This window comes from Pinus tabuliformis, chromosome 6 (genome assembly GCF_031772625.1).
Source record: "Pinus tabuliformis cultivar Carrire ecotype Pingquan chromosome 6, CPIR1, whole genome shotgun sequence".
Taxonomy (NCBI): Eukaryota; Viridiplantae; Streptophyta; class Pinopsida; order Pinales; family Pinaceae; genus Pinus; species Pinus tabuliformis.
In genome coordinates, this window is record NC_142292.1 from 695,423,329 (window position 1) to 695,567,507 (window position 144,179).

Sequence of the window (144,179 nt, forward strand, 5' to 3'; positions counted from 1 at the left end):
TCGTTTTCCAACTACTTTTGGAAGGGAGCTACAACCCCCCTCAGCTCTTGTACTAGCTGATCCATTTACTAGTACGTAGGTGCTGACCCTACAACCTTCAGGGACCACGTTTCATACATTTTCATACTGGATCCAAGAGTACAAAGCAAACATTACCGCAATACAATCATCAACTTATACTTGCATCATAATTCATTAAACAACCCAATACCGAATCACTGAAACCCTGTCATCAAGAACACAGAACCCAAACCAGAATCTAGAACTCTGCAACAACCACCAGAATCAGCAGCAACCTGAAATATTAACACTTATCATGCATACGCTACTTCACTGTACCAAAACCGCGTGTATACGCGCTTTCTCCAAAGGCAACCCACGTGCAGATCTAGAAATGATTACTTCTGCCTTTGCTGTCAGATCCGACCCTTGCCAAGCGTCCCGAACAGATAACCAGCAATACCAGATCTTCTCACTACGTCAGACACCCACAATCCATGCACCTTTGCCTAGTGATCTTCTCCTTATATAGCCTTAGGCCTTGCTCAATACCAAGAGCCAAAACCATAGTAACACAATACCATCAACCTTGAAACTAGGGATCGACACGTCCGTCGAGACACCATGGTCCAAAACCATAGGCACAACTTCCAAGGACTAACTGCCACTGACCAAAGGTACGTTTTCACATGTACGCGCTTTTACTGAAGCCAACCTGCGTGTACACGCTGATTCTCCTTGCTGAACCTGCGTATATCTCTTTCTTGTCCTGCTGTACTGAGATCTGTCCACTAGTTAAGTTGCCATCACCTGTACCAGTCTCTGAGCACCTGTACCAACCTCTGAGTGAGTTGCCATCAAGGACAACACTTGAATCATAATGCCAACATAATATTTATCGTTTAATAAATAAATCGTGAAAGGTAACCTATATTAATAAATTAATTATTAAAAACAATAAAAAATAACCTAAAATAACCTATACATAAAAGAATATGTGATAAATCCTCTTCTATTCTAATAAGAAATACTAAACCCTTGAAAACATGAAACTTAACCATATGCTCTATAGCATCTATAAAGTTCTCTCGTCAATATCATCATCGTTGTGGCTTCTATTTCCATGACAAAGAAACTAATGGTACTCGTTAACGATGTTCTTGGATGTCAAAATATCATCGAATTACAGCGGCTGTACGACCCATGCTAATTTTCTCTGCACATGAGCAAAGCTACCTACCTTGGTTATGGTTGAAGAATTCAAGTGCATTGCTTTGCCAATTCTTGTTGGTTCATAGCAAACTTGAGAAGTACCTTCAGAGTAGTTGCTATGCCTACACATAATGATATTGAAAATGTAGTCGCAGTTTAAGGTTTTCCTTAAATTTTTTAAAATTTTTTTTTTTTGAAAATTGAAATAAAATTTTATAAAAAATCTTTCACGTAAAAAAGAGATGTTGATTGGTCCATTTTATCATATTTTAATTTGGTAAATTCTTCCATGATGTTATTTGAGTGACTATTAAACATATTACATTATTATAAAGATAGAAAACCTTGAGATGTTATTGCTCCCAATTCTCAAAAAAGATTAAAACCAAATACCTTATTTTAACCTGTATTACGTCACTAGATTGATAAAGGCACTAAACAAAATCCAAAACAAATTCATTTCTAGTGAATGAAGCTAACCCTTCATGCCATGTTAAAGTTTTTTTTTTAAACATTATTGACTTTAACATTAAAAATAGTTTTTAAAAGATTTCTCTTTACGTAGAAAGCGAAAGATTTCTCTTTAGCTAGAAAGCGACGGTATTCATAATTACAGTAAGAGTTAAGTTCTTAATTTTATTTTTTCTTTCCCTTGTGTATAGATAGTTTAGGATTTACTATAATTTTAGGTTTGACTATGCCTTTATCTATAACACATCTCACCAGCAACCAAAGAGAAAGGTTCAACTCAATTATTTTCTCTATACCCCACCACAAATTTCAAAAAATTGAAATTATTTTCTTTTAAAAGCAATAATCTCATTTACCATTGGTAAATGGATTTTTTTAAAAATCTTTTCAGAAAATACCCATGCAATTGAGAACTCGATTTACGCTGTGTTGATTTTCAATGTCCTCCATGAGCTAATCTTATTTCTGTAGGAACTTAAACATTGAATCTTCATTCTTTAAAAAATATATATATTATTTATGAAAATTTACAAATAATATACAACAAAATAATATTATATAAATTTGTGATAATCTCATTTATTATTATAAAAAATAAAAATAAAATTTAAAAATTCTAATAAAGTCTCTTTTTCCTAATTATTTCAAGCATTAGAAATCTAAATAGTTTCTTTGCAAATTTCTTTTAAAAACGGCATTTAAACATATATATAATCAACCATGTTTTTATCTAATGAAAATTATATTATTGTTTTAGTAGGTTGTTGAGTTTTCACACATTTTTCCATCATCACAACTTTTAATATCTTTATTATTTTTCCAATATCATTGCATACTTTAACTTTGTTGTATATTTTCATCAACCATTTATTGGTTGTTTGTAGTATTATATCTTCTTCATCATTAAGAAATATAGCATCATGTTTAAAGAAATCTTCTTTGATTGAGAATTTCCAAATTATAAAAAATTCTTCCACTAACATATACTCTAACATTATCCACTTTTCTATTGAGCCTTTACAATATATTTATGTTTCTTGATGATCTTTTATTTTTAACTAATATTCGTAGTCTCATAGCTTCTGACCCACAACTAAAGGTATTGATATTTTCCATCCCCATTCACCTACCTCATTTTGATTGGTTATTATTCACTACCTAAACAAAAAGATTCCTTCTCCTTCATTATACTTCATAATATTTTCAATTATTTCATACTTCATTATAGTATATAGCATCTTTGGGGATGTGAGCTAATAATATATAATAAATTAAAATACTTTTCATAACAAACATTCTTCCACATAACAATAATATATAATAGAAAATTAAATTATTAAAAGAAAAAATAAAAACATTCCAATCCAATTTGCAAATTTATAATGATTTCTTTTTAGATGGAATCACATGTAATTTACATTTACTCCTCAGTCCATGGAAAAATAAATTTGAAGGCATTGTCAGCTATTTATCTTTCTAATCAAAAATTAAAACCATTACAAAGCATCCTGGATTTTTCCATATTTATCTCCATACTTTTTTCTTTACGATAATGATCCAATATTTTAGTGTTTAGATATGTAGGGAAGGATACCATGCCCAATCATCATTATTCCATTAGTTAATACAAAATGTTATATAAAGAAAATAAAAAACAACATTTCGTTATTTCATTTAAACCATAAAAAAAACCATTTATAGAACAATGAAAGAAACTAATAACAATAAACCCATTTTCCAATGCATTGTTTGACTATTCAAACCAATCTCTATCAAGATAAATTTAAGATAGAAGATATTGACTTTCTTTCCACTGAGAAGATATTGACTTTCATATATGCCTTAACTAGGTGAATTTTAAGATAAATTTAAGATAAAAGTAGTTGACTTTCTTATATGTCTTAATTAGGTGAACTGTTAAAAGATAAATTTAAGATAGAAGATATTGACTTTCTTTCCACTGAGAAGATATTGACTTTCATATATGCCTTAACTAGGTGAATTTTAAGATAAATTTAAGCTAAAAGTAGTTGACTTTCTTATATGTCTTAATTAGGTGAACTGTTAAAATCATAGTTGGTAATTTCTCAATTTAGTTGACTAAATATATTCTCTGAGTGGGACATCCCCATTACATCAACTTATGAATTAAAAATAAACCTGAATTGTTCTTCCAATATAACAATTAATTATATAAAATTCAAAAGATTAACTATTATTTTTGAGGTGATCTTCTAAATGAAAATACATAATGAAATTTTCGTACATTTTTTAAAATAGGTACGACTCTTGTTTGGAATGAGAGCAACGATTTAAGCACAACTCCACTTTCCCACAAAGTTTTAGATTCCTCATCATTTCTTAAAATCTCTTCCTCCCACATCACATTAAAAGATAGAAATAATAACTCTCCATCCACGAAGGCTTAGATTTTTGGCTTTTATAAAAGCAAACCTAATTATTTTTATTTATTGTTGAGCTTTTTTTCCCAACTCCTTATTTACTCTTTAATTTACTAAGCTAGGAAATAATATTAGGACATTCATTTCCATATAAACCATTTTAGCTCACTTGAAACAATCACTAGAAATTCCTTTTACCCATATTAACTAATTTTAGAAAAGATTACTTTACCATTGAGCCATCATGTTTCCAAACATCCATATTGGAATGCCTCCTATGTTTTTCATAATCCCGATTTTCTATTGTCATCTTATTTTTACATCCAAATTTCTCTCTTCATGAACCTCCACTCACTATCCTCTTTCTACAATAATTATTATTTGTCATCTTTTATTACTGATTTTTTTTTATTATTCATCTAAAAGTTCCCCTTTGAATTGTTTTCACATAACTGAGCGATCTCTTCCTTTTCCTCCTCTACATCCTTTTGATTTTCTTTTGCATTGTTCCTAACTAAAGTGATTATTATGTTCTTAATTGTTTGTGTATTGTATTCATACTATTACATTGTTAACTTCTTAAAAAACCTATGATATTTTTGCAAATTGAATACTATCAATTTTTGAATTCCATATCATTTAATCACGAGTAGTTAAATTTGAAGGAGGAAGAGTGTTTAGGCTACCTCAATTTGGAATAAGGTAGGTAAATTATTAAAATGAGCTCTATATCCAACCTAACATTTCTATTTATCATGTTCACTTATTTTCTATTTGTAAGAAAAAAAATCTATTTAACTTTCTTGAGAAAATCTATATCTTATTATTTTGTAGTTTCTCAAAGTAGGAACTACTTCAACTAGCTTAATATCAATAGGCTTCAAGTCTTCATAGATATGATTGAAATAATTTTCCAAAAGATATGGCCTATAAATTTTTAAAGATTAGGGTTAAATTTAAGTCCTCCTAGCATAACATTTTCTTCCTCTAAAGACTCCTAATCGAGATGTTTTTCGCAATAAATTTCCTTACCAGTGTAGGGTGTCTAGAAGTTAATAATCCTAAATACCAATCCTAAAATATTTGAGCTAAATTCAATTTCATTTTAGATATATTAGCAATACTTCAGTTTCAACTAGTGATAATACCACCTAAGAAACCCTATACATCCAAAGAATAAAAATCCCATCCCAATGAAATGGAATAAATTATTTCCTTTGCTTGTATCCCTATGTGCATAGTTTAATTTAAAAGGAAAATATTTACTATGTTGTTAATGGATTTAGCATTAAATGTGAGAATAATATTTTAGGAATACCCTCAAGGGTCTTTCTTGCTCTAAGGACACCACTAATAGTATAGCTTCTAGTAGATATTTCAATGAACATTATTCTATTTCAATCTTCATAAACAAACTATCATGCAAGTTACACAACAAACGGTTTTACTACCCACCCATCTTCTATGCCTCTATGATTTTCTTCTAGTGGCATAAATCTACGGAATAAAATCGCTATCACATTTTCATAACTATATTATGTAATTTGACCCAAGTATATTACTTATAAGTATTTTTAGTACATTGATCAAAACTTGTGTCCACCTTTTTAAACATGTTGTAAAGAGACCTATAATTAATTTTCTTTCCACCTCTCCTCCAAATCATTGCATCTCTAAACTAAAACCATATCCAACCTCCCATCAACCTGTCACGTGTAAGCAAAACCTCTAGCAATTCAAAAATGTGTCAGGTGAGATTCCATTGTTGTCCACTAAACATGAGTTCTTGGAAACTTAATTGTACTTACTAATAAAGTCCATGAAAGATCTATGAAAGAGAGAACTATCTTTATGAAAAGAGAACTATATTTGTGGCAATTTTTTTGTTCTCATATTTCTTGTTAATATTAAACATAGAAGGCATTCAGGTTTCTCAAAATTTTACAGCCAATCCATGTCACTGTTGTCTAATTGTGAAGTCACTGTTGTTTAATTGGTTTTCACAATGTTTGAGCTTGGAATGGTGAAAGTGTTGAACTTGAATGAATCTTCTAAAATCATATACATAATGTAAAAGGTGAAATGATTTTAAAAATAGAGATGAAATGATTTGGAAAAGAAAAAACAAACAAAAAAGAAAACCAGCCCAATAATTACAAAAATCAAACTTTTAAAATATTAGATTTATCGTTTCCTTCATATAAAAGTTTTTTTGTTTTTTTCTTAATGATTTTACATTTCAAAATACAATGTCTAAATCACCTGAAATCCAAATTAAAAGGCATCATATAAAACCCAACCCATGTTTTGAGCTCCAAAAATAGTGACAACACGAAGACTTGAGACTGAGGGGAAGTGGGATCTTTTGGGATGGTCCCATGCAATGTATGTGATGCTTATCCTGTTCAGCTACTTAGATATAAAGCCTGCGTTGCAATGAAATAGGTGTTTTGATTACATTGTCTCCAAGTTGCTGAGAATATTGGTACGTTTTGTTTTTTTCACTGTGATATTGGTATGTTTTGTTTTTTTCACTGTGAACGAAATGCCATTCATCTCTTGGGATGGATATGGAAATCAGAAGCCGTGATGCTTTTTTGAATTTTTAGGTGCGTGCACGTGGTCCGCAATCTTAGAAGATAGATATGCATATCCTCACCCAGAGAAAGCGTGGATATTTTATAATTGTATGGGCGCTTAGTCTGGTTCGACAGGTTTCAGAGTATTCACTTTTTAAGGCAGAAAGTGAATCTGTCCAAAAGATCGATAAGATGTTTTCGGCATCTCAAGCACGCCGGATATAATTTTATTATTATTATGTCAAAGATACCCCATTTGGCCACCATCCATGTAATACACAAGGTTCAAGTAATTTCAATATGGGCAGCTTTCCTATGATTGCTTTCTTTATTTAACAGCTTTCTTCACCGAATATATATATTACTGAAGGCTGAAGGCTATTCCCGTGACATGGTTCCTGATACCGAAGTGGTCTGCCGGAGCATATCGCTTCGTACTCGACAATCCAGACAATTTGAACATGTAACTTTAATGCTCGCATTTATTTACATTTTCACCTACTTGTTAAACAAACTCCCATAAACGTTAATCCATAATATATGTTATCATTTAAAAAGATACATAAACCTGTAAATAAAAACATGAAATACAAAGTCCTTTTAACTGTTAGGAATCTTAATAGAAAAAAATTTATGTCCCCCATATACAGAACACATCATATTATTTAAAAAATATATACAACTTTAAATAAAAAGATGGTATACAAACTCATTTTACCTATAATAGTTTATATTTTAATGATGAATTATAACATTTCCATTAATTATATATATTTTTGGTTCGTTACTTTCAAATTTATTTTCTATTATTTCTTTAAGACATTGGGTTATTTTATGAAAACATATATCATTTATAAAGATTGAATTATAATATTATTTAATAATTTCTTAAAACTAATATTTTTATTTAAAATAATCAAACATTTTCAGTTAAAAACTTTAAATATTCTTTTAATGTAAATTGTAAATCTTTATATATATATAATTCAGAAGGTTAAATATAAATGTTGCAAATATTTAAAACTTTTTTATTTTTTAAGCAATATATGTTTTTAAATCACAATTTGACAAGCTATTAAAATTAAATTTACTTTTAGTTTAATTTTATTTTATGTTTAAAAGAAGAGCTAATGTTTTCCTTTAATTTGAATAGTAATTAGATTAGAAATTAGTTTTAAATAAGTTAGGAAGCAAACCGCCAAAAACTGGAATATAACTACATGCAACTGCATCTAATTAGGGAGGCGACAGCTGGAGAAGCTGTTAAAATTAAATTTACTTTTAGTTTAATTTTATTTTATGTTTAAAAGAAAGTTGTCACAGCCAATGTTTTCCTTTAATTTGAACAGTAATTAGATTAGAAATTAGTTTTAAATAAGTTAGGAAGCAAACTGCCAGAAACTGGAATGTAACTACATTGCAACTGTAGGTAGTTCCTCAATAGAATGAGGCTACCAACAACTTAAATAGGCAATCCAAAGACAAAGGTGGGGTTGCTACCATCCAGAAGAAAACAGACCAGAGAGTGTAGCTCTGAAATATATTTTAAAAAGTAAATTGAAGTTTATAGGTATCCATTATTGTTTTCCATAAATGACAAGAATTATGTACTGTGCATAGAAATTAATGACAGAATTGAATGATTGTTAATCAAATTGTGCATCAAACTGAGGGAGCCAAACACAGCAGAAGAAACCATCCACGTATTTCACAAAAGCATGCTATTGATTTAACACTGAAAATTTATAATGTGTGTGTGTGTGTAAACATTTGTCAAAGTCCACGGTAGCACAAAAAGATAGCATTTTGTAACCCCATGCAGGGTCGAGGCATAGAGCCTTCAAAAACCATCCATAACAGTCCTCATACAATTGACACAGGCCAAGGAGGGTTCCACACAACCCAAAACAATCCAAACTGAGAAGAGACTGAAGCATTACCAACAGCCAGAGACGGGATACATTAACTTTTTCCCAAATTCATAAACAAAAGTTACAGCAAAGGACACGGTGTATAGGAGGCCACCTTTCGACAGACCAACTAAGACTGAGAATAAACAGAGGCATAGCCTAACTGCTACCAACAAAATATATATGACCGCATAGCGTAAACAAGAAGGACCCTACTCAGTTTACGTAAAGCCGAACCAGAACGACAAAGACCCCAACATTTTCCACAAAGACCAAATCCTTGCAACCACCGTGACGAGGGCCGAGTACCTGCAGAGACAGACAAAGAATTAGTGAGGTGGCATAACCATAAACCCATGATAGATAATAGAGAGAGGGTAGGATGAATACCCACAGTGGATACCTGAAGAGGAGGCTAGGCTCCATAGCCAAGCAGCAAATATCGAGACCCAACAGAGCATAAACCATGACCACAGAGCCACAAGACCATCGTCTACTCACCAGGAGCAAAGCTATCAACAAAAGTAAAAGGAAATAGAGAATTGAAATGAGAGCAGAGGAATTACCTCGAGTAGAAGTTGTCAAGGCATCACCGGGAGAGTCGGGCAGAGTGCCTAGTAAAAAATGCAACCACTGAAACAGTTAAAAACAGTGCCATCAAATTGGTAAAATCAAATATCTATGAACAAACATAGAGAAGCCAAGGTGTACCCAGGGTGACCATAGAGCCCAAAACCTCCTAGAAAAACCATGCAAGAAGCAACCACCAGGTCCAACGAAACAACGTCACATATTTAACAAAACAATAGAGGGCCAGAGCTGAAGAGGGACCCAGAAGATAGCGGGAGGCAGAGTGCCATCCTTTCCTTGCAGAACAAACCAAGTAAGAACGCAAGGTAGCAGAACCAAAACTGGTGGAAACATAACCAAATCAACCACAACAGACTACGCCATAGAGCCATGCCACACAGACCAAGACCACCTAGGGATGGAGGAGAATTAATTGCCCATTAAAAACTTACCTAAAACCCCAAGCAAATATGAGCGCAAGAAAATTTGAACATAGGCCAACCACCACGTAGGCTTGCCACCTTGGCCTCTCAGGGATTGTCACCAAATTTTGGTATCAAAGCAAGTTCATTCCTTAAGGAAGAAAAAATATGGAAGTAGGAAGAAGAGGTCAAGGTAGAGCTATTCGAAGAGTAGCTGACGATGGATTACACGAAGAAATCAGGATCCTAAGTGCCAGATTGGTAGCAGTAAAAGTGGGGAGGCATAGGGATCTAGAAGGTGGTGACAACAGTGAAGAAGAAGTTGCAACTACAATGGATGGATCCAATGAGGAAGGTCCAGAGATAAAATTATTGAGGTATGTTTTGTTAGCAAGTAGGAAACTGAAGCTAGAGCTTCCGAACTATGATGGTAGTTTATCTACAGAAGTATTGGTGGACTGGATTAGCGAGTTGGATAAATACTTCAAATGTGAAGAAATCAATGATGATAAGAAGGTCAGGTTTGCAGCCACCAAACTGAAGGGACATGCAGCACTGTGGTACGACATTGTGCAGGTAGAAAGGAGAAGGTCAAATAAGCCACCAATTAAAAAATGGAATAGGATGATCACCAAGATGAAAAGAAAGTTTTTACCCAAAGATTATCAGATTGCTCTATATAGACAGGTACAAAACCTAAAACAAAGGGCAACGACTGTGAAGGAATATACAAAATAATTCTATAGAGTGAATCTGTTAGTGGGTTATGTCGAAGATACCCCAAAAAAGACAATGAGGTTTGTGAACGGATTACGAATGGAGATACTGGATGAGATTAGTATTCTCTCTCCCAAGTCCATAGAGGAAGCCTATCAAAGTGCTTTAAATGTAGAAGAGAAGATCACCAGGAAGCAGAATACCAGAAGAGGACGTGGATCTGGCCAAGGAAGAGGACAGTCTTTTGGTAGAGGCAGAACTGCCAACAGTAATGAAGAAGGTAGCAGTTCAAAAATTGCAGGACCAACTGATAAAGAAGGTAACACTATAGGAGGAAGGCCTTACAAGCGAGGAAGAGGTAATGGCAGAGGCAGAGGAAATTCCTATCAGTGTTACAAGTGTCACAAGTGGGGACACTGGTCTTTTGAATGTCCTGAAAGTGATCAAGAAGGACAAATAGGAGCATATGTTGCTCAACCGAAGGAAGCTGAGGCACCACCTCAAGAAGTGGAGAACATGCCTGAGACAGGAGAGGCCTTGGTGTTGAACAAGGTATTGTTGAAACTAGCTAAAGAATTAGCTAACCAGACACAGTAGAAAGCACTGTTCCGAACTGTGTGTAAATCACATGGGAAATGTTGTAAATTGATTATTGATAGCAGAAGCACTGACAACTTGGTAGCCACTGAAATGGTAGATAAATTGCACTTAAAAAGATTGAAGCACCCAACCCCATACAAGTTGTCTTGCTTACAAAAAGGACATCAACTGCTGGTTGATGAGTAGTGCGAAGTGGAGTTTCATATTGGTACGTATAAGGATAAGGTAAATTGTGATATTATGCCGATGGATGTATGCCATATACTGCTAGGTAGACCATGGTAGTATGAAAGGAAAGTAGTCCATGATGGGAAGGCAAACTGTTATAAGTCTGTGAAAGATGGGATCAGGCATACACTGGTACCCATGAAAGAGGAGGATACAATCAAAAATAGTGGAACAAAAGCGTTATTGTTAGGAGGAAAAGAGTTCCTACAACAGATTGGAGATGATGAAATAAAGTTTGCAATTGTGCAAAGGCAAAGAGCAGTGTTAAACCACAATGAGATTACTGATTTGCCTGAGGAGATACAAGATATGATACAGGAGTTTAGTGACATTGTAGTGGATGATTTACTAGATAAATTACCACCAAGAAGGAGTATCAATCACCATGTTGATTTCATTCCAGGAGCTAGTTTACCAAACAAAGTTGCTTACTGAATGAGTCTAAAGGACAATGAGCAGATCAGGAAGAAGGTACAGGAGTTGTTGGACAAAGGGTTGATTCGAGAGAGTTTAAGTCCTTGTGTGGTTCCAACAATCTTAGCTCCCAAGAAAGGAGGAGAGTGGTAGATGTGTACCGATTCTCAAGCAATAAATAAGATTACCATCAGGTACAGGTTTCCCTTACCACAGATGGATGATATGATGGACTGTTTGAGTGGAGCAATGTATTTTTCAAAAGTTGATTTAAAAAGTGGATATCATCAGATTCAGATTCGAGAAGGAGACAAGTGAAAGACCACTTTCAAGACTAATGAAGGCCTCTATGAATGCCTGGTCATGCCATTTGGATTGAGCAACGCACCTAGCACATGCATGCGCTTGATGAACGAGATGTTGAAGGAATATATTGGAAAGTTCGTGATTGTGTATTTAGATGATATCCTTACTTTTAGTAAGACAAGGGAAGAACATTTCCGCCACTTCAGGTGTGTCTTGGAAAAGTTGCAGCAGAATAAGTTTCTATTAAATTTGAAAAAGTGTACATTTTTTTAGAAGGAGTTAATTTATTTGGGGTTCGTGGTCTCAGAAAATGAATTAAAGATGGATCTAGAAAAGGTTCCAGCCATAGTTAGCTGGCATCCCCCAAGAGTTTGTTTGAAGTATGGAGTTTTCTTGGGTTGGTGAGTTTTTATCGGAAATTTATAAAATAATTCAGTGGGATTTGTGCACCCATGGTGGATACTGTTAAAAATGCAAATCAATCTTTTCATTGGATGAGCTAAAAAGAGTTTTCAACTATTGAAAAAGAATATCACCGAAAGACCCATTTTGAGGTTACCAGATTTCAACAAACTTTTTCAAGTTCGTTGCGATGCCAATGGGACAACCATTGGAGCAGTACTTAGCCAAGAGGAAAAACCAATGGCCTATTTCAGCGAGAAGTTGAATGAGAGTAGATAGAAATATACATCCTACGACAAGGAGTTTTATGTAGTGGTACAAGCGCTGAAACATTGGAGACATTACTTAATGGGAAATGAATTCATTCTATTTTCAAACAATTCTTCTTTGCAGTATGTCATGCAACAACATACGCTGAACCATAAACATGTGAAGTGGGTGGAATACCTCTAGAGTTTTATGTTTGTGCTGAAACGCATCAGTGGACAAGCCAACAAAGTGGCAGATGCGTTAAGCAGGAGGATTTTCATTTTATAGGAAAGCAAAGTGTAGGTGTTAGGCTTTGAGCATCTCAAGGATCTGTATGAAATAGATGCAAACTTTAAGGAAGCATACGAAGCTTGCCAAAATCCACTATTGAGGGACAAAATTTCATGGCTAGACTATAGTATACAGGAAGGATTGTTGTTTAGGGGAGGAAAGTTGTGTATCCCAGAATGTTCAATGAGGGAAAACATAATTCAGGAGAAACATAGTGGGGGTCTAGCTGGAAATTTTGGCATAGACAAGACTTTGGACCAAGTAAGTCACTTCTATTATTGGCCGAAGATGCGGCAAGACGTACAGAGATATGTGGATAGATGTAAGATGTGTCAACTGCCAAAGGGACACAGTCAAAATACGAGATTGTATACGTCCCTACCTATTCCAGAGAGACCATAGGACTTAGTCAGTTTAGACTTTGTCTTGTGCTTGCCAACGATACATAAGGGGTATGATTCAATCATGGTAGTAGTGGATCGCTTTACTAAGATGGTGCATTTTATTCCCTGTAAAAATACCAGTGATGCCACACATGTAGCTCACTTGTTCTTCATAGAAATTGTCAGACTACATGGCTTGCCAAAGTCTATTATTTCAGATAGGGACATGAAGTTCATGGGTCATTTTTGGTGGACTTTGTGGAAGAAGTTAGATACTAAATTAAATTTCAGCTCAGCTTATCATCCACAGACTGATGGGCAGACTGAGGTAGTGAATCGAAGTCTGGGGAATCTATTACGTAGTCTGCTTGGTGAAAATTCATGACAGTGGGATTGCGTACTCGCATAAGCAGAGTTTGCTTATAACGATTCACCCAACAGGAGTATGGGCAGAAGTCCTCTCCAGATCCTATACGAAATGCACCCCCGTGGTGTGCACGAGTTGCAGGATTTGGGTCGGTTGGAACGAAGGAGTGCTGATGGTGAGGATTTTGCAAATGTGATCAACAAACTTCATGAATAGGTGAAAACCAAATTGTAGGATAGCAGCCAAAGATATAAACATAAGGTAAACTTAAAACGACAGGAAGTGAAATTCAATGTAGGAGACCTGGTATTGGCAGATCTATGGAAAGAGAGGTTTCCTAAAAGGGAATATAACAAGCTCAAATTGAAAATAATAGGGCCTTGCCAGATATTACAAAAGTTCTCTGGCAACACATATGAACTGCAACTACCCCTGGGTATTGAGATCTTGTCCATTTTAAATGTGGTAGACTTGTACTTGTCATGCGGAAAGAGTCAATTTTGCGGACAAAACTGACCTCCCTAGAAACTAAGGCTTTTCTAGTGACAAACAAAACAATCAAGCACTATCTTTCCCTAAATATGCATTTAAAATAAAAACAACCAGGTGTTTAAGGCTTACCTTTAGTCCAAAGCTGTTTGTAGCGACCAAGCCTCTTCGATCCAGATGAGCTCCTCTCCTTGAAACCTGCATACACAAACAAGCAAATGATTACATAGCACCTGAATAACTCATATAATAAAACATATTCATCATAAAGACCAAGGCGTTTATGAAACAAATTATATATAACAACTTGTTGAGAAAAATGAACTTAATTGTATTAATTGGAAACAAAAGAAACCTTACAACCAACACCTTGGTGTTGTGCAGGTCCCTCCCAGGGTCCAGCAAGAGTTCTCCTCTACTTTGATCAGCTCACCCACTTCCAAATGAAGCTAAGAAAGGAATGTGATCTCTCCTCTCAAGCTCTATAAGGGAGTCCTAATTTCAGCAGCATCTACCCTTAGGAATGTTCAGCTTTCAACCTCCCTTGCCTCTTGCCCAATGCCTGTATTTATAATGCTTTGGAGGAAGTTAAACAGGTCCACCGTCAATGGGATAAGCCCCTCTTTCAAAGGGATAACTCCCCTCTTCATGGGATAAGTTCCTCTTTCATTGGGATGCATGAACCATCTGGAGGCGCTCAATCCACGTCAAACCATCTTCAAGAATGCTCTAGAATCGACCGCAAGTAAGTTTTTTGAAGTAAAACTTGCGCCTTTTGACTTTTACAGGGGTACGCACCCACCCCTTTACAGATAGAGCGTACAAGTACGCAGGTATTATGTACTTGAGGTGCAGGCCCACAGGTAAGAGTAAGAGAAAGTGCGGAACCAGAGTTATATTGATTTTTAATGGCTTTCTCTCTTTTTTGGAGTTTGACATGAGGAGCAGAGGTATAAGACTTGCCAAGGAGGACAGTATGGTTATTGATGGAGCCATACTGACTTCAAATAGTCATGGTGACAAATTTTAGTGTAACAGATTGCCCCCTAAAGTGTGAGGTCTGTAGTAGATCAGGGTTTTATATCATCTAGGAAGGGTGAAGCACTTTATCATTTCGAGGATAATATTGTGGAGAGCCCAGTCAGAACCTGCAAATATTCAACACAAAATACATATATGAGATCATATCATCGCTGAGGTAGGCATTCCCATACTCAGATTAAAAACTTAACTAACAAACTAACTACTGCTCTGATATAGGAATGATTTCGCAATACATCATAATCATAGACACATGTAGACACAGTATGGACGCAGCCATCTGTTTATAATTAGTCTACTGTATAATGAATACAAAACTCCTCGCAGCCTGGATGGCGGAAACTAGATCCAGGGTCTTCATTTCTGCTTCCTGAAATAGTACGATTCTATCCATGCGAATAAATGAGTTGATGTCGAACATGGTAGAAACCACTTGATTACCAGCCAATGATGTAAACTATTAACAAGTGTGAGAGAGACCACCAGTGATGTCAATGGCTCTCAAAGTACCCAGTACAATCCATGAGATGTGAATGAATGTGTTGATGTCGAACATGTCACAGAATCCCTTGATTGAAGGTCATTGATGTAACGTGTCGTCAAAGGCGAGAAACCTGCCATTGAGACATGCAGATCCCAAGGTACTGATGATTTCTAGATCATCTTTCTAGATAATGAACTGAAGTTGATAGAAAGCGATCCGTTGCAGGCAAGCCCACAACATGAAATCATAGATCAAGTTGAAGAAATGTAGCTGTAAGGACTGACTCAGGGATGGTCAAGATGGATGACATATATTTTGCAGATGAATGGTTTATTTGCAAGACTCCTCTTGAACACATAACAACACTACAGATGGTTTGGTGACAATTGTCCCAAACTTAATACCCGGAAACTGGCTGAAGACTTTCAATGTGGTTTGATCAACTATTAGGCAAAGGATTTCCCAACCTAGGTGAATGAAAAGTGTCGTGTTCAAGAGTGGTGATAAGGTTTTTCTGAGACAAAGTATAACAAATAGGCTCATTTTCCTCTCTTTTCCCCCACCATTTCTGGCAAGTACCTCTTTATTTTTTACAAGCTTGAGGAGGATAACATTTGCTTGATTATAAGCTCATCATTCGGATGAGTCCAACTTAGTTTAGATTCGAACCCTAAGAAGGAGTGGTCCGTTCCTGTTTGTAATCGAACAGGTCCTTTACTGTGAAATTTTAACGAGTCCAGTATAGGAGAAACTCGGCGTTTTTCAATTTTAGAGAGTCTAAAAAACTTAAGCAGACTCCAGGGTTGACCTTTTTCGTAAATTTGTGTCTCCCAAGCCCGAAAAAGTATAAAATAATACTTGAGAGAACCGCTTGATCTTTACGACCAAGGAGTACTTTCATTATTAGTGTCTCTGATCTGAAAAGTAGAAAGCAATCAAGGACACGTCATTTTATTTCCAATATCGAATTTGAAATGACAAAAAATCCGGCAATCTTTTCATGTTTTTACGGTCAGAAAAGGGTTGTAATAGGACCGTCCTTTTAATCCTGTTTTAACGAGCTAAAAAGAAAACTCGGCAATCTTTTCACATTTTAGGAGTCAGAAAAGAGCTTAAAGATGACTCTGATGTTTTTGCTTGTAGAAAATGACAATTTTCCCTAAAAATCCTTTATCCTGCACAAAAACCAACACATTACTCATACCTGTTGAAGATAGATAAAAATACTTTGAAAAATACCTCTTCATGGTGAAAAATAAACAAATTTACCATTTATTTACCCAAAAAAACAATAAAAAGGGCTTTTACCAATTCATTTTTACCATTTTACTATTTGAGGAGAGAAAAAGGGCTTTTGGCAAGAAACTTCCCGTGGACATTGCGGAGAATCCGACCGTCAAAATCGAACGTCGTCTCTTCCAGGTAATCTACAACATCCTCTTCTTCAATTTCATCCATTTAGAATTCTTTTTTAGGCCCCAGATTTCATTTTTGGGAGGTTTTATGGTTTCAAAAACCGCCTCTCGGGGTACGCAGGCGCCACACTAGGGACCCGCGGACCCCAACATTTTCTCAGTTGGAAAAATGTCAGGGGTCCACACCCTGCCTTCAGGGACCCTGCGTACCTACGCTCTGTTCCTAAAGGCGGGGTGCGTACCCCGCGCAATGAGTTTTTAAAACCTAAATTCTCCAAAATGGACCAATTTTTTTTGATTTTATGGAATCTAATGGATGTTTTATGGCATGTAGATTGTTCACCATGCTCGATTGGCGTGAGAGAGAGCACGAAGATGTTGATTTGGCCGCCATTAATCATCAACCGTCAATTGATACTTTGAAGGCATGCGGCCTTTATAAATATTGGGCCATACCTGGCATGAGGGCCCAAGTGAGCTTTCTAGAGTGGGTGATAGAAAGATGGAACGTTCAGGACCAATGTTTTTATATTGGAGGGCACCAGCTTGAGATGGAGCCGACAGATATCTACTTTATCACTGGTTTGCCCAAGAGAGGCGAACACTTGACTCTGTTCGGCACTAGGCCAGGTGGCCAGTCTATCGCTAGTCTCTGACTAAAGTGGTGTAACACTCAGTCTCAGGAGAAGGGGATAGATATCAAAACTATATCTCGTCCTGAACTTATGGTGATTGCTTTTACAGTTACCAGACTTTGCGGGGCTGCTGCTTTACACATTGCCACTGGATCCCAGATGCGGATGGCAGTTGATTGCTATCGAGGTACCATTTTCAACTGGTGTGATGCTGTGTTGGCCAATGTAAAAGGCCAACTGACTAGAGCCAAAAACGGACAGCTAAAGACCTTTGGTTATGGGGCTTTAGTTGTGAGTTTTGGCTAAGAGAGGGTTCCGATGCTGATCCCACAGCAGCTCACTGTTGAGGTTGGGCTTCGTCAAGAGCCCAAATTGATGCGATGGGTTGCGGTTATGGCCTGTCATCCCGATGAGGGGATGGAGGTCATTCGATTTAGTCCAGATTACTTTCACTGGTTAGAAAACCAGGCCTTTGCTATACAAGATTTTCCTTATGCCGGAGTTGATTTTCGTGGAGATCCGGACATGGTTCTTCCACCGGGAGAACAATGGGATGATACAGGTAACTTCATTCTTCACAAGTTTTTTAAACTATCTATTATTTTTGTTTGTTTTATATCATCTCAAAACTGATAGTAATAATTTTCAAAATGCAGATGTAGGCCCACGACGTCCAGCCAATCTCCGGCCTTACGAGAGGAGACTACCAGCTGCAGCGGCACCGGCCCCACAGGACGAGGCCATAGAGACTTTGGCTGAGTTGGAAAGTCACCTAGAGCGTCTTACAGCAGATATACCGGAGACTACCATAGATGATATTCCAATCAGGCTTCAGCGCTATGTAGTCGGGGTCCCAGGACCTTTTAGGAGGTTCTTGTGTAGGGTGGCCCATACAGTGGTGTCATATAGAGATCATCATCAGTGATTGGATGGTCATTTTGTAGACACATGTGACATTTTTGTTTTTTGTACTTATCATTTTTTCCGATCATAAGGTGTTTTTCAACCTATCATCGAAGACGATGTATTTTTTGACACACTCCTATATACATATATATATCATTATTACCGGCTTATCTTGTAAATCATGTTATGGAATGGTTTTAAATTTACATGTATGATTATTGCAAATGTCTATTTAACATTCGAGAAGCAATTGCATCTGCTAATGTATTTAAAGACCTTGGAATATGCTGATATTCAATATAATCAAACTCACGTCCCAAGAGACGCACTCTCAAAAATAACCTTAATAACACTGGAATGGTTTTAAATTTATATGTATGATTATTGCAAATGTCTATTTAACATTCGAGAAGCAATTGCATCTGCTAATGTATTTAAAGACCTTGGAATATGCTGATATTCAATATAATCAAACTCACGTTCCAAGAGAGGCACTCTCAAAAATAACCTTAATAACATTGGATTTCTAATGGCATACACTCTATTAAGTTGTAATACAACGAGTTCAGAATCTAACCTCACTATCAAACTCTGAATCCCAAATGAAATAGATTCAGAAAATAACTCAATCACTGCACTATATTCGGCAATGTTGTTCGTTGTTTGACCGAGGCTCACCCCATGCATAGATACTAACTCGTCAGAGGGCGAATAGATAACCCAAGCTGCGGAAGAGATATTCCGTGTACTATGACAAGCACCATCAGCGAAACCAATGTATGTTTGGAGAGGCATCGACATCTGCAACATCAAGAGTAAAACCAAGATAAGCAGAAATAACGACGAAAACACACTCTCTAAGCTAAGCACACTGTCTAAACTAACAAACACACCAGCTAGAAATTCTCCATACCCATCTTTTAAGCATAATACCTCTTTAGGTAAAGTCCATTTCTGGGTTTACCCAAAGAGTCCCCGTCAAAGTCTACCAGTTCATAAGCCCCTTTGGCTAACTTTCGTTTGACAACAAAGGGACCATGCCACATAGGAACGAATTTTCCAGCTCCTAATTTATCATTAGCTTGATCGTAAACCAAGACTAGATCGCCTTCCGAAAAATTTCGAGGGGTCACATTTCGATCATACTGAGCTTTCATGCATTTTGCGTGAGTCTCGATCGCTAATGCAGCATTACGTCGATTCTCATCCAATTGAGCTAAGTATAACAAACGTTTTTCCTCTTCGGAAGTGGCTGGAAGTAACTCGACGACCATTTGCAGTGACGGGATTTCGCATTCAATGGGCAACACTGCTTCCAAACCATAAACTAGTTGGAAAGGAGTGAACCCTGTTGATGTTTTTACTGAAGTTCGGTACGCCCAAAGCACTGAAAATAGCATGTTATGCCAGTTCGATCGATGAATCCCAATGATTCGCTGAATCATGATGTCTAAAACTTTGTTGATGGATTCAACCAGACATTCTCTTGTGGATAATAAGGAGTTGAACTATCGTGACATAAACCAAGCTGGCCTGTAAGTTCAGTCATCATAACGTTTCGAAAATGATGCCTATGATCAGTGATTATCGCTTGTGGGACACCAAACCTAGTAATTATATGATTGAACACAAAAATTGCAGTTGTTTTGCCGTCTGCATCAAATGTAGGCATCGCCTCGGCCCACTTAGTAAATAATCTACCGCAAGGATGATATATGCATGCCCCCCGGCCGAGTGAGGGTTACATGTAATAAAGTCGATACCCCATTTGGGAAAAGGACCAACGACAATTATACGGTGGAGAGGAGCAGGTGGAGCGCGCATCTTTCGATCAAATATTTGGCAGTTGTGGCATTTTCTGACCGCAGTGATACAATATTTGAACAAGGACAGCTAGAAATAGCCAGTGCGCAATATCTTTTGGGTTGTGGCAAACCCAAACATATGACCGCCACATGCTCCAGAGTGGCAGTCATTTAGAACCCTTTCAGCTTCTTCGTGAGTTAAACAATGACGAAAAATAGAGTCCGCCCCACGGTGATAAAGAGTATCTCCAATGATTTTGAATTGTTGGGATTGAAATTGTATTTTTCGACGTTCAAACTTTGAAAGCTCTAGCCGAAAGGATTGGGTCTGGAGATAAACGATGATATCTCCATACCATGGATCTGAAGTACTGATAAGAAATAAGGATTCGTCCGCGATGGGCTCCTCCGCCACAGTTTCTGTATCAGCACGCGGGAAGTCACACATTAACTCCGCAAAGACTAAAGATTTCTTAGACTTAGATTTTTCAAACTCCAAGTCGAACTCTTGCAGGATAATGATCCATTTAGAGTACTTTCCCCCTAGCAATTGTTTAGTCAAGATATAGGTCATAGGGTTGCAACCCGAAATGACTGTAGTTTTACGTAGTAAAATGTAGTGACGAAAACGTTGGACAGCTTGAACAGCTGCCAGTGCCAATTTCTCCACATGTGAGTATTTTAGCTCAGTAGGATTTAAAGTTCTACTAAGGTAATATATCACATGTTCATTTCCGAATTCGTCTTCCTGAACTAAGACCATCCCAATGGTGGAATGAGCGACGGCGAGGTACAAGATGTAATCCTGGTTGTAGTTGGGAGGATGCAATAACGGCGCATGGGTCAATGCGTGTTTGAGTGCATCGAAATATTTCTGAGCTATCTCATCCCAAGAAAATGGAATATGTTGTTTCAACAACCGAGTAAAACCCTTTGTAACCTCGGCGTAGTTAGGAATGAATCGTCGTAAAAAGTTTGCTTTCCCCTGCAAACTTTGGAGTTGGCGAAGACACGAAGGCAGAGGCAATTTGATGATAGCTTCGACTTTCGAGGGATCGACGCATGCTGGCTTTCGAAACTACAAATCCTAGCAATCGTCCCGTTTCTATACAGAAAACACATTTGTGTGGATTCAACCATATCCGATAATGCCTACACCTCATAAAGATTGCTCGTAAATGGACAAGGTGATCAGCTCGATGTAATGAATGAGCAGGCAAATCATCGAGATACGGTTGCACAATGTGCTTGATGTCATGAAATGCGTAAGACATGGCCCGTTGAAACGTTACTCCGGAATTATTGAGCCCAAAAGGCAATTTGCAATAAGAAAATGTCCCCCATGGACAAATGAAAGTCATTTTTGGTTGATCGGCAGGTAGTATGTTGATTTGATTGTATCCGGAGAATCCGTCCATAAAAGAAAATATTTCACTGCCGACACAATCATCAATTATTTGATCAATATAAGGAGTTGGATAGTTGTCCTTTGGACAAGCTCAGTTAATTGTCCTTTGGATAGTTGTTCTTATTGTTCCCTATTTTTTATTAACAGGAACAATATCCGATACCCAATCCGTTAACGGGATCGGATAAATGAACCCTACTTTTAATAATTTTTCGACTTCCACTTTAATTGCGGCAACTTTTGTTGGGTGAATCTGACGCAAACGTTGCCAGATGGGTTTAGCGTCCGGGTAAGTCTTGATCTCATGAACAACAATCGCGGGATCAATTCCTGGCATTTCCTCATAGGACCAGGCAAACACGTCGCAGAATTCTTGAAATAGGGCCTTGTATGTCTGAATTTCGTCATCTGTACACAAGGCACCTATATGAATGTTTTCAATAATTCCAGGGTTAACCGAAATGTCGATAGGAATAGTTTGAGAAATATTTCCCAAATTTAGCTTGGAATCAGGATGTTTGATGGGATTCTGAGCTTCCTTGACATATTCAACTGTAAAAATTGATGAGAAATCATTTTCAAAATGATCATCCTCGGGTAAAAATGAAGATCTATGATGGAGATCGTCCCATGGTAAATCATCTATACACAGGACCTCACGAAGTTTCTCGTCAGATGAAACAACTTTGGGAAATGCTATTAACTCCGAGGTTGATGTGAAAAGTGATTCCTCACGGACCACATTCATTAGGTCGATTTTGGTTGAAAAAGTGTCGGTAAACGATTGCACAGTTTGATAGGCAACTTCATATGGACTCAAAGGCATAGAATCGCCAAATGAGTCTATCTCAGATTCAGAAGGAATGATCCAAGGATCATCATAAACAATAGTATCTGATGTAATCATATGAATGGAAGCGAATGAAGACGATGCGTTGATTGGAGGAAGAGGAAAAGTTCCCAGTAAACCGGCATCTTTAACTAGTCCTACTCCAACATCCTTATATGGGATAACCGTCTTGCCAACATGCTGAATACTCTCTGAAGAGGCTGGGTCGGATGAAAAATAAGCCAGCTGGTCTATTGTTACGATCTTTCCGTTATGTGGAAATTTTATTACTCGAAAAATCGATGAAACGACCACTGTCATAGCGTAAGACCAACTTCGACCCAACAGAAGGTTGTAATCTAGAGGGGCATCAACCACCTCCACATCTAGATTAACGGTTTTTCCTTCAACCCCTATAGGTAAGTCCTGCAGAATACCAAATGGATGAAACCCATGGCCATCGAAGGCCTTAAGAATCGTCGGGGATTGATTTAGTGAAGGAGAGCCAAGAGATCTCCAACACTGTATCGACATAATACACGTTGAAGCTCCCTCATCAATTACAGTCCGATGAATAGGCCTGTTTTTTACTATCACTGGAATCTGGAAAGCCATTTGATGAGGTAAGCGTGGTGTACTATTTTCTAGATCAAAGATTATTAGGTTTGGGTCCTGAACGTCAACAGCTCCTATAGCCGACAAGAGTAATTTGCGTTGTGCTGGACATGATTGCAGCACTTCCAAAGCCGACATTGCTGAGGGTGAAACAGCTAAGTCCTCAACAATGTTATAATTCTGAGCCGCTCTCGCATGTGTATTGAAAGCGGACTTTCGAAGTATACCCTTGGCGGGCGGTTTGATTACCAAGTCTGGATTAGGTTTCTCGATCTGTAGTGGATCGGAACCGGGAGCTGAGGTTGATGGATTCGGTTGAGAAGATTCTGCTTCTTTGCCATCAACAGGACTTTTACTACCATAATCATGTGATCGAGTCGCAATCCTAACATGTGACATCATCAATATGGGTTCTTCATTGGCATTTGAGGAAGAACCTATCATTTTACTGTCTTGAGCTGGAAAAGGATCCTTCAAGACAGCAGGAGTTTGGGAACCTTTGACAATCTTCGCAACCTCTGCTCGATGTGGACAGTCTCTTGTAAAGTGTTCCTCTTCACAAATAAGACAAGGATATCGAGGTTTGCGTTTTTCGTCATTGGTTTCCGATTTTTCAGTTTTCTCCTTTGGAGTCTTGTCTGCTTTATTCTTCTTCTTCCCTTTCTTCTTCCCACCGGATTTTGATTTAGCTATAGATGACTCTACAACATGAATATCGGTGGAGAGTTCAGCGAAAGAATCTCCTGTCGGGGAATCTGGTAAGGTTATAATAGGAGAAGAATTCTTATAGGATTTCTTATTGCTTTTAATGTTCACTGTACCAATCATGCCATTAGTAGCATGAGACCCTGACGGAGCAGCAACTATTTGATTCCCCTTGGGAAGATCTGGGATTTTTTCATATAATGTACCTGACTGAGTATAAACTAAGTCAAGATACTGTGCTTGAGAAATCACTTGCTCCTTAGTAACTACTCCGGCCTTAGCTACGTCTTCAGTAATCTTCGGTAACAATGATTTAACAAACCATTCAGCTAAGATCTGGTCCGGGATAAAAACTTTCACTAACCGCCTTCGACGTCTCCATTCATGAATATGATCGGAAATATAAGTGGACGTCGATTGCTTTAATGAAGTTAGTAACTCCGTGCCATTATCATATCTGACCAGCAAATGAAAATGAGTTAAAAACGAGGTAGCTAACTGGCTAAAATTATAAAAAGAGGCTCGTGGTAACTCAATATACCACTTGGCCACAAGACCAATGAGAGTGCATTGGAAAAGACGTAAGCGGATCGAATCATCCGAGATGGAATTAGAGGCACACCAGAGGTGATAAGTCATCACGTGATTTGATGGGTCCTCTCCTGGCTTACCTTCGAACTTGGGTATGTCACTAGGCAACTTATTCGGCATTGTCGGCCAAAACGGAAGATAATTGATTGGATCGTTCGTTAGGCGCGACAAGTCAGGTAAATCCAAAGTTGCAATGAATGGTAACTGACGGTTAGGGTCCCTGAAACTCTGAGTCATTATACCAGCCCCAGGAGGAGGATATCCAAGATATCTAGGAATGGGAATCACATTAGGGATATTATATCCTCCTGGGAAACCAGGATTAACCGGACCATACTGGGGTTGTTGAGGTTGTTGATATATATACCCAGGGTACGGTTGATACTGATATATAGGTTGTTGCAAAGCAGGACTGTATTGGTACTGCCCCTGGTATGGTTGATAAGTGAACTGAGGTTGACTTGTTACAACCGTACTTGGACCAGGTTGCCCTACCAGTATCTGAACCGTAGTCTGAACTGTAGGTCCAGACTGAGGCAAAGATGCTTGAGGGACTGACGCAGGAGCAGTAGAAACCGGGGTTGTAGATACTCCGGACGTAAGTGTGGTAGATGGAGTAGATGTTGCAACAGTTGCAGCAGCTGTTTGGGGTGGAGTACGAGGTGTACTAGGCCCTAGCTGTGAAACCACAGAAGGTGCAGAGGTTTGAACGGTAGACTGGACAGGTTGCTGGGTTGAACCAGAAACTAAAGGCTGTCTAGTTGAAGATGACGATTGCACATTCGGTTGCAATACCGGTTGAGATTGATTCCACACTAACGTCATTCCGGGGTATGGACTCATAGTAGGTTGACCATATTGAGGACCATAACCTGGTTGAGGGTAGGGTTGATAATTCAAAGGTACATTTTCGGTTCCTTGAACAAAAGATTGACCGGAAGGTGATTGATAACCTTGGGGTTGATAACCCTGAGGTATATACTGATACTGAGGTTGACCTTGAGGTACATATTGATACTGGGGTTGACCTTGAGGTACATATTGGGTTTGGGGTTGACCTTGAGGTATGTACTGTCCCGTAGGTATGTACTGGCCTTGAGGTTGCCCCCCAGACACAAATTGAGTACCTTGAGGTTGCCCACCAGGCATGACTTGAAGACCTTGAGGCTGCCCCCTAGGCGGTAACTGACCACCTTGAGGTTGCTGACTAGGAATGGTACCTGACATCATAAGAATGTCTTCTACACTTAACGGTCTAGTTCCGTCATTTCCAGTTAATAACCCTTGTTGACTAGTTTGAGGAGATGCTCCCGAAAAAGTACCAACAAGGGACTAATACCCAACGGGAACAGAGGGACCATCATGAATAAAAGATTCTGATGATTGTGATATCACAGCTGACTGTATCGATATATTAGACGAAGAATAAAAACCTCTAGGTGTTGGGTGAAAAGGAGCTCGAGGTGGTGAAAAACTTAACCCTGGGTTTTCTAAGAAATTTGTTAAAGAAAGATACCAAGTAGTACTCCTTGGTGGACTGTAAAAAATTGATTCACGCTCCCTTAGTTCGATAATAGGTTGATTTTCAGGGATAGATAAACCTTCCTCCTCTTCTGGAGAAGCAAGTTCTTCAATAGCAATAAGCCCAGAAGGAAGATCTTGGGTAATTACTCTTTCTACCCTGGGTGAATCAGGAGCACTAGAAGTCGGAGAAGCTACCGGCGATACAGGAGTGGCAGCAAATTCACTTTCAGGTTCTGATATTTCAGGTTCTTCACCTATATCACTAGTAGACGAAAAGCTACCAGTTACTTCAGAGACAGACACTGACTGTGGATTATACTCTGCTACTGACGGTTGATAATCAGGATGAACTATCACAGAAGATTCTCCTTCTTCAGGTGATCCAACTCTACTTTCACTAGGAGTCACGAGGAATTTCAAACCTTTGTAATGGCTCGGGACTTCTTTAGGAGGCTGGCCCCGAAGTCTACAGGACTTCCTCAACAAATCAGCCACGGTTACAACCTCAGGAGACTGGCCCCAAAGTCTACGGGACTGTCTTGGTAATTCAGCCATAGCTAAAAACTTTTAACTACTGCACACGCAAACAAAGTAAAATCTCAAAGCAAACCGCCTAAAGTCTCTAAAGAACCAAACAAATTCAAATCACACGCCTAAAAAATCTAGGGCATCAAACCACACACAAATAGTAACTTTCCGTACTGAAAACGCTAATTGGTGATGAAATCCAACATCGCAGAGTTCAATACAGAAATGGCGGGTGGAACAGTTACCCCGACAACCTGCTTAATGAATAGACTGGCACAAGTTCCTCCACTAATAACTGTCTCGAGTGAAGTGAACCCCCTAGAAAATCCAAGTGAGTCTAGCCGACGTCTGCTCCAGGTACAGTGGGATCTTCCCTCCACCGTCACCTTAGGAAGAATCCTAAAGATAATAGTCACTAAGGTCACCAACAGCAACAAATATACCTGCGAGAACAGTCTACGATCCGATACGCACGCAAGGGCAGAGTAACAAGCTCAATCCCCTTGCCGGCTCCTTGACAATAATCCAAGGTTTACCGACAAGTGACCCCAGGCTCCTCGACAATAGTTAATCCGAGGTTTACCGTTTGTAGTACGTGCATATCTGGCGTCGTTCCCAATGAAGGAGGATTGATCCCCTCACTGGTTCGGACATGATCTCGTGCTTCTCCTTTAAGAGGAGCTTTCCCAGAGCATAAATGTAACAATTGGATTTATCCTACCGCAAGATAAGCTACTTGTTTGTTTTTACTGTCTTGGAGAGTTAATTACTCTCCTACTCCAAGACACTAGCCTGATCTATGTTGGTGTATCAGAGCCCTAGTAAATAAAAAGTTACTAAGTTAGTTTTACTTTAAGCGTTATTTTTTATGGCTTTTCTTTAGGACAAAAGGTAGTGGAGATGAAACTTATGATGTGTAGACTCAACTCAAATCCACTAAAAAGATGCACCCAGGATGAAAAAAAAAGCAATCTTTCCTTTTCAATGAATTCCCTAGCTAAGAGAGTTGGAGAATGCAAAATTTATAAAGACAACTTCTTTAGCAATGAAAATCAAAGAAAAAATCTCTTTATCTTTTCCAAAGCACACAACACAGGAACACTAATTATTTCACGAAAACCTCCTTTCTCTTTTCAAAGACTTCAAATGCTACTAAAACAAACTTTCTTCAAAAGATATTTTGTATTTTTCCTATTTTAACAAAGCATGTAAAACTACTTAACAAAAATCAATTTTAAGATCTATGAAAATCTAAGAGAAATTTACCTAAAAGCAAATCCAATGAGGTGAAAGCCTACAAAATATAATTCCAGGTTGTTTTACTCAGTTACAATTCAACCAAGGACTAATTCATGCAGAATCATAAATCAGTCAAAAACAAAAATAAAAAGCTCTTGTTCTTTTTCTTAAGAATGAAATTCACAGCTTAACAAACAAGCCTTCTCGAAATTCCGCAAAGAGACAACACAACGGTAGGTTTCTCAAACAAAGGTGGATTTTACGAATGGTCTAACTCCTAAGAAGACTAAAAAGACCAGGGATATCCAAGGTTTCTACAACTTCTAAATCCAGAGTCACTACAAGACCAATACAAAAATCAAACCTAGGGCTAGAATTTCTATGAACTTTACTAAAACCCTTGATGCTAATGAAACAAGCCTAGATGAAAACTTCTGACAGGTAACCAGTGGATCTGGGTAGCCATAAATAAGCTATAAACAAGATCTAATAGGTAAAAAAGGAAAAAATTGAAATTTTCTAAACTTTTGACAGGGTATGCAGGCAGCCCGTTTGCACGGGTGTGGCCCCGCTCTGTGTGCAAAGCAGAAGTGCATACAGGTACGCACTGTGCTTAACTTAGAGGGTGCGTACTCCTCTCAAAAACAAGAAAAATAAAAAACTAACTCAATCCTAAGCTATTCTACCCAAATTCACAGTCAATCAGTCAAAAACTAGAAAGAAATCAACGTTTCTCAAATCAAAGTATCAATCAAAAGAGAAATCAATCAAATCCATGGGTTCCCCAGTGGAGTCGCCATTTTTTCATGCGGAAAGAGTCAATTTTGCGGACAAAACCGACCTCCCTAGAAACTAAGGCTTTTCTAGTGACAAACAAAACAATCAAGCACTATCTTTCCCTAAATATGCATTTAAAATAAAAGCAACCAGGTGTTTAAGGCTTACCTTTAATCCAACGCTGTTTGTAGCGGCCAAGCCTCTTCGATCCAGATGAGCTCCTCTCCTTGAAGCCTGCATACACAAACAAGCAAACAATTACATAGCACTTGAATAACTCATATAATAAAACATATTCATCATAAAGACCAAGGAGTTTATGAAACAAATTATATATAACAACTTGTTGAGAAAAATGAACTTAATTGTATTAATTGGAAACAAAAGAAACCTTACAACCAACACCTTGGTGTTGTGCAGGTCCCTCCCAGGGTCTAGCAAGAGTTCTCCTCTACTTTGATCAGCTGACCCACTTCCAAATGAAGCTAAGAAAGGAATGTGATCTCTCCTCTCAAGCTCTATAAGGGAGTCCTAATTTCAGCAGCATCTACCCTTAGGAATGTTCAGCTTTCAACCTCCCTTGCCTCTGGCCCAATGCCTGTATTTATAATGCTTTGGAGGAAGTTAAACAGGTCCACCATCAATGGGATAAGCCCCTCTTTCAAAGGGATAGCTCCCCTCTTCATGGGATAAGTTCCTCTTTCATTGGGATGCATAAACCATCTGGAGGCGCTCAATCCACACCAAACCATCTTCTAGAATGCTCTAGAATCGACCGCAAGTAAGTTTTTTGAAGTAAAACTTGCGCCTTTTGACTTTACAGGGGTACGCACCCACCTCTTTACAGACATAGCGTACAAGTACGCAGGTATTATGTACTTGAGGTGCGGGCCCGCAGGTAAGAGTAAGAGAAAGTGCGGAACCAGAGTTATATTGATTTTTAAAGGCTTTCTCTCTTTTTTGGAGTTTGACATGAGGAGCAGAGGTATAAGACTTGCCAAGGAGGACAGTATGGTTATTGATGGAGCCATACTGACTGCAAATAGTCACGGTGACAAATTTTAGTGTAACAGTACCCTTACATTACTGCTAATGTGGAGGATAGTTTAATAGAATACACACGGGATACTTAGGGAGAAGGAGAGACAGAGACATGGGTCAGACAAATGCCCCCAGCCAATCCTCTAGAGATCGAACAAATATTGAATACTCAAGTAACTAGATAGACACAATAGAAGGAGTACTTATAGTACCTGGTTAAATGGAAGAACCGTCCAATTGAGGATAGTTCCTGGTTGGATGCCAGAGATATCAAAGTGTAGGGTATTCAATTGAAGAGCTCATGGACAGTTTGAGATGAAACCACTACATTGTCTTCAATGATATCCATCTCTTGTATGATGATATCCAATGTTTTCATTAACCAATCATCATTAATTTCACTAGTTCTAGGTAATTCCTAGGAAATAGTCTATCTTAGAATTTCCCAGCACATTTATATGGATTTTAAGAGTTCGAGGAAATTCTATTCAGACAAAAGTGTTGGTTCTTTCATTAAACTATAAATTTATACATATATGATAGGTTCGAATGAAGCATTAGCAACTTAACTTCACATAGATGTTAAATTTTATTCGTTTTTAGTGTGGATAGTCTTTTCCACCACATATAATAGCACATGTTTAGCATGTAAAATAACAACTATATAATAATAATTTTATTCTTTTTATTGTGGATAGTCGTTTCCACCACATATAGTAGCACAGTGTTAGAATGTAAAATAACAAATATACAATAATAACTATGGCAACAATGGAAATAATTGTTTTCTTGTATATAAATATAAGAGAGTGTGAGGGAGAAAAAATTTACCTAAGGTGGAGGGAAACAATGTTTTTCCTTATTTAATTAAACTCATTTCACTATTATTTTCAATTCCCATATTTAATTAAATTTATTTCATTATTGTTTTAGATTTAGAAAGTTTGAACTTTAGATTAATTTTACCATGAAATTTGATTCTTATGAGGAGGCATCAATAACTTGATTGGTGAAATGATCCTTATGGGAAATAGTTTTATATGTAGTTTTAATTATGTAATTAAATTCTACTAGGTGTTCAAATAAAGATTACACTTTGATACGGTCAAACCTAGAGCTTCTTATGTTTTTCTAAATATATCTTAATTTTTCCTATCTTTTATTATATAGTAAGATCAAGGGTAAACTATGGGTTGGTTACTAAGATAGTGATTTGATTTTTTTTTAGAGCTTATTTTTTAAAATTACTTGGATGCTTATGTTGTTTTCAAAATTCATTTCTATAGGTTCATTTTTCATATTATCAATAGTGTGTATTTATCAGTTAATGTACTCTACAATGTTATTTATTTTCATTGTGATTTCAATTTTAAGCTAATTTGAATTGAGTCTAAATTCTACAATACAAAATGCGGAGTGTATATTCTCCATGGTTATTCATCAAATCTTTCAATGATATGGTGGCATATCTCTATTCTATACCAATTCCAATGTTAATCATTGTACAAGTCCCATGCAACAGTGAAACCCAATGTTAATTCAAAGATATTGAGCTATTAAATTTTTATTATTATATTGTTATGTAGGCTAGAACCATTAATTGTACCCTTTGTCTCTTATAGATATATATATATATATAGATAGATAGATATAGCTATATCACAGAGACCTATTCTTAGGATCATCATATCTTGTATTATATTCATTGTGAAATGAGGTTCCGACCATGAGTTTAATTGCATTCATTCACTTATTATCATTTTTAATGTGTATGGTTCATCATAGTTGGTCTAAGAACTATGACCTTAGGGTTGTTTACCCTTATCTAAATACTTCATGGAATTTTAGCTATAACCTTTCTTGTAGGAATCTTCAAATAGTGAAATTTAGTGCTTGTAACTATTCTTGAACTTAGTTGCAAATAAGTCTTATAATTTTCGCTCTACATTTATTTTTGGGAATATTATTATGGTGAAATTCATGATTGAGGAAAAACATCTAAACATTAGTGATCAAGATTGCATGTCTTGAGTATCTATACCTTTGGATATATTCCATGTGGAAGTTATGGATTGTGATTATTCATAAGTTTAGTTTTCAATGATTCATCTTGGAATGGTTTGTGCCCAACAACCTTACCCTCATAATTAGAAAAGAATGAACAATCATGGGGTGGGGGTGGAGGGGTGGGGAGGAGTGATGTTACACATTATTTTCTTGCATTCATGTAAATTAATGTCGTACCCTTTGAAGCATTGCTGTTATTTATCCCTAAAGAATGATGGAAGAAAATCCTTTCCCTAAAAGATGAAAATCTTGTTCAAATCTATTTTAAAAACCTATCTCAAGAGGATGTCACAAGTTGCACATTGAAAACATGTGACATAGTTGATTGTTGCATGTTGCGTAGCTATCAAGCACAACATTATTACAAGTTGCTCGTTTACAAGGCACAACACGATTTTTTTCAAAGGAAAAATAGAAAGAACCAGAAGCTTCTAGAAGATAAGACTTGTGGATGCAATATATCCTCATTAGTTTAGATTTGGCTTGCATATTTGGTTTGGTTAGATGTTAACCTACTCTTATTATCCTCCTCTAAGACTATAAGTAAAACCATTTTTCATTGAGATAGGGATCTTGATTGATTTCTGAAAGGCTTTAGCTCTAATATTTTCATCAAAAGTCTGCCAAAATATCCAACATATGACCCTAAATCTTTTGAAAGTAATGTGTTGAGATCAACAATAGTTGGAAGAGGACTATATGACTTCTAGAAATTAGGTTGTAATCACTTCCTTGTGATAATACAAATATATAGTGTTTTCCCACAATCAATGACTGTGTTTGATGATTTTTTGTATATATCTCCTTGATCATATATGTAAGTCTTCTTAGATAATATTTGGATTAGATATGATTTCATTGTTGCTCTTTTTGTTGTATAGAGGTGTATTCATCGTGAGCACTGAATACAAGGCTGGAAGCTACAACATATCAAGAAACTAGTGAGGACAAACTTTAATAAACATGTATGAGTCACTCATCTCTATCATTTCATTAGAGTTCTCATCTATGATTTCATTGAAATAGACTTAAGGAAAGCCATATACTGTTGTTTTGTTTTGTTATAGATTTGGGTACTAGGTCTGAGGAGAATAGTCTTATCTGCAAGAAAAATTTACCTGATACAAAAATTGGTGACTCCATCAGGGATTGATATTTAGGATATGTTATCTAATATTTGTTTTTACTACTGAAGTCTTGTTTTGTCTTTAGTTTTCAACTTGGTAGTCACTTATGATTGAGATCTGACACTTAAACCTGAGATCTACTTATATCTTGGAAGACTATTTGGGCATTTCTTGACTTTTTGACCTTGTTGAATCTTCCTTTGGGAACTAATGGAACATTGTCACACCTTGATAGTTTTAAATTTGTTAGAAAGCCTACTTGTCACACTATGATTCACTCCAACTTGTGACACTACCTCGAAAATCAATTTTTCTTATGTTTTTTCCAAATTTATCTTAAAGCTATGTCTTATATGGCTTTTTGAGTCTGTTTGTTGCTTCTTTAAAGTTGTATTTTGTAGATTATGTCTCCTTTTCTTTGCCATTTTTCATTTTTTTGGGTTTTGTTTGAAATTTCCATTATTTTCTACTTTGACGTAGTTCTTCTTCATTTTATTTTGAAAGGTTTGTAACCTCTTAGGCTTACTTATTTTATTTAAATCTGATAATATCTTTGTTTTCTACATTTGATCAATTATTTCAAAGATTGTTGTTTGAATTGTTTTGTGAAAAAAGAGAAAACTTCTTCCTTTTCCTTAAATAATTCATTTTTCAAAAAAGAAAAAAATACGTTCCTTGAATTTTATTTTTGTTTCTTAAAGTGAATTTGTTACATTAATTTTTTGTTTTAATTCCTTCTTTAGAAACGAAAATATTTAAAATTCTTGCATTTCTAGGAGGGCATACTTTTATTTTTTAAATGTTGTTTTCAGTAGTGAATTAACATGGAAAACATCTTGGTATTAAATGAATTTCATTACATTTGGGAATATTAAAGTATATTCCCCTTATCATGATATAGCATTCATAAAAACAAAAGCTTTTGTTTCATTTCGTCGCATTAATATTTAGAGTCATGTCCAAACACCATCTCATCCACTCTGTATTACTACTTTTGTAAACAACAAACATTAAAATTAATGCATAATCAAATTAGTTTGAGATTTTTGTATTTCTATGGTAGAACACCTATATTTACTTACAATTATAGCCTTCGAATAAGTGATGATTTTAAAATCTCCAAAGCTACAAAACCAACTTAGAATCCTGAGCTACATATTGAAAATCCTTTTACAAAATCATGTTTCCTTGGAAACCCTTCTCACAAAAGGATCATGCTTGATTGGTCTTGGTGGCATTGATCTATGCTTACTAGAAACGATGTTATATAACACTGGAGATTACCTGGAAGGAATACACCTTAATTTGGGGAATCTCTCAGCTGGTTTTTGTGCTAGATACCTTACCCTTACATGTATATATATGACTGTTTATTCTCCCCCTCGGATGGGCTATTATAAGTGGTAACATTAGTGTCTATAATATTAGGGATCATACACAAGGTGATGTCGAGGGAGAAAATACTTTTTGTAATTGGAATAGATGTTGGTCAAACTCACTCTAACCTTTTTCGAAGGTGACCCATGGTTGTGAGGGTTCTTGCACCAGGTTTCAAAGGAATATTAAGTACATATCCAACGTAAGTATTCCACATGCTCTCTCATCTCTCATTACATCTAATGATATGCTTACTTCCTTATATTTTCTAGCATGTGTTATTTCTTTTCTTGTTCAGTAGAACATATGCATATTTTAATTGGCCATATAAATTCAACGTGGTAGACCATAAACCATGTTAATCATGTGGGGTATAGATTTTACCCCCTGAACTAATTGAAGTTGCACAACTTGAAATTATGAAATTTGAAACATTATAACCTAAAGTTGTAAGAGTTAAAATTGTTGAAACCAAGAAAATGGAACTAGAGATTATTGAACCTAAAACTTGAAGCCATGGATTGTTGAACCTAAAACTTTGGAACAAGAAATTGTTTAACCTACCAATTTAGAAATTTAGATTCCTCCTTCAATAGGTTTAAAGTTTTTACTATTTTACCAGTTAGCCCACAAGAATATTTCTCTTCAAGGGAGGAAGTTGTAACTTATCTTCCACCTAGTATACTACACATTAGGTTGTTTCTCAACAATACATTTCTCCAATTATTCCTCTGATAACTAATATAAGAGACCTTAATATCTTGTTGCTAGCTTTCTTACTAGTCGACTTCCACCTTTAGATGTTGAACAAAATTATACATCTAAGAGAAGTCCACTTTAATGCATTCCTTTCTCTACTCTTACTATTCCAACCATGCATCAGTCGACACCCATAGATTCTACACATGGAAGTACTTTAATGGAAACTTCACTTTTTATTTTTAGTGCATATTCTGAACTTAGTGTATCTTCCATATTTTCCATATATTTTCTACCTATTAGTTCTCTTGATCCTAGTGGACCTAGTAAATATTATACTCAAGGTGGACCTTTTATACATGTTTGTTGGCATTATGATTCAGGTGTTGTCCTTGATGGAAAACCCATTCAGGTGATAAATCAAGAAGGACGCAGGAAATATGTTCAGCAAGTGCGTCCCCGCAGGTATACCATACAGAACCCGCGTCCAGGGACGCCGGCCAGCCGTTCAGGAGGTGCGTCCGCCCAGTGCACACATTTCAAGGTAGAGAAAAGCACGTGGGGGTTTCTTGCGTGGTATCTAGCCGACGGTTTTGTGTTTCTATGGTGTCGGCTCGTGGTATTGTTCCATGTTTTGGGGAGAAGCTTGCCTATATAAAGCAAAGGAGTTCATTTGGATTAAGCATCATCTTGGTTGAATATCTTTTGGTGAGATCTAGTCCAGATCTATGAGGGCGAATCTTCTAATGGACTGTGATCTCTATGGCGCATGATCAGATCTGTGGATCTGAGTGTTTGGGTTGGTTCTGAAGTCCTCATATCTTTTATATCTGAAGGGACGTAGGTTCAGTGAAGGCTCAGGGGCGTCTCTGAGGCAAAGGACGCGGTGCGACTGTGTTATTGGGTGCGTCTCTGAAGCAAAAGACGCGGCGCGATAGTGTTTCGGGGTGCGCCGGTCGCAGCAAAGCATAGAGGAACAGTGCGTCTGCACGCAGAATAGCGGAGGGTAGACTGCGTCCAGTCGCAGGCCACAGAAAGAAAATATGCGTCCCTGTCTTAAGATGATCTGTTGACTGTATATTTCTGTTCATAAAGTGTTCTGGGTTATTTCTGTAATTACTGATCTGATATCTGTAGTGGACTGTATCTGTTATATACTTGTTGATCATTTGATTCTTCATAAAACGAGAGAGAGTTGTAGCTCTCTGCAGGTTGCAGCCTGCGTGCTGGTAAAGGACTGCACCAGTACAAAATCATTGTAAAAGAATTTCTTGAAAGAAGATAGAGACATATTGCAGCAGGTGGTTTTCTCCCGCATTGGGTTTCCACCTTACATCTTGTATTTTCTTTATTCAAGCTCATTATTTTATGGTACTGATATGCAAGAATAATTCAAAAGATCAAATAAGGAAGATTTGGTAAATTGCTTAATAATACTGATTCACCCCCCCTCTTAGTATTATTTCCAACAATTGGTATCAGAGCAGGTCCTTCAGAAAAGCTTGATCGCTTGAAGGTAGATCGTTCATCATGAGCAACTACGAGAGAGAAGCATCAATCAGGCCACCAGTTTTTGATGGGACAAACTTCAATTATTGGAAGGTAAGAGTTACTGCATATCTTCAATCTCTTGGTACTGAAGTTTGGGACATTGTAGAAACAGGCTATGCTTTTCCTTCAGCTACTCCTACAGATCCAGCTGAGAAAAAGAAGTATGAAACAAATGCAAAAGCAGTCAGTACTCTATTAGGAAGTATATCCCAAACAGAATTCATGAAGGTAATGCACTTCAAATCAGCAAAAGAAATATGGGACAAAATGATCACAGGCTATGAAGGAGATGAACAGGTAAAACAAGCTAAACTTCAAACTCTCAGGATTCAATATGAGACTCTCAAGATGTATAATGATGAAAGTGTGGCTAATTATTTTCTTCGGGTAGATGAGATTGTTAATTGTATGAAAAATTTGGGTGAAGAAGTAAAGGAGTCCATAGTAGTTCAAAAGATTCTAAGATCATTATCCCCCAAGTTTGAATCCAAAGTATCTGCAATAGAAGAAAAAGAAAATCTCTGTGTTCTTACTATGTCTCAGCTACATGGAATTCTAACTGCTTATGAAATGAGAAAGGGAGGACCATCAGACAGAAGGGAGGCTGCTTTTAAAGCATCAGGCAAAGAAGATTACTATGAAGCAAGCCATGATCCAGAAGAAGAGGAAGAAGAATCAAATTTTGTCAGAAATCTTCAAAGAGGTTCTGGAAGGTTCAGAGGTAAGCTACCTTTCAAATGCTTTGCTTGTGGAAGAGTAGGTCATTATGCTGCAAAATGCTCTTATAAGGATAAAGGAAAGGAACCAGTTAGATGGAACAAGAAACAAAGCGCAAATAAGAAAAGCTACTACACCCATGAAGATAGTGATGGCTTATCAAACAGTGATGAAGATGAACAAGGTAATAAATATAGGTTGTTAATGGCATTTGAAGATGATGATTATGAGGATGCTGTAGATGTGGACAACCTTTATGATGAAATTACTAGACTCAAGAGATGCATAGAAGAAAAGAACATGATTATTGATACTCTACAATTCCAAATTGATGAAAAGGAAAAACATCTTGAAAAATTAGAAGGTGAAATTGTTGGTCTTAGAAAAGAAATTGAGAAAACAAAAACTATTAATCTCAAGTTTGTCAAAGGATCTGAAACTTTGGATGAGATTATCAGTGTGCAGCGGTCTCCACTAAATAAGACAGGTTTGGGCTATAATGGAGAAACTTCTCAAGCATCCACTTCAAAAAGTTATCTTGATGCAGCAAGAAGAAATGAGCAAGAGCACAAGGAAGATCATCAGGTAAAGCAGGGACAAATGTCAAACAGAAACTATCAGGGGCAATCCAGCTTAAGGGTGAACAAAAGCCACAACCAGCCACAGGTAAAATCTTCTCAATTTGGTTCAAGAATAGATGAAAATAGAAATTACAATCAGTTGGCTGGTAGATCCAATAATCGCAGAAGCTTCTTCAATGGACAATGCTTTTCTTGCCATAACTTTGGTCACAAAGCAGCTCAATGTGTTGCGTATAAAACAATCATGACTAGGGAAGCTCAAAAACAAAGAAGTATGACAGGGATTACAAAAAGGACCTATAACAACTTTTCAGCTCTTGAAAATGAAGTTGAATGTTCTATTTGCAATAATTTTGGACATAAAGACTTTGAATGCAGAAGCAGGTTTCCGGAAAGAAAGGTACAAGAGCAGAAAAAGGAACAAGCCTCAGGCACCAAAACATGGAGAATAAAGGAACCTCAGACAGAAAGATGTGGGATAGCATTTTATGCAGAAGGACAAGAAAATCTATGGTACATTGACAGTGGATGTTCGAAGCATATGACAGGTGATAAAGAAAAACTTGAGTCTTATTCTAATTTAGAAAAGGGAAAGAAAGTCTCTTTTGGAAATGATACTCCTGCAACTATAAAAGGAAAAGGTATTGCTCCTTTAAAAGAAGATGTTAAGGCTGGAAATGTTTTGTTTGTTGATGGATTGAAGCATAATCTACTAAGTGTCAGCCAGATGTGTGATCAAAGAACCGAGGTTATATTCAGATCAAATGGATGCCTTGTTCGTGATCTTGATACAGGTAAAACAGTTCTCAAAGGAAAAAGAACTCCAAATAATCTATACATATTTGATGAAGGACAACAACAATGCTATCTAAGCAAGGATGAAGAGCACTGGCTATGGCATCGAAGGTTGGGACATCTAAGCTTCTCACAAATAAGGAAAGCTTGCAAATATCAGGCAGTTCGCGATCTTCCAGATATCAAAATTCCTGACAACACCATATGCAGATCATGTCAGTTTGGAAAACAAACCAGAACTAACTTTCCAGAGAAAGAAGGATCAGCCAGCATGCCTCTTGAGCTAGTACATACAGATGTATGTGGACCATTCAGAAAAAGAACACCTAGAGGAGAGGAATACTTGATATTATTTATTGACGATTTCTCCAGGTTTGTTTGGTTAGGACTTATGAAGCACAAAGATGAAGCATTCGAAAAATTCAAATCCTTCAAAGCCTTGGTTGAAAATGAATCAGGTCACAAAATTAAGTGCCTCAGATCTGACAGAGGTGGGGAATTTACTTCAAATGAATTTTTCGATTTCTGTGATGAACATGGGATAAGGAGAGAATTTTCTACAGCTAGAACTCCTCAGCAAAATGGAGTGGTTGAAAGAATGAACAGAACAATCCAGCAAATGGCTCGTGCTATGCTTGATGAATCAGGAACCCCTGCAACCTTCTGGGGTGAAGCTGCACATGCGGCGGTTATTATTCTCAACAAGACAAATGTCCGAGTGAACAGCACTCAAACTCCTCATGAGCTCTGGAGTGGTAAAACTCCTTCGGTAAAGCACTTCAAAATCTTTGGGAGCAAATGCTATATCAAGAATACTGAGGAGCAGCTTGGTAAACTTGATCCTAGAGCAGATGAAGGTATTCTTCTTGGCTACTCTCCACATAGCAAAGCATACAAATGCTACAATAAAAGACTTGGCAAAATTGTTGACAGCATTGATGTAGTGGTTGATGAGAAGGGATACATTCCTAGGCAAATACATCGTGAAGACATCGAAGAAGATGAAAGCCACCCTCAAAGACAGAATGATGAAGAAGAAGAACCGCAAGAATAATCTCAAGAAGAACCTCACGAAGAAGCAGAAGAACGAACAAGAATAGAAGAAAAGACTCCATCCAGATATGTTCAAAAGAACCATCCAGAATCTCAGATCATGGGACAGAAAGAAGCAGGTATACAAACTAGAAGAACAGTTGCAGAAGCTTCAAGTTATTTGGCATTACTCTCCTCTACTGAACCACAAAATGTGAAAGAGGCATGCAAAGATGAATGTTGGGTGAAAGCAATGGATGAAGAACTTGAGCAAATCGAAAAGAACAACACTTGGGAGCTGGTTCCTAGACCAAAGGATAAGAATGTTATCGGAACAAAATGGGTCTTCAAAAATAAATTGAATGAAAATGGAGAAGTAATTAGAAACAAAGCCAGACTTGTTTGTAAAGGATATGCACAGCAAGAAGGAATAGACTTTGAAGAAACTTTTGCTCCTGTTGCAAGACTTGAGGCCATCCGAATGTTCCTTGCTCTCTCAAGTTCTCAGAATTTCAAAGTATTTCAAATGGACGTAAAATCAGCCTTTCTGAATGGAGACTTGGAAGAAGAAGTGTACATTGAACAGCCAGATGGGTTCATTCTTGGAAATGATCCAAATCTTGTATGCCGATTGAAAAAGGCTCTCTATGGTCTCAAACAAGCCCCAAGGGCTTGGTACTACCGGTTGGACAAATATCTTCATCAACAAGGTTTTTGAAAAGGTTCAGCAGATAGCAATCTATATATAAAAATTGAAAATGACAAATTGCTAATACTTGTTGTGTATGTAGATGACATTATTTTTGGCAGCAATGAAGAAGCTATGAGTCAAAGCTTTGCCTCAGTCATGCAGAAAGAATTTGAAATGTCCTTGCTAGGAGAACTGACATACTTTCTTGGTTTGCAAATCCAACAAAAGGAAGGAGGAATCCTTTTATCTCAAACCAAGTATCTCAAGCAGATTTTGAAGAAATATGGCATGGAAGATGCAAAACCAGTATGTACACCCATGGTCACAGGATGCAGTCTCAGTGCAAATGATGAATCTGCAGCAGTACATCAACCAACCTACAGATCTATGATTGGAAGTTTACTATATTTAACAGGTACTCGACCAGACATCATGCATGCAGTTGGAATAGTTGGAAGATTTCAGGCAAATCCGAAGGAGACTCATCTTCAAGCAGTGAAGAGAATTTTCAAATATCTTCAAGGGACTCAAAATTATGGCTTATGGTATCCTAGAAATACAGATCTTACTCTTCATGCCTATACAGATGCAGATTGGGCCGGAAGCGTGGATGACAGGAAAAGCACAAGTGGTGGTGCGTTCTTTATGGGTCCCAGACTGGTCTCTTGGTTCAGCAAGAAACAGAGTTCAATTGCCTTGTCTACAGCTGAAGCAGAATATGTTGCTGCTGCATCTTGTTGCACCCAACTCCTTTGGATGATGCAGACTTTGCAGGATTATCAAATCACTTGTACACCTCCAATCTCTATCTTATGTGACAACACAAGTGCAATCAGCATCTCAAAGAATCCGGTTATGCATTCAAAAACCAAGCACATACCAATCAAGTACCATTTTCTCCGGGAACAAGTACTTGAACAGAAGGTCAAGTTGGAGTATGTTCCTTCTAAGGAACAAGTTGCTGATATTTTCACCAAACCATTGCCCAGGGACACTTTTGAATACCTCAGGCAAAAGCTGGGGGTTGTTGATGCATCATCTTACTGTTGATCATCTTCCTATTGGTGGTATAGGCTCAGGGGGAGCACATAATGCATTGTTGGCATTATGGAGAAGGAGATCTTGGAAATAGCTGCAATATGTCTCTATCTCCTTCATGATGGATTTCTGGTTACAGATCTGGAGATGCATGAGCATAGGGGGAGCATAACCTTTGCTCTTGATGTCAAAGGGGGAGAATGAAGCTGAAGATTATGTGGTTGCCATCAAGTCCAAAGGGGGAGATTGTTGGCATTATGATTCAGGTGTTGTCCTTGATGGCAAACCCATTCAGGTGATAAATCAAGAAGGACGCAGGAAATATGTTCAGCAAGTGCGTCCCCGCAGGTATACCATACAGAACCCGCGTCCAGGAACGCCGGCCAGCCGTTCAGGAGGTGCGTCCGCCCAGTGCACACATTTCAAGGTAGAGAAAAGCACGTGGGGGTTTCTTGCGTGGTATCTAGCCGACGGTTTTGTGTTTCTATGGTGTCGGCTCGTGGTATTGTTCCATGTTTTGGGGAGAAGCTTGCCTATATAAAGCAAAGGAGTTCATTTGGATTAAGCATCATCTTGGTTGAATATCTTTTGGTGAGATCTAGTCCAGATCTATGAGGGCGAATCTTCTAATGGACTGTGATCTCTATGGCGCATGATCAGATCTGTGGATCTGAGTGTTTGGGTTGGTTCTGAAGTCCTCATATCTTTTATATCTGAAGGGACGCAGGTTCAGTGAAGGCTCAGGGGCGTCTCTGAGGCAAAGGACGCGGTGTGACTGTGTTATTGGGTGCGTCTCTGAAGCAAAAGACGCGGCGCGATAGTGTTTCGGGGTGCGCCGGTCGCAGCAAAGCATAGAGGAACAGTGTGTCTGCACGCAGAACAGCGGAGGGTAGACTGCGTCCAGTCGCAGGCCACAGAAAGAAAATATGCGTCCCTGTCTTAAGATGATCTGTTGACTGTATATTTCTGTTCATAAAGTGTTCTGGGTTATTTCTGTAATTACTGATCTGATATCTGTAGTGGACTGTATCTGTTATATACTTGTTGATCATTTGATTCTTCATAAAACGAGAGAGAGTTGTAGCTCTCTGTAGGTTGCAGCCTGCGTGCTGGTAAAGGACTGCACCAGTACAAAATCATTGTAAAAGAATTTCTTGAAAGAAGATAGAGACATATTGCAGCAGGTGGTTTTCTCCCGCATTGGGTTTCCACCTTACATCTTGTATTTTCTTTATTCAAGCTCATTATTTTATGGTACTGATATGCAAGAATAATTCAAAAGATCAAATAAGGAAGATTTGGTAAATTGCTTAATAATACTGATTCACCCCCCCTCTCAGTATTATTTCCAACAATGTTGGGTGTCAATCACTCAACAAAATATTTTCTAGAGATGCTACTAGTGCTTCATTTTTTCATGATCCTCCTTAGTTTATTGGAATTCCATTTAGTTTTTCTATTCCAAGTACGGTACCATTAATGGGGCAAGATGTTCCACCAATATTATGGGGTCTCCCTAATGTGAATTCCCAATTAAACCTAACACCATTTTGGACAGGAGCCCCATCTAGTTTGTAGGCCTAGCTACCACAATGTGTTTGTGTTTCTCTTGGGTTTGAAATGAAAAGAAATGAATGTGACACTAAGTTTAAAACTCCTAAAGAATGAGGATGAAATTAGCCCTCAATTGATAGGTTGTAGAACATAGTACAAGAAAGTAGTAGCAAAATAATCAGGAAGTATATGCCTTAAGAGAGAATCAGGTAGTTGAGACTAACCAAGACATGCATAAATAGGAAAGCGTTAGGAATGAATTGAAAATTAGTTCACAAATTAATTACTAAAATTGCTTGGAATGAAAAGCATAGATTCAAAGAAAGCATGCTAGTTTTCTGTAGAAAATTAGTTCATTGACATGTAACCAATATGTAATCACATATGCATAGACAAAAAAAACATGGATATCCATTAAAGGTGCCATTAACATGCATGGGAATCAATGCAATAAGTAGAACGTTTCTCATTAAATGGGGATAAATCCAAGAACATGCACTACAAACCTCTCAAAATATAGTAGTGGAATAATATAACTTCATACCATCTCTACAACATAAACCCTAGCCTTACAGTCGCTCATCCTATCAACTACCAAGAGCCTAAGTGCTCAATGCCAAGAATACTACAACAATGCTGTGACATTCAAATGCCAAAATCCACCCTTTTTGAACGAGGCTTGAGCGGTATTTATACAAGTAAATGGGTGATTTTTCACGTATCCCATGACCATTCAATTTCCCTCATGGCCCATTAAACTCATAAAAAATTTCACATTCCTGTTGACTTCTACATGACTTATTATTTCTTATTTACAAAATATTAAAATATAATAAAAGGGGATGAAATGTATATTAAGGCTCCACATTTAAATCATTATGAATGGAAATGTTCCCAATAGCTTTGGATTCCAAATAATATTTGGTCCACCTTGTTGAGAATTTATAACATTGTTGAATTTGTTTCCATAGTATGCTAACCTGAGCCTTGTACATAATGGGTTCTCATGTCATTCATGCATAAAAATTAGAAGAGTTTGTTAATGTCTTCTAAAAAATCCTTCTTAACAATACATAAACTCATATTCAAATTCTTCCTAATGTTTTTTCATAAATGGGTAAACCCTAATCAGTGAAATTATAAAAATTAAAACAGGGAATGAGGATGATCATTGCAATAAGTTAAGGCACAATTTCCATTAAGTGTTTCACTGCCCTTCACAAATTTCAAAGGAGAATTAGGCTTTTATAAACATTAATATCTCTAATAAAACAATTAAAACCCAAAGGGTCCAATGCCATAATGTGTAAATCCATATACTCTAACAATCCTCAAGTGACTTCATTCTTGCAAGCATGCAACCAACCATTAGGGCACTCCATATAATGTTCCAACATTATAAAATATGAAGTGCTCCAAGATACCAAACTATAAAGAAAACAATAGAATGTGTTTCTCCCTATTCCATGAATGATGTTATTGTTTCTTATTCTTTTTTACGTAACTAGTAATTTCTTTTGCATTTGAATCTGCAACTAAAAGTTTAGTGTAGTTGAGGTATAGAAGTCTTGTTGTTGTGACAAACACCCTCCAAAATTTGGACTACACTTGAATTTCGGAGACTACTACGGATCGTGCAATCATTTTTTCCATAGTCACTTTATTGTAAGTTGATAAGTGTTAAAGTCACCTACTCAGACATGCTTAATCCACAACAAGTTCATGAGTGCACTATTTCATACAAGCTTGAACATGCATAGCACACGTCCATCAAGACAATTCTTGTGCAATGGTCAACCTATGTTGACAGTAAGTGTGCACACTCATTGATAATCTCTCACTTTTGGTCATGATTGTTCTTCGACTTCGGTGGTTTTTTCTAATTGTTGATTTTATGCACTTTCACTTTCACAAGTGTTTCTTTCGTGTTCATTACTGTCGCTTCTTCTTTTTCTTGACTTTAATAAGTGTCTTTTTCATGCTATATTTATTTTGGTATGTGTATCTTTCAATGTCTTTCGAATTTTGCAAGTGTCATTTGCATGTTCCTCTTACTGTCTCAAGTGTCATATTTTAACATGGAAAGCATCGCACATCACACAAATCTAGTTTTGGTTTGCTTCAGGGGGTAATATTGGTGATAAATATCCATGCTTATCATCTATACATGTATCACACTCATTCCCAAAATTTTAAGTGTCTTTGCACAAGTGTTATCCTTGTCATCCCAAAGTGTGCCTTTAGTGTTGCACTTGGGGAATGTTGTCACATTGTCCTCACATTGAGGGTATTATTTTCTTTATGTGTTCTAAGTGATCAATATTGCGTCATCTATTGTTCTATGTGTGATATCATAATTAGGTTTTCTCCTTGTTCACTTTGGCCTTATTGACCCACACTTATCCAAATCTAGAAAAGTGCCTTTCGAAGAAACTTGACCTCACTCAGACATCCTAAAATGTGCACTACGCAGTCTCAACCCTCATGCTTAGACCTTACCAATTTCCATTGTGTAATGCACAAATCCTAGCTTCCAAAACTATGCACTATGTAGTCTCAGTGCTCAGCCCTGACCCTTGAGCTCAAAAACTACACAACCCCTTCATAAAGTCATCCTTTTCTTTGTGTTGCATAGTCTTAAGAAGAAAGCATCAATATCAACCTCTTGAATTATGCAACTGTGCCAACCCTAAACCTATATCCTTCCATAACTATCCAGTGGTAAGCCTCAAGCCTCAATCCTCAAGCTTGACTCCTTGAGCCCCTCAATTGCACAATTATTTTCCCTGACCTACCTAAACTATACATTTCACAACATCATAGCTCAGTCTTGGCCTGTGACCTCCTAAGCTATGCAATTGTGAAAACCTTGAGTGATTTTCCCAGCCTATCACTTGATTCCAACTTCCAGAATGAATTTCATGAAGCAAGTTAGACTAGGGGTTTATCAAATAGATTTTGTCTTGTCATGAGTGGATTTTTGTGCATGTATTATATCATTTTATGATAGGATGATGATAAAGGATATGAAGAAGGAGACCCTGCTGGAAGGCACCTTTGTAGCTACAATGACAAGTTTATCAATCAATGAACACAAAGGGACATGAGAGTGTGATAGCAGCTAGAGATCAAGATCACGTTGAAGACTTTGTACCTTCAATCCTTATGGAGGAGGAAGAAGAATAACATGTTCCATCTTTCAAGAAGATGCAAAGGTAGAAGTAGCGCGAGTGACTTGAAATTTCCATATCATCATGTAGTCTATGTCATCAATGTCATGCCATGTATTATAAAGGTGTCATGTCAAGATGTATTTGAGTTATCATTTTCCACATCATTTGTGGATTGTGTAATTTCAAGATGTGAGAAGTATAATGTAAAGTGGAAGTCCAAGAGTCATATAAAGAATGTGAAAAGTCATGAAGGAGTCAAAAGGTGATATGGAAGTCAACAATTCATGAGGGTAGTCCAAGAGTCAAAATGGAGGTGAATGCTCACCCCATTTGTTATATATACACCCTCATAGATCACAGAAAGGAATTTTCACCTTGGCTCCTCGTACCAGGCATTAGAGAGGAAAATAGTTCTTTTGGATGAGCAATTGGTTCCTCTAATGCTCCACTATTAGGGTTAGTGGTGTTCAATTTATTGATGTGTCCTCAAACTTTTGACTAATTTTGAATCTTGTTGAGCCAATACAATTTCATGTGTATGTCTTAAATATTGTAAGACTATTCTTTGAATGTTTGCGATATATATTTTTTTCATATGTTCTAGGGAAATTGGACTATTTTAGTGACTTTCATACCTATCTTGTTGAAGGTGTATTGTATGTGTTTTAACAATCATTGCTTCTATGTCAACTATTTCACTAGTTTCCCAATGATTCATTCATATGTATATGCTTGTGTGTCTTTACTATATTAGTGCTATTAATTTTCTTTTAAAGACTAGATCTTTCTCTCTGTTTGAGTAGAGGAACCTTGATAAATTTTCCAGTTGAACATTCCACAAGGAATACTCACTTGTTCATCCAAAAGTAAATGTGCATTACTCTCTTACGTTGACCCTTGTAGCCAAGGAAAATCTCTAAGAACATACAAAAGTTGAGCCATATCTATGGAAGGGCTTCCACACCAAACATTGTGAATTGTGATTAGGAATTTTCATCCAGGAGCTCCCCTTGGTTGACATATTTGCAGCACTAACAACAAATGGTGCTAGGAGGGCCAGATGAGAAGTTGTACCCATTGGGACTATTTTGAATATATGATCTTATTTGGCTCTTTCACAAATCATAATCCATAATGCTTTTCTAACATATCCCCTGATAAGCTTTTCTTCTATGCGGAACAATTGTGTGACATGTCTCAATTCAGTTTCGATGGCGACGGTTGTACATTCATAACCAAACATATATCTGATTTTCTTGGTTTTTGTAAATCTAATGAAATCAATGATGAATTTGTTGTTTGTGTATTATTAACTCTCACTCTTGAAGGTCGAGATAAAAAGTAGTGTTAGACTTTTCTAATCACTTCCATTCATTCATCCAATCAATTTCTCAAGTATTCTCAACAAGAATTCGACAGGTATGTTTTTCAAGATGTATGTAACAGGATTGATTTGCTCATAATTAAATCTGGTGAACCTATAGAGGATTTTCTTTATCGATTTTTTCACCTTTTCTATGAATTTCCCAAGAGAGTGATTGATTCAAATTTTATCAGTGAAAATTTTCAGAGTTTGATTATACTTTCCTTCAAATATTTATAACCCAACCCCGTAGATGATTCTAATCTCCCAACTTATGTTGATCATGAGACACACCAAATTTGTGAGGAGGAAACTACAATTATGTTTTCTTCTTGTCATCCTTGGTTTTTAGTACCAATTTGGGTTCCTTCTGCTAATGATGTTAAAGTAAAATCAAATTGTTCATCCATTCATTCAATCTCCACCCAATTCCCATGGGTCAGATCCTATTGACAAGAACTTGGAAAAGTGTAGAAATTACATGGATCAACCTCTGTCATATTTATCTCTTGATTACTTGTTTCATGATACCCTCGATCAATCTACTTTATCTTTTAATTATGTTCAACCTATTGTTTCAAGATGCAATAAAAAACAAGGTAGCTACATTTCACGGGTAGAGGAGCAGAGTGTTAAATATATGCTGCATCTTTCTTCCCTCTTTCGAGATGACAATCTCACATTCTTAGTTGATCGCTCATCTCATAATTTTGATACCCTATCAAATAAATTCAAATCCTGCATTCAATTTGAGACTTTAGACAACCATAATCATGAAATCCATGCCTCTATTAACCCATGTGATGATGGATATCCATGTACATCTGATGATATAATTTCTTCTTTTAAAGGGTTCGATTTTCAAAGCATCAATTTGGAACCTATTTCTCATAGCTTGCAATATTGATTTATGTGATGGCAGTCTCTTTCATTTCAGAATGATTATGAAATTGGTTCAAGACATGCATCTTCTAAAGAAACAAGTTGTCAAGATTTTGAATATTTGGTATAGCCTATTGAAGAAAAGAAAAATATTTCTGAATTTTGCATTGGCATGTCTTTCCTCGATCATTATGATGATGCAGATAATATTATGAGACATAACATGCATGTTGATCTATTATTTTTACAGACTCATTCTGTTTACAACTAGTGTTTCTTTGCCTAAGTCTTTTCATCTTTACTCACCTTTAGCACACTACTCATTATGCCCAGAGATGTACAATAATTTTATGATACCAATAACCTCTCTAAATCCTTTAGATATTTATCTAGATGATCATGGTCACAATCGGGTACAAGATGGTGTGGTCCTATGATTAGAGGATGAAAATATTGAATATATTACTCATGATCTGTTCAATTGCAAGTATTTCATATTTCAGGAGGAGTATGTTACAATTCTAAATGATCAAGGGAGTTTTAACTGATGCATTTCATTTTTCCATCCATCAGGAATCTGATATGTCCAATATTGAGTATGATCAAACAAGTAGAAGTTTCATTGACATATTTGATGATAGTGGTGGACATCTTTCTATTTATTTTTCTAAACCACCAAAATTCAATAATCCACCATCATAATGTTCAAAGACCGGTCAGGAAGTCATGACACTTCAACCCTCGATGATCGTTATGTCAGGTTCTCACAATCCTATTGACACCTCTTAACTGAGTTGGATCCATATTTCCACACTTATTTCTTTCTTTAACAACTATCCATTGGTTCTGAGTTCATTCTTGAAAGACTCGATATTTTCAAGTTATTTTCATGATCCTCAATATAACATTTTTTGTCAGATGAAATATTCTTGTTTGGTTTATCTTTCTTCATCATGAGAATCCCTTGCATCACACTTAGGGTTGGAAAGCGCATCTCTAACAGATCCCTAAAATTTCAAAGCATGTCACTTTGTTTATAAGGATAAAGATCATTTTGGGTTGAAGTATTTCTCTATGTCAAATACATCCGAGATTGGTCACATTCATATCATTTTTTCCAAGTTATGGATATTATTACTTATTTTGATAAGTGTGTTGATATAAATGCCTGGTGTCACTAGAACTTTTCTTTCGATCTTTCACTAGTATTCATATCAACAAAAGGGTCTTGATTTACCAAATTACTCAAGCATTTACCATCACTCAAGAATGGAGATTGTACGAAAGAGATGATAAAATCTATGGCCTGCAAAAAAATGATAGGAAAGTGACCGATGGAGAATTGAGGATCTTACAATCACCAATTTGGTCATAATAATTTTACATTGATCAATTTTGTTGAATACAATGATCTTCTTCGTTTATCCTTTCATGATTCAGATGCTTGTCGGATAGTTGAGGCACTTTAGCATGAACTAATGGTTATGTTAAGTTTTCACCATCTTGAAAAAGCTTATGGACAAGACCGGATTGAAGTCCCCTCAAAAGATTCTCTTTTTGATTCAAATGTGCTAATTGAAAATTTATTTCCTCATCAAAATTTTTAAATTGGTTGTTCTAAATATCAGGATCCAAATTCTAAATGGTTAGAGTGATCTTAAATCAAAGGATCCATTAAAAATAACAAGTTTTTATCTTTCTCGTTGTTTGCAAAAACTGAAAAACATGAATGAGTGTAATTTTTTGAGCAATCTTCAAGGTTTGTATGATCATCATTTCAAGAAATAAGGTAAATCTCAAAACTAGTTAAAATTAGTAAGTTTGGCACATCTTTCTATTGACAAGCAAGACCTTCAGTTCGTTGTTCAAATTTCTCAAGTTGTTGTCTTTACTCTTGCACAATTCTTTATATTACTTTTAATTTCTTGTATCTTTTTGATTTCAGGTCGGGAACAGTTATGGTGGCTACATTGGAAATTCCATTAAACTTAGCCCTAACCTTCTAGCTCGTTAGGATAGGAGTAGGTTTAGGTGCATTTTAGATTTCTAGTTACATTGTATGATACTGTAGTAGTTCTTGCACTTGGTTTTTTTACTTTCTTTTTCTGCCATGCTCTCTTTCAAGTTAATATTTACTTATGATCTAATTTTTATTTATTTTTCTTGTTATGCCTTGTATTGTATTTGTGTATTAATAAAATTTTGCATGTAAGTTGTTCTCACTTGGCTCAATAGATGATGTGGAAAAATAGAAAATAGTCTCATGACATTGCAACATCTGGCTATGGTTTAGTCCTTCTTCTTCGTTTTGGTTTCATACCTTTTTGGTTTATTATGTTTTTATGGAAAATATTATCCTTCCATAAGGATATTTTTGTGTGAAACCATGATACCTGTATCTTTTATAGGAGCCTTATTCCTATGCTTGTTTCTTTATGTTTTAGAGTTTTTCACACTTATCCAATCAGATAGAGAAGGACAAATATAAAATATGAATGAGAAAAGTATTATTAGAGGTTTTATATATGCTTCTCTAAAGGAACTACTTCTTATGATCTAAATAAGTTGGGATCCCTCTTCCACCCTAAGAAATAAATAAGTTTCTATGAAGACTCCTATATAAAATAAATAAATAAAGGGTGAAATAAGAGAAAGTCTTCTTGTGCAGGGAGGTGAAGCAAGTAAATTTTCCCAGGTACTATCCAGGAATGTTGGTAGGGAAGAAATTCTTGTGTTCTTGAAGCGACTCTACTTGGATACTCTCCGAGCCTGCTAGTAATGGAGAAACCCTAGAGATGAAAAAACTATACTCTAAAAATCTTAAAATCATGAATAACATTACCCTTCCTCAATTTGAAACATTGTGATATACCAGCCCCAAGGGTTAGCTCAGTCGGTCAAGCCGGGGCCTCGCTAATGGGAGGTCACAAGGTCGAAACCCGGAATCTCTTGGGGTTAGGTCAATCAATAGGATGAGGGGTGTGACCCCCTTCGAGTGGGGTCCACCCTACCATTGTTCGATCCTGGATGTAGCGGACCCACTGACCATGGGTATCCGTGATGTTGACACCTAATCTTCATGATTGGGGAATTTGTAAAATAAATAAATCAGGAATGTGAACAGTCATCGGAAGATGAACTGAACAATCACTCCTAATGTATAAAACAATAACATACCTATGGAATAATCACACCAATCAGTTTTTTTGCCCTTGGAGAGTTACTGCCTGGCCTGACATGGTATCAAAGCGAGTCCTAAGAATAGTCGTAACTCCCTTCATCTTTGCCACTGCCTCTGTCCAGAAATGATGATGCACTGCATTGCTCTGCCTCTGTCACTGCCCAGAAATGATGATGCACTGCACTGCTCTGCCTTTGTCGCTGCCCAGAAATGCGTTGGACCCAACGCTCACGGTTGTTAACGTCCTCACACCATAGATGCACCAAGCCGGATTGGATTTTGCATCACACAACAATTAATAGCACGCTCCGCATGCCGCCCCTTCCTTTAACATAATGCTGCTCCCTGCCGTGTTGCTTACCCCATATCCAGCTGCGTACATATTATCATATCCGCACACTCCTCCTGCAATATCTCCCAACATGAATCAAATTATTAAAATTAGAAGGACTGTACATGGACGCACCAGCTTGTCTCTATCAACCCAAATCAAGAAAATAATATAGGAGATTCGGTCTTAATCAGATGATGTTGACGTGACATAGCTTACCCATTGTTGATATTCCATTAGTGTCTCCATAACTTGTTGCTTGAACTTTAATTACATTTTTTTTGAGCTGCATTTTCATTTCCATTTGTGGAGTCCTCCCTTCGGCTCGGTGCTTGTTACATTGAGCGTTGGCTTGTGAGACGGTAGCTGGTTGTTGCCTGGATTTTAAGTTACAGTTTTTTGATAAATTGTGCAGTACTAGGAAATGATTGAATTTTCAAAGAAACTTAAGCTTTGGTTGGAAATGGCAGCGGGATTTAAGGTTTCGTCTGCGTGATTGGAGCTCCTTTTCGTGTACAAATGGGCTGCATACTTGCCAAGTAGACTTTAGCCCTCGACAAGGCAGAGACTCCGCATGAAAAGGCTTCGCATTTGTCTTCTGCGAGGAGGTATAATGTGTCCCTTAAGCTTGAGAATGCCAATAAATGACAAGAGCATGATTTTAATTCCAGTGTATATTTATGATGGCGGTTTTGGTATAGTGTTGAGCAGTTGAGTCAAAGTATTACGTAGTGTATATCATTCAAAACGTTTGTTGAATTCATGGTATTACGTAGTGTATATCATTCAAAACGTTTGTTGAATTCATGGTATTGCGCAGTTTATATCATTCAAAGTGTTTATATATCATTCAAAGTATTGCACTGTTTTCAAAGTTGTTTATATATCAAAGCATTTGTGGTATTGTGCATTTTATATATCATTCAAAACATAGTAGTATTGCACAGTTTTTTTATCATTTGAATGGTAAAAAAAGGCATTAAAGTGATATATTGAAGTGATATGTACAATGAAATGCTGATGCTTCTATCAAACATTAGAGGGATTTGAAGAAAATATAGTGCATAAGGCTGTAACGTAAGGAATTTTTTTTCAACAGAAGTATTTTTTACAGAATGCATTCAATCATCTCTATGGTAGGAATAGTTCTCACTGGAAAGGAGAACTATCCTGAATGGTCCCGGATGATAAAACACACCCTCATCTTCAATGAGTTGTGGAAGGGAGTGTGTGTCGGAGAGGAGACAATGACCCAGTATAGCCTACATCAGACAAAGAGCTCGTCATTTGGGATAACAAGAACAACAAAGCATATGCATTAATCACAACATCTGTTAATGAAGAAGTAAGTCGCCATATTTCATCATATTCAACTGCCTTTGAAGCTTTACAAAAGCTCAAAGAACTCTATGACTCACATTCTGCACTTGAAGTTGTTCAGCTCATGATTAAAATCTTCACTCTTGAACTGAAAAATAATGATCCTCTTGCTCTTTCATGTGAAGTAAAATCCATAATGCATGATATCAAATCCACGAAGGTTGAGCTGGATATCCCTCTTATTGCTTTTCTCAAGGCACTCTATCCTACTTATTCCAATTATCTTGAGTCTTTACAAGCAAATGGAAATCTTAAAGATATAACCTTTGACTCTCTTGTGAAAAAGTTTGCTGAAAGAGAGAAAGCCTTTGGAAAGAAGACAGTCCCTGAATCTTCTGAAGAGACTGTTTGCCTTGCTCATAAAGAAAAGAATCCTGCTCAAGATTCTACAAGAGGAAGAGGTGGACGAAGAGGAAGAGGAAGATACTTCAGAGGCAGGGGGGCAGACATTCTCAAGGAGAAAAAACATATATGCATTGCATTCGCTGCAAATGAAATGGATCACATGATGCTTCTACATGCAAGCTACCATGGGACAAAATTGAGCAGAAAAGAAACCAGCAGAAAGGTAAAACTGATGATACAGACAAAGGTAAAGCACCTGAATCTGCTCACTATATTGAGGCACAATGTAACATTGGAGTAAATGAAGATTTGTTTAATGCTTCACTTGCTTCTTTGAAAAATGATTAGTTGCTTGATTCAGGAGCAACCTGTCATATGACTCATAGGAAACATTTTTTTGAAGATTTCACTGACAATGTTGATGGAGCAGTATACTTTGCAGATCAGTCAAAAATCAAGCCATCAGGGCTTGGCACAATCAGGCTTAAACTACCTGTCTTCCAGACTTTCTTCTGGATCATGTTCTATATCTCCCACAGCTCAAGAGAAACTTGTTGTCCTTGGTCCACATCCGCCAACAAGGTCACTCCATTCATATATTTGATGGCAAGCTTGAGGTAAGAAAAGCATCTGACCACTCACTTGTCATGAGGGGAATAGAAGAAGAAAGACTTCTCAAACTGCAAGGAACCTCTACTCATGCACAACATTTCTCATATATTTCTCATCATGAAGAAGGTACACTTCCATCAAGTTTATTATGGCATGCTAGATTTGGACATTTAAACTATGATAGTCTCCGCTTATTGAAGAAAAATGGTGTTGCTGGTTTGCCTACAATTCCTAGGAAACATAAGCAATGTGATGCTTGCATTCTAGGAAAGCATAGCAAACAGTCTTTTCATGATTCACATTCAAGAGCACATAGGAAGCTTGAACTCATTCATTCAAATTTATGTGGTCCAATGCCTGTTCCTTCTGCAAATGGAAATAAATATATCATGACATTTATTGATGATTACACCAGAATGTGTTGGGTTTATTTATTGAAGAACAAATCTGATGCTTTTCAAACATTCAAGAATTTTCATAAATGGATTGAAAATGATGCACAATCTCATATTGGGTCTATTCACACTGATAATGGAAAAGAATATACATCAAATGAATTTGAAAACTATCTTCGCCAACATGGGATCAAACATCAAACAACTGTACCTTATAATCCCCAACATAATGGTGTAGCAGAAAGAATGAATAGAACAATTTTGAATATGGTACGATCCATGCTTTTCTTCAAAAATGTAAAGATAATGTTTTGGGCTGATGCTGTTCTATGTGCTGCATATATAAAGAATAGATGTCCATCTAATGCTATAAGAAACAAGACACCTTATGAATTGTGGTATGGACATGTTCCTTCGGTAAAACATCTCAAGATCTTTGGTTCCACCTGTTATGCTTTGATACCAAAGGTACATAGAAACAAACTTGGTGCTAGAAGTCGTAAGTGTATCTTCCTGGGGTATTCAAACACCTCTAATGCATACTGCCTCTATGATGAAGTAAATAAAAAGTTTGTTGTATCTAGAGATGTCATTTTTCTTGAATCATCCAAATCTGACAATGTTGTTGAGCGGCAACTTGATTGCTTGGATAGGTTCGCAAAAACGAAATCATTTCAAGAATTTGATAATCAGATTCCACATCTTGAAGGGGGGATTCCTATACTAAATCAACATGTGGAATCTTCTTCTGAAGAACAATCTCCCCTGAATGAAACTCCAACAACAGATGATGCTTTAAGTGATGTAATTGATAGAATTGGGAGACTCAATCTTGATTCAGTCCCAACTCAATCATCAGAGCAGTCTGGACCATCTCAGAAAGGTCCCCCAAAGTGGCTGACAAAGACAATTGAAAGTGTTCATCCTGATGAAATTGGAAAAATAGGAACCAGAAATTCAAACCGACAAAATGGAGGTGATGTAGATGACTCTAATTCACCTGTTGATATGGATGTTACTTATTATTGTGAATTTAACTTGTCTACAGATTTTGAACCAACTTCCTTCAAAGAAGCTACTTCTCATGATGAATGGAAAGAAGTGATGAAAAAGGAGTATGATGCCCGCATAAAGAATGACACTTGGAAGCTGGTTGATCCTCCATTTGGAACCAAACCAATTGGATGCAAGTGGGTCTACAAGAACTAATACAAAGCTGATGGCTCACTTGACAAGCACAAAGCTAGGCTTGTGGCAAAAGGCTTTGCACAAAAGGAAGGGGTCGATTATGAGGAAACTTTTGCCCCCACAGCAAAATGGGACACCATCTGGACACTCTTTGAACTAGCTGCTCAGAACGGTTGGAAAGTCCATCAAATGGATGTAAAAATTGCACTCTTGAATGGAGATCTAAAAGAGAATGTTTTTATGTCCCAGCCTAAAGGATTTGCTGTGAAAGGACATGAACATAAAGTATGCAAACTTGTGAAGTGCTTGTATGGCCTCAAACAAGCACCACGAGCCTGGTATGAAAAACTAATTGAGCATCTTCTGAAACTAAACTTCAACCATTTTGATCATGATGATGCAACTTTATTTGTCAAGAAATTTGGCAAAACAGTTGTGTATCTTGTGGTATATGTAAATGATCTTTTAATGACAAGGAACAATGAAAGCTACATTGCATCCATAAAGAAGGAATTAGGGAAAAGTTTTGAAATGACTGATTTGGGCTATGTTCATTACTATCTTGGCATTGAAGTAACCCAACATCCAAAATCCATATTTCTTTCTCAAAAGAAATACATTGGAGATTTGTTAAACAGATTTGGCATGACAGAGTGCAATCCTCTTTCTACTCCAATGGAACAAAACTTAAAGCTCACATCTATTGAAGGAAAGGAATTTGAGGATGCAACAAAGTATAGACAGCTTGTAGGAAGTCTCATCTACCTCACTACTACCAGACCAGACATTTCATTTACTATTGGAATCCTCTCCAGGTTCATGCGAAAGCCTTGTGAGGGACATTGGTCTGCTGCAAAAAGAGTTCTAAGTTACTTGAAGGGAACTCAAGACCTTGGAATCAAGTATACACAGGTGGATGACTTCAGCTTGATTGGATACCCTGATTCAGACTTCAACGGAGACAAAGAAACTGGGGTATCTACTTCAGGATATGCTATGAGTCTTGGATCAGGAGTTGTCTCCTGGAGATCACACAAACAATCAGTTCCAGCAGATTCCACAACTGAAGTAGAATATGTGGCAGCAGCTGAAGCAACGAAAGAAATTGTATGGCTCAGGAAAATTCTTGAAGATTTGCAGGTAAAACAAGTATAATCAACTCCACTCATGATTGATAACACCTCTGCAATAAAGTTGGCCAATAATCCAAAGTTCCATGATTGAACAAAGCATATCAATACTAAATATCATCTGATTCGACATCATGTTGAGGCCAAAACAATCCATCTCCATCATTGTTCCTCAAATGAGCAAATTGCAGACATCTTCACCAAAGCACTTGGAAAGGAAAAGCTTGAACGATTCAGAATGATGCTTGAACTGACCAACATCCCTTCAGATTAAGGGGGGGGAATGTTGACACCTAATCTTCATGATTGGGGAATTTGTAAAATAAATAAATCAGGAATGTGAACAGTCATCAGAAGATGAACTGAACAATCACTCCTAATGTATAAAACAATAACATACCTATGGAATAATCACACAAATTAGTTTTTCTGCCCTTGGAGAGTTACTGCCTGGCCTGACACGTGAACCAGTAGTGAAAAAAAAAAAGAAAAAAAAAAGAAACATTGTGATATACCTGGATTTATGATTGTGTTCAACCAAGAAGGAGATGAAGGGGACTACATCTAAAACCAGGTCAGGTGAGCAAACTAGAGTAATATGTAAATAGAATAAATACTTCATAAGAAACTAGAACCTGCATGAAAGATTTGACTGAGGAATAGAAGTTGGAGTTATACCATTGTGTCATCAAGTGTTGTAATTGTGACAAAAACCATCCAAAATTTGACTTACACTTTAATTTTGGAGCCTACTTTGGTTCTTGTTATTGTTTGCTCAATAGTAACTTTATGATCAGTCAATAAGTGCCAATGTCACTTGCTCACACATTCTTAGTCCACAACAAGTTCATTACTGGATTTTTTAATGCAAGATTGAATATGCATAGCATACATCCATCAATAAAATTCCTATGAAATGTTCAACCTATCTCGATAGTTAGCGCACACTCTCATCGATAGTCTCCCACTTTTGGTGGTGATTTTTCTTCTATTATAGTGAGTTTTTCCAACTATCGCTTTTGTGCACCTTTTCTTTCACAAGTGTCACTTTCATGTTCACAACTGTCACTTTTACTTATTTTCACTTTAATACATGTAGTTTTCATGTTATCTTTTTTCTGGCATGTGTTTCTTTCAATGTTGTTCACATTTTTCAAGTCTCATTTACACTTTCCTCGTACTGTCACAAGTGTCATCACTTAGCATGAAAAGCATTGCACATCACACAAACGTAGTTTTCGATCAGTTCAAGGGGTAATATTGGCTCTAATGACATGTTTATAATCTATACGTGTATTTCACTCATTCCCAAAGTTTCAAGCATGGTCACATGAGTGTCATCACTTTCGTCACAAAATCTACCTTTATTGTCACACTTGGGGAAAGTTGTCACATTGTCACAAAATTAAGGGTAGTATGCTTTTCATGTGTTTTGAGTGATCAATGTTGCATCATCAATTTTTCTACGTGTGTGATCGTACTTGGTTTTTTTCCTCATTCACTTTTTCCTTATTGGCCCACACTTAGCCAAATATGGAAAAGTGCCTTGTTGAGCAACTTGACCTCACTCACCCTTCCTAAACTACACATTGTGTAGTCTTAGCCCTCAATCTCAGACCTTGTCTCTTTGCACTGCTCAGTGGGAATAACCTACCTTTTACAATTGTGCATTGCGCAGTCTCAGTGCTCAACCCTTGAGTTTGAGAACTTCGCAACCTCTGTGTCCAATCATCCTCTTTTGTGCATTGCGTAGTCTCAAGATGCAAGCCTCATCCTTGACCTCTTGAACAATGTAATTGAGTAAGCCCTAGGCATATATCCTTCCAGGACTATGCATTGGTTAACGTCAAGCCTCACTCCATGAGTCCCTCAACTATGTAGTTGTCTTACCCTAATGTGCCTAAACATCACATTGCATAGCCTCAAGGCCCAGTCTTGGCCCCTCACCTCCTGAGATATGCAACTACACAATCCTTGAGTCAATTTCCTAGCATATTAGTTGGTTCCAGCTCAATTAGTGGTTGGAATGAAGAATGTTAGACTAAGGGTTTATCTGATTGATGCCATCTTGTCATGAGTGGATTTCAGTGCAAGTATTATACTATGTTATGACAAGATGATGATGAAGGATATGAAGAAGGACATCCTACCAAAAGGCACCTTTGTAGCTGCAAAGACAAGTTGATCAATCAAAGAATACAAAGGGACATTGGGGCACAATAGCAGCTAGAGATCAAGATCATATTGAAGACTCACTACCATGCAACAATTTTTATAGGAAAATTAAATTGCATAGACCTTCACATTTTCCATGACACATCCCTACAATAATATTTCTAATAAAACAATTGGAACAAAATAGATTAATATGGTGGTATGTTAATTTACCTATTTGTTAGGTTTCCAACTAGTTATCTTTCTTCATCCCTGCAAGATAGCAACCAATAATTAGCTTATAAGATGAAGGAAAATAATAATGAATTATTAAAACACATTAGCTGGAATGGTTTGCTAGCCCTGGAGAGTTCATTTTTATTTTGATAACATAGTTGAATCAATCAATTTCGCTAATATGACTCTAGTTTAGCGCTTGCTTCAATATACACTTCACTGGTCCTATGCTTCAAATAGATTGTGTTTAGAGAGAGTGAGTTAATATTTGTAACTAATACTACATTATCTTAGACCTTGATGGTGAGATTTCTTTGGCTTGTCATTACACATTCATTACTCCCTATTGTTAAAATTCTCTCTCATTTGTTACAATTTAATTAATATCCAACACAACAATGTTGAATATATGATGCTTCCAACATTTAATGTGTATCCATACAAAAAGAATTAAAATGAAAAATCAGTTCTATTAATTTAGCATGAAAAGTAGATGAGATATATTGTGGAAAATAATTTACCGGAGAAATGAAAAAAATCATTAACTAGAGAAGTATAAATTCAATAATATACGCATTGGAAACTCAGGAAAAAGACTACAACCCAAACTTGAACTCAACCTTTTTCATTTGTTAAATGACTTTATTATTGCAACATTTGAATAACCTCCATACAATATTGAAAGGTAATGAACATTATATTCATGCACCCCTTATTCCGTGTTCATGCTAGGATATTTTTGGATGTCCTCGTGAAATTAGGGTTTGATATAACCTTGAAACCTTAGCTTTCCCAACTCTTATATTCACATAAATGGGTGGCTCTTTGGAAATTTTATTATTTGGTATATTTTAGGGATGTCATCATGATAAACTTTCTTTTTTGTGCCTTCTATAGGTCACTATCCATTGAACAACCATCACCATAGAAGCTTATTTATTGAATGAAAATAGAGGTGGAGAGTTAATTAGGTCAAGTGTCTGCCAACTAAGTCTAAGTTATTTAATCATTATAAAAAAACAATCCCACAAGAAGAGACCTACAAATCACATTATAAAAATAATTATTATCATACCATGCAAGTTCATTGTGAAAATGACTAATAGATATTATAATAACATGTTTATGTACAATTTCAATTCTTTAATTCTTTTTATAAGAAATACAATGATGATTTGTTTACAACTTGAATTTTCACTAAATTAAAGGTTGTAAGTTTTATCCCCAAAAGAGAATTCAAAATAAACTTCAAAATGATTTGTAAATACAAGTAACAAAGATATCTCTAATGTCTTGTCTAAAAGAGGCTTAATGTTAATCGTTAATGTGAAAATGTACTCTTGAACTCATGATAATATATATACAAACCCCCTAAGAAAATTTATGAGAATTTATGTCTTACGTCATCATCAAATCCTTTGAAAGAAAATAATATCAAGTAGTGCACAACAAGGTGTTGAAAGCTATACCAGTTTGCAAGGGAAGTTCAAGATTGAAAACCAATTCATTATTCAAGCCCATGAACTAAACTAATAGAATGAATATACAATGAAACCTTCACAATTATTATGCAACTGACATGAGTAAGAATGCCATCAAACTCTCATGAAGTTTCAAGCTTAAAGATGAAAAACAGAGAATGAAAACTGCAATGAAAAATAGACAGCAACACAAGATGCATCCCTATCATTTACAATTCATATCATGGAAACATAAGACTTGAAGGTTTATCATGAATGAAAAAAATATCCCAAACCCTAATGTATTCATGAAGAATATAAAGCAAGATAAAGCAATGGTGTGCATAGGCATTGTACCCAGTGAAAATTAGAGAGGGACCCAAAATTTTAGTGGTAGGCTAAATTTTAGGGTGTTCTTGTAGAAACTACAATCGGTACAAACATAATGACACTTTTAGAAGTGAATTTACACAACATAACAATGATTCATTTACAAAAATGATGACAAGGTCTAGACTGGACCTCTACTAGCCATGATAGGCATTTTGTCAAACATGCCATAAATATGTAATCTAGAGGTTTAAACCACATATCTGAGCATAGGGGTCTCATACTTATCTGAGAATCACTAAGAATGATTATTCCCTTACATCATTAGTTGGATTATAGTCTATTATGTCATAGATACATTTTTCATTCACTTACAAATAAAAACATGAGGAGAGGCGTACATCATCACTGTCATAATACATGATTATAACGATGATAATAAAAATAGAAATATCAAGGATACATCAATAATAGAATACACATATAAACTAATACATTTACACATAAGATTTCAAGGAACGAACCTCTTATTAATGAACGCAAAATCCAACCCGAGATGGGATTACCACATTCCACGCAACCATAGATTGGCTGAGTGAAATCTCTCTTCAGCCAATCAGCCCTGTTCCATATTCCAAGCATGAATGTGGGATTTAAAACAAAAGAACCAACTAGGGCATCCCAAGGCAAAACCACCTCACCCTCATCAATAGAAACTTGACTTTACTGCAATCCATGCCAGACCACTAGGCCAACAAAAGAAACAAATAATAACAAGTTTTACCATGATATACACCAAAGGACTAGGCCAAAAGAAGTGTGGATGCCACCAGATTTTTTTGCCTACACCGTGAGGAATTTTCCTATTTCCTAGTCTCTCAGGCTTTAACGTAATCAACACAATATCACTATGGCCTAAACTGAGACTACACTAACTATGCTTTACCATATATCTTACCATTCACGAGAAAGTATTCCTAGGACTAATCAAGGGCAACCACCTCTAGGATTTATTTTATATCCCGTCATTAACTGGTCAAGGATTCCTAGACCCATCGAGGCACACAATACCTGACTTTACCACAACCCATAGTCCGATTCAGGGGTCACTAGGTGAGCAGATTTACCGAAGCCCACAGTGTGGTTCAGGGATCACTAGGACATCAGTTCTTTCTTTCAAAGATGGACCTCACTCAACTTCAAATCTATCCAAGAATATATCCCAACCAAAACATGAAAACCCCATCACACTATGGCTATCCAGAAATGGAAAGGCTAGGATGAAAACATTAGCACACCTAGAAAAACCCATGCCATAATAACAAAGAACCACATGTAATACCATTCATGCAAAATCTAGCAAGGAAAACACACATTAAAATTAGTACCTACAAAGAATTATGGTGTAGCTTCTTGATCCTACTCTTCCTTGTTTGGTCCTTCCTTCCTCTTTCCTTCTTTACCTTTCATGATATAATGCCAAAGTTCTCTAAGAAAACTCTAAGTATCCAAGAGTGAGAGAAAGAGAGAGAGAGAATAATTAGAGAGCTCCAAGACTGAATTGAAAAAACATACCAACTAATCCTCAGAAGCCCTTTTATCATTTATACCTCTATCTTCTTCATTTTCCATTATTTTCCTTTATTTTTCTCCTCACATGCAACTTTTCACCTTTACCTTCCTTTTCTCCTAATTTCCATTATTCTCATAAATAAATGTGCCAAAAATTCCATTTTGCCTCTCCAAAGCCTTTTCCATTTCCTTTGCCAATTTCCTTAGCCATAATAAACCAATGAACACCCACACTAGTATGTATTTCCCAACATTCATCTTGGAATAAGTGTCCCATGACAATAGTTATAATTTTCCTTTATTAACTTTTATTACATGGAATTTTTGTCAAGGTCATTACAAAACCCTCCCCTTTAGGGGACATTGTCCTCGGTGTTCAACCACACCTATCCCTAAGCAAAAACATTGAAAAGAAAACATACTTCGCATGGAGATTTATAACTTAGCTCGATGCAGTATTTACAATGATCACCCTGCTGAGAAGAAAACCAAGATGACAACATAACGACATGATAACTATAATGACATGACACCTGTATCGCTTATTGGAGCTTTATAATATAGCTCATGGAAATATTTACATCCATATACATATGTACATATACCTAAATGTCACCAAAACATATACTATGAACATATACCAAATACATATACAAAATATCGTTTCAACCAGCGGATAAGCAAGGATACATATCCTGCATCTAATCCACCATCTGATCCACTACACTTTAACATGCTTTATTTCTCTGTTCCAAAGCATGAGCACCTTTCTCTTCAATATACATTGAGGTTCGTGCTAGAACTCTCCATCCGCCTCCACCTGCAATACAGACCATTCAATCACATAATCAAGATCTTTAACATCCTTCTTAAGCATTGACACATGGAAAAAAACATGGAATTTCACTGTCGGAGGTAGTGCAATTCGATACACTACTAGTCTGATCCTCTCAAGAATCTCGAAGTGTCAACACAATTGTAGTGCCAGCTTGGGACATGATCCAATCCACGAGGAGCTCTTCTTCTGTTTCATGCGTAAGTACACCCATTGCCCAACCTGAAACTCCTTGAAAAACCTATTATGATTTGCATACCTCTTCTACCTATCTTGTGCTACTTTCAAATTCTTATCGATTACTTGCATTTCCCACTCCATGTCTTCCAACATATCCAGTCCAATCAACACCTTGTTAATTATATCACTCCAACTGATGGGAGTAGTACAACTCTACCTATACCATGCATCCAATGGACTCATCTTCAAATATTCCTAATACCCATTGGTGTAACCAAAATCTACAATTGAAGGTACTCTTCCCACTTTTTCTCTTAATGCGTTATGTACATCCTCAACATGTCCTCCAATATTCTTTTGACACTCTCAGTTTTTCCATCCTTTTGTAGATGATAAGTTGTAATGAAGGCCAACTATGTCCCCAAACCTACAAAAGACAGCTTCCAAAACTTAGAAGTGGACTTTCCTTCCCTATATGACACAATATTCTTTGGAACACCATGAAATCTACCAGATCTCTGATGAACACCTATGTTGCATCACTAGCTGAGAATATAGACTTTAGTAGAATGAAGTGAGAAACCTTTGTTAACCTATCCACCACAACCATGATGGAATCATGTTGTCTCACTGTACTTGTAGAACTTTTGATAAAGTCCATGGAAATGACTTTCCATTTCCATTTTGGAATCACAATCGACTGTAGCAGTCCACCTCAATGCCTACACTTGGGCTTCACTTTCTGACAATCCAAGCACCTACCCACAAACTCTGCTACATCCTTCTTCAAATGAAACCAATAATAAAAATTCTTCAATGTGGTCAATGTATTATAATATCCTAGGTGACCTAAATATGGTTTCACTTGAAACTCCCTCAATATCACCTTCTTGAGCTCACTACTATCTGGCACATATATCATGTCTCCGAATCTGATCAATCCATCTACCATGAGACAATAGTCCACATCCAATGCACCTGCCTCTGTGCATGTACATGTACCACTACCTATACTCTGCTGCAACCTATGCGTAATCTCCATATATATGTCATCCTATTAACCTTCCTACAAGATCCTCTCTTGTAAATCTGTCCCATAGAAGCTCATAGTTGTTATATTATTTACATGTATTCACTTCCTAAGAGCATTTGCAACCCTATTCTCCTTTCCCTTGATGTATCTTATCTCAAAATCAAAGTCATTGATCATGGCCAAATATGTACCTTGTGTGGCACTTAGATTCAACTGGTCAAATAGATACCTCAATCCATTGTAATCACTCATCAATATAAACCTCCTTCGAAGAAGATAGTTCCTCCACATATTCAATGCATGTATGATCATTGTTAGCTCAAGGTCATGCATCAAATAGTTTTTCTTGTGGTCATTCGGTTTTTGTGACTCGTAGCACACTATCTATCCTTTATGCATAAGGACTCCATGAAGTCCTATGTTGCAAGCATATGTACATACTACAAATACTTTGTCTCGATTTACAATCTTTAACACTGGAGCATGTGTCCAAAACTTCTTAAGATGCTCAAAAATATCCTCACACTACTCTATCCATTCAAACTTCTTACCATTCATCTGTAATGATGTAATAGGATAGGAAATCTCTGAGAATTTATTGATGAACATCCTATAATAACCTGTCAATCCCATGACGGATCTCACCTCCTCTACATTTCTTGGATCTACCCACTCCATGATAGCTCTTACCTTTTCTAGATCCACTGTTATGCCATCCTTAGAGAAAACATGTCCCAAGTAATGTACCTCAGTTTCAACGAAATTGAACTTGATGAGCTTAGCATACAATTGATGCTCTTTCAATAACCTCAGCACTACTACCAAATGCTTGACATTCTCTTCCTCATTTTTAGAATATACCGATATGTCATCAATGAACACAATGACAAACTTATCCAAATAGTGACACAACACACTATTCATCAAACACATAAAGATAGTTGGAGCATTAGTCAAACTCAATGGAACTACAACAAACACATAATGCTCGTACCTGTTCGGGAAAGATGTATTGTAAATATCCTCCTCTTTAATTTCTACCTAGTGATATCTGGATCTTAGATCAATATTTTAGAACACTGCTACTCCATTTAGCTATAAAACAAGTCATCAATCCTCGGCAACGTATACATGTTCTTGATGGTCACTTTGTTCAATAACATATAGTCAATGTATAACCTCAGAGTACCATCCTTATTATTCACAAACAAACCTAATGCGCCACATGGTGATATAGCTGGACTAATGTATACTTTGTCAAGAATCTCTTTCAGTTGCAACTTTAACTCTACCAACTCAGGTGTGCTCATCCTGTAAGGTGCTTTTGATGCTGGAGTTGGCCCTCGCACCAACTCAATAGTAAAGTTTACTTCCTTTTGAGGTGGTAACTGTGAAATATCTACAGGAAACACATCTTGAAACTACTATAGGACTGGATACCTGCTCAAAATTTTTGCATCCCCAACTTCCTTACCTTTCTCACTAGGGATATATACTACAAATAACACACACCCTATCCTGCGACTACACTTGGCCTGCATAGTTGTCACCATCCTAACTATTGTTTCTTTCTTATTTCCCTTTAAGAATCTTGGTTTTGCATTTTCCTATAAGAACCTAATGACTTCGTCATAACAATCCACCCTGGTCTTGTTAAGGTATAGCCAATCTGTACCAAATATCATACTATATGATTCCAACAACAATACGTTCAAGGGAACTCCTGTAGACATGCCATTCAACTCAAATGCACAAGCTCTTACCCAATTATGAACTTTCTTCTTTGTACATGTAGCCAACTGCACTAACCAAGATTATGCATGCACTTCTTTATTCAAACCACACCTATCCACCAGGTGAGGACTAACATAACTATAATTATATCCAGGGTCAATCAAAATAGAGACAACTTGATCACAAAGCTTACAATCGATCTCAATGATAGATGCCTGATGGTCTACATGTTTATTATCCAGTGCTGCATATATATAAGGAATGCTATGTCCAACATCGCCAATATTTTGCGCCTCCTGTGCACTATAGATATGAGGCATACCACCATGATTTTGTGGACAATCTCTCTTAAGGTGTTCCTTACCACATGTCCAACACTCCAACCATACAATACCATCACCTCTATGGTGTTGTTGTGATCCATGTCCCTATTTGGCTGCCTTGAACTTCTTTTCTAGTGCTACATTTTATTTCTCTTTTGTGTTCTGAGGCCTTGCTCTTTTTGGATGCCATTTACCCTTACCTTTATACTTATACTTCTCTTTCCATCCTTGCTGAGATTCATTCTTACTCTTTGACTATTCATATAAATGCTTCAATTTCCCAAAAACTTCCTTAAGTGACTGAGGCTCATCATATTTAATCTTGTCCCTAAATTATAATGGAAAACTACTTGCAAATCATTGAAGTTTATTCTTTTCATCTTTAATATATAGTACATACCTAAATAGCTCTAAGAACTTAGTCGTGTACTCTTCATTTGTCATTGATCCCATCTTTAGCCCATATAATTCCTTGTCCTCACTGTCGTAGTACCATTATGAAAAGTACTTCCTCAAATTCCTCTTGAAATCATGCCAACTCAAGTCATTCATCCTAATGGCTCTAACCCATTTCACATCTTCCCACCAGATATTTTATTTACATTTTCGGTCGAAGATAGCAATTCTGGCCTTGTGTTTTTTGCATACTCATGCAACTCAAAGAACTTGTTCATCCCAAGTATCCAAGCCTCTACATATTCTGGTTTCTTCAAGTCTCCATCAAGATTAGGTGGCTTTTCTTTCTTAAATTGATCTCGCAAGTATCCCCTACCACTCTTCCTTTAAGGATGATAATAATGACGATCATAATGCTTATCAGGACCATAACTAGAGTAGTACTTGTTTCCATCACCTCTCATATCTGGAGTATCCAACAACCTACCATCTCTTACTGTGTCATCCCTGTCCAACCTGTGACCAGCATGAGGCCTACTTCCATATCTCGCATTAGTTATTTCCTCCTACCCATGACTGATCTTAGGCAGCACTTGTCACTGCAATTTTGACAAACTCTGAAGGACTATTGCATTAACCTCTGCTTGTTTATCTTGTGCCTGCACGATTTTGTCATTTTTCTCCTTACAACTCCTTATTTCTTCCATCAAGTTTCTCAACGTGTTTAATAAATCATAAAAGTTCCCAACACTACGTTGCTCATCTAATTCATAGGGATAATCAATCTAGTCTACCATATTGCTAGTCATTTTCGATCTCTTTCATGCAAGGCACACTATGTCAACTAAATCAAATCACAATAAACAAATGTACCTTAGCATAATTCAAGCAGGATATCTCATATGAAAGATTAACCAAATCATCAGAATACATGTACCCACATAATGATAACAACATATAGACATATAACAAATAGGTGTATCAACACATAAACATCATTCTAGCTAGAGTCCAGTTATCAATGCATGTACACATCAAACACACACCATGAGCTCATGAATGACAACAAAATCCATAACAACACACATTTAACAACATGTAAGCACTGACACACATAGAAATTCATAACCAATCATACACTCATGATGACACACTTCACAACAACAACATCATCTTTCACATGGCAACATCACTACAACCATGACTAACACCATGCATATGAAACAAGATTATAGGCCACAAGGATGATTAAAACACATGTAACTGACATGAATGCATGACCAACACACACCACCCATCCAGTCCAAGAGGTGAACCATGCTCTAATACCACTCTATGGTATCAAATATGACCCAAAGAGAGTGCAACCCACTCTGATACCACTCTGTAACACCCTCATCCCACATCTACCAAAGTAACTAGCCAATCAGGGTCACCATGTGAGAAGAGGCCACTATGATGGGATTAAACCTCCTAGGTGACCTTAAGGAATTGGAATTGACATAAACCCACAACACAAACCTTCTATACATTCTACAAGACTCCCAAAAGCCTTCTGAGTTATCCCCATGACTAGTCTCTAGGTCCCACTTGGTTTTTAGACCATTAAAGCCCTAGATGCTCCCTTGAAATGGACAAGGGTGCATCTAGGAGGCTCCAAATGCTCCCACGGCATGGGTATGCTTGCATCTATGGACTATTCTCCTTAAACCTATGCCTGTGACTTCGGGATTTGTGTCATTTTTTCAAGCCCAAAGCCCAAGTCACTACCCAGAACTCAATGAAAGTTCATAAATGAATTTACACAACAAAAAATGATACATTTGCTAAAAAAATTGATAGGGAATAGAATGGACCCTACTAGCCATGATAGGAACTTTGTTAAACATGTCACAAATATGCAATCTACAGGTTTAAACGACATATATGAGCATATGGGTCTCATACTTATCTGAGCATAACTAAAAAGCATTATTCACTTACACCATTATCTACATTGTTTAGGTCATGAATACGTTGTTCATTCATTTACAAATCAAAACATGAGGAGATACATACATCATCACTATCATAATACATGCTTATGACTAGCATAATAACAAAACAATTATCATGGATAAATCAGCCATAGAATCCACATACAAACCAATACATTTACAAATAAGATGTCAAGGAAAGAACCTCTTATTAATGAATGCAAAAGCCAACCTCTGATGAGATTAACATGTTCCACTCGACGATATATTGGTTGAGCCAAATATCTCTTCAACCAATCACCCACGTGCCATATTCCAAGCATGAATGCAGGGCTCAAACAAAAAGAACCAACTGGGGAATATGGAGCCTAAACCACCTCACCCTGATCAATAGAAACCAAGATTTACCACAATCCTCACCAGATCACTAGGCCAACACAATAAAGATGTAATAATGGGTTTTACCATGATCTCCGCGAGACCACTATGCCAAAACAAGAATGTATACCACTAGATTTCTCTACCTACACCATGAGGAATTTTCCTATCTCCTAGTCTCTCAGGATTTACCACAATCCAGACTAGATCACTAGGCTCAAAACTGAGACTCCACCCTCTAGGTTTTACCGTATATACTACCAGTCACTAAAAAGGATTCCTACACCTAATCAAGCGCAACCACCTCGAGGATTTTCCATATATCCCGCCATTAGTGGGTTGAGGATTCCTAGGTGCACTAAATAACCCACATTCTGGTTCAGGGGTCACTAGGCCAATGGATTTATCACAATTCATAGTTTAGTTGAAGGATCACTAAGCCATGTTTTATTTCTTTCGGTGATCCACCTCACTCAGAGTTTAATCCATCCGACAATCCATGTCAACCAGACAATCAAAAGCCCATCACATCATAGCTATCTGGAAATGGAAAGGATAGGTTGAAAACGCTATCACACCTAGTAAAACCCATGCCATAACAACAACCACATGCAATACCCTGCATGCCAAATCTAGCAAGGAAAATACACATGGAAATAGATACCTACAAAGAATCCTGCTATAGATGCTTGATCGCACTCTTCCTTGCTTGATCCTTCCTTCCTCTTTCCTTCTTTTCCTTTCTCGATCCAATTCCAAAGTTCTCCAAGAAAATTCTAAGTGTCCAAGAGTGAGAGAGAGAGAGAAAAAAAAATGAAAGCTCTAAAACTAAACTGACAAAAGGTACCAACTGGTCTTCATAAGCCTTTTTATCAATTAGGCCTCTATTTTCTTCATTTTCCATTATTTTCCTTCATTTTCCTCCTAACATGTAACCTATGAACTTTCACCTTCCTTTTCTCCTAATTTCCATTATTTTCATAAATAAATGTTCCAAAAATGTGGTTTTCCTTTCCAAAGCCTTTGCCACTTACTTTGCCAATATCCTTAGCCATAATAGACCAATGAACACCCACACTAGGATGTATTTCCTAACATTCATCTTGGAGTAAGTTTCCATGACCGTGGTTATTATTTTGCCTTTATTAACTTTTGTTCCAACAATTTTCAACCATCGCATTAAAGATAAATATCATGACTCTGAAAAATGTTAAAATTTTGGCATTTTTCAATGATGGCATTAAAGATAACACATCACGACTCCGAAAAAGCTTAAAATGTCAACATTTTTCAGCCACATATTTAAAAACCAATATTATGACTATAACGAACTTTAGATTTTCAACATATTCCATGATCAAATATCATGACTAAATTAAACCTTAAAAGTACATACCTAAATCAAAAAGTCATTATACCAAATCCTAAAAATATAATTCTCTTAATATATTGGTCTAAGACAACTTGTCATATTTCAATGAAAACTTAAAAATCAACCATCAACTTGACACATAGTGGGGGCGTGCTTGACCCATTACAATGAAAACTTAAAATTCAACTATCAAATTAAGACATAGAAGAGGCAAACCATATTTATCGTCACAAAAATTGAAAAATCAACTATCAAATTGACGCATATTGGGGTTGACAACCTCTAAAACAATAAATAAATAAAATTAAAAACAAACAAAACAAAAATTAAAAAATAATAATAATAATAAACAAAAAAAATTAACTTAATTAAAGTTAAAATATTGAGAAAAAATAGGTTTAAAAATTAAAATGACAAAAATAAATCAAAATTAAAAAAAAAAAATTAATATAAAAAATTATATAAAAAACAAAAAAATAAACAAAAGAAAAATAAAAAAAGAAAAAAACATAATTTTTTTTTAAATATTAACAAAATATCAACAAAAAAAAAAAATAAAAATAAATAAAAAGTCATATACATAAATATAACATAAATTAAATAATAATAAATGAAATATAATTATATTAGAATACAAATATAAAACTCATCATCTATATATATATATATATAAGAGTACCTGCCCCAACCATAATGCTAAAGCAACCCTTCTCTTATGTGACGAAGTAGGGGCAGTGGGTCAATTCTCTGAATCGTCCCTCTCCCCCCACCATCCCACCCCCCTTGCCGCTTCAGCTGCCCTAGTAATAGCCATTTGGCAGTGCGACTCGGTGGGTTGGTCGATTCTAGGAATTTACCCCATGCCCCAGTTGTAGCACCAAAGGGTTGTCATAAGGGTAGCGGGAACCGCACTCCACTCTTGCCACCCTAGTTGCGGCATTTTGTTGGCACGACAAAGGTAGGGTCCCTGTATATTTATCTATTTTATTTCTTTATTTATATTTATTTAATAGTGTGAAATAACCTGTTGAAGAGTTATATATATATATATATATATATATATATATATATATATATATATATATATATATATCTTAATGTTTTTTTAATACATATGTGTTTTTCTGTTGTTCTCAGTAAATATATATATTATATTATTTTATTTATTATTGTTAATTTGTATTATATAAGTGTACACGTGTGCGTTTTATTTGTGTTTTCTTCAACTTCTTTTATTTTTAATTTTGTTTTCAATTTATTTTTATTTTAGACTATTTATTTTTGTTTTTCCATTTTAAAATTTGTTTTTAATTTTTTTTGTTGTTGTTATTTTTAATTAAAATTTAACGTGAATCATAATTTTTGGAAAAAAACATCAAATATCATCTTTTCCTCTCTAAATTGAGCAACAAAATTTTCACATAGTGACATGAACCCATCCAAAGGGTGGTATTAATAGGTCTTCGTTTAGTCCACATACTAAATCTGCTCAAAATTACAATATTGTGTAAGATTTAGCTCAAGCGCCTTCTAGGATCTTAGAAAATTTTAGGAACGAAATTTCCCCAACATGGAAAATTTGTGTAAGATTTAGCTCAAGCGCCTTCTAGGATCTTAGAAAATTGTAGGGACGAAATTTCCCCAACAAGCAAAATTAGGGTGCTTTCTATTTTGGTTGGGTGAATATTTTACAAAGAGAGGTTTGACTACGGATCATACAATATTTATTTAAACAAAATTATCTTTAAACCAATAGCCCATGGAAATTTGATAGGGGAGAGTTAAAAACTTCAATTCAGCTTGTAAAATTCAAATTAAGCATCCTATTCACCTTATTTTTTTTTACTATTGGTAATCATCATGATATATTTTGCCTAATTTTATTAGAATATGGGTTATTGGGAGTTATTTCACATTATGGAATTCATTTCCACTCTATTCTTTTTTCTCATGCCAGAGATTTGTTTAAATGTAGTTATTTATGGTAAAATTTAGCCAATACTTCACCCCAATTTTATGAGAATATATATTATTTATAGTTATTTCACAATAGATAATCCACTTTCACTCTATTCTATTTTTTCATGCCACATATTTGTTTGAATGTAGTTATTTATGGGAAAATTTAACCAATACATCACCCTAAATTTATGGGACTATATATTATTTATAGTTATTTCCCATTATATAACTCATTTTCACTAGATTTTAATTTTTCATGCCCTATACCTCTTTAAGTTTAGTTATTTATGGTAAAATTTAGTCGACTTCAAGAAATGTAGGTTTTATAGGAGAGAAGCTCCATCCCTATTTAAAGCACCATTGCAAATAAGGTTGAGCCAAAAGGTATACTAGACCCAACAAACACATGACTATTCAAGATTGTGAATCTTAATTTGGCAACCATACACATCGATGTTATTTTTCAATTGAAGAATGAATGTGATTATTAAAATTTTGCATTGTGAAAAAAATTTTGAGCTAAGTTGTTATGATTTTTTCTTATTATAAGACTTTATATAAATAATAGTCATCGAATCATCTTTATTTACTTTGAGAAGAAGATCAAGTTGAACTTTTGCCAATATTTTAAGCTCTATATGCTTAAAGTATTGGTGAATGATTCATTTATTTTGGCTAGTAACAATATATCAAGGCGTGTGTTGACACAGATATAGCCATATATTTTATATATACTGCTCCTTGAATACGAACTATGTGTATTTTTTTTCCCTACCAGCTTGAATTTAGCTATACATTTTTGGTAGGTGTCACATTGGCACAATCTATCTTTTAAAATGGTTATACTCATACATAGTGTATAATTTGATTTTGAACATGATATTCAACTCTTAAAATCAATTTTTAATTAAAATATTTATTAATAGTTTTTTTTTTTTTTTTTTTTTTAAATATATAAAAAACAAATCATATACAATTTTGATACACTAAATATCAAGATGTAGAGAAATAAATATTTATATTTAAGACTGTATGTTTCTTCTTCGAACTAAGCCAAAGACAATGTCCTTGAGTTTATGAGAAATTTTAAGAAGTAAACAATAACATATATATTATCTTAACTATTGTGAAAATGAAACAAGAAAATAATATAACAATAAACAACATTTAACAAAATTGAGGAAATGGTAAAAAAACTTAAAGCTAAACAATGTGTGAACAATATTTAAAACTAAAAATCATTGGTAACATCACCTCTTGGCAATGAAAAACCTCATAGATTATGTTCTAAATGGCTCTCTCAATACAAGGGTTATCAAAACTCGTACAACTAATCATTCATAATATCAAATTTAATCTCATTCATATTCACGATGGCCTCATATAATAAGATATATATTGACCATGATTAAAAATATCCATCATTCTAAAGAGAGTTCTCTAATATCAATAGATGAAACTTTGAATTTTGTATTATTAATATATGAAACTTTATAATTATGAAAAGATGTAGAATATTTTTTATATAATTATATTATTTAATATATTTTATGGTTAATAGAAATTATGGAATAAAAAATATGGAGAATTTGAAAATTACTGATTTACATATTATAAATGGAAATCTAATAATTATGTGTTTTATATATTTTTACTTTTTATGTAATTAATAAATTGCAATTTATTATTAAAATACACAATTATTAAAAACAATCACCACTATTGCAATTTATTATTAAAATACACAATTATTAAAACAATCACCACTAAATTAAATAATAATTGGGTATTTAATATTCACATTTTGAAATTTTGATTTTGCATTTTAAAAATTTAATTGAGTATTTTTTAAATTTAATTTTACAATTTAAAAATGAAATATTAATATATTTAAAATTAAATAAATAATGATTATATTATTGTATATAGAAGTGCTCTACAGCTTAGTGTATGAGGGAGATGTTGTCACGTTATGTAATGTTACATTAAAAAATATTAAAAAATATGAGGGAGATGTAACGTTACATTAAAAAATATTCAAAAAAAATATGAGTGAAATGTTGTCATCCAACATAACGTTACATTTAAAAAAAAATATTAAATATAAATATGTGTGTGTGTTGGCTAATATATATTTATATGCGGAAGATATGTGTAGCCTTACTATATATGTGTCGGCTAAAATATATTGTATATGCTGAAGATATTTGTAACGTTACTTTGAAATAAAAAAATTGATTAAAAAAATAAAAATTAATTTATATAAAAAAACGTGTTGGCTAATATTAACAAACCTAATTATGTAAATAAAATAATTTATTCTTTATAATGTAAATATTTATAATTTATATATGCATAATAAGATTTTTATTTATCTCTAACAAGAAAGTATTATGTGTGCCTAACTGTTATATAATTTAGCATTTTTTTTTCATATTAGCTTTGTGCACTAGATAATAAATCCTTGTTTTAATAAAAAACCTTGAACAACACTAAAATAACAAAATATATTTTCTTATAAAATAAACTGAAAATATGTTTTAATTTGTAATAGTTTCCATGTATAATTAGTTTTATTGATATGTGCCATTAGCGTTGTCTATGTGTATATTTTCCATTCTATATAGACACTACAACAATCCACAAATTAAGACCATTCTTTTCACTATATGGAAGAACCACTTGAGTAACCATCACATTCCATGCATTTTACCTCTTCACCACCATATGTTCCTTTTTCATCTGGTATAGCAACTCCCTCATGGGTGATGAAATTAAATTTCCATATTGTTGGATACAACAACTCTCTGAGGGGCGATGAAATTAATTTTCCATATGTTCTTTTTTTTTTTAATGGTCTCGTACAACAACACACTTGAGGAAAATGAAATTATTGTTTTTTTGTTTTTTCCATAATATGGCTTATTTTTTTCCTTGTTTCAGTTAAACCAAGCAAATTATAGTCTAATGTGATTTATGATACAAATTTTGAAACATGTAAAGACTGCTATTTGGCAATCGTTTTTAATGGTCACATTGTTAAACAAAATTAAATTTATTAATATAGATATAAAATTTAAAATTATTAATATAGTATGTAGATAAAGCCAATTCAAACACAGAGTAATTAGTTTAAATAAAAAATAAATCATTCACATTAAAGTCCATTAAATTAGTTTTTATAATAAAATAGATTTTATTTGTTAAAATTATATTTGCATTAAAAATAAACAATAAAATTATTAATGTCACCTCGTTTAACGTTATACACTACTAGTGTGGATTTGAGTCCCTATACTATATGAAATTTATTTCTAATTTACTAATATAATTGATATTAACGAGTTTTTAGTTGTAAAGATTATGTGATTTTAATATAATGCAACAATGAATAATATAATTGATATAGAATTTCATGTAATAAATAATACTTAATGTATTTTATTATGGAATAGATTTACACTAATAATGCATGTATGAGTAATATTGTTAACAATATAGAATTTATAGTATCTATTTGTTAGTGATGTAGTTGTGTTTATAAAATTTCTTTTTGTGTTATGTATAGTTGAGTATATGAAATATTATATAATGACCATATATATAATATGTTCATATAACTAATGCAACCATATAAATTAAATGGCTAGTAAAGAGTAATAGGAATCAATCCATGATAAGCATCAAAACACTTACTTTATTATACATCTCTCGTTGCTAAAATTTAAAAAATGATAAAATATAACTAAAATATAACTACTTTATTATATTATTATTATTAGTAATTATAAAATAATTACTATATTAATTAAACATATATACATTTAAAAAGAACATGTAACAGGATTCCTGACCATGGATATTCATCTCAATTTTACCATGGAGATTCCTAATGTGTGAATGGGATTTGTTACAATACCATGGCTCAAGAAAATGGCCAATTAATACCACATGCCCAAAAAAACGTGAATTATTTCATACAACATTCATTATGACATTTTTTTGAATTAATCGATTTAATTAAAATGGAAAAAAATTCATAACGACTTCGGGGATAAATATTAACCTTTTATTTATGAATATTGCATGGAAGTTAAATGCCTACCATCTGCTTGATAAGTATCCACAATTGAATTAAAATTTTGGAAGCCCTTAATGCACTTTATTTCTCTTGGAAATTCATAGTAGAAGGATATATGATAATATATATAAGTGAAGTAATGTTAGAATATACAAATTACTTATGTAAAAATGTCAATTTGCTAGGTATCAAGTGATTGTTGGATGACTCTTTAGATAATCACTTAGTTAATTCATCTCTAAAAATAATAAATTTGATCCTTTGAGATGTAGATGAGTTAGTGATAGAGTACATTATTAATTCAATCTTTGTGACATCATTGGTTCAAACCTTAAATATACATGAGCATCATATCATGGCAGTTTCCATGGACACTACAAGCAAGTTGGTTTGGTCAATTTTCCTTAAATATGTGAAGAAATTGACAACTAGAATGGAGCATCATTCACAAGAAAGTAACACCTTGAGTTGAGAAGGAAATGCCCATTCTAAAGAAGGGTAAGTACCAATATGTATGTGTTTATGTATGTATAGGAATTTGACTTATTCCAAATCTATTGTTGGATATATAAAGATCAATTTTTATAATGAAAGTATATAAAGAGGATGTTAAATATAATATTCTCTCATTTTCGATAACTTAAGAGGATGCTAGAGATAATTTTGGAGAGGTGTCCAAATAAAATAGAAAAAGAAGTCACATTAAATTTCAATTTAAATAAATATTATTGTAATTAAGCTGTAATTGGCAAAGGAATCATAAAAATTTCATGTCGTAAATATTTGAGATGGTCAAAGTAATGACATCCTTGCGTAAATTAGTGTAATTTTTTTTAAGCCCAACATAAGTGGAGATGGAGAGTAAGTGTCAACATTAAGTCATCATCATTCTTTATTGTACAAGAAGGCAACCTTTCGCACATTAAAATAATACTTTTCTCTTCTATAGTCTCACTCAATAATGAGGAGGAAGGTAGGGACACTTTCAAACTAAATGCAGATAAGAATATATGATGTATGAAGATATACAAAATAAAACATTTCTAGTGATGCATGATGTTGTAACATTATTTTGCAAATTTACAATTATATGTCAATAAAAAAAAAATGAACGGGATAAAAAAAATGAAAATATTGAGAAAAGTAAATAAAGGAAATGAAATCCCAAGAAAAAAAGTAAAAGAAAAATCGCAATTAGCATTTAAATGCCACTATCAGATTCAAAAATATTAAATTTGTCGTTAAGCTAAAACTTAGGATAATTGATTTTAATGCTTTTATCATATTTTATAAAGTTAGGATACAACCAAAAAACCTTGTCACATGGAAATAAAGTTCGTGTTTGAAGCAATGGATTTTATTCACTCCGCCAAGATCAATAGTAGATGAACCTTCCCCCTCCCCCCCCCCCCCCTCCCCCAGCACTCCCGACCGTTGAGATGAGCGAGGGAGCAAAAGCAGTCTCCACCCAAACTACCGAAGCATGCATGGAGAACAGTGAAGGATTTTAGTAGGTCACCTCCCAATACCAGAAACCACTGACACCCCCCCTAAAATAGCACCTCTTCTCCCACTAACGACTATATCCTCTGCCAACCATATCCGGCCAAGTGTTATTCCCTCTGCCACATATCCTATGTTGCATAAATGTCACCTCCTACCACTTGAATCTTGCCACCCATCTTGCCACATCATCATCCTACCACATCACTAATCCATTACCATTTGAAATCTCTTGCGATATCTTATGAACATTAAAACATTTATTCCTGCCATATACCCATTTTTGTTAATTATGCCCCCACTCCAAAGATGTTTGATTGCCCGTTATGCACTTGATTTGCCGAATTATATAAAAACCTGTAACACTAATTATTCAGTTCCTTTGCGAGCTATATGTTTCTACAAAGCGAAGAAATCTCTACCTCCAACTATAAGTGTTCAAAAGAAAATGCTCACAGTGTACAGTCAATAGTTTTCATGGGTAACACCGTATTTAAAAATTTCTTCTATTTGAATTTTTCTTTTGTCAGATTTTTGCATCCAAATATTCTCAACATTTTACTTTTGTACCTGTTTCTCATATTCAACAATATCGAACTGAAAGGGAAAGGGAAAGGCCATAAAGAAAAATCCCCTTATTCCTTAAGTCCCATATTTCGACAAAACCCCTTTAGTAGATGCCCAACATAAAATTACAAAAACCATTTCATAATTTGACCTTCATGAGCTACATAAATGGGCTAAGCAAAAAGTACCTTCCCCCAGACTCATTTCTTCCAAAAATTCTCTATCTGGTGTCTTGTTAGGTATCTACCTAGTCAAATGGTTGTCCTTTCCGAAAGTAATTAAGTTCTCTTCTCTGTTTCTCTTGAAAGCATTTGTCAGGCCCTACAAATCAAATATGAGTCTTCCCATCACTCTTTTTCTACTAAAATCCTAATGGAATTATATAACAAACTCACTTTCCCTCAGAGGGCCCAAATATTTGAATATTTCCTTCCTAAGAATGTTGAAATGCATAGGACTATTCCCCCATATCCAACTTCTATTTTTCCTCAGATGTCCAAGCACGTCATTTCCATGGTAACTTGACTACTTGGATATTATACTGATCAGTGGGTAGATGAGATAATATTAGGATTTCTATCCATATTTTCATTTGGTAAACAACCTTCTCTACTTTTCAACTATAGTCAATTTTTATCCAATGAAATCCATGAACAGTTGGTTATTTACAAAGCATAAGGTGTTTTCAAATACTAGTCAGTCCTAGTTTATCTTATGTTATATTATCAAGAAGATAAATTCAAATTACCTTTACAAAAAATTGATAATGAAGGTAATCCTTAGCCAGTCATTCACTAAACTTCTCTAGTTAGAAAAAACTCAAAGGAGTATTCCTATACTGATTTTGTTGGAAAATTCTTCTACACCTCACTATGTGTGTTAAGTAGTGATGTCATTCCCAGGATCTCTCCGAGATTAATAAATTCTTACACTTATCAGAGCAGGCCAAAGTGGGAGATTGGTATTTATATCAAAACTACACTAAAATGGAAATCTATGGATTAGAATTTCCTCCAAACAGATTGCCAGTTTTTGTACCTATCAGGATTTTTGCATTAGAGTGTAGGAGGAAGATGTTAAACATGGATGAAGTGCACCTTGTTTCCAAAAGGAAGAATGAATAGTTTAAAATCAAATCAAACATGGGACCATACATCATCAATACCAGAGTTGTTGCAAAAGAAATAGTTACAATATTTAGCCAAATGAAGTTCAATATCGACTTCTACTGGTCATACGATCCTGAGCATGTTATTTCTAAGCTGATGCTGGAGCAGAAAAGCATCCCTTATGCACATGCACCAAGGCATGAGATTAAGCAATATGCCAACCAAGAAGAATGGATGGAAGGTACTTTACAAGAAGTCGAAGGACGACTAGTCACTCAGTCATCCATACAGACACCTATTTCTAAAGAGAATGAGTAGAAAAGAGAAAGAGAACCAATATCTCCTACACACTCTAACAATGCAGATGAAGTGTTCATTGTTTCTAAAATAAAGGACCAGATATTTAGCCATTGAGAAAACAACTAAAGTTTCCCTCCATAGAGAATCCTCAATCTAAAGAGGTTGCAAATATAGAGTTGGAAAAAGAGAAACTTTTTACTATAGTAGTGGAGCATAATGCATAAATACAAAAGATGGAGTAGGCTATGGAAACGTTGCTGAAAGAAAAAAAACAATGGGAGGCAGCAAGAGTATCTACTTCAAGCTCAGGTACAAAGGAAGAAACTGCAGCGAGGACTATAGTTTCAGACCTCACAGAAGAGCTTACTAGATCTCTAGATGACTTCTCAATTGTTCAGTTAGAAAGGGATAAATTATTCAAAAAATTGGCCAATATGGAGGAAAATAAACTCAAAAATGACAATGCATATTTTTCAGAATTGCAGAAAAATTATACGCAACAAGTGTAGAAATATGAAGATAAATCCTTTGTAATTCAAATCTTAGATGAGGTTAAAAACAATATTTAGCAGAATATAAATGCCAATATAAAAAATATGTGGCCTTCCATACATATTATTTTTGGACATGAGAAAATTGTACATAGAGTCAAGGCAGCCATAGAAAACACAAAGGTGGATTTGGAACATAGGTCGTTGGAAGCACAAACGATCATCAAGCTACTGAATTCCAAAACCAAGGAGGAAATTGAAGACCTCAATATTCCAGATAGAACAACAATAGTCATGAACGTCAAGAGGGTCTTGACAAAGACTAATTTGATGATACAATTATAAAACAAATGCAAGGATCTTGAATTATAGATCAAGAGATTCAACGGGAAGTGCACTGTGTTGCAAGAGAAGGGCTTGCCTACACTCAGAAATTCTAATGGAAAATCAAGCACATTACAAAATTATCAAGAACATCTGTGTAGCATAGGTGTTGATTCCTCCAAATTTGAAAAATACAAAGGTGTTATTAGTGGTCAAGCTTTCATACAGGGAATCCAATTTGATTTGAATATCGAACATGAAGTCCACCACATTTTTGTAAATAAACCTACTTTTGACACTTACACTATGGTGGATGAAATATTTGGGAATATGGTTGGATTTTCTATCCCAAGTGAAGACAGGTGGGATCGACTACTAGACTTGGTCGAATGAAGTGTAAATGTGGTTCAATATTTTCAGTATGAAAGGAAAAGAATTTTTCTCAAAGCAACAACAATCATCACCATATTCCTTCATAGCCCCAATAGTGTAGCCTTTTCTAGCAAATTCACCATTTTTTCCTCTATATTTAGAAATATTTGTGTTTGTTAAAACATATATTATTTTGTAAACTTATTTTAGTTTGGAATATGATCTCAGATTTAATATTTTCTATAATTACTTATAAATAAGACTTAGTAATGGTTGAACCCTTCGCATAAGCTATCGAGAAGAATTGTATTCATTTGAAGTTTTTTTGATATTAATGAAAGGATTCTAAATTTCCTAAAAACAACCTGTATTCTTGCAATTTATTTGTTGTTATTTAATTTCATATTGTAAATTTCTACATATATTTAATTTTTAATGAAGAAATTTGGGTGAGATAAGGTTGAGAGCCCACATGTCTGAAATCCCCTCTGACGTTGTAATATATTAAAGATATTGGTTTATTGGACTGTTTATCTGGGATAACTCCTCTACATTTTTAAATTGTCACTTCTTCATCAATTTAAATATATTTTTGTTGGGTTGTAAACATAGGGTACATGCATATTTTCCATATGGTTAATTAAATACTCTGTCTGAATATTTGATATACAATATAGTCTCTTATTTATTCCTTACACATCTATTTTGAAAAAAATATATGTCAAGAGGTGGAAAATCATCCCTTTTATTAGATCATGATTAATTAAGATTCAACACCTATTTGAAATTAGTTTAGAACATTGGTCATCCAAACATTTTAAAAAACTACAAAATATTTTAGATGCTCTGGAATAATTCCTAACCTAGAATTATCTTCAGAGGTATAACACACCATAGTACTATATCGTGGCCAATCTTGTAGTTCTTGAAGTGCATCCATGTACTTATTTTTTATTTTTTATATTAGTTTTCTGTTCATTGGTTATTTATTTTTTTAATTTCTTTTAGCCTCAACCTACATGCATGCATATATTAAAGGAATTTGTGGACACATTGTGAACTTATAAAATCCCATTAGGTAAGATAAATAAAGACAATTATTTTTTCTTTATGGTATTCTTCATATTTTCTATTTATTTCTCATGTTTCTATGTTAATATCACATTTAAATAGTTTTACAATGTGCTTACCTTCTAGACTCTAGTATTTTAGCTTAAAAATGTTTGAATTTTCATCACATGGATTTAGATCTAGAGAATAAAATAGGTCCTACGGATAGAATCTTTTCATTGGGACTAAAATAATGGTAAAATTCCATAGGTTGATATTTCAAGGAAGGGTATCGTTATTGAGGCCATGCTTGAAGGTGAAGGGTTACAATAAATTATTACTTGATCCACCACATGTTCTTCTTTCTTGTCTTTGTACTTCCCTTTCCACATCTATTGATTATTAAGAATGTTGGAGAAAACCCTTGTCTTTAGATGGGTATAAATTCATGGCATAACTAATCAAGCTACACCTCCCTAGGAAATGGAATTTACTTAATTAGTTCAATTAGGAAATTCTCAGTAGCATCACAATATCTCTTTAATGTTGGTCCTTTATAATATCTTTGTACTGGCTTCAAAATATAAAAATACCATATATAAAAAGTAACCTCACAGATTCATATCAAAATCAATTATTATATGAGTAGGTTATTTTGTTTCTATTAATAATATTAATATTAAGGCTGGCTAATAGGGTTTAATAAAATTTATGAATATATTATTATTAATAAATCTTAATAATAATATTTAAGGTTTAATAATAATAATAATATTAAGGTTAATAATATCAATGTGGCTATTAATAATGCTAATAATATTCATACTAGGTAAATAGTAAATATTTATTAATAAGGTTTGATAACTTTATTAATAATATTATTTCAACCTTAGTAACCTTACAATAGTAGATTAATAATTATATATCAGTCCATTTATCTACACATAATAACACATGAATAATATTTTAATATATAAATCAACACATGTCAATCATGGTTTACATGGCCAACCATAAGAAACATCAACATCATGCTCAACCATGATTATCAATAGACATTATACCCATTAGGTTTATTAATAATAAGGTTTAATATAATTTAGTAATAATATATAATAATAATGAGATTTGTAAATAACATTAATATCAATATTAATAACATTAATTTGGTTATTAGTAATGTTAATAATATTTATAGGAGTTGTCTTGAGTGCAACTTTTTAGACTTTCTGGTGCCAAAATCAGGTGGAAATTTGAGGTCAAATCTTGATTTGTGTTATTTAAACTAGATTTTTGATTATGTATATGGACTCATCACCTAAGAAACCCTTAGGGAACTTGGATTGTGCAAGGTTTACCCATCAATCTTGTGATTTCAATAAATTCCTATAGAATTTTAAAGAAATTATACTGGAAAACCCCACCAGAAAAGCTTCCAAAAAGTCTCACTAAAGACAACTCAATATTTATTACAAGGTTTAGTAATTTTTTTAATAAGATTTAAGGTTTATTAATGATTTTAATATTAATAATAACATTTATTAGTATATTAAAAACGTTTCTAAATAATTTTACACTATTATTAAACCGTAATAGCTTTATAATAATACATTAAAAAGTATTCATCAAGACATTAATTTATACATTAACACATGTAATATATTTATAATATTTTTTCTACACATTAAGTTATTAAGCTATACATTAATATATTAATATATACATTAACTCATGTCAATCACTTGGCTAACCATAGTCAATGTCAACATAGAAATTAATATAGTCATTATACTTCATAATTTTAACTTCCATAGCTTTAGATAATAAATTTAATATAGGTTTAATATTATTTAATATTTATGTTTTTTCAATATTTAATTTTTAATATGAATTTAATAGCTTTTCCCAACCATGCATATATATTCACCATGTTGAAACAGGTTCAACAACTGTTCACCATGATCATGATGGTTAACATGGTCAACATGGTCAACTATATTCATTTATGGTTTAACATTGACAACCATGTTCAATTATGTTCACCATGAGTTTGAGAAACAACGGGTGGCTTAATGGAAGTTTCTATTATTTTTAATTGATTTTTCCTTCTTGAAATTATCTTTTGATGTTTAATTGAACCTTTTTTTGCTACATGATTCCTTTCATTTAATTTTTATTGATTTAAGGGTTTGGTTTAAAGACATTTTTTGAGTAAAGAAGCCATATGTTTATCTTTTTGTCATGTTCATTTGATAAAGATATTCCATTAGGCTTAATGTATGGTTTCAATTATTTTGTCAGAATTCAATGTGCTTATTTGAAGCCAATGAATTGGAGAGCTATCTAGCTATTAGAGAAGCAATTTATAAGAAACAAAAATAATTTGATTTAAGGATTTTTTTATCTTAAGATAGTTATCCATAGACATTTTTTTATGTGATGCCTTTTGAATGTGAATTACATCTAATATGACTAAGTTGTTTGAATGTGTGAAGACCCAGTTTAAGCAAAAGAGCCCTTGGATTTCAACATTATACACTTTTGGGAGTCCCACTCCAACTACTTGCGCCTTGGGAGGTAATATGACCTTTGTGATAAAAAATGAAAAACATAGAAAGAGATTTGCAAGAATTTATAATAATAAACTTCAAAAAAACTAACCCGTGATATTTCTTTTCTCAAATATGGAAAATGAGTATATTATAGTTTAAATATAATTTTTTTCTCATTATTATATTTGATTGCATACATTATAAAGTATTTTCAAAATTTTTACAATGTTTTCTAATTTTGTGAAAGGTCTATCAATACTTTACAGTGTTTTATAATTTAGTGAAAAAATTGCAAACATTTAAAAATATTTATAATTCACTAAAAAAGTTGCCAAAAAGTTATATAAACATATTATATTATTGATAAGATAGCCTATACAATTTCCTATCTACCGTGGGGATTCACTGATTTATTATACATTTAAATTTTGCGGGGTTGCTAAATATTTTACCTATCTACGATGCCAACCCTTGAAGTCCTTCAAAGTTTCCCTACAAAGTAAAAATTTCGATTATTAGATATTGTTAGAGTGATACATATGATTTGAGTTTGATATTTTTTTATTTGGATAATCATGTACCAAGTCTCTCCCACCAAGTTTCATTCCAGATTCAAGTTGTTGTTCTTGGACAAAATAATGTACTATGATTGATGGAGGAGCCTCAACCTACATAATGCCTTTGACTTATTGGAAAACCATTGGTTATCCTTCTATTAATCAACCACCAAAAACTTTAAAATAATTTGATGGTAGAGGATTCAAAACTTATGGATTTATTAATTCATTTCCTGTCGAATTAGAAGGTAAAACAGTAAGAGTTGAAGTAGAATTTGTTGAATTACCTCTTTATTATAACCTTTTAATCAGTTGTAGCTATACCTACATTATGTATGATGTATTTTCTACTCATTTTCATGTACTTCACTTTCCCCATTAAGGGAAAATAGTCATGGTATACTAGATCACTTACTATTCTTTTGATTCTTGCAGGACTAGTAATGTACCTTTCATAGGTAAAGCCTTGTTTCCCTATGAGAATGTTGTTGTGGATCTCTTCGAATATTCATCATTAATGGTTACTTTTCCATTCCCACCATGCAACACTTCTCCTTGTGTTTCTCAAATTAACATGCTTTCAGTTAGCACCAGTGGATCCCTCAAATCATATGACCCTTGGTTAGTGCACAATCCATCATAATATCAACAATATGGAGACAATATTTTACTTATTCTAGATGAATTAGATTATGAAGAAATATTGTCTACCTCTACAACTAATTTTGATTCCAATGACTAAATGAATGTGGCTTTACATCAATACTCTCAATCCTCTTGGATCATATGTACTAGATCATCGGGTCCTTTTGATGATATTTTCCCTACTGACAAAAGTATCATGTCGATCATGTATTTTGGAGAAATACCATGGGATGATAGTAATCATTGTTCCTATTTTATCCCTAACCTTGATGTTATTGAGATTCAAATAAAAACTTTGATTTTTCATGACATAATCAATAACCATCAAACTCCCATTTTGATCCATGATGTTCGATCTTAAGGGAATTTAGGGAATATATTAATAATCATACCAATTCATATCTGAATAAAATATGGGATTGTGGAAAATTTTTATATAGGTTTCTCATGTTCTCATGAAGAAATTTTAACCTATACGACCCTATTTAAAGAATTTTGTGATATTTTTTCTTGGTCTTTGAAGAAATCTCTGTTATTGATCCATGGATTGTCATTCATGAAATTAAGACATCCTAAAGCCAATTATGTTCAACAAAATATTCATCAGTTCAGCCACAAAAAATCATTGCTATCAAAGCTAAGTTATAAAACTTCTTAAAGAACGTGTTATTTATCTTATACCTATGCTCGATTGTGTTTATGATATTTTTCTAGTCAGGAATAAATAGGGTATGATCCATGTGTGTATTTATTATAGGGACGTTCATAAGGCCCTTCCTAAAGATAAAATTGAAATAAAAATGGTGGTATAAAAATTGATCCCTAACGAATATGTTTTTTAATCATTTCATCTAACCCCTAGTATGGAGATATCATTATCTATCTTTGAACCCAAAATTTTCATATAGGATTGTCACATGTTGAGGGTCATTGAATTCTTTACCAAGCTCAAAAATACAATATTTTAAGTGATACCCTTTATTGTAGTGGTGTCGACTCTATTTTTTAATGTCATTTAACACATGACAAGGATGAAAAATTTCTTAATGATTGTCGTGCTAGAGCATGTGCTGGTCACATGTGTGGCTATGCCACCACAAAGAGAAAAACAGATTATACTGGATATGTCATTCTAGTCAAATTAATAACCATAAGATACATGCACCTCTTTCTCCACATTACCTTGTAGTTACCATTATTCTTTTTTTTGTATATGGGTCACTGAATTCATGACATGTAACCCTCACTCACCCAAGGGGCATGGTTACATTATCATCATTGTGGATTATTTCACTAAATTTGCAGAGGTGATGCCTACATTCACCAATAATGAGACAACTACAACACTTTTTGTATTCAATTATAATATTGTGATATTAAATGTTCGCCAAACCATCATCATTGATCATGGCTCTACTTTTTGAAAATATATGATGACTGAATTATCTGCCAATTTATTTTTACCCATGAAAACTCAAAACCTTACTATCCACTGGCCATTGGCCAAGTCGAAGAAGTAAACAAATTTCTCACAATTATTCTTCAATGGAAGATAGTGAGTCACAAAACAAAGTGGTGCCTAATGTTTTCTTTGGCATTATGGTCATATCAATCCTCTGCTAAAACAACCACAACTTTTATGCCTTTTTAGCTAGTATAAGGCTTAGAAGCCATTTTACCTAATGAATTTGAGATCCCATATTTGAAATTAGTTATCAAACGTATCCCTACTACTTTTATTGAGGAAGAACATGTTTTGTATTTAACACGTTTAGATGAAACTCATTGTGACATTGCTTTGGCTAATGAGTCTCACAAGAAGTGTTCTAAATCTTATTATGATAAAAAAATTAAACCTAGAGCTTTTTTTTAAGATGACATGATCCTTGTATATGATCAAGGACACGATAAGTTAATATCCGCTAAGTTCAAGCCCAAGTGGCATGGCCCTTATATCGTCAAACAAGTATTAGAAAAAGGTGCCTATGAGCTAGTTGACTATGATGGAATTCCTTTTGAAGAGCCTAGAAATGAGCTTTAGCATTAGAATCCTTCTACATAAGTACTTTTTATATTTTTGTACCATATTTTTTTTGTGTTGCATTTTTTTCTTTTGCAAATAATTTTTGTCCTTTTCTTCTTATCTTGTGTTGTGCTTCATTCAAAATTGTAGGAATTCCCTTTAGCTTATATTGGCTTTTCTAATGGTGATATCCACAACACTTAGAACCTTTCATATGCTGCATGGGAAATCTATATGCCTACTAATGAGTTGGTGAGTTTACATGGTATATTTCTTGGTCCAAGAACTAAGAATATTTCATAATATAGTGTGGTCATTTAACTATTATCAAATGCAATTTCTCTTGATATTCATCATTTAGTTGTTTGAATTGATTCTCAACTCACAATGCTATAGTTAAGCAAATTTTAGTCCTTGTGAAGTCTTACTCTTCTGTGAGTAAATTTAAGGGTTCAACTCTTCAACGAGAATTTGATTATCTATAATATAAACACATTCCAAGATATCTTAATACCTTAATGAAAACTGAATACAATTATCCATTAGATATACATTTTCAAAATTTGTAAATTCCAAGCATTAAAACGTCTCATAAGAGAGTAGCAGAAATAGAAACCATTTTTCATTCATAGTTTTTCAAAATGCTTTTCACAAAATTTTTTGAGGCAACAGAAGGCCCATTTCATTTATATACCAATACATCTATATAAAATAGAAATACATTTGTAATATGTCTAATCATCCCTAGGCCCATGATGCTCATGGTAACAAGCTACTTCCCAAGCCACTCATCAAAGAAAGTGACTAATCGATTTTGATACCCCAATTGTATGGTGATGATATCATCAAGGCACATTCCACATCCGTGTATCGATTATAATTAGAGTAAGACCATCAAGGTTTTTATCCACTTCTTGGAGATCAAATGTTGCTTTGTATTGATAATCACCTAATCCACCATGTTGAACTTGCCTATGGATTATATGACATTCAAGCTCGCCGAATTGGTCCAAGATCTGCACATCAAAAAGATATTAGTCTTAACATAACAAAAATAATTAAAATTGAAAAATACATAAAAAATAGAATATTTTAAAATTCCCTTTTACCTGATCCATCCCACTGGTCTCCCTTGGGAAGAGCTAAATCCAAATTGCCTTGGAAATCCATATTTACATATGAAAAATCCTCAATCATGATTAGTTGGCTTTGCAACCATCTAAAAAATGTAGGACCAAATGAGAACATATTACTTCCTCCATGGTATGCCGTCAACTCAACCCATATCCTCATTTGAGGTACCCGCAGTGCAATGTCATCTACCTCTATCCCTTGTGGATGCATCAAGGTCACCCTTTCTAGGTAAAAGCACACCAAAATTTCCAAATCTCTTTAGGCAACATGCCCTGTACTTAGTCAACTAATCCTTCGTGTTGATTAAAATCCTTTCACACCAGTTGAAAATTGTAGGCTCCATATAGTCTAATTCATATTTCATTTTCCCTTAGGTAGCCAAATGTGTAGCTATGATTCCTACTATGCTATTTATCATCAACAAGACAATTCTTAGTGGAAGATCGATTACATTCTCTATTAGAATATTTCCACTACTTTTTCTTATTATTACATAGCAGTACTAGGAGATATACTAATTAGTAGTTACACTGCCTACCTTTGAACTAGCTAATGAAACTTAAGCTCCCCTTCTTGAGAGCCTAGTTAAAAAGTAGATATCCTCCACATAATTAGTAAGGATATGGACACCAACTCATAATAATTCCACATCTACATCCCACATCCTCATTAAATGTTTCAACAACTATAATTGAGCTCTCATTCTAATATTCGAGAAAAAATTCATCAAAACCGCACTCATGAAAGGCCAATACTATGTTTGGATCATTGGTTATTGCCAATATTATTCTTCATGTTCTATTTCTCTCCACTCTAACATCTTGGTGATCAAAAAAATTTTAAACATCAATGAAAACACTTATTAGTGACACTACTATAGTGTTGCACCTTTCCCATAGCAACATGTGACAACTCTAAAGTGTCACAGTTCTCGATATAGATAGGGTGCGACACCTGGAAGGCACATTTTCTCCCAAACTATAAGGTTTTAAACTATTTAAAATCATTAAGAAAAGTAAAATTAATGACATAAAATTGGAGAAGTGGTTGAGAGCTTTTACCTAGAAGAAACGTGATTTAAGATTGTCCACTAGAGTGCCCAAAATTGCTACCTTAAAATCAAGCAACAAATGGGGGTTTTCACTTTAGAGGATAGTAAAATAAAATGGTAAAATAAAATGACATTTTTTTCCTTTTTAAAGTCATGAAACCATTTTAAAATTATTTTAGTTTTTCATTTTATTTAATTTTCCTTAGTGTACCTCATTTTTATTCAATTTTTAGCATACTTTTGGGCATATATGATGCTTTTTTATCATTTAAGTGTATGTAGATCACTGGTTAAATAAGGAAACACAATTTTTCGATAATATCATACTTTTATCCTTTCTCAAACTCAATAAAATATCCTCACTAGAGTTTCCTTTCCAATTTTTCAAACTCTCTAAATATAAAAAATTGCCAAGATTTACTTTTTGGGGGCTCATTAAAATTTTATATTGAAATAACCATGAACCAGTTAGCTTTTTTTCTCTTTTAGACTTACTAAACCTAAACAAAAATGTCACATTGGATTTTTCTTATTCGTTTCTTTTCACAATCTCTAAACATGAAAATGATATCGTGATATTCCCTTAGACTAATAAACTTAAACAATGAAAGACACATTTCTAAGTTGGAACTAAACCACTCCTTCTTATGGTTCATTAAAAATAATCCAAAGGTCTTATCTAAAGCATGAGCTTATATTCCAAGCATATGTTATCCCACTCAAGCTCACTTAAAAATTAAGACGTACTCACCAGAAATGGTGGGGGAAGTTTGGGAAGGGAATATATAAAATATGTACACATTTTATGGAATCAAGTCACTCTTCAACATGAAACCCCTTCAGTCCTTATCTCAAGATTGGTAAATCCACTTATCTATTATTTAACATATTCCTTTAAAATCCTTACACTTTTGTATATCATTCCTTTTTTGAGTCAGTTCAACCAAGAAAATTTTCATGTCGTCAATATGTTAAAGAGAAGATGAACTTGAGTTAGAGAGTTTTCCAAGTTCTTAAGCCTTATATCATGTCGTCCATCCTTGAGTCAATCCTAAATCATTGTATGCTATGTTCTACTTCACATATTTTTACATATTTCATGTCTTTGATGTGGTATACATCAAGTCCCTATTGTGATGAATTGATTCATCAATCACATGATTCTATTATTATTTGAATTCAAATTATCTATTCACGCTTAATAGAATGTACTCAAGTACCTTAAGGGAAATTTCTATTATTAGAGATTTATTTCACATCTATCAATAATTTTCATTGTTAACCGGTAATCAAATAGTTTATACCATGTTCAACCTCAACACATTTATTCACGTTGTTAGATTCATACTATTGCAATATAGAGATGAACACCTTGGATCCTATCTATTACATCATGTGTTTTTGTCTTTTTTCAATTTGTCTCTGATCCTCCATTCTTGACCTTTAGGTTGAGGTGTCGTGACCTAGGAACATCTAACCCGTCAAAGTCGCAGGGGATCGCACCCGTCCTAGGCCACACTAGCCCTTAGCTATCTTAATTTTTTAGTATGTCTCCTCCCCCTAACAGAGGGCACAACCACCCCCCGTGAGGTTGGATGTTGGGTCTCCTTCCTTATGCGGTGCATCCTCAACCGATTATGTTAGTAGGAATTGACATTCGTTACATCAAGGTTACGATGGAGACTTTTGAGTATTTATGATTGTTACATAGATCCACAACTTACTTAGGGTGTCTAGGTTCGTATTGAATCATGTAGGCATGGATCCACAATGTATGTTTTGTGTCCATGACATTGCTCATTGACATGGATATTCACAAGATGACAATCATGATTTGAATCACTTGTATTCTAAGTATGTGAATGCATACCTCCTAGATGATATTATTGTAAATTAAACTCACTGGTTATTGTTGCTATGTTTCCCATTGGTCAATTCCTTATTTCAATGCATTTACACAACAAATTATTTTAGTTATCACTCATTTTCTAACTTCAAAATTTAGGGGGGATTTTTGTTACACATTAATTCTTTTCATTCATGGAAATTAATCTTGTACCCCTATCCTTCATCATTCAAAGCATTATTTTGATTAATCCCTAAATAATATGGAATAAAATACTTTCACTCAAACATGGAAATCTTGTTCAAAAATATCTAAAAACCACATTTCATGAGGATGATATGGGTTGCACAATGACAATATCTGACATAGCTTATTGTCACCTGTTGCATAACTATCAGGTGCAAAACTATTCTATATTAACTTGTTACAAGGTGTGGCATTACTTTTATAAAGAAAAAAATATAACAAATGAGAAGCTTCTAGAAGATATTCCTCATAGATGACATATATCTCGATGAGTTTGGATCTAACTCACATCCTTGATATGGCTATATCTTAACCTCCTCTTCTTATCCTCCTCTAGGCATATAAATATAACCATATTTCATTAAGAGAGGGCTCTTGGTTTATTTCACAAAGGATTTGGCTCTAAGTTCTCATTGAAACTATTCTAAAGTATCTTTGGTTCCTTCTCAATACTTGAGAGATAGAAGGGGACTTCCTTTTGATAATATAATTATATATTATTTTTCCACAATCATTATCTATGTTTGATTATTTTTCATATATATCTCCTTGCTAATATATATAAGTCCAGTTAGATCAGTTTGGATTAGATGTGCTTTTATTCTTATTTGTTTGTTTTCTATACAAACATTTTCTTTGTGAGCATTGAATTCAGGGCTGGAAGCTACGACATTTCTAGAAACTACAGATGAGAAACTCCAATAAAAAGGTGTGAATCACTCATATTTCTCCTTTCATTGGTGTTTTCATCCATGATTTGATTAAAATAGACTTATGGATGTCATATATTTTTATTTTATTTTATTCTACAAATGGGTAATGGATTTAGGGAGTTATGGAGAGGACCAGAAGTAGGCACAGTAGATGTGGAAGATTGATTACGGACACTTCCACTAGGAGGATCATAGTCTTTGGATGACATTGACACCAAAACTATGTCTTCACACATGAGTATGCCATAAGATATTTCAGGGGAAAAGGGTTGATTTTTCTCAACCATTTTAGTTTTCTTAGTAAGAAAAAGGTCCGTCAAAACAACAGGTGTGGTTGAAGTGACTTTGACAAAATGAATAATATTAGCATGACGTGAATAATACTTAGTATACTTATGCTCGTAAAAGACAATACAAGGATATCAAGGTTTGTGATTTTTTGTTTCATCAGCACGTTATGTTTTTTTTTCACTATTTATGGGGAATATTGTTTAGCTTTACCTTTTCCCTTTTTCCTACTTCCATGTTATTGATATTTATTGGTTGATGTTGACTTGACTGCATTAATCTTGAAAGTTTTAATAGGACTAGTAGTATGAGGGGAAAAATTTTGAACTGTAATAGTTAAAATAGATTTTGGGTTTGAATGACCATTTGTTTACTCATGGACCGTTGACTAATAGAATTAATCACACCAATAACAATATGAGATTTTGTAGAAGGAAATGTACTGGGATTATTCGATGGGTGAGAAGCATAAGGAATAAGATCATATAATGTGCTAAACTTTGAATATAAAAGATCTAGATATTGAGCACAAGCCATAGCTTTTTCTTTGGTAACAGTGCCACCTAAGGTGACATCGTGAGTAGTAGGAGGAAGTAATGACTTTGTAAACCAGTCTCCCAGTAATTGGTCAAGGATAGAGGCTTTAATTAACTAACGTCATTGTATCCATTCATGAATATGAATTCAAATATGTGTAGATCTAGATTATCGTAATGAAGTTAAAATCTTAGTGCCAGTTTCATAATGAATTGGTAGTTGGAAGCGAGTAAAAAATGTTGTAGCCAATCTATCAAAGTCACCAAAATATTCTCTTAGTAACTCGATGTACCATTTATCTATATTACTAGTAAGAGTGCACTAGAAATACATAATCAAATGGAAGAATCATTTAAAGACAATGAAGAACACCACAAATAATAAGTCATAACATGGTTTGACAAGTCTTCACTAGGTTTACCATCGAATTTGGGAATATAACTTGTTAGTTTGGCAATAATTACTAGGCATAATGGATGATGAAGCATACGATCATTCATAAGTCATGATACGTGTAGTAAGTATAAGGTTGCAAGGAATGGTAACTTCCTATTAAAATCGGGTTTTGGATAAGTGGGATATTTTTAACCACTGATAGGACTGTAAGATATAGCTACTAGAGGAGAAAATCATTGAAAAGGTTGTGCTACGGAAATTTGAATTCTACTAGCATAAGCTAGAGGAGGAATTCATTGAAAAGGTTGGATTGCAAGCATTTGAGCTCCACCATCATAACCTAAATTCCATGGGGTACCTTCCATTATAGGGATGGACCACTATTTAATATTTGACTAGTGGCATGTTATGTGAAACCTATTTGAGGTTGTCCTCTAGTAGAAGGAAAATATCCAATGGCAGTTTTGTGTCTAGTAGAAGGAAAATATCCTATGGGTGGTCGTTTTCCAATAGAAGGAAAAGATCCTATGGGAGGTTGTTGTTCAATAGAAATAAAATATACTATTGGAGATTGTTGTATAGTAGAAGGAAAAAATCTTATGGGAAGGTTATCCTAGTAAAAAAAAAAGATCCTACAACAAGTTCGCCCCCAATAAATGGAAATGCTCTTACGAGAGGTTTTTGTGAAAAACTTATCCCACTAGACATCAAACTAGGTTGTAGATTAGATGTTTCTTGGACACCAGAGATAGATATTTGAGAAGGAACCATAGTTTGAGGGGTTTGTACCATACTTGGAATACATGAAATGAATGGAATTCCAGGAGAACAAGGAGGATAATGAAAATTTTAGGTATCAGTAGCAGCTCCACAAATGGTTTCGTTGAGTGATTGATATCCAATAGGTACAAAAGGTCCACCATAAATATAAGATTCACTAGGTCCACTAGGATCAAGAGAACCAATAGGTAAATATTATACATAAAACATGGAATATGCACTAGATTTAGAAGATCTAGCCATAATAGAAAGTGAAGTTTCATTAAATTATTTCCAAGCATATATTCATAGGATATTAAGGAAAAACATCTAAGCATCAGTGATAAAAATTTAATGTCCTGATTATCTATACTTTTCGAAATATACTTCTTGAAAAATATGGATTATGGTTATTCATAAATCTAGTTTCAAATGGGTCATCTTAGCATGTGTTGTTCCAAACAACCTTCCCCTCATAATTAGCAAAGAATAAAACAATCATGGGTGGGGGCACTCTGCAATTTTCTTCTAAAAAGTTTAAAATATACCATCAAGTGATCCCTTACATATCCCTTTATAGGTTCTAAGGTTTCAAAGGTGCTCATCCGATATAAAAAATTAGAATGTAAACTGCTATAACAATTTTCAAACCTTTCCTTTTTCTAACTCCCCAATACCAATGTCGCATCGAAGAATTATCCCCTGTTCTTTTTACCTCATATATTGGAAGTTAAATGTTGGAAATAAAAATGTTATGTAAACCATGAATTTTTTTCTTTTTATGACTCCCATAAACCGACATCGTATCAAGAATATTCCCCATACCTTCACAATCTCCTATATAGGACATCAAAATCCAAAAAATATATATATATTATTTTTATACTTTTAAATTCTTATTCTCCCGACCTCCTACATTGATGTTGCATCAATTTTTTTTTTTTTTTTAATTATGGAAATCTCGATGGCTATTTAGGCATTCTCCCTAATTTTTTTTCTTGATACTAATTCTCACCTCTATTAGACATAAATTTTGGATTTCAACAGATACTTTTTCTTTCTTTTTCTCATATTTTTCCATATAGGAGTAAATCATTATTTTTTAACTCCTCAACCTTGATGCCTCCACCTGTGCTCAATTACTACTAAACTAATCTCATCAAATCAATTATCTTGCCACTTTGAATGAAATCCCTCCAGTGGGGTTTCCCTAACTTACCACCATCATGTAGGATTCATTGATGAGATATCACTACTACATTAAAAAATTCATTGTATTCTCTCGATTCCTATGCAAACCAAGATTTATGATGAGAATTAGTATATTGACTTACTGATATGGCGTTCAAGTGTTTCTATGGTTGCATTAACACCTTCTCATAGTCCCCATTAATCGTTATATATTAAGGATTTAAACCCCACCTTTACTCATTCTAAGTCATGTATTTTCATAATCATCCCTTTACCTTGCCTCCATATAGTAGTGGAGTTGTCTTCATTGCTCAAGGCTCACCAGTGTCGAGTCCAATTCTATTAGAGTAAAAAAAAATATATGCATACAATTTTAGTAAGGAATAGGTTACATTTTTCCAAACTCACGTGTTTATTACATGTAGGTGTTGAAGGTGTAGAAAGTTGATAAAATGTCTAAGACATCCAAAGGAAAGGGGATGAAGGAAAACATTGCAAAACCCATTATACTAGACTCACCCATGAGCAAAACCCACATCACTTATAATAGAGAGTTTGATGGAGTTGACATGTACCCAGATTGGGGGGAATTTTCAATACATATTAGAAATCATGATTTATTTCAGATGATAGGGATTTTAATGAGATGTGCAACATAAAGAAATTTGAGATATATCATACAATTATGAGATGACACATTATGTTGTACAAAGACAAGATGATATGGGCATTGGTATATGTCAATATATAGAAAGAATCAATAATCAATAGCGTAGGGGAAATCATATCCTCCCAAAAGGGTAAGGTTTTCAGCCAGATTTATGATTCAAAACCTCCAAAATTCAAGTTGAATAAACAATTCCTAACTTATTTCTTCAGTAGTGATCATAAATTCATTAAAATTGTGAAAGGATGGTGGTGGTAAAATGACTCATTCAAAGAGTGCGCTAATAATATATATTATACCTCACAGTTTTGACCACCATTCTGCCATCTAATATTTATGATCACTAGACTATATGGTGATCTTAATACCTATCCCATTAAATTTGAATGGTTTACTTTAGTGGGAAAAATTGTCTTTGTTGGTCACGTATTTAATTTTTCAAACATATTGCTGACAAACTTATTGAAGGATCTTCCTGTTGGGTGCAATATATGGGATATTAATGGACGAACATTAATTTTCAATCTGGGATTTGTACACTTCAAAATGTAGCACTGGAAATGCCATAGAAATATTCCAACAACCTGCAAAACATAACCCTATGTAGTTTGGAAATGGCTTACACCTTGAGTTCCTAAACTTGTCAATATCTTATTCCAATCCTGCACTCAAAACATTCAGTAGAAGAAAAACCATAACTTTTGCAAACATCGAACATGTTGTTCTATCAACAATTATAAGAAAACCCTAGTTATTAACAATTATGGAATAAAACCTAACTAGTGAAATGCAAATCCTAGATACTAATTAGCTAGAAACTTGAGTCGTTGACAAAGAAAATGTAAAAATTGCCTCTGAAGGGTAAAATAAACTACCAAATTTATTGTGATCCTTCACTAGTTTCTATTATGGATTACCTCCGAGTAAAATAAAGGAATGATTCCAAATCTATTCCAAACACACAACAATCCATAAATGTGATAAAGCATGACAAATTCTTCACACAACCCTCTTTTTAATCCTTCCACTTTTCTTCAAAATATTGCTCACACTTCAACCTTTTCGTGAAAGGTACACCCACTTCCTTAAGCAAATATAAATGCAAGAAAGAATATATTTCTATCATTCCTATAAAATGACACAAGAAGAGGAACTTAAAAAGAGGGTTCTATAATCTTAGAAGTGGAAGCTAATACTATGTCAAAAACTATTTAAATAACCACATAAGTATGACCTAATGTTTCTATTCTTTACATATATAATATTTTAACTCAAGACCAAGTCCAAACAAGAAATGAAAATTCGCATGATTATTATAAATGTGATAAAACATGAAACCGTTCTCATATCTAATTAGATAGACTCTATTTAAGTGCAAATAATTCAAAGGGAAATGAATATACCATTGTCACAAGATCTCATTATATAGATAAAATTTAAACAAACAACAACCACTATTTGTGGAAGCATAAGTGTATTAAGAGGCAAACATTCATGTTTATTTGTCAAAGGATTTCAACTTCCATGGGTAATGGTCAATATATATTTAAACTTTGTCATTAATATTCAAGAATAAATTAAGCGAGAGAAAACATAACATGTTGCAATTTATAGTTTACTTTGGCAAATAACTTCAAAACACCTGTAACTCAAATAATCATTCAAACAAAATACCTAGTATAACTTGCATTCCAACATTAGTATTTTTTTTTATATTTATATGTGGATTCAGTAAAGGATTTTTAGTTTGATAGATCATTGATCTTAAACCATATTTTAACATAAATTCTCACCAGATTGAACGCTTATTTATGTTATTACTTCACAAACGCACTCTAGGTAATATCTGGGACCCTTCCAAATTAATAATAAAAAATAGTGTTGGTTGTCTTGACTAACACGGTGCACATATAAGAATATTGTTATGACGTTTCATGAATGACATTTTCTCAACCATTAAAAAATTATGTATATATAATATTTCCCATAAAATCCCATCACTTACACAACCATATATATTCGAAAACCAACAGGATAATTAGAAGTCAAAGATATATAGCAAGATGAGAGGTAGAGGATATAAATTTTGACCAAGAAATATTCTGATCTGAAACTAGACACATATATCAACACACCAATGAAACATTTCACATCAAGCAACAGATCTTAAACCTAGCTAAGTGAATATATGAGAATGAGGATGAGACAGAGAGTACAACAAGCTCTATTGGGATTCCCTACCAACCATCTTGTTTCCTTTTAAAATAAACGCAATTACAAAATCACAGGTTAAATAAAAAAAGAAAGTAAAAAGTAAAACCTAGGATGAGTACTTGTATTCAAAATATAGCTAGTGTTCTACATCATGGATCCTCGAGATCCAACATGAAACATATAATTTCCTTCGAATCTACACCAGCAACCTTAGAGTATGGAACGGCTTCCTTCTGTTGGCATTATGATACAGGTGTTGTCCTTGATGGCAACTCATTCAGATGACAGATCATAGTGCAGTAGGTCAATAACAAAGAATTAATGATCAAAATGAATAAAGAAAGGTATATGCAGGTTCACCTTGACAAAGAAGCATATACATGCGAGTTAATAGACCAAAAGGATCATATGATGTACAAACGAACTTTCACAGAAGGAAAGGCATGTAAATCTTGGAAAACTAAGTTTTGGTCCAAGGTATTTGGTCCATGGTGGTCCATGGTATTTTGATCCATGGTATTGGTCGAAGGTATCTAGTCCAAGGTATTGACCCTAGGTATTTGGTCCAAGGTATTGGTCCTAAGTTGTTTTGAACCATTGTATTGAGAAAGGCCTAACACTATAAAAGGAGGAGAAGATCATTAGGCCAAGGGGTGCAAAGATTGAATATCTGATGAAGCGTGAGATCTAGTATGCAGGTTATCAGCTTATGGTGCTTTTCTTGATCTAAACCGAGGGTGAACCTTAGCGGTTGATGAAGGGATAAGATCTATTGATGGGTTGGGATCTTAAGTCTTGAAATGAATTATCAATATGAGGTTTGATCATGTATAGTCTAGATCTAAATACTGATGCATGTGTTATTCTATAAATGTCATGATTTGGGTATAACTGAAGTCTATAATAGCTGAAAAATTATATTTGTAGATGTATGTGCTACTTGGCTTTGGTAAAAACACGTATACACGCTAGTTTGGTTCATCAGAGTAGCCTATACATTATAATATTTGATATTTAAGGTTGTTGTTGGTTCTGCTTTGTGTTCTGGTGACTGTGTTTTGATGATAGGGCTTCAATGATTCAGTTGTTGGGTGATTTAGAGATTGATGGTTGAGTATTAAATGATTGGTTAATGCAATGGTTGTATTGGAGTAGTGATATATTTTGTGCTTCAATGTTGTTGATGGGTCCAACATGAAAATTGGATGAAACGTGACCTTCAGATTATGGTGTTGTGATCCAGGAGTATCCAATCTAAAAATTTATGAAACGTGGTCCCTAGAGGAAGAGAGAAGGTTGTAGCCTTCTATAGGTTGGCACCTATGTACTGGTAAACATATCGCCTAGTACAAGAGCCAAGGGGTTGGAGCTCCCTTCCAGTAGCAGCTGGAAAATGAGAGAGGGTTGTAACCTTCTATAGGTCGGTGCCTACGTACTAGTAAACAGATTGGCTAGTACAAGAGCTAGGGAGTTGTAGCTCCCTACCAGTAGAAGTCGGAGAACGAGAGAAAGTTGTATCCTTCTACAAGTGGGTACCTACGTAGTGGTATGAGTCTACACTAGTACAAGATTGTAAACAGGTTTTTCTTATATTAAAGAAAACAACAGCAAGTGGTTTTTGTCCCGCATTGGGTTTCCACCTTAAATAATGGTGTTCATGTGTGTTTCTTATTTGTGATGATATATTCTAGTTTTACTACACCTGGTACTATTTATATGGTTAATGAAGTTCTGATGCACTGATTAAAGATCAACATATGATGAATTAACTGAATCATAAGATTGCTGGATATATGCTAGTTGCCATAAACACAGTTGTGTGTACACGCGAGTTCCCTTAACTGAAGTAGCATATATAAATCTGATTATGGAAATGAAAAGTTATTGACTTGCTAATACTGATTCATCCCCCCTCTCAGTATTATTTCCAACACCTTCTAACTAGGCTTTATGAGATTTTACATTACAAATTTGGCTTTAGACAAGACAATTGTTTGCAAAAAAGATGTAAGTTGAATTCTAACCATTTTCCATCAACGAAAATATGGTTCTTCCATAATACAATTAGAAAAATCAAGATCTAGTACGAATTTTGCAAATCTAGGCATAATTTTAGAATTCTGGAAATTTACATTCTTTTACAAAATTGCTTCGATGAACCCTTTGTATCTCCCAAACAGTGGTGAATGTCGGAAAATGGCCCGCAAATGGCCCGCAATCTTCTCAATTTACTATGATGGGAACAAATCTTATGTTCCAAAATTTTGAAATTTTCCATCATTTGCACGTAAATCAAAAAACTCTTAGCAGTCTAAAAATTGTGCGAATTTTGTGGTTGAATTATCAACTTTTCTTCTCGAAATTCATACATGTCACCTACATGAATTTTGACTCTTGTGGAGGTGTTGAAACACCATTTTAGACAAAAATGTTTCTCATATTTCTTTGAAAGTGCATCGATCAATCATATCCCTAAATTGGTGCAAGGACCACCTTGGTGGTGCAAGAATTAAACTGAGTGTAGACATGACCAAAGACTTAGTGAATCACCATCAATCGGGGAAACTAAATTTGACCTTGACCAAATCTTCAAAAATATCTTTGACAAGTGTAATAGATAGGCCACCCAATCACCCCACATAAGAACCTTCAAGTTTTAACTCTGCATATGCACAAACCATCATTAATATTGATTTTAACATTAAATCTTGTTGAAATAAGGGAAATGTGCTAAATGGTGAATATTTACATTATCATACAAAAAATACACAAAATGACGACAGTAACCATACAAATTAAAAAAGATAATGAGGGATGTATTCGCAAAAGTGATATAAAACAAGACAAAATGGAGGCCTATATCCCCCCATGTCGATCATTTTTCATTTCCTCATGCAAGAGAATCAATTGTTGTATTTTCTCTACTTTGCAAGAAAACAAGATTGTAACATATATATGTGACCTTGCATGAGACAAATATCCCTATTTTAGATATGGTTGTTCAGAAAGGGTTATACATGTTGGTTCACTTTTTCTCTAGATTCTTTATTTATTAAGACTGATTTAAAGAAATTCAAATACCAGGTTTACCATAAAAATGCTCAACTGCAAGGATAGTGTTATCATGAAATAGCCAGCCATCAAAATTTCCACAAATTATCCCAAGAGTGACCTTAGTCAGAAATATTTTCACCATAATAATCTCATTACAAATAAAAGTGGCATAACAAAATAGTACCTTCCCAAAGTGACCATTTTACTGGTATCCAACATATAGTTTAAGCTCATCATGTTTGGCCAAAGTAAATAGCTTGCACTAAGGTTACCACTTCCATGAAAACGTTATTTTTGAAAGATATAATTTCAAAGCACATTAATGGAATGATATTAAATTCATTCTTAGAGAGATACGATAATGAGTTCAGGAAAATATAAAAGCGACCAAGTAAATCATAGTGTAAAATTAATTCTAGTACGACAGGCATGGCCATGCTACTAGCAGGCATGTATAGCCTTGACAAGGATGCCTTTTAGACCCAGAAAAAGTTTGTGTCCCATATATTAGATATAGATTCAGATTGATTTAAAAATATTTACATTGATTTAGAAATTAATTGGAAGTTATTGTCCTGCCTTTGTAACTATCTAACAACAGTGCCATTCACAAGATATAACAAGAATGAACAAGCCAACTTTTGATTAAATCTCTTGTCTTCCAAATTTCCAACTAAAGGCCATTACCCTGGCTTGGTGACCAATAATGGTAATTTCATTCTCATTAGGACCCATGATCACGGTAGGTCAAATTGTAATGAGACCTCCTATCCCTCAATTAGTCCTTTCTAAAATAAAATATTATTATGATTAACCTTATATAGGTTACTTAATAGGCAGGGAGGAAAATATTCTTCTTAAGAGCATGACATGGCATGAAAATGTTTTAATGACTAATCTTTACAGGTTGGTCCTGTTACCATAAAGACTCATTTTAAGGAAAGAATCTCAACTAATGACTAAAACATTCCTTAAGTTAATCATGTTATGGTTCTCATGAGAACTCATTAGGATTTTAGAGGAGTGGTCTACCATAGGATTTTTTTGAACTATACCTTCTAAGAGAAAATTGAAAATATTTATTAGACACAAACTTTTTAGAATGAATACGCCATGGTTAGGGTTTTGTCCAATGAATGGAAAGTATTAAGCATAAAAACGACAAATCCCCATGGATGACCAAAAAATATGAAGAGGAACCACCCAATCAATGACCAGTGTCACTTTAAAAGATATGAGGTACTAAGAGTGAATTTATTCTAACAAGACTTACCACAGGAGTGCATAATAACTTAATTTCAATAGTTGTGTCTTAGGGAATTACAGTCTCAAGAGTGTTGTTGTAAATGCTTTAGTTTGGATGGAATATTTACATATTGCCCTTATACTATCCTACCCTAATTTAAAGAGAGCAATTTCTCCTTCGAGTGTAGGAGTACTTCCAGTGTAGCCATGTGTGTAATAGAATGTTAAATATATTCACACTGAGTTTTAAACAACATGCCTCAACACATATCAAAGTATGTGAAACTAGTTGCTTTATAAGATATGGTATCAAGAGTTATTGGATAACAAGGGAATAAGGTGTGCCAACAATTATTTGAAACCAGACTTCAATTAGATTGACATAATTATGATTTTCCAACTCATAGAAATCATACACATCTTGATAATCACTCTCTTGGAACCATAAGGAATCTAGTGAAAGACAAAAGGAAAACCCCTCAATTTCAGGCTCAAATATATTCCTTTCTAATTGAAAAGAATGGTTAAGAAAAATTGTATGGTTTTGAGCTTCAACAATAGTTTTAGAACACGTTCCGATCAAATATATATATCCTCAAATGCTCTTTGGATTACATCTTCCCAAGTTGTATGTGTTGTAGTGAAAGGATATTTTTCCAAACTCACCCCTTTCCCCAACCTCGAAGATATATTATTACACTCAGTATGAGAGTCAATGAGAAGAATAGGTGTTTTAAATTGTTGTGCAACCTGCTAGTTTGGGTTAAGGTTTGGGCTATGACTAGGGTTAAGGAATGGACTAGGCATTGGGTTTCGATTAGGATTTTGGTTAGGATTTGGACTAGGGTTCGAATTAGGGCTAGGGATAGGGTTTTGATTAGAGCTAAGTCTAGGGTTTGGTTTAAGGTATGGAATAAGGTTAGGTCTAGGGTTTGGACTGGAGTATGGGTGCCGGTAGGAATTAGGGCTAGGGTATGGAATAGAGTAAAGTTTCATAGGTAGCTTGGACCATGGATGAGGATGACTTGGTGGTGCATTGGGAAGAAATTGTGGTTGTTTTTTTTGTTTACATAATTGAATTTGCATGGGAGACTGCCCTAAAGAGAAGGATCCAAGCTATTCTTGATTCCATGGGGATATCTAGCTTGAGGATGAGGTCCAGAGAGAGGGCCACTATTGAGAAAAGGTAGGTTGTTCACTGAGAAGAGGAATAAATGTTTTTCATGGAAATGTAGGGTTATAAACATGTTGAGTACAATAAAGATTAGTCCAAGTATTAAATGATTTTTAGGTTTGACTTATACCTTGAAATCAATTCAATTCCTTACTTGATTGCCCGAGTACTTATAGTAATCATGAAAGTGATGAGAAATGTTCTACTGAGTGACTCTCCTCGCAAATTATTTAAACTTTCAGACCAATAAGTGGGAACTTTCCAAAGAATTTATTCTTTCTATAGTTGGCGCAGAAGATTATCAGTGGTTCTTTAATTTTATCCTACATTTGTTATTCCTACAAATCATCCAATTATGGACTAAGAGAAAAGATAACACCATCTTTAAAATTCTCAAGAAAAATACAAATTCCTGCTCTCGTAAGCTCACCATTGGAACATCTTCATATCTCAGCAGCAACATCAGATATTATTCTTGAACTCCTCATTCAAATATTTCTTGAAATACGATTTTTTTTTTCTCAACCAGCTAGTTGGTATATTTTTTCATTACATGGATAAGTATATGTAGTGGGGTTCTTAAAACACCATAAAAATGGTATACTTAAGAATATAAGACAGATGTATAAGGAAAAAATAAAAATAAAAATTAAGAAAAGTTGGTAAAAACAAAAACAAACTGCAACATCTCACTAAGATCAATCCCCTAAGCACCTCCCCAAGAACGACACCAAAATATTGGGTGCATTATATGCTATATTAATGGACCAAAATTAGTTTTCAATATGGTATTCATGGACTTGGAGGTGCAACACTAAAAATGTTAGAGAAATATTCCAACAACCTCCAAAACAAAATAATAACTAGTTTGGAAACTACTTACATCTTGAGTTCCTACACTAATCCATATCTTGTTCCAATCTTGCACTCAAAACATTCAGTAGAAGGAAAACCGTAATTTCTACAAACATAAAACCTACAATTCTATCAACAATTATAAGCAAATCCTAGTTATTGGCAATTAGGGAATAGACCATAACTAGAAAAATGCAAATCCTAACTACTAATTAGTTGGAAACTTGATTCCTCGACCAAGAAAATGTCAAAACTCCCTTTGAAGGGTAAATGAAACCACCAATTTTATTGTGATCCTTCACTAGTTTCTATTATGAATTACCTTTATGTAAAATAAAGAAATTATCCCAAATTTTTTCCAAACGCACACCAATTCATAAATGTGCTAAAGCATGACAAAGACTTCACACAACACTCTTTTTAATCCTTCTACTTTTCTTCAAAAATATACATACACTTCAAACTTTTGTGAAAGCTACATCCACTTCCTTAAGCAAATATAAATGCAAGAAAGAATATATTTCTAACATTCCTATAAAAAGACACAAGAAGAGGAAGTTGAAATAAGGGTTCTATAATCTTAGAAGTGAAAGCTAATACTCTGTCAGCGACTATTTAAAGAACCACATAAGTGTGACCTAAATTTTCTATTATTGACATGTATAATATCTTAAGTCAAACCCAAATGTGAGAAAAAATGTAAATTAGGATGATGATTATAAATGTGACAAACCAAGAAACAATTCTCATATTTAAATACATATACTTTGTTTAAGTGAAAAAAATCAAAGAGAAATGTATATATTGTTGTCACAAGATCTCATTATATAGATCAAATTCGAACTAACAAAAAAAAATATTTCTTCAAGAATAAGTGTATTAAGAGGCAACCATTCATTTTTGTTTATCAAAGGATTTCAAATTGAATGGGAAGTTGTCAATACATATATAAACTTTGTTATTGATATGAAAGAATAAATGAATCAAGAGACAACGTAACATGTTAGAATTTATAGTTTAGTTTGACAAATAACTTCAGAACACCTATGAATCAAATAATCATTCAAACAACAGACCTAGGATGGCTTGGGTTCCAACATTAATAAATTTGTTTTATTTATATGTTGATGGAACAAAGGATTTGTGACTTTAATAGACCATCGTTCTTAATCCATATTTTAAAATAAATTCTCAGCAAATCGAACACTTCTTTGTGTTATCCCTTTGGAAATATGCTCCAAGTGATAGCCAAGACCGAGACCCCTATAAATTAACCATAAAAAATAGTGGTGGTTGTTTGATTAATGTAGCGCACATAAGAATATTTTTATGATATATCATGATTCATATTTTATCGACCATTAAAAATTGATGTATATATAATATTTCCCATAAAATACTTTCACTCGCACAATTATAGAGATTCCAAAATCTTGAGGATCATAAAAGTCAAGGATATATAGCTAGCTCAGAGGTAGAGGATATAAATTTTACATAGGAATTAGTCTTGTCTCACCGTGGACACATAGATTAACACACCAATGGAAAAATGTCAAGCGTCAATCAATAAATCTGAAGCCTATCTATGTGAATTTATGAGAATGAGTATGAGAGAGAGAGGACAATAAGATGGTTTCCCTCCCCCCAACTAGCTTGTTGCCACTTAAAATAAATCTAATTAAAAAATCGTAAGTTTAATTAAAAAAGTAAAACGGAAAAGTTGGCATTAGTGTTTGTAATCAAAATATAACTTAGTGTTCTACATCATGGATCCTTAGGATTCAACACCAAACATATATTTTCCTCCCAATCCACATGAACAACCTCAGAGTATGTAATGGATTCCTTCTATACAGGCTTTTAAGCTTTTAAATTACAAATTTTTCTTTCGACAAGCCAATCCTTTGAAAACAAGATGGAACTTGGATTCTGACCATGTTCCATAAATGTAAATCTGGTTCAGCCATCATCAAATCAGAAAAATGAAGATCTAGTGTGAATTTTGAAAATCTAGGCATATTTTTAAAATTTGGATATTTGCATGTTCCTACAAAAAAAATTCAAAGAACCCTTAGGATCCCCCAAATGCTGAGTTTTGGAAAATGACCCACAACTTACTCAATTTCCTATGTTGGGAATAAAACCTGCATTCCTAAATTTTGAAATCTACCTTCATTTGCATGCAAATCAAGGAGGAAGTTTGAAGGTTGAAAAATATCTAAATTTGGTGCTAAATAATCAAATTTGCTTCTAGAAACTCATAAACACGACTGGGTGCATTTTGACTCATGTGGAGGCGTTACAACACCATTTTGGAAAAAAACCTTTCTCGAACTTCTTTGAAAGTACATCGATCTATCAAAGCCCAAAATTGGTGTAAGAACCACCTTACTAGTGTAGGAACTGAACTGAGTATAAGCAAATCCAAGGTCTTATTGAATCACCAGCAATGAGGGAAGGTGCATTTTACGTTGGCCAAATCTTCAAAATTATCTTTAAAAAGTGTAATCAACATGTCATGTAGAGACCCCACATAAAACCATTCAAATTGTAAACCTTCATATGCACAAACCATCATTAAAATTGATTTTAAAATTAAATCTTGTTGAAACAAGGGAAATGTGTTAAATGGTGAATATATACCTTATCATACAAAAAATGATGGCAGTAACCATTAAAAAAACAATGGCATGAGTGATTTTTGAGAAAAAAGTGATATAAATTCGTACAAAATCAACACCTAGTACTTCTAAAAATAAAGGAAGCCCAAAAGAATCGGTGCCCTATTTTTATGTGATAGCCTATCTAATATAAGTATTTTTTTTCTTCCAACAAGTTGCCTTATATGAATTAGAGGTGTAAACCCAAGATAGAACACATCCATAATTATTGTTAATAGTTATGATATGACCACTATCTCAAGTTCTTTTATGAGACCTATGACCATTTCTTACCCTAATGCACCAAATTCTCTTTATTTTTGCAGCATCTAGAAAATTCAAAAAATTCAAATAACTCAAATGACTAAGGAATTGGTATCATGAAGAAATAAATGCCTATGTATGTGCATATGAATGTTCAGTATCCCCTCATCTAATTCCATAGCTCGTGGGATTTTTTATCAAATCCTCAGAGCAAGAATAATATTGGTTTTGGCTAAAAAAAATAATATATCATGACTAGGCTTTCCATTCATAATTCACCACTACACGTTTATTAAATTCCCACAAGTAACAATGGATGTAGATAGTCTTAAGGAGCTTCAGCTCCTATCTAGTATTTTGATCAGATTTGATCATCATGGTGTAGTAAAATATCATTGGAAATCGATGAAGATTTCATAACACTATGAACAAAGGTCCCTTCTCGATGAATCAATATTTCAAGACATCCTAACATATGAGGAGGAAAGGGAGAAATTAAAGTTCTTATTAGTCCAATATCTTGAAGAATGAAACTAACAAAAGGAAATAAAAAAACCCTCTTCAGAGATATATGAAATTTGAAAATCAAAGAAAGAGGAGGAAAATGATAAGTATGAGACCTTTGAAAGGAATAGACTTGAAGTCGAATCTAGAAGAGAAAAACAAAGGATTCCATAGTTCAAAGCTAAAATAAGTAAACAAGAAGTTACTATTAAAAGGGAACAACAAGGAGAACTTGACATATCATTGAAAGAGGTTCGTAAGAGAAAGGAGCTAGAGCACCCCGCTAAATCATCCTCATAAGAGAAGGTCACTAAAGTAAGCACTCTGATACATAACTCCATCATTACTTAGAATCCTAATTTCTCTATCCATAAGTAAACATGTATGACACCTATTATTTGTAATCTTAGGGATCTCAATGATGAAGTCGTCAAACTATGGTATTATTATTACAGTAAATCTATAAAATATATCATTTGGAATGTTACCAAATGAAGAAAAATAGGAATAAAAGGAGAAGAGGAATTTATTTTATAATGCCTTAAACAAAATATAATATGGAGTGTCAATATCTAGAGAAATCAAAATGTCGTTGTAGATATTTCCTCTATTATAGGAGCTCTCATCACAATAAATAAGGCGATGACTCAAATCATATCTATGGATGTGGAATAATTGACCCATATGGTTGCATCACTACTAAAAAACCTAAAAAAAGAAAAGAAGAAAATAGAGGCTACGTATGAAGACCTGTTAGAGGAGCTATGCATCACACTCTCGGAGTCCTTCAAGGCTCAATATGAGCAACAAATGCTGCATCTAAAATAAGCTCGCACCATTGATCTAAATTTTTTCAAGGAGACACAGGAAAGAAGCTAACATTAAGAATAAACAAAGCTCACACCATTATGCTAAAATTGTTTAAGGAGACACATGGGAAAGAAGTTAGCATTAAAGTTGAATAATATTAGAAGGCCCAAGCTGACATTCAAATGCTTATAGGCTCTCAAAATCAACAAGAACCTTCAGCAAGCTCAACACTTCTTCATAGGAAAATTATGGGAAATTCAAGACTACTTTGTACAGTTGGAGTAGATATTTGGTGAAAGCAATGCCCAATTAGAAGTCCAAAATAAAGATACTGAAGCTTTGGACCAAATCATTTATTTATAGAAGAAACACTAGGATGCTTTATATTCATTATGTTTACTTGACAAGAAACAAAAGGAAAAATATCAGTCTCTATTTGATGTTTGGAAAATGGAATGCAAGGCAGTTAGGAAAATTGTGGATGAGGCTACGAGTTTCGCCAAACAAATGAGGGGCTTTATTACAGAACTGATAGATGAATGGTACGTCAAGCCCATAGATTATTTTCCCAGCATTGCCCCTATCAAAATAAAACTTGAAGAGATAAGAAAGGCTTGGATATGCATGGTTATAGAGCTTGAGCATATTCTAAAGGTAGATTATGAGTCTATCGAAAAGTTCATTATTTATCCTATGTCCAACATGAATGTTACATGACAATCATGAAGAAATAAATTAAAATGTTATCTAATAAGACATTGGAATGGGAGTGATATTTAAAGAATATGGAAATTCCTTGATCGTTTAAAATCTTGAATATTCATACATCCCAAAAGACATACCAATAGTAGTTACCATCATAGAAGTTTTATCACCACACTCATAATGGAGGAGTTATCAATAGATTGAATTTAGTAATAGTAACATAATGTATAAATGGGGATGGTCCTGATAGGGAAAAAATGTTTGGGGGAGGGGTAGTTGAAAATATGGGTGTTCCCTATTTAGACTCGTTTTTGCAATAGTTTGTAAAAAAAGGCTCTATCTTCTAATCGATACAACTAACATTTGAGTTATATCCATTTGAGTTATTTGAGTTATATCCAAGATTTCCCTAATTTTTCCAATAAATCAGAGCCTATCGAATGCCTATAGCTAGTGCTATGAAATTTTGAAAATATGGGTTTCCAAACTTCTTTTCAAGTGCCAAAACCATTTTTCAAGAAGATTTACCCTTTTCAAACCTTGATGTGACATTTGATAGAGATTTTAAGCCTAAGAGAGTAGGATTTTAAATTAAACCCTAAAATGATAGTTTTCCCTAAAGTGACAGTTTCCAACATTTTTCATGTTTTAGTCACTATGTTGAAACACATATTTCAAACAGGTGATGATGAATTTCAAAAAACCAAAAGAATTTCTTGTTTGAAATGGGATGATTTAAAAAAAAACCTCCTTTATTTTTGACACAGGTATCAATATTTGGAAGATCTGAATGCCTCCTTGAATCCTATTTTTCATAAATTTGCTAGATTTGTCAAAATTATGTTTCCTATAAAAATGCCAAGTCAACAGCCGAAGGCCCCCTCATCAAATTCCACTTGGAGATCAAACTAAATATGGGTGAGGAGGTTTTTCAAATCCATTTCTTTTGGAGTTTCATGGTTATTTTAATTAATCCTTTCCCAAACATTGTGGATCTCATATTTAAGTAGTTTTCCTATATAATGAATGAAAAAGAAGAGAGGTTGGACTTTGAAACAAAGTATTATTTTGTTGTGTGTGTGATCAAAGTATTCATTTTTTTAAGTGATAAGAGGACTACGATATCATGTTCATGATATATATATATTCCTGTGATGGTATGCTCAGTCAATTTCCTTCTGTGATAGTTTCCTTTCTATGTGATATCATTTATCTGTTGTCTTTTGGTGTTTAAATGAGATTATGTGATAGGATTGATTAGTTAAATTCTCTAGTTCACATGGTTTAGATATTTTCACTATTTCTCCTCAATCTTGTAGGATTCATGTTTCATTCCCTTTTATAGCATATTATTTTTTCATTATACTACCACTTAGATGATGTTTGATATGTATACACTTTTCTATCTATCCTGAGTCCATCTTGATTCATATAATCAAGATTTTGGTAATTGCATCTAAAAACCAAATTTGTTGACTCGATTGCCCAATAGATTACCTACGTCATCCCAACCACCACATTCAAAATCGAAAAAACATACTAAAGATCTATCCATTGTTTGAAGACACAACCAGTTACCAAGATTAGCAATTTGGTTGTCATAGAGAGCCCTCTCTAGATTGAAGGGAGTAGCCTTCAATCTACAAGTTTGGTTTGAAAAGGTTACCTTACGGGGTTTTCTGTTACAAACAAGAAAACTTATTGAGTGATAACATCTTGGTGACCATACTAAGGAAAAGCGACTCATATTCCCATAACCTATTACTATTCTTTTAGATCTAATTCTTGATGGTGGACAAAAATTAGACACACAAGAGAGGTTGTACATCATTCATCTGGCAACTCCATTTTGAGCAAGATACAAAATTTAAAGTGTCACTCGTGACTCCAAAATATAAATATGGCTTTCATGGAGGCTTACATATCTACAAGGAATGCTCTAATGAACCATGAACATATACAAGGTTTTCCAAATCGCATTTTGTGCATAGATTGGAAATCATATTTGCCAAAATTTAGAGATCAGAAAGGGGATGATGTTGCACTTCACTTGATTAAATTTGATATGAATGTACATAAACTTGGAGTTAAGTTTCATAAATATTTTTATGGATACCCTCAAAAAAGATGTGAGATCATTATATGAAAGACTACAACCTGATAGCTTGTATTCTCTGAAATATTTCCACACAGCATTCTTTGAATATTATAAAGAAAGTTATGCTTCCTTATTATTGTTTGGAAATTGTTGCAAATATTCTCAAGAATTCATTCAATTTTTTGAAGATTTGTATGGTAATGAGGACTATATGGATGAGCATATTATGGAATCTCTTTATGCATTTTTAGCCCAACAACAACCATTAATTTCTTCCTTCGTTGAAAGTAAACTAGATCAAGATATTAGATCTAAATTTTATGATCCTTCCCATGAAATTGATGGTGATGAAAAGGTTCTACATATTGACAGTCATGCTACATCCCATGAAAAATTGCAACATTATCAATATTTATACAGTCAAAAGTGTGAGAAAATTCATTCAAAATGTTTTTCATCTCATTCATTTTATGAGATTTTGTATCATAAAGAAACTTGTTGAAATCAAATTTTTGAAAATGCATGTGTGGAAACATTAAGAAATGAAACCAGTCATGATGATAGTCAACTAGAAATATAAGGAGAAACTAAAGAAAATCAGGATGTTTGAAACACCTTGAATGACACTGAAGTTATCCCTGATTTTACGCCTTTGGAATTGACAAACTGAGAAACTTTTAGGGCCAAGAGCACAATCACATTGAATTATAAGAAAGGTTAATTTCAAATGTTTTCGTTGAACATAATGTGGCCATCATATTTGAACATGTTAAAAAATGTACAAAGGTTTTTTATGATGTGAATAATCAACAACTTTGTGTCATGCTTTTTTAGAATGATGTTAACAATCAAGGTATACAACTAGAACAAGACGCAGTTTTGAATCAAGCTTTTCTTCCTATTATTGCTCATCAAGAAGAGGTGTGTTTGCATTCTTTTCAAGATTCTCTCTCGAGCCTATTAGGAAAATTAGTGAGGGAAAATTTTATGAGATTTATATACTGTGGATTCACATATCAAAGTGAGTTGCCACTTTCTAATTTTTTATGTCTACTTAAAGAAGGTATGAGAATAATTCCAATGGTTGTCCAACTCCTTGCTTGGTTGCACTAGAAATTTTGTATCATACAATTGAGTCAATAATTTTGGTAGGTAATATTATATAGGGGTGTGAAATAATATTTTCTGGGAAGCATTTGTTTCAGAAAGTTGAGATCATGTCCGTAAGTTTTTTAGTTTCCAGTAGTGTATAGTTTGGATTTTAGTTTGCTTTCAGTTGTAGGTCAACTTACAGGTTGTAGGGTTAAGTTTGGGAGCAAACCAATGTATCAATAACAGGTTCTACATGTTATTGTTTCCTCCTAGGGAGATAGTATCTCCATTGGAACTAGTTGTTAGCACCAAGTTTGTACCTTTCTTAAAGGTCGAAAGGTTATCATTATTAGTTCATTGTGCAAGGGGTTATGTAATGGCCTATGAAATTTTTTTATTTAAGGGTGACATAAATGTTAAAAAAAATCAAAAGACTTTATTTAAATTATATCTAATCTTTCTTTTAGTTTTGTGGCAAATCAGATCATATCGAATTCCTACAGCTTACGCTACAAAATTTTGAAAATATGGGTTTACAAAATGATCTTAAAATTGCCCAAATCATTTGACAAGAATATATACCCTTACTAAAACAATGATGTGAAATTTTTCAAGGTTCCCAAGCCTAAGAGAGGGATTTCAAATTAAACCCTAAAATTGCATTTTGCCCTAAAATGACAGTTTCTAGAATTTTTCCTATTTTAGTTACTATGCTTAAACACAGATTTGAAACAGGTGGTGATGAATTTCAGAAAAACAAAAGAGGTTTTTGTTGGAAATGGGATGATTTACAAAAACATCCTTCATATGTTACCTAGACATCATGGTTTGGAAATTATAGAGGAATATTTGAGGCTTATTTTTCCAGATTTTGTAATTGTAACAACCGAAGTAAACATGTAATTAATCAAGTAATTGATATTCAACATGCAATTCAACTGATTAACTTCAAGTTCAAAACTATGATTAGAATACTTACCTGTGATTTCGGTTGAAGTCTGCTATCTGCAACAAGGTTTTGGGGACGACTCTCCACCCAACCGTAGGCTCAATTGTGCAACGTCTTGCTACAACTGGCCACCCCTGAGCCCTCAATCAATGTTCTACTGCCAGTGACTCCTAGGTCTTAGTATACCATTCTCCCAAGAGAATGAAAGACAGAATCTCGGAAAGATGGAATGCCGGAATGCCTCTCATCTTCCTCACCATCTATTAAATAGAACAAAACATTGGAAGGGGAACCACATGCACACACTCCATGTGTCTGCATGCAACTTTCTTTTTTTCTTGTTTTATTTCTTTACTTTTCTTTTGTTTTTTAGCTTTCTTGTTTTATTTCCTTCTTTTTGATAGTTTTCTTGTTTTATTTTTATTTATTCTTATTTAGAGCTTTAATATGGTTATTACTATTTATTTCTTTTTATATAATATATATTATTTATTATTTAACATTTATGATTTATTATTTTTTTATTATTTATTATTAAGTGATTTATTTATTATTATTCATTATTTTTATTGTTAATTATTATTTTTGTATTATTTCTATTATTTATTATTATTTATTATTTATTATTTATTATTTATTATTTTTATTATTTATTATTTATTATTAAGGGGAGGGATATTACATACTCTCCCACTTTAAGGAACTTCTTCCCGAAGTTAAGTTGAATTATTTATTACTTATTATTTTTATTATTTATTATTTATTATTTATTATTTATTAACTTCATGTTGCCAACACCCTCTACTGAACTAATATAACCAGCAGGCATCGAAAGTCCCCAACACCCCAGGAAATCTCAAGGAATCTCTGTCCTTTTCCCACTTTCGGCACCAGGCTAAGCCTAACCCGGTCTGTATCCTAGTCCAAGGCTGGCCCCAAGGCTCGCGCTTGACTCAGACCTCATCTGCCCCAAGGCAGGCATCCGATCCGGTACTCAATGACCCCAGGCATCTGGCAAGGCTGGCCCACTCCCTCCACAACTACTAAGGCGCACAGCTCCAGGCATCGAAGTCCTTTACATCCCTTCCAGACTTCGGCATCCCAATCCAATAACAGGCACCAAGCTTAGAACATCAGGCACTTGGCCTCCTCAAGATGGTCCCATAGCTCTTCTAGAGCTATCCATCAAGAGCTATACACAAGACAAAGGAACCACTGGCATATGTAGTGTTGATTGAGTTTGTCCCCAGCCCATATGGTGTTACTTATTCTCCCTCGTGCGTATGGGCTCGCACAAGATCATCAAATAAACCGGCCCTCTCGGCCCATTTGTGGAGTCCTGTGAATCATCACACCTCAACATGCAACCAATGCATTAGCTCTACCATCATAGTATCATAGAAAATAATCCACATGCCAAGTCTTGCATGTCATCATGTAACATTCATCATTGTTAATCGTAACATTATGAATAATAACGAACTACATGCTCATGCATGTCATAAATTTTTACAGAAGTATCACCTGCTTCACCTCATGAAATACCATCATAAGTTATAACATCAACATATAAAAATATATCATGACTTCACATAATAAATGAACCACATGTCAATAAACCTCATATTATAGCATCATAATTCCTATGCCACGTTATGCATATCATATCCATCATGAGTTTTCTACATTAAATACCTATCATCACGTAGTAAATGAATATGTCAATTTACCTTTACATAACATCATAATGCCTCATCATAAGTATACATCATCACTATTGTAACCAGTATATAAATATGAACCACGTGGGCATGATCACCCTCATACCATCATATTATGAAACATCTCAATACTTATCAAATATAGAATAATACTCTATAAGCATTCTTATCATGATTCATTAGAAAAATGAATTTCATTTACTTTACAAACATTCAACTATGAACTAAGATTATTCAACATCCCTCTAGGATTTATGTTATCTCATCAATGTTATTAGTGTGATGTTTTCATCAAGACGCCAATTAGTTTTTCAATAATCATTTCCACTTATTTCAACTAAGAAGTTGACCATTTACACCATAGGTATAATTATCTAAATACATTGTTAAATTTCACATGAGCCTCATCATCTTGAGTCTTAATCTCTCGTCATATTTCTTCCTTCCCCAAGGAAATTCTGGTGAAATTTATTGTTAAGATGTTACCATTTGTATAATCATTTAAATCATCAATATCAAGTTAAAATTCCATGATCACTATACATATTTTTCTTAACCAAATAGCGCACATACAAGAGGTCATCCCTATTTAAGTCTTATTTTATGCTTAATCTACCTGCATGAGGGCTTGTTGCCCCCTCATGATTTACTCATTAGTTGCATAATTTTCATTGTTCATCCTAAAAATATTTGCTTTTCTCATCAAGTTTCCACTTGATCTCTATTATCGTAGATTCACCCATGTTCAAGTTGGAATAGGGATTCTTCCACTTTAATTTTCACTCATTGATTATTCAGTTTAGACTTTGAAATGATTGGAACTACTACCATCATTATCCTCTATGAATGATTTGGTATGCCCATTGTATTTTGACCATAACTTCTTTCAATACTAATGACGTGCACTAATAAGTTGTTTTGTATGAGGTAACAATATATGATCAATCCCCTCGTGAGTGAAATTTATTCAATTGCACCCTTTATTAGTTGAATCTGACTTCTTTTTCCAATTTATATGTAATCCTTATCAAAGTCTCATTATAGAATTTCCAACTATATTTCCAACAATATTTCTTCCTACACTTCATGCTCAATGTTTTCTCATTAGTCTACATCATGTATTTCTTTTTCAAAAAGTTAAACAATTATCATCCTCGGAACATTTTCCTAGTTTATCATTTGTCATTTCTCACCGATTACAAGTGCTTAGAACTTCCTATAATGACACTTATATAGGCCATCACTTTGACCTTACCAATCATGTTGCTCGGTTCAATCATTAATATCATTAAGAGAATTTTCTTCTTGACATAAACATGCTTTACTTCCTCCTACCATATATTCATAGATACCATTTATTTTTCCCTTAGTCTCAATTTAAAACATGTTACACTTGAAATGTTGCTACTATTCTTCCAATATAATAACTTATCTTCCTTGAATTGCTCATTTTTATTATGGATTCTCTTCTTTAATCTAATGTTATCATACCCTTTAGGCCATTGAAATGATCTTCTTTATTATTCAACTTTATTAGTTGTTACACAAAGCAGTTGTATAGCAGTGTAGAGAGGTCATATCCTCCTACGATTATATCACTAAACCTCATGTAACATTATACTCAACATCATAACAATTAACTAAACTAAAATCATAGTGTACGATTTAGATGCATCATAAAGTTTAAACAATAAAACATGATTTAGATTGTCCATAAAGGTAACTGTCTTAGCTAAGTAAGCACTCCTAATTAGTTCATCACACAATTTGTATGCTACAATTCTGATGTAGGCTATTTATTTGCAAGTTTCAACATCTAGAACCTTAAGCTTTAATTAAGCTATTACTAGCCTTACCAACATTCTATAAAACATTGTTTCACTCCCAATACTTTGACATATCCAATTACATAATTCATCAATGATACGTCTACTGAGGGAATTTCAATATTTTCCTACGTTATTTACGAAAATTGGCTTTTTATAGAGAGCTTAACAAAAGTTGATCGATTATTTCATACTTTTAATTACATCTCATGATTTTTCCTTATCATTGTTAATAATGTGGAGCATAAAATAAAACAAATGCAATAGCACAATATTTACATTATTTAGTGCATTAATTATCCATATAAACACAACTTTCTTATGCTAGTTACCAGTGAGCAGATGTAGAAACTAAACATCAATGGATGTAGAGTAATCAAAGATCAAGGAAATCATTTGTTTCAAGTCAACCAATAAATTATTTTACCTTTTTCTCTTCTTGAGAATTTTGTATACTCGACAAAGAAAAGTAGTGACTCCTAAATAAAGCACCAGTCATTTGAATTCTTCAGTAGTTACCCATAAATCACTAAATCACCCACTATATTTTAGACTATGAAAAAAATAAATCAATTCAGGCAACCATCCAAAGAAGAACATCTCCTTCAAATTTTAAAACCAAATGTCACATATGTATGGTTGTAATTTCCGACGCAAAACAATAGTATTAAGAGAATTATGCCCTAAAACCAAATTTGAGACGATCTTCTAAATTTGAGGGCTTTATGTTCTTTATTATATATAAATATATATAGTATATATATATATATATATATATATATATATATATATATATATATATATATATATATATATATATATATATATATATATATATATATATATATATATATATATATATATATATATATTCAATAACATGTAATTAATCAAGTAATTGATATTCAACATGCAATTCAACTGATTAACTTCAAGTTCAAAACTATGATTAGAATACTTACCTGTGATTTTGGTTGAAGTCTGCTATCTGCAACAAGGTTTTGGGGACGACTCTCCACCCAACCGTAGGCTCAATTGTGCAACATCTTGCTACAACTGGCCACCCCCGAGCCCTCAATCAACGTTCTACTGCTAGTGACTCCTAGGTCTTAGTATACCATTCTCCCAAGAGAATGAAAGACAGAATCTCGAAAAGATGGAATGTCGGAATGCCTCTCATCTTCCTCACCATCTATTAAATAGAACAAAACATTGGAAGGGGAACCACATGCACACACTCCATGTGTCTGCATGCAACTTTTTTTTTTCTTGTTTTATTTCTTTACTTTTCTTTTGATTTTTAGCTTTCTTGTTTTATTTCCTTCTTTTATTTTTATTTATTCTTATTTAGAGCTTTAATATGGTTATTACTATTTATTTCTTTTTATATAATATATATTATTTATTATTTAACATTTATGATTTATTATTTTTTTATTATTTATTATTAAGTGATTTATTTATTATTATTCATTATTTTTATTGTTAATTATTATTTTTGTATTATTTTTATTATTTATTATTATTTATTATTTATTATTTTTATTATTTATTATTTATTATTAAGGGGAGGGATATTACAGTAATTATGTTATTTTTATGTTTTATTCAATATTTTAAATGCAATTTTTGAAAATATGGAGATGAATTTGTAAAAGGAAAAAGAGGATTTTGTTGTTAACATACGAATTTAAATAATATTTTCTTAATTTTTACCTAGATAACAGGGTTTTAATTATATGAAGGAAAATTTGCAGCATATTTTTCATGATTTATCTATTTAATTATTTCATGTTTTTGTCATCCACTTTGGGCATAGTTTTCGAGAAGATGAAGATGAATTTTCCAAATTGGAACCTGGTGTTAATGGGGAATGCGCTGATTTAAAAATAAAAAATAAAAAAGAAATAAATAAATAAATAAATAAAATCTTTTATTTTTTACAATTCTATCATGGTGTGTGAGATCCGAATGCCTCATTGAAATTTGTTTTTTAGAAATTTGCCAAATGTTTCAAAATTTTGTTTCCTATAAGAATGCCAAGTCAACAGGTGAAGGCCATCTCATCAAATTCAACTTGAGGATCATACTAAAGATGGGTGTAGATGTTTTTTAGGTCCATTTCTTTTGGATCTTGATGGTTATTGTTGGCATTATGATTCATGTGCTATCCTTGTTGGCAACTCACTTCTAACGTAATTCACAGGTCAGCTCAGAAGTGACAGAATGAATACAATAGAATACTAGAATGAATGAAAAATGCATGACAATTCAGAGGAATCAGTTCAAAAGAATGATAAAATTGGAAGTTCAAGAACTACACATGGGTTCTGTTAAGCCAGGTTGCATATGCAAGCAAGTTCAGTGAAGAAAAGTACTATTTGGCTCTTGAACCATGGTATTCTAAATACCAAGGGTCCTTACCATGGTATTGGCCCATAGTAATGATCATGAAAATGAAATTTTAGTCCTGTCAAAGATTACCACTAACACTAATGTTGTTTTAACCCATGCTTTTGGGGTGAAGGCTAAACTATATAAAGAAGTTAATATCAAAGTGCCAAGTGTTCAAGAAAAAGAGTTTTTGAGGAATACTTCAATATGAAGTATATTTTCATTGTAAGGGCCGTAATTATCATGTTGATCTGAAATAATTATGCACCAATGGATACAATGATGGATCAAGATCATGAGACGTTAAATGATTGTTCATTGTATGATATGTTCAAGGATTGACTGGATCTAAGTGCTAATGCATGTTTTTGTCTTTGATTATTATGATCTGAGTCTTTATTAAGTTCTCAAGAGCTGTACAATTTTAGATCAAAATTTGCAGATCTATACACAGGTTGGTTTCACGAAAAACGCATATACATGCGGGTTCCCTTCCGCAAAGTTGCATATATAAAGTAAGGAGTTTTCCATTCATAAATCACTCATCAACATGATCAATGTTGTTTTTTCTATGTTGTCTCTCAATAATGTCCTCATGTTGATCTAGTTTGAGTGATACTGTCTGCAGTAAATCTAATTGAAACATGAAGTTGAATTTGGGTATTCATTGATTGATGAATACTAGTTGATTATTTTTGAAGATCAAAGACAATCATGTGATTGGTTTAAAGTGTTGTAGTAGATATGAGTGTGATTTGGTGTTCTTTTCATAAATTGTAGTGGTCCAATTTTTAGTTTTCAGTATATTAATATCTATACGTGGGTTACTCTCCAGAGAAGAGTGTATGCATGTGGGTTTCCTTAAGTAAGGGAGCATATATATTATACAGTTTGGCAATAGAATGATCAAGTTTGCAGTTGATTTTGTGCGTTAACGCAACATTCTGAGTTCAGTTTGTATACTGGTTATAGCGATCTAATCGTTACAGTTGTTTGGTTAAGCTTTGATTATGTATCGTTTTTTTGGGTTTCAGTGATTGGTTGTGTCAAAAATTGATGATTTTTTTAGCATACTTGTTGATATTGTATCCAATCTAAAAATTTGATGAAAGTTGGTCCATGGATGTTGTTAAGGGTTGCAACCTTCAGTGAGGAAGTTGAAGCTTCATACCAATATTATTTGGTGATCAGATCAAGGGTTTGGATATCCCTTCTAATAGGAGATGGAAAGCGAGTGAAGGTTGTAGCCTTCAACAGGTCGGTACCTGCGCACTGGTATGAGTTTGCACCAATACAAGAATGTAATAATTTTTTGATATTAATATGTTTTTAAGACTGAGACAAGATCATCGGTGATTTTCTCCCACATTGGGTTTCCAACTTAAATCTTGGTGTTCATGTGTGTTTTATATGTGATACTTTATTCTGTTCTTACTACAAACCTTTACCACTCATCAAATGTTTGATAAATATCTTACAAAGTTTAATATCTAGATAAAGAATTAGTTGTTTCACAAAGTTTACCTGCAATATGCTAGTTTCTATCACAACAATCGCGTATATACACTATTTGGGTTCAGTCAAGTTACATATACATTTGAGAAAGGAAAAATTATTATTAGTTTTTAAAATACTAATTCACCCCACCCCCCTCCTGTATTTTTCCCACCAATTGGTATCAGAGTAGGTCCTTCAAAAGAAGCTTGATCGCTTGAAGGAAGATCCTACAAGGTGAGCAATCAAGAAGGATCGACATCTATCAGACCACCACTTTTCAATGGAAATAATCTTATATATTGGAAAACAAGAGCCATATCCTATCTTAAATATCTTGGAGCAAATGTTTGGTCTATTCTGGAATGAGGTTACGAATATCTAGTGGCATTTCTCACAGATGCAGCAGAAAAGAAAACGTATGAAACAAATTCCAAAGTCATCAATGCTCTATTGGGAAGTCTGATCGAATCAGAATTTGTCAAAGTAATGCAGCTAAACACAACAAGACAAATATTGGGCGTTATCATTCAAATCTATGAAGGTGATACCAAGGTAAAAAGTGTTAATCTCCAAATTCTCATAATGAAATATAAAACTCTCAGAATGCTTAATGATGAAATTATTGCTAGTTTATTTCTCCATATAGATGAGATTGTAAATTGCATAAAAAATCTGGGTGAAGAAATAAAGGACACTACTTTAGTAGAGAAAATATTAAGATCTCTAACTCCTAAATTTGAGTCAAAAGTGTCTACCATTAAAGATAAGTAGGATTTGGAGACTCTTACTATTGTTCAACTTCAGGGGATCTTGACTACTTTTGAAATGAGGAAAGGAGTTCCCTCAGAAGTCGGAGAAGAAGATGCATTCAAAGCATCCATAAAGGGAAAAGAAAATGAATAATGCATGGAATAATGATACATATGAGAAGAAGGTGAGGTGAACTTTCTAAAGAAACTTCAACTAGGCACTGGAAGGTTCATAGGTAAGCTTCACTTAAAAAAATTTCTTGTGGTAGAGTTGATCATTATGTTGCTAAATATCCTCATAAATACAACCATGAAAAATGGAAGGATTTTGTAAAAATTAATAGGAGATATTTTGAAAGTAGAAAAAGTTATTATACTCATGAAGATAGTGATGGCTTGTCAAATAATGAATAAGGTGAATCTGATCAAGATCTTAAATTACTCATGGTTTTTGAGTCTAATGATAAATTTCTAGATGCATTAGAAGAAAAGGATTTCTTTGAAGAAATCACTCAACTCAAAATTTTCTTGGAAGAAAACAAACTAGCCATATATACTTTGAAGATTCAACTCATAGAAAAAGAAAGCATAATGATAAGTTAGAATGTGAAGAAGTAAGTCTAAGAAAGGAACTTGAGAAAATAAAAACTTTGAATCATAGATTTTTTAAAGGATCTGAAACCTTAGATGAAATTATCAAGGTACAACGCTCTCCTCTTATGAAGACAACTCTTAGATACATTGGAGAAACATCTCAACCAGAAAATCCTTCAAACACCACTAGAATCTATCTAAATTCAACAAAAACCAATCAGCAAAGCTTCGGTAATACAACAAAATTTAGTCAGCAAAGCTTCAGGAATGTTGCAAAACCCATCCAACAAAACTACAGTCCTCAACGAAAGAATTAAGGCATTCCACAGGTAAATCATGCTCACTCCAATCCAAGGATGAACAACAATAGAAGCTCCAGTCAAAAGATAAACAACACCAAAAGATTATATGGTCACATAAATTTCTTCTTTAATTGACAATGTTTCTCATGTCATAATTTTGGTCATAAGGTTGCTCAACGTGTTGCATACAAAAATCATGACTAGAGAAGCAGGAAAACAAAGGAATGAGACAGGAGTCAAGAAAACTCCTATAATATCTTCTCACCTCTTATGGATGAAATCAAATGCTCTGTTCGCAATAACTTTGGTCATGAAAAATCTGAATGCATGAGAAAATTGTAGCCTACATCTCAAAAGGAGAAACTATCAAAAAATTCCAAGGTATGGAAAAGGAAGGAGGTACAAGCTAAAAGTTGTGGGATAGCATTGTTTGTAGAAGGACAAGAAAATCAATGGTACATTGATATTAGACGCTCAAAACACATGACAACTAATAAAGATAAAATTATTTCATACAATGCTTTAGAGGAAGAAAAATGTTACTTTTGGAAATGACTCACCTGTTCTCATTAATGGTAAAGGTTCTGATTTTTCTAAAAGAAAATGTTAAAGTTGGTAATTATGTATGTTTATTGATTAAATCATAACTTGTTTAGTGTTATCCAAATGTGTGATCAAGGAAGTGAGTTGGTATTCTGATCACAAGAATGTGTGCTTCATGAACTTGATACATGAAAGAGCATAATAAAAGGAACAAGAACCCTGAGCAGTCTGTATATATTGAAAGGTGGCCAAGAACAATGTTACCTAGGCAAAGGCATAAGAAAATTGGTTATGGAACAGAAGGTTGGGGCATCTAAGCTTTTCTCAAATAATAAAATCAAGCTGACTCAAAGATGTTCGTGATCTACCCTACATCACCATACTAGAAAGTACCATATGTAAGTCATGCTAATTCGGTAAGCAAACCAGAGTTCAATTCAATGCCAAAAAAGTATCAACAAGTAAGCTTCTTGAACTTATACATACTTATTTATGTGGATGAGTAAACAAAAAATCACCTCGTGGAGAACAATACTATATATTATTCATTGATGACTTTTGTAGAATGTGTTGGATCAGTCTTTTAAAACACAAAGATGAATCATTTGATAAATTTAAAGTATTCAAGGCATTAGTTGAAAATGAATTAGATCTAAATATCAAATATCTCAAATCTGATCAAGGAGGAGAGTACATATCAGATGAATTCTTTGACTTTTATGAACAACACGACATAAAAAGACAATTTTATGTAGCTAAAACTCCTCAACAAAATGGTGTGGCAGAAAGAAAAAATAGAACTATTCAACAAATGGCTCATGCTACGCTTGCTGAGTCTGGAACTCCTAACACCTTCTAGGGTGAAGCTGCACATACTGCAGTAAATATTCCCAACAAGGCTCATGTTCGTGTAAATAGTGAAAACTCCATATGAACTTTGGTATGCTAAGCTTCCCACTATAAATCATTTTAGAGTCTTTGGAAGCAAATGTTTCATCAAAAATAATGATGAAAAACTTTTTGAAGCCAGAGAAAATGAGGGGATAATTCTTAGTTACTCATCTATAAGTAAAGGATACAAATGTTACAATAAGAGACTTCAAAAGATTGTTGAATGCATTGAAGTTGTGATTGATGAAGCACGATAGGGCTTAAATAGGTAACATCAACAAAAGAGGATGATGATGATGAATGTTTTCCCACATCAAATCACAATGATATAGAATAAGAAACTAATGAAGAAATAGAGGAAGATATATCAGACAAAGAAAAGGCTCCATCTAGGTATGTTCAAAAGATTCATCCATAAATTCAAATTCTATGAGAAAAGGAATCTGGGGTACAAACAAGAAGAACTCTTGTAGGATCTTCTATTTATCTAGCTTTATTGTCCACCATTGAACCATAAAATGTGAATCAAGCTAGTAAATATGAATGTTGTTTTAAGGCCATGAATGAAGAACTTGATCAAATTAAAAGGAATGGTACGTGGGAATTGGTTCCAAGGCCTTACTATAAAAATATTATAGGGACAAAATGAATATTCAAAAATAATTTGAATGAAAATGGAGAAGTCATTAGGAACAAAGATAGAATTGTTTGTAAAGGTTAGGCTCAAAAATAAGTTATAGACTTTGTAGAAACATTTGCACCAATAGCCAGACTTGAAGCCATAAGAATGTTTCTTGCATTTTCAAGTTTTTGAAATTCCAAAGTTTATCAAATGGCTGTAAAATCTGCCTTCGTTAATGGAGATCTAGAAGAAGAAATATATATTGAACAACCAGAAGGATTCATTTTGTGGAATGATGCAAACTTGTATGCAAACTCAAAAAGGCCTTATATGGGCTAAAACAAGCTCCATGGAATGGTATTATCATCTTGACAAATATCTTCAACAACAAGGTTTCACAAAAGGATCTGCAAACAACAACTTGTACACAAAAATTGAGGGTGATAAACTACTAACTATTATGGTTTATGTTGATGATATCCTTTTTGGAAGTAATGAAGAATCTATGAGTAAAAACTTTGATTTTGTTATGCAACAAGAATTTAAAATTTCTTTACTTGGTGAACTAACCTATTTTCTTGGTCTACAAGTACAATAACCAAAAGATGGCATCTTTCACTCACAAACAAAATATCTCAAGCAAATTCTGAAGAAGTATGGGATGGAATAATGCAAACCTATATGTACTCCCATGATAACAAGATGTATCCTCAGTTTTAATGATTATTCTCCTGTAGTAAACTAACCTAAGTATAGATCTATGATTGGAAGTCTACTTTATCTAATAGGTACCAAACCAGACATCATGCATGCCATTGGAATTGTTGGACGTTTCCAAGGCAATTCAAAGGAATCACATCTTTAGGCAGTAAAGAGAAGATTCAAATATCTCCAAGGAACCCAAGATTTTTGTCTATGGTATCCTAGAGATGCAGATCTTACCCTTCATGCATACATGGATGTAGATTGGGCTGCAAATGTTGATGACTGGAAAAGCACTAGTCAAGGTGCATTTTACATGGGGCCCCAATTGGTATCTTGGTTTCGCAAGAAACAAAGTTCCATTTCCTTAGTTAAACTAGAAGTAGAGTATGTAGTTGTTGCATCTTGTTATAGACAACTTCTCTGGATGATGCAAACATTAGAGGATATACAAATCAAATGTTCTCCAGCCATCTCCATCCTATGTGATAATATCAGTGCTATTAGTATTTCTAAAAATCATGTTATGAACTCTAAGACCAAGCATATTCCTATTAAGTATCACTTTCTATGACAACAAGTGCTTGAGAAAAAGGTTAAATTGGAGTATGTCCCCTCCAAAAAACAAGTTTATGATATCTTTACTAAACCCCTTCCTAGAGAAGCATTTTAATATCTTAGACAGAAACTGGGAGTTGTCTCTGTCTCACTTTGTTGTTAAATCAGTTTTCTCAATCTACAAGTGAGAATTCAAAAGGATTCTAGCTATATGTGAGTTTCATGAAGTATAGTCGCATATATATGCATGTTTCATTATAGAAAGTCCTGTATGTTTTCCTCTAATAGAAAAATAGTGGGACAGTGTTGGGTCCCTATAATACTAGTGATTACCCCATTACTATTATAGTTATACCCCTTATTTATATTTTTGTGCCCCTATTACCCCCTTATTGTTATTTCTGAGCCCCATAGAATCCCTCTTTTGTTATTTTTGTGCCTTTATATTATTATTGTTAGGTCGGCTGGATTATATTGTGACTCCTTAGACTCCTATATATAGAAAGGAGGTTTTGTCATTTGAATCATCAAAGAATTGTTCATTTATGTAATGCAAAGGAGGTTTCCCCCTCGAAGAGGTTGAATTCTAAGGCGTTGATCTATCTTTTCTATCTTTTCTTGAGCTGGTTTCATAACATTTGGTATCAGAGCTTTGGATTCTAGGGTTTCGCTGCTCCAAACAGGTCATCGTGGCATTTTCGCTATAACTTTTTTTCTGTGAAGTTTCAAAAGTCGCAAAAAAAAACCCATTTGAGAATAAATCGCGCTGAACCTTGGGTCCGAATTTTAGAGCTTTTCGCGCGATATTTAATGGAGATATGATCTGAGGAAGTTGGTCTTTTTGCAGACTCCTAAATTACATTCAAAACAGGTGACCTGGGGAAAATCGTCCTAACTTTCTCTCTGGGGATCGGATTGAAATTTCGTAAGAAGGTACAGAAAGAGGACGGATTGTAGTTTCTTGTGTGTGTGGTTTAGATTCAAAGGTTGAAACAGTGACTGGTGGCACGTCGTACAAGTTCGCTCTGCTGAACTAGTCTAAAAGCAAGTCACTGTGGGAGATTTCACATAACTCTTCCTTGGAGAATCCAATTTGGCTCAGACTTGTGGCATTGGAAAGAGGAAGTAGAAGGCTACTACAGGTAGCAATTTCAGAACTGGATGATCCGAAATTACAGAGATACATCAGATTCAATATCAGGCTTCTATAAAGTGAAAAAAGGTGTGTAGTTTTTTTTTTAATTTTTGTGTAAGCTTGGTTTAACAGAATTCAAAGGGCATAGTAAAGCATTATTATCGGTAACTGATGCCCCGAGGAAAGAAAATGAAAACACCTAGTAAGGAACCTGAAAGCTCTAGCATGACTCATGAAGAAGAGGAAGAAATGCTACATGATATATCAAAATTACAAGAACAAGTGCAACAAATGTCACGCTCACAAAAGCTAACAGAAGCTAAGATAAGTGGCGTGGAATCTAAGGTAAATGGTGTGGAATCTAAGATAAAGGGCATGGAAGCTAAGATGGATGATTTGAAGATAGATTTAAAGACAGGCATGGAAGAATTGAAGAAGTTGCTACAAGAAAGGGTCACTAATGGTGAAAAGGTAGTAAAGGAAACTCATGATGAGAACAAAAGAAATGTTAATCATGATTCCATAGACGCTAATGTTGGATCGAAGAATCACCATATTCCAAAAATCGATATGAGGAAGTTTGATGGCAAGGATCCCGCCACATGGATATTACAGATGGAGCAATTCTTCGATCTCAATAATGTGCAAAACGCACAAAAGGTACGTATGGCAACTGTATATTTGGAACCAAATCAGTTTGTATGGTATCAATGGCTTTGCTCTCGTAAAAAATTTATCACTTGGGCAATTTTTACGGAAGAATTGATAGCACATTATGAAGATACAAAAAGCAACACTTTTTTTAGCCAATTGATAAGTCTCAAACAAAAGGGTTCAGTAATGGAGCACATTGAGGAGTTCCAAAAATTGAACATAAGGGTAAAAGATATTCCAGAGGAGCATAGGATTGATGTGTTCATAGGGTCTTTAAAGGATAATATCCAACATGATGTTCGCCTTTGGGAACCTGATTCATTAGAGAAGGCATTCAGGTTAGCAAGAAAAATGGAAAGCAAAATTATGGCAACTAGGAAGCATACCACTCACAACTATAAAGACGGAAGTGTTGTTGCCCCTAGTCTTCCACAACCTACAAGGTTGACACCACAACAATTGGAAGAAAAAAGAGCAAAAGGGCTTTGTTACAATTGTGATAGCAAATACACAAAAGGTCATAAGTGTGCTGAGAAGAAATTATTCTACATAGATTGTGAAGAGGAAGAAGAAAAGGAGCAAGAAAGGTCAAAAGAAGAGGATATATTCCAGGAACAAAGCCTAGATGAAGAAAAATAAATCCGACCATATCTTGTAATGCATTGGCGGGAATTACCACTCCTCAAACCATCAAGATAGAAGGACAAATCAAGAAGAAAAAGGTAATAGTGTTGATTGATTCAGGAAGCACCCACAATTTTATTCATTGTAGGGTAGCAAAAGAATTGAATTGCTTCCTATATCCAGCACCAGAGTGTCAAGTGATGATTGCAAATGGAGGAACAATAAATTGCTCTGGAAAGTGCCATAATATCAAGCTATCCATGGGAGAATATGTATTGACTAGCCCAATGCTTTCCATTCCAATGGGAGGTGCTGATGTTGTACTAGGAGTCCAATGGCTACAATCCTTGGGTACAATAGCTTTTAATTTTCAAGAACTTTTCATGAAATTTTCTGTGGAAGGAAAGGAAGTTGAATTAAGGGGTATTGCAGGGAAACCAGGAAAGATAATCAGCTCTAATGGCATGACAAAGCTTCTAAAAAAGGAGCAAAGAGGTGTAATTGCACAATTATGTTCGCTAGATGTTTCCACATTGGAATCATCTATTTCTCCAGATCTCCAAAAAGTCCTGGACAATCATTCCAAGGTATTTGAGACTCCCAAAGGTCTCCCACCTATGCGTGATCATGATCATGCTATTCATCTGATTCCAGGAAGTGTTCCTCCAAACATCAGGCCGTACAGATATCCCTATGTCCAAAAAAGTGAAATTGAACGTATGGTTGCAGAAATGCTAGAGGCTGGTATAATTCAACCGAGTCAAAGTTCTTTCTCAGCTCCAGTAGTATTGGTGCACAAGAAGGATGGATCATGGCGCATGTGTCCGGATTATAGGGAGCTCAACAAGCTCACTATTAAAGATAAGTTCCCCATTCCTGTCATTGATGAATTACTGGATGAATTGCATGGATCAATTTACTTCACCAAGTTGGATCTTCGTTCGGGATATCATCAAATCAGAATGAAGATTGAAGACATTCCGAAAACGGCATTTAGAACTCATGAGGGTCATTATGAATTTTTGGTCATGCCTTTTGGCCTTACCAATGCACCTTCAACATTTCAAGGTTTGATGAATTCAATTTTCAAACCATTCCTTAGAAAATTTGTGTTAGTATTTTTTGATGATATACTAATCTACAGCAAGTCTTGGAAGGATCATGTTGAACATGTTGACAGGGTGCTACAACTATTGGAGGAGAAACAATTATATGCAAAAAGATCCAAATGTTTCTTTGGAGTCCAGGAGGTGGAATATTTGGGTCATATTGTATCTCATGAAGGAGTTAAGGTAGACCCTAGCAAAATTAAAGCCATTAAGGAATGGAAAATCCCCACATCCATAAAGCATCTGCGAGGATTTCTTGGGTTGACAGGGTATTATCGCAAGTTTGTTAAGAATTATGGGAGAATAGCAGCACCTCTAACAACATTATTGAAGAAAGATTCATTTTCATGGACTCCGGAAGCAACAAAGGCCTTTGAACATCTTAAAGAGGCAATGTGCCAAGCACCGGTCTTAGCTACACCGGACTTCACAAAAACCTTTATTGTGGAATGTGATGCTTCAGGAAATGGAATTGGTGCTGTTCTAATGCAAGATGAAAGACCCATTGCTTTTGAAAGTCGTCCAATCAAGGGAAAGTTTTTAAGCAAAGCTATTTATGAGAAGGAAATGTTGGCAATACTCCATGCACTTAAGAAATGGCGACCCTACCTAATGGGAAGACACTTCAAGGTAAAAACGGATCATGATAGCCTTAAATACTTTTTAGAACAAAGATTATCCTCTGAAGAGCAACAAAAGTGGGTCACAAAGATGTTGGGTTATGACTTTGAAATCATCTACAAAAAAGGGAAGCAAAATGTGGTGGCAGATGCACTCTCAAGAAAGGATGAGGATGTGGAAGCATTGTTGTGTGCCATTTCTATTATCCAACCAGATTGGATAAACGAAGCAAGGGAGGAATGGAAGAATGACGAAGAAGTGTGGGCACTTATTCGAAAGCTACAACAAGATTCCAGTACTTCTGATACATTTAGCTGGCAAAATGATTCGTTATGGTACAAAGATCGCTTATACCTCTGTAAGAATTCCCAGCTAAAACAAAAGATTCTTATGGAATTGCACACTTCTCCCTTAGGAGGGCACTCAGGATTTTTAAAAACTTACCACAGGGTTAAGAAGGAATTTTTTTGGGATGGCCTTAAATCAGATATTCAAAAGTTTGTGGCGGAATGTTTGGTTTGCCAACAAAATAAAGTTGAAACAATTAAGACACCGGGTCTATTACAACCTTTATCCATTCCAAGCCAACGTTGGGAGGAGGTTTCAATGGATTTTATCACAGGTTTACCCAAGTCTGAGGGAAAGAGTGTCATCATGGTGGTAGTTGACAGACTTACCAAGTATGCACACTTTTGTGCATTATCACATCCATTTAAAGCCAGTACAGTTTCTACTGCATTTATGGAAACAGATCAAAAGCTACATGGAAACCCAAAGATTATTGTAAGTGACAGAGATCCCATTTTCACTGGAAATTTTTGGACAGAATTATTTTCTTGTCTTGGTACTCAGTTAGCTCATAGCTCATCTTATCATCCTCAATCTGATGGGCAAACTGAGATAGTAAACAAATGTTTGGAAGGATATCTTCGTTGCTTTGTATCTGATAAACAGACACAATGGGTCAAATGGTTGCCTCTGGCTGAATGGTGGTATAACACTTCCTTCCATACAGCAACAAAAATGACCCCATTTATGGCACTTTATGGGTATCAACCACCATCCATCACATCATATTTAAGAGAAAATTCTAAGGTTCAGGCAGTGGAACATCACATCGAACATCAACAACAAGTCCTCCAACTCTTAAAGGATAACCTCGTGTTGGCACAAAATAGAATGAAACAACAGGCAGATCAACATCGCAGTGAAAGAAGTTTTGATGTAGGTGATTGGGTATTCCTACGGCTACAACCATATAAGCAAATGTCCCTAAAGCAAGCTAAGAAGGATAATAAATTATCACCAAAGTATTATGGTCCATACAAGGTGTTGCAAAAGATTGGTACTATGGCATACAAATTGGAGCTTCCTGCAGCTTCTCGATTGCACCCAGTTTTCCATGTTTCATGTTTAAAGAAGGTTATAGGCGACAAGCTCCCAATTCAAACAATATTGCCAGAACTTGACGAGGAAGGAAAAATTATATTGGAACCGGAAGCAGTCACAAAAACAAGAACTCGACAGCTACGAAATCGATCAATTTCAGAGTATCTTATCAAGTGGAAGAACTTATCCGCTGAAGATTCCACATGGGAGGATGAGAATTTTATGCAGAAGTATCCAGAACTACTCAAGCGTTGAGGACAACACTTTTTTGAAGGAGAGGGGCATGTTAGGTCCCTATAATACTAGTGATTACCCCATTACTATTATAGTTATACCCCTTATTTATATTGTTGTGCCCCTATTACCCCCTTATTGTTATTTCTGAGCCCCATAGAATCCCTCTTTTGTTATTTTTGTGGATTTATATTATTATTGTTAGGTCAGCTGGATTATATTGTGAGTCCTTAGACTCCTATATATAGAAAGGAGGTTTTGTCATTTGAATCATCAAAGAATTGTTTATTTATGTAATGTAAAGGAGGTTGCCCCCTCGAAGAGGCTGAATTCTAAGGCGTTGATCTATCTTTTCTATCTTTTCTTGAGCTGGTTTCATAACTTGTATGCAAACTCAAAAAGGCTTTATATGGGCTAAAACAAGCTCCATAGGAATGGTATTATCATCTTGACAAATATCTTCAACAACAAGGTTTCACAAAAGGATCCGCAAACAACAACTTGTACACAAAAATTGAGGGTGATAAACTACTAACTATTGTGGTTTATGTTGATGATATCCTTTTTGGAAGTAATGAAGAATCTATGAGTAAAAACTTTGATTTTGTTATGCAACAAGAATTTAAAATTTCTTTACTTGGTGAACTAACCTATTTTCTTGGTCTACAAGTATAATAACCAAAAGATGGCATCTTTCACTCACAAACAAAATATCTCAAGCGAATTCTGAAGAAGTATGGGATGGAATAATGCAAACCTATATGTACTCCCATGATAACAAGATGTATCCTCAGTTTTAATGATTATTCTCCTGTAGTAAACTAACCTAAGTACAGATCTATGATTGGCAGTCTACTTTATCTAATAGGTACCAAACCAGACATCATGCATGCCATTGGAATTGTTGGACGTTTCCAAGGCAACTCAAAGGAATCACATCTTTAGGCAGTAAAGAGAAGATTCAAATATCTCCAAGGAACCCAATATTTTTGTCTATGGTATCCTAGAGATGCAAATCTTACCCTTCATGCATACATAGATGTAGATTGGTCTGCAAATGTTGATGACTGGAAAAGCACTAGTCAAGGTGCATTTTACATGGGGCCCCAATTGGTATCTTGGTTTAGCAAGAAACAAAGTTCCATTTCCTTAGTTAAACTAGAAGTAGAGTATGTAGCTGTTGTATCTTGTTACAGACAACTTCTCTGGATGATGCAAACATTAGAGGATATACAAATCAAATGTTCTCCAGCCATCTCCCTCCTATGTGATAATATCAGTGCTATTAGTATTTCTAAAAATCATGTTATGAACTCTAAGACCAAGCATATTCCTATTAAGTATCACTTTCTATGACAACAAGTGCTTGAGAAAAAGGTTAAATTGGAGTATGTCCCCTCCAAAGAACAAGTTTATGATATCTTTACTAAACCCCTTCCTAGAGAAGCATTTGAATATCTTAGACAGAAACTGGGAGTTGTCTCTATCTCACTTTGTTGTTAAATCAGTTTTCTCAATCTACAGGTGAAAATTCAAAAGGATTCTAGCTATATGTGAGTTTCATGAAGTATAGTCGCATATATTTGCATGTTTCATTATAGAAAGTCATGTATGTTTTCCTCTAATATAAAAATAGTGGGAGAGACTCAAGATCAACCTCTAACATGCTTCTGACAGCTATGATTTGATTTCTCTTAGTCTAATATTGATGGTTATAGTCTAATGATATGGTATTGAGATATATTTTTCTCATTAATATTTCTTTGAATGGTGAAGAAGATTTGATGAATGAGTTATTGAATATGATCAGGTAGCACAGGTTCAGGGGGATCAATGGTCTTCCAGAATATAATGCATTGTTGGCATTCTAGTTGCTAAATTATGTTGGCATTCTTTTACTAAATTATCTTGGAATTAAGGTCTTTTGGTTTTCTAATTTCATGTATATCATTTGATGTAAAGGTTATGTAAAGACCTATGAGATCATGTCAAATATGTAATCCCACTTGGTTGGGTGGTTGAGTCAAATATGTATCCCCACTTGGTTGGGTGATTGATGTAAGTGTGAGTCCTTGGTGATAATAAGGTCATAGTCATAGAGTCATATACTTCCTTTTCCATCCTTCAAAGAATTCAGCATATGCTTAGGGGAAGCTTGATCAGAGAATTCAACATGTGCTTAGGGGGAGCAATTAAGTAGTTTAGCAAATTCAGCTGTTGATATATGGAAGTCTTCATTCAACATTGGTCAGCCCTTTTCGCTTGATGTCAAAGGGGGAGAGTAGCCTGGTGTTTGGAGAGTGTGCTTGGAGAATAGCTTGATGTTTGACTTGATGTTATTTATAGGTTGTGGTGATAAAACACCAAATGGTTGCCATCAAGTCCAAAGGGGGATATTGTTGGAATTATGATACATGTGTTGTCCTTAATGACAACTAACTTATAACAAAATTCACAGGTCAGCTCAGAAGTGACAGAATGAGTACAATAGAATACCAAAATGAATGATAGAATGCATGACAATTCATAGGAATCAGTTTAGAAGAATGATAAAATTGGAAGTTCAAGAACTACATGCGAGTTCTGTTAAGCCAAATCACGCATCCACGTGAGTTCAATGAAGAAAAGTAGTGTATGGTTTTTTTACCATGGTATTGGTCCATAGTAATGAGTGTGATAATGAATATTGATCCTGTCAAATATTACGAATGGTACTAATGTTGTTTTGACACTTGATATTGGATGAAAGCTAAACTATATAGAGAAGTGAAGATCAAAGGGATAAGTGTGCAAGAAAAATATTTTTTTATGAATAGTTCAATCTGAAGTATATTTGCATTGTAAGGGCCATAATTATCATGTTGATCTAAAATAATTATGCACCGATGGATACAATGATCGATAAGGATCATGAGACCTGAAATGATTTTTGATTGTATGATCTATTCAATAATTGAATTGATATAAGTAATGATGCATGTTTTTATCTTTGATTGTTATGATCTAGTTCTTTCTGAAGTTTGGAAGAGCTGCACAATTTTAAGTCAAAATTTGTAGATCTATATGCGAGTTGGTTTAAGGAAAAGCGTGTATACACGCAAGTTCACTTATGCAAAGTCGCGTATATAAAGTAAGGAGTTTTTTGTTGATAAATTACTGATAAACCTGATCAATGTTATTTTTTCTCTACTATCTGTGAATGATGTCCTCGTGTTTATATGGATTGAGTGATAATGTCTGAAGTAGATATGATTGAATGATGAAGTTGAATTTGGGTATTATTTGATTGATGAATACTAGTTGATTGTGATTGAAGATTAGAGACAATATTGTGATTGGTTCAGAGTCTTGCAATAGATCTTAGTGTGATTTAATGATCCTTTTAGAAATTGCAATGGTCAATTTTTAAGTTTTCAGTATATTAATATCTATACACGAGTTTCTCTCCATAAAAGAGTGTATACACACGGGTTTGCTTAAGGGAAGTAGCATATACATTTTGGCAAAAGAATGCTCAGGATTGTGTGTTAATGCAACATTTTGAGTTCAGTTTTGTATACTTATTATAGTGATATGACTGTTCTAGTTGATTGGCTAATTTTTTTATTATGAATCGGTTCTTTGGGTTTTAGTGATTGGTTTTGTCAGAAATTTATGATTTTTTTTTAGCATAAGTGTTGATGTTGCATCCAGTCTAAAAATTTGATGAAACGTGTTCCATGGATGTTGTTGAGGGTAGGAGCCTTTATTAACGAATTCGAAGCTTCCTACAAGTAGCAGATGGTGATCAGATCAGGGGGTTGGAGCTCCATTCCGGTAGGAGCTGGAATACGAGTAAAGGTTGGATCCTTCAGAAAGTGGGTGACTTCACAGTGGTATGATTCTGCATAAGTACAAGCATGTAAGAATTTTTTGATATTAATAATTTTTGAAGACTAAGATGACAGTAGCAGTGATTTTCTCACACATTGTGTTTCCACCTTAAATCCTGGTGTTCATGTGTATTTTATGTGTGATACTTTATCTATTCTTACTGCACTTTTTTACTGCTTATCAAATGCCTCATAAATCTCTTACGAAATTTAGCTGATAAAGAATTAGCTATTCTACAAAGTTTACTTGGAATACCCTACCTTGTGTTACAATAGTCGTGTATATATGCTAGTTGGGTTTAGTCAAGTTGTGTATACATTTTACAAAGGAAAAATTATTATTACTTTTTAAAATAACGATTCACCCCCCCCCCCCTCCCCCCAAGTATTTTTCCCAACGGTTATTGTAATTAATACTTTCCTAAACATTGTGGATCTAAGACATATTTATTTTTCCTATATAATGAAAAAAGAAGGAAGAGAGGTTTTATTTTGAAATAAAGTAATATTTTGGTGTGTGTTTGTGTGTGATCAAATTCTTCAATTTTTCAAATGTTAAGAGGAATAGAATATTATGTTCATGATGTAGGAATTTACAGGGTAAGTTCCTCAGAAAGAATACCAAAAGGACACCGCTCACAACCAGATCTCAAATCAATACACCAGTATTTTTGACGTGGTTAAAACCCTCAGAGTGCAAGGAGGGAAACAGTCCACGGCCTGTCCCAACGTGGGTACAGACAATTTATTAATCAAAGAATGAAAATTTACATAAGCTTCTCTCATGCACGGATTACCCGAACAATGACCCTCCATGCGCTTTAAATAGAACTCATGGACCAATCGGGTGTCAAGCCACGGATCAAGTGTCGGTAATACCGAGGTGAGAGTGAACCGTCGGATCACTACATATCGTGACCGTCGGATTGTAAGTTACAAAATGTACAACGGTAAAGAAACACACTTTACCTAACTCTAACCTAACTCTATGCTAGACCAAGTTGAACTTAACTATATCCTATGTGTCAGAATATCCTAACATCCCCCCTTAAGAACAACTTGGGATAGGATTGAAGGATTTACAAATATGACACAATAGGAGAAGGAAGGAGGCACTAGAGCCTATCCCCCCTTAGTGACAACTTCCTGAACTCCAAGCATATATCGAAGTTTAGTGAACTTCGCCTCTGTGAGAGCCTTTGTGAAGATGTCTGCAACCTGATCATCCGTTGGACAATATTGCACTTCAAGAACATGGTCATGAATGAGCTTTCTGATGAAGTGCATGTGTAGTTCAATGTGTTTGCTGCGCTGATGCTGGACTGGATCTTTGCATAGCTGAATGGCACTTTGATTATCACACCAAAGTGTGGTTGGATGCTGCTGCTCAAAGCCAAACTCTGATAGGATCTGACGAAGCCACAAGGCTTCCTTACTAGCTTCCACGGCACCACGATACTCTGCTTCTGCTGACGAAAGAGAAATGGCAGCCTGTTTCTTACAAGCCCATGTAATAGGTCCTGAACCAAGAGTGAAGACATAACCGGCAGTAGACTTCCGATCATCAAGGTCACCAGCCCAATCAGAATCAGTGAAACCAACTAACAGAGGAGCTGCTTTAGGCACTGTAATGAATCCCAAACTGTACTGTACCTCGAACATAACGAAGTATTCTTTAGCTGCTTTCCAATGACTTTCACGGGGGTTTTGCATAAAACGAGCAACAAGGCCAACAGCAAAGGAAAGATCAGGACGAGTATGGGTTAAATACAAGAGTTTTCTGACAAGTTGACGGTATAAGGTAGCATCAACTTCAGGAGAAGTACAAGAGACTGAAAGTTTGACTCCAGACTGAAAGGGAGAAGGGGCTGGCTTACAGTCTTCCATGTGAAAATGACGAAGAATATCACAAGCATACTTGGACTGGGAAAGGAAAATACCTTCTTGGGATTGCAAGACTTGAAGACCGAGAAAATAGTGTAAGTGTCCTAAGTCTGTCATTTCAAATTTCTTTTTAAGGCTGGACTTCACATGGTTTATAAGGTTGGGATCACTACCAGTAAGAATAAGATCATCAACATAAAGAACAAGGATGATAAGAGAGTTGCCCACTTTCTTGGTGTAGACAGTATTGTCAGAATGACACCTAGAAAAGCCAGATTCTAAAAGAAAGCTATCCATTTTGGCATACCAAGCCCGAGGAGCTTGCTTGAGGCCATAAAGGGATTTCTTAAGTCGACAAACGAGGCTGGAGTCTGTTTGTATGAAGCCAATGGGTTGTTCCATATAGATTTCTTCCTGCAAGTCCCCATGCAAGAAGGCAGATTTAACATCCATTTGATGGACTTCCCATTTTAAAGAGGCAGCAAGGGAAAGAACAAGGCAGATAGAGTTCATTTTGGCAACTGGAGAGAAGGTTTCAGTGTAGTCAATGCCTTCAACCTGTGAAAAGCCCTTAGCAACTAGACGAGCCTTATGTTTATCAACTTTCCCATCTGGTCCATACTTGGTTCTGTAAACCCATTTGCATCTAACAAGTTTGCGTCCCTTTGGTAGAGGAACAAGATCCCATGTATCATTTGTCATCAATGAATGATATTCTTCATTCATAGCTGCTTCCCAATGTGGATGGCCTGAAGCTTCTGCAAAAGTGTCAGGATCATGATTTACTGGAGCTTGAGCCAGTAAAGAAGAGGCTCTTTCAAACTGAGAACGTGTACGTCGTTGATCTGTAGGATCACCGGCAAGATCACCTGCTGCATCCCGAGTAGCACGGACCCATCTTGGAAGTTGAGGATCCTGAGAAGGTGGGGGAGGATTATCATCCTCGCTTTCATCATCAGAAGAAGAAATGTTTTCAAAGATAGAAGAGATAGGAAGAGGTGGCACATCCGCCGGACTAGGCTCGCAGGCCGATTTATTTTCATCAAATTTTACATCTCTTCTAATGATAACATTTTTGGACTTAAATGGAATAAGTCTATAACCTTTTACATCTTCAGAATATCCAACAAAAGTACATTTCTCACTCTTAGGTTCTAAAGCTTTATGCTTTTCATCTGGAATATGGGCCCATGCTTCACTTCCAAACACACGAAAGTGACTTACATCTGGTTTAATGGAACTCCAAGCTTCTTCTGGAGTGATATTCTCTAGAACCTTAGTAGGAGTGCGATTGATTATATAATTTGCACAATTAATTGCTTCGGCCCAAAAACTAAGACTGAGTCCTTTAGATTGCAGCATACAATTAGCCATTTCCTTTAAGGTGCGATTTTTCCTTTCAGCTACACCATTTTGTTGTGGAGTGTATGGAACAGTATGTTGCATTTGAATTCCATTTTCGGTGCAAAAGTTGATGAATGCGTTTTTAACATATTCTCCACCATTATCAGTTCTTAGCTTAAGAATTTGATGTCCAGATTGTTTTTCAACAAATGCTTTGAAGGCCAAAAAAGTGCTAAATACTTCGCTCTTGAGTTTTAAGAAGTATACCCAAGTGCGTCTAGAGAAATCATCAATGAAAGTTAAGAAGTACTTGCAGCCAGAGAATGAAGCAACAGGAAGAGGACCACATAAATCACTGTGCACAAGCTGTAAAGGGGCTGAGGCGTGCCAAGAGGCACGTTTGTCAAAACTGTCCCGATGATGTTTTCCGAGTACACATCCGGAACAAACACCATCTTTGCAAGATACCATAGGAAGACCTGTCACCATATTTTCTTTACATAGATGCTGAAGGGAGCGATAGTTTAAGTGACCAAACCGCTCATGCCAAAGTTTGCTCACTTCATCATTATGAGCAACAAATACTGAGGGAAGATGGGATGACCCAAAGTTGTGAAACTTATACAACCTTTTGGAATCATCAGCAAGACCAGTAGCTAGAATCTGTTTAGGATCTTTTAGATCCTTGATTACAACATCATGAGGTGAAAATTCAACAATTTTACCTTCACCTGAATGAGTTATCTGATAGACAGATAGAAGGTTGCAGGATAAGTTTGGAACACATAATACATCATTGAACTGACCATTGTCTAGATGAACAGTTCCAGTCCCTACAACATTAAGAGATCTATCATCACCAACATATATATTTTTGGTGTTACAATCATTTAAAGAAGAAAACATGGCTTGGTTTTTGGCCATGTGACAAGAGGCTCCAGAATCAATGAGCCACTCATGAGAATGAGAAGAAGAAGAAGATACATTTAATGCATAACCAGACTGAGATGATTGACGATGACATGCAGAAAGTGCCGTTCCGGAAGTTGAAGTTGAAGTAGGCTCCAGATGGATGTTATGTTTCTTCATTGCGGCTTCCAAGGCTTCCATCTTCTTAAAGCATTTAGATTCTAAGTGGCCATCTCGATTACAAAAGTTACAATGTCTGTCAGTCTTCTTCCATTTGTTTTTATTGGTCTTGTCATTTTGCTGAAATGATCTTTCATCTTGAGGCTGAGTTGGTTTAGGACCATTCCTTTGAGGATAAGACTTCTTAGGATTCTTTGAATTTGGTTGCTGCTGGGCGGCTAACGCTTTCGAGGAAGAGTTTCCAAGATTAAGAAGACCAAGGTGTAAGAGTTTTTCTTGTTCTCTTATTAAGGAATCACAAAAGGAGTCAAAGGAAGGGGGTTTGTAGTCTTTGCCTTGACAAATGAAAGCTTCCCTTGTAGAATGGAAAGTGGAAACAAATACAGAGTAGGCTGGTCCCAACTTAGTAAGGATGGAATAAATAAGGTTACCATCTTCTTTCTTAACTTTAACACCTTCCAAGAGATATCTAAGGGTCTTGAATTTGGACAAGAAATCTTCAATGCAAGAAAAATTATTAGGATCCAAAGTAAGCAACTCATTCTCAAGTTGATGGGCTCTAATTTCATTTTTAATCCCAAAAACTTTAGCAAGTTTTTCTAATGCTTCATGAGGAGTTTCAATTTCTGCAATGTGGAATCTAAGATCAGGAGAAACAGACATTCCTATCAAACCACGTGCTTGATCTTGTCTATTTTCCCATTTTTCGGCCTTGTCTTCATCTTTGGGTTTCTTCTCTTGGTCTGTGGCTATTCTGAAGAGACCTTTACTTCTAAGTAAATCTCCCATGTAGGCTACCCATTGGAAGTAGTTAGTGCTGTCAAGAATGACTTGGCATGGACTTTCCATTTTTTGAAAAAAAAAAAACTGAAGCTGAAGATGCTGAAAGTAAGTGGTCCAATGGATAGATCTCGAAAAAATAGGCGGTTTTAAAAAAAACGGCTCTGAAAAAGGCTTCCGGATGAAGAAGTTATGGCTTTTTGAAAAAAAATTGTTGACGTTGCCGGCAAAGTGCGCGAATGTGCGGGAATGAAAAAATCCGCCCCCACAAAATGGAGACTTGAACCCAAGACCTCTACTCTCTTAAAAAGTCTTTGAACCAATTGATCTATACAAAATATTTGAGAGAGAGAGAGAGAGAGAGAGAGAGAGAGAGAGAGAGAGGGGGGGGGGGGCCTCGATTTGCGTGCTTGCCTTGGGAAGGCTCTTTTCCCCTACAAAACACAAAACACAAAACCCAACACGAATATGCAAAGAAAAACGAACCTTACGGCTCAAAGTTAGCTTTAGCCAAAAAACTAGAATTTTTAAAAAAAATCTCAAAGTTAGCTTTTAACCGAAAAACTAAATATTTTTCTCAATGTTTCTGATTTTCCAAGATCACACTAAGGTGCAGGGAAAAGAGCATACGCATGAGAAAAATCCTTTCTTTCTGTTTCTGATTTGCCCAGATTGCACAGAGTCGCAGGGCAAAGAGCATACGCAGAAATGAAAGGTATAGATCCGGGAAAAAAAGGCTAAATAAACCGAAACCGAAATAAGCAGAGAGAAAATGACAGTAAACTGCAAAAAAAAACACTGTATACCTCCCGATCTGAAAAATGACGCAGCTAGGGCTACCGGAAACCTTTTCGCGTGAAACGAAAGGGGTTCCTCACTGAAACAGATGCTCCGAATGCAACAGAGTAGTCCTCTCGGCCCGAAAGCAGTCAGAAACAGCAGATCTAGGAAACGACAGCCGCATGCAGTTCTACCGGCTTCAGATTTGGATCACCAACGGACGCGGCCCTCAAATAGCTCTGATACCATGTAGGAATTTACAGGGTAAGTTCCTCAGAAAGAATACCAAAAGGACACCGCTCACAACCAGATCTCAAATCAATACACCAGTATTTTTGACGTGGTTAAAACCCTCAGAGTGCAAGGAGGGAAACAGTCCACGGCCTGTCCCAACGTGGGTACAGACAATTTATTAATCAAAGAATGAAAATTTACATAAGCTTCTCTCATGCACGGATTACCCGAACAATGACCCTCCATGCGCTTTAAATAGAACTCATGGACCAATCGGGTGTCAAGCCACGGATCAAGTGTCGGTAATACCGAGGTGAGAGTGAACCGTCGGATCACTACATATCGTGACCGTCGGATTGTAAGTTACAAAATGTACAACGGTAAAGAAACACACTTTACCTAACTCTAACCTAACTCTATGCTAGACCAAGTTGAACTTAACTATATCCTATGTGTCAGAATATCCTAACACATGATACAGATATTCCTTTGATCATATGCTCAGTCAGTTTCCTTTTATTATAGTTTATTTTCTATGTGATATCATGTATATGTTATCTTCTTGTGTTTAAATGAGATTATGTGACATAATTCATTAGATTAATGCTCTGGTTCATATGGTTTAGACATCTGCAATATTTCTCCTAAAGCTTGCAGGATTCATGTTTCATGCCTTTCTATAGTGGATTGTTTCTTCTTCTACCACCATTTAGATGATTTTTGATATGTCTATAGTTTGACATCTACCTCGCCTCTATTTATATTGATTCATACAGTCAAGATATTCATAATTCATCTAAAAAATTGATATGTTGACTCCATTTCTCAATAGATTACTTGCCTCATCCCAACCACCACACTCAAAATCTAAAAACCCTACTGAATATCTAGCCATTGTTTGAAGACACAACAAATTTCTAATCTTATTGATTAGGTTGTCAAAGATATCCCTCTCTAGATTGAAGGGGCTAATCTTCAATCTACAAGCTTGGTATGAAAAGGTTACCTTAAGGAGTTTTATATTATAGCCAAGAAAACTCACTGAGTGATAATAAGAGTATTGAGAGATGTATTGAAAAATAATAAGAAAACCAATTGGCAAGTATCTTAGGTGTTATAGACAATTTTGTGCATTACAACTCCAAGCATGAAATGTACATAAACCAAGGGCTCCTAAGTCCCTAAAAGTGTTGTTCTAACCCCTAAAGGAACAAGGTCAACAGATTACAGCTTCTCCCAAAAGTTCTCCACCAGAAACTTCTCAGAATAAGTCAAAACAGGATCATTTCAGCTGCTCCA